This window comes from Elephas maximus, chromosome 8 (genome assembly GCF_024166365.1).
Source record: "Elephas maximus indicus isolate mEleMax1 chromosome 8, mEleMax1 primary haplotype, whole genome shotgun sequence".
NCBI classification, from domain to species: domain Eukaryota; kingdom Metazoa; phylum Chordata; class Mammalia; order Proboscidea; family Elephantidae; genus Elephas; species Elephas maximus.
Genome location: NC_064826.1, coordinates 84,582,441 through 84,691,947, shown reverse-complemented (window position 1 = coordinate 84,691,947; position 109,507 = coordinate 84,582,441). Strand labels below are relative to the sequence as shown.

Here is a 109,507-nt window from a genome sequence, read left to right as displayed (position 1 = left end):
ATAGTTTAATCAATAAAAAAAATCTTGATTACCTTATTTTTCTGCAAAGGAACAATCGTGAGACCGATTCCAGAGCAAGTAACTACGTTTCAAAGACTAGAGATTAATCACAGCCCATACAGAAAATACATTCTCCCTACTTCAATACTAAAACACTGGGGAATATATATTTTCCCTACTTCAATCCTCCCCTTTTTCTGAAAGTTTCTCAAGCTTGGGAAACGGGGCATCGCTCAGTCTGGCTACTTCTTGCTGATGAGGGCCATGGAGTCGGGATACATTTATTTAGGGTGGGTGTTAGAAATAGAGTTAGTATAAAAGGCAATAGCGTCTAAGTGAATTAAATGGTGAGCATCCCCTAGGTTGACCAGAGAATTCTCTCGACCAACCAGGGCAAGTGTATTTCCTGCTTTTAAAGTGGTCTCAGTTCTTTTGACAAAGATTTTTGTAAAACATGGAACACAAACACATGCAATTACAATTATGATTTCCAAGGTTACAAGGGGGACTAATCAAGATCCTATAGATGGGAATAGGTTCGAGATCCAATTCCATGGTCCACTGGGCCGTGCTATGGGATCTGTCCATTCAGCAACTTTATGGATCGCTTTCAATCCAACGTCCACTTCCCCTGAAGTGTTGATCTGGGTACAACAAGTCTTATTAATTATGGCACAAATGCCCCCTGATTAATAAGAAGTCTAGTACAATTCTGTTGTCTAAGACCACTACCACTAGGGAATTCAAGGAGGCTTGCAGGGATTTCAGGGCTCTTTCAGTACTCATGGCTAATAAATGGATTGTATTTGAGAGGTTTTTAATAGGTATTTCTATATAGTACATTCTTAGTCTGGGGATTATTGTCTTGAGAAACTACTATCTAAAACCGGTTTCTTCTAGCACTGGGTTATATCTATCACTCTGGGTTTTTAATGTGACGGGATTTACAGAGAAAACATCTCACTTTCCCCTTGATGGGTGTGGAATGCTAGTGGTACAATAGAGTTGGGTGGGAAAGACCAGGAATCCTAAGGTGTATTGGCCTACAAAGTGTATCCCATTTAAGCACTGGATGGCCCAAGTCCAGGGTGACTCAGACAAATTGGGTGACTCACTATTGGGGTATGGCCTTCTTCCACATAGAAAAGTATACCCTGGTGGGGCACAGAAAGACAAATCTTTATTTGGGAAATCTGGAATGTTTCAATCAAAATGTAACAGATAGGGGTTGACAAAGGAGTCACTGCATGAAGAGAGAAGCTGGAAATCCCTGAAGATTTGTTGGCTTATTAATACTTGGGGTACTTGGGACTTTAATTCCCATCTTCTTTTTTCACTATGGTTATACAGGTTAGAGAGGGAAAAGTAAGGGATGGAGAAAGGGTACTGTACTAATCTTGTGCTTCTAGGTGCTCGGGGAGCATGGTGTGTTAACACACCTTCATACATAATTTTATCTTAGTGGAAAACCAGGGCAGCCATAGGACTTGGGGGGCACCAGAGCGTGGCAAGTAGTTGCACACCCAGCAATTGCTGAGATTTCCTCCCTTAGCCACGGCTTGGGACATGGTGACTAGACCATTAGATGATCAATCTCAGCCACCTGGAAGGTGAGGTGGTTCTTTTTTTCCCAATAATAATTACATGGGTCCCTTTTCCCTAGCTGATTTTGACATCCGAGGGGTATCGTTTTTTATATTTCACACAGAAATATGTCCCTGTATTAGATAGCGTAACATTCTGGATAATAACAGGAAAAATCACAATTTTTAGACTGAGTAGTGTCAGCCATGGGGGAAGCTTGAGGAAAATCACCAGCCGCTTCCCAAATTAGAGACCCTTCTTCTGGGGATTCACGAATCCACCTAATAGGACCTGCAGGGGTTAAAGAAGAAATAATGCAAGGAAGTGTCAGGGTATTTCCTACTCATAAAGTCAGGGTACCTCCAGACTGGAGGATTGTAGGAGCCTGGCTTGACTCTCTTCGGGTTGAGGCTGGCCCAACCTGGAACACAAAAAGGATAAGGATTTAGAGTCACGTTTGAGTCTTTGCTAATCTATACTTTAGGCTTTGAACTGGGGTGTATGTATATGAGGATTCTTTAGTCCTTTTACTAGGTTCTTCCTGAGGAGGTGGGGCTGCCCTCACTCTAGTGTGATGCGCCCATGTAGTTACTCCGGCCAGCTTCAGAGAGGAATGAGTAGTTAGAAGGGCTCCAAAGAGTCCCAGCCAGATGGGGGGTCAGTTGATCTTCACGGTACTGATTTTTCTAAACATTTAACAGGACTCAATTTCCTGGCTTGAACCTGTGGAGAGGCATATCAGAAGGGAAGGACAAACAAGAAGAAGCATGTTTATTAATGGTATTTATAACTGTTCTTAAGGATCGGACCCAATCTCTCTTTTCGACTTCTGTCATGACTGAGGTGGGTAAAGTTGACTGTTTCAGGAATGGTCTCTCATATGTAAGTTTATAAGGACTCAACTTAAGTCTGCTTCAAAGGGCCACCCAAACCTAAGCAGGACAATTGGTAATACCTGTAGCCTAGTGGAGTGGGTTTCTTGGCAAAGTTTGGCAAGTCTTTTTCAAAGTATCGTTCATTTTTTTAGTCTTTCTAGTAGATTGTGATCTCCATGCTGAGTGCAATTTCTAGTGGATGTCTAAAGCTTTGCTAACTTCTTAATTTACCTGGGCCACAAAGGCTTCTCCATTGTCACTCTGAATTGAGAGCAGCAAGCCAAATCGGGGAATAATTTCTTTAAGTAATGCCTTAGTCACTACTTGAGCTTGTTCAGCCTGACAAGGAAAAGCCTCTACTCACCTAGCGTACGTGTCTACCAAAACCAGCAAATACCTGAAGTTTTTAGGTGCTCAGGGCATCACTGTAAAATCCACTTGCCAATCTTCTCCCGTGTTCCTTCCTCGATGTTGGATCCCCAGCTCCCTGGGGTGAGGCACTGTCTTTGCATTGTTTTTAGCACACAGCAGACATCTTTTGGTGATCTCATGTACTGTCCTAAGAATCTTTAGTCCTGCAGCTATTTGTTGAATCCATTCGTGACTTGCGTCCCTCCCATGATGAGTGCTTATATTATGCAAAGTTGATATTATGTTATACACTTGGTCTTCTGGTAATATTTTTCTTCAGAATTAATCAGCCAATTAGAGCCTGGTGAAGACTGAAACCCCCACTCCTTTGCTCTACTTAAGTCTTGGGGGGTATATGATGGCTGGGGAAACTCATTAAGGTTCAAATGGGGAATTAGGGCTAGTTCTTGTCTTGTTTCTCCCCATTCTTGTAAGGCTGGTTTTTTTTGCTTCCATATCAGCTTTCCAATTTCTGACAGTCTCAAGGGACTGCCCCCTCTGATGTCTTGGGCAATACACCACTGTCACCTGGAGAGGATCGTGAGCAGCTTCTAAGAGTTCAAGGATCTCAGGCACATTTTTTTATTTCTTTATTAGTAGCTGTCAGGAGTCTTTTCTCCTTCTATAGGGCCCTGTGGGAATGTAAAATTAAATGAGTGTACATGCTGTCTGTGTAAATGATCACTCGCTTCTCTTTTCTCAAACAGAGAGCTAGACTGAGGGCTACGAGCTCAGCCTTCTGGGCCAAAGTTCTCTTTGGCAAGGGGGCAGCCTCCAAGATGTTTGTTAGGGTTACTACCGCATATCCTGCCACTTGATATCTCCCATGCATAAGGCTACTTCCATTTGTGAACATTTTAACATCAAAATTCTGTAGTGTGACATCAGACAAGTCAGGTCTACTTGAATAGATTTCTTCAATCACCTCTACACAGTCATGCATCGGAGGGTCCTCAAATATTGGCAACAAGGTAGCGGGGTTCAAAGAGGGGACAGCTTTTAAAACAACATTCGGGCTATCTAACAGGATGGCCTGATATCGTCCCATGCGGCCACCGTAAGCCAGAACTCCCCTTTTTCTTCTAAGAGAGGAAGAACTGCATGCGGGGTATTTACAGTTACATTTTGGCCAAGTGTGAATTTTTCGGTCTCTTGAAGCAAGTCACAGGTCGAGGCTACAGCCCACAAGCACGGCAGCCATCCGCTAGCCAAGGCGTCTAATTGCTTTGAGAAGTATGCCACAGGGCGCCGAGTCGAGGCCAAAGTCTGAGTCAAGATTCTCACAGCGATCCCCTGCCTTTCATACACAGTTTAGAAGGCTTTTGCAAATCGGGCAATTTTAATGCTGGGGCCGTCATCAGCTTGTATTTAATTTTTTCAAAGGCTTACTGGCACTCTTTAGTTTCACTGGCCACCAGAAAGTCATCTATGTATTGTAAGACTAGACTTCAATTCATTTTTAATAATCTCAAATCCTTTGTCAATATTTTTCTAAAAATAGTGGGGAAATTTTAAATCACTGGACTAAAACTTGCCACTTAGGATGTCGTTTTGCTCTGGTAACTACATTAGTCTATTTAAAAGCAAATAGAGGCTGAGACTCGGGGTGCAGGGGAATGTAAAAGAAGGCATTTTTAAAATCTAACACTGAAAACTAAGCACATTGGTCCAGTCTTAGCGGTGGTCTCACTCTATGCCCTGGATTTGTCTCTTTTTCTTTTTGGCTCTTGGCCTCTTTTCCGGGCCTGAAGGGGTTAAGGCGGCTCCCAGCAAGGCCACCTTTTGTTTCTCTGTTTCTGCTGCTTGGTCTCTATTACTGAAGACCTTGAAGGCGGCTAGCATTTGTCTTTGTGATCTCCCCTCAGCGTTTACCGTAGCTGGAACTTCTCTCAAGGGATATTGCCCTGCCTGGGCTCCTGGGGCACCCTCACCAAAACAGTACCCTGACAGGTATGAGAGGGGGAGACCATACCTGATGAAGTTGGACCCACACTGTTCTTTCTCTGTCAGCCCCTGGTGGGCTGGCCAGGCTAGAACTGGGCTCAGTCGTCCTAGTAGGAGATCTTGTTGTCTTTTCACAGTCTGACCCCTTGGCTTTTACCGCACTTCTCGTGGCGGGGGGCGGGCGGGGGGGCGGAGCTGAAGTGGTGGCTGGAGCCGAAGTGGTGGCTGGAGCCCATCCTTCTAAAAGGGGGTTCTCAGTTGAAGAATCGGGAAGCACCTTTGGTTTTGGTTTCCCCTGGAAAAGAAAGTGTTTAAAGGGGTTTAAAGTTTGGTAAAGAGACATAAAAGCTTGCATATAGGAGTCTTCATCTCATTTTTCCTCTTTTACAAAATAAATCAAGCTGAAAAACCGTACTAAAAATCAAGGAACCATACAGGGGCCAACGTTCTTGATTTCTTAGCTGATATTGAGGCCAAACATTATTGTATAAAAATTTGTATATTTTTTAAGTCATGGGTTCATATCTGTGCCTTTTCCAGTTTGCTAGGATGCACCCCAGGAGGGATTCAGCAGGGATTGATGAGCCTCCTCCCACCCCATGCTGGGTGCCCTTTTCAAATGTTTAGTAGTTATTAATGGGCGGATTCTTCCCTTTTGAACCTGAGGATGGTTAATTCACGGTCTACCTGGAAGTCTACCTCTTTTTTAATTAACCTTAATTCAGCCAGAATCCCCCCCCAATCCCTATCCTGGGTCCCCAACCTCTCCTGAGATGCTCTTCTAAGACACCTTGAACTTAGTAGACTTTTGATGACCAATGGGACCAACTGACACAATTAAAGAACTGGGACCAAAAATACTCATGAATCTGATGACAGGTTCTATACAACTAGGGGTTAGCACAATGATGAAAACGATGCGACATTTTTTCAGTTTTACACGGACAATTTTACTGGCATGTACACAGATCATACATATACACACTCAGCTACTTGGCCGGCCTCACAGTCTTCGCAATCTCAACCTCTCAGACAATCCCTAGAATGACAGAGGTGATGTTGACATCCTTAAGCTCATTCACACACCCAAAAACCCAAACTAAGACTCCAGAGTCACCCAGAGTCTCTTGTGGGAACCTACTCACAGGGTCAGTCATCCGATACAACATGTGTTTCAGAAACCAAGAGCCTGAGCCCCTGCCCACCTTCCCCCCCCCCCCCCACTTACTCTATCTGCCCTGGCCCTATAGGAGCACAACAGGGAGAGGAATCGCGGACTTGTCCCCAGGGATTTTTACCTTAGCCTGCCCTGCTCCATGCTTACCTTGTTTCTGTGTTGTTAGGGACTGGCGGTGCTGTGGCAAGAATAAGGACCAGGCAGTGTTCTCCTGTTGAGGTGGAAAAATCTCCAGCGGTCACTTCAATTAAGGAGTTAATTGGCTCGTCTGAGTCTCACCCCAGGGCCACCCATCTCAAGTGGCAAAAGGCGCCATGTTGGGCACGAGAATTTGTTACCACAAATTGTGGATTGGAGCCTCCTGCTGCAAAGCCAATACTGAGACAGGAGAAGGTAAGCAGCAAGAGGGCTTTACTGAATATCAGTACCCAAGAGACTGAAAGGATAGGTTCCTCCCAAATCCTGTCTGACTCAAAAGGGCTAACTAAAGGGTTTTATAGGGAGGAGGACAAGGCTTAGAGACTTCCAGGAACGTTGGTTCTTCTTTGAGGTGGACATAATAATGAAGTGACTTATTACTGAAGTCTTGCAGGTCTCTTGACACCATCCTGGTTTCGGTAACAAGATGGATCTGAGTTTTGTTCAGGTACCTCTGTCCTGATGGTATCACTCACTGTTCTGCCCCCAGGAGAGGAACATAGTTTAATCAATAAAAAAATCTTGATCACCTTATTTTTCTGCAAAGGAACAATCATGAGACCGATTCCAGAGCAAGTAACTACGTTTCAAAGACTAGAGATGAATTACAGCCCATACAGATATATATTCTCTCTACTTCAATACTAAAACACTAAAGAATATGTATTTTCCCTACTTCAGAAGCAATGATAGCCTAGTAGTAGCAATAAGAATTCCATATTATGATCTCAGCATACCATTTGAGACTAAAAGAACTCAGGGTTACTTGGACACATGGGCAATTCCAGATCTGCTGTAGGGAATGTACCAGTTGAGCTTGGAACATCTCACTGTGCCAGAGGGCAAGGTAGCTTTCAAAAACTAATATTGCCATATCAAATGAATACAGAAACAAAGGGCTCTCCCTTAGGATCAAAATAGAGTATCAAAAGACTGAAATTGGTAGAAACACGCTAAATGTATAAAGCCATTGTTTCTGACTCGGTGACCTTATAGGACACAGTAGAACTGCCCCATAGGACTTCCAGGGAGTGGCTGGTGGATTGGAACTGCAGACTTTTTGGTTAGCACCCAAGCTTTTAACCACTATACCACCAGGGCTCCCATGAGTTCATAATGATACAAAAAAAAAAAAAGACGACAGAGAGAGAAAGAGAAATTAAATGAACACTATGAAGGTTGCTAGGTGACTGAAACATTACTCTAAAATTGGATAATTAGAAGAAAAGAATTAAAGAGTTTTCCTTACTTTTCGATGTAGTTTTCCCATACAGTAGAATTCCAGCTATTAAATATAGAGGAAATGCTAAAATTATAAAATCACCATCTTACAACCCCTAATTATTTCAAAATCAGTCAGGCACTAGTAATCACTAGATGCTAAAATCATTAGATGACACATGGAAAAATGCTCATCATTAGTTGTTAAGGAAATGCAAATCAAAACCACAATGAGATACCACTTTACATCCACTCAAACGGCTATTATCAAAAGAACAGAAAATAAGAAGTGTTGACATTGCTGGTGGAAATATAAAATGGTGCAGCTGCTGTGGAAAACAGTTTGGCTATTCCTCAAAAAGTTAAACATAAAATTACCACGCGACCCAACAATTCCACTCCCAGGTATATACCCCAGAGACTTGAAAGCAGGGACTCAAACAGATATTTGAACACCAATATTTTATTCATTGTAGCATTATTCACAATAGCCAAAAGGTAGAAACAACCCAAATGTCATCAACAGACAAATGGAGACAAAAGATGGTATATCCAGATAATGAAATATTATTCAGGCATAAAGAGAAATGAAGTTTTGATACATTCTACAACATAGATAAACATTGAAGACATTATGCTGAGTAAAATAAGCCAGAAACAAAAGGACAAATATTATATGATCCCACTTATAAGAAGTACCTCAAATAGGCAAATGTATGGAGACAGAAAGTAAATTGTGGTTACCAGGGATTGAGGAAAAGAGGAGAATGAGGAGTTATTGCTTAAGAAATACTGAGTTTCTGTTGGGGTGATAAAACTTTTGAAAATGGATAGAGGTAATGGTTGCGTAGGAGCCCTGGTGGGACAGTGGTTAAGCACTCAGTTGGTAACTGAAAGGTTGGCTGTTTGAACCCACCACCTACTCAGTTGGAGAAAGATATGATGATCTGCTTCCGTAAAGATCACAGCCTAGGAAACTCTACGGGCAGTTCTTTTCTGTTCTATAAGAATTGACTCAATGGCAACATGTTTAGTTTTTGGTAATGGCTGCACAACATGATGAACGTAATTAATGTCACTGAAGTACACACTTAAAATTAGCTAAATTGGCAAAGTTTTATATATATTTTAACACAATACTTTTTTTTTTTTTTTAAAGTAACATCAACAACAAAATAAGAAACTAGGGTTGGGGTACTGAACAAATACTGAAATCACTGGGATTATGAGGTGACTAGTACTAGAGAAAAATACAAGACAGTAAGCCAGGTGTTAGAATCTTCAAGGAATAAGTGAGGTCTTTTTTTACACACGTTTACAAAGAAAAGGAGTGGGTGGCATAGTTTGGAGATAAGACCTTCAAAGAAACTAGGTGGTTTTAGAGTGGAGGGGACAATTGAAGTATCAATGAGAAGCAAGGAGAGCATCTGTTCCACATCGAGGGTCAGTGATATGAGAGGTATGGGGGATAAAATAGCCAGCACTTTGATAGGACTTCAGGACAGGCAATGTCCTCAGGAGAAAACCAGATTTCAGGTAGAACAAGAAGATGAAAGGAACAGAAGGGAAGCTAGGGATAAAGGGATTCTGCTAACATCAGTGCCAAAGGGCATAGTGGGAGAGTCTGGGGGACTTGGGTCAGGTAGGAAATGGAGTCAGGCTAAGGATGTACCAAGTTATAAGCGTATGAGGGTTGGCCTAGGAGTCTTAGACTGCAGTTCAATGGTGATGTTGAGGCTGGCACAAGGATGGTGACACAGCTAGCACTGGGGGCTCCATGGGTACCCCCTGACAACACTACCGATACGGATGGAGGTAACCAGGGATGTTGAGGCCAGCAGAGCAAAGTGCATTTCATCACACTTTGGGAAGAGGCCTGGTGGTTTCCTAATACACTTACCCTATGGCCCAGTAACTTCACTCCTACATATTTATCCAAGAGAAATGAAAATTTATGCTCACAAAAAGACCTCTATAAGAAGGTTCATAGCAGCTTTACTCATAATAGTCAAAAACTAGATACAGCCCAGGTGTTCATCAATAGGAGCTGTGTTATAGTCATATAATGGGCTACTTAACAATGAGGAAACTACTGATAGACACAACATGGAAGAACATAAAAACATGAGTGCAGGAAGCCAGACACAACAGTACATACTGCATGATTCCATTTACTCAAAATCAATAATAGAAAGCAAATCTATGGTGGGAAAAATGCCTTGGGGAAGGAGGGTGGGAATTGACTTGGAAGGGCATAAGGGGCCTTTCTGGCATGATGGTAATGTTCTATATCTTAATAGCAATTTGGGTAACAGGTTAATGCATTTGTCAAAATTCAGCTAATGTGCACTTAAAACATGTGCATGTAAATTTTCCATCAAAAGAAAAAAACTAAACAAACATTGAACTCTAATGATATGCATGCTGATATATTTAAGGGGAAGTATACTGATATCCACCAGCCCCTCCTTGGAAACTCTCTAGGGCAACTCTACTCTGTCCTATAGGGTTGCTATGAGTAGGAATCGACTCAACAGCAATGGGTTTGGTTTGGTTTTGGTTTATGCTGATATCTATGATTTGTTTTAAAAGCATCAAAAAAATAAGATGGGTTAAAGGATAAATAGATGTGATAAATTTTGGGGGGTATCACATCTATTTATCCTTTAACCCAAAAATAGATGTGATAGAGTATAATAAAAAATTAATGATAGAATTCGGTGGTTGGGCATGGATGTTCACTGAAATTTTTCAATCTTGCTATACGTTTGAATTTTTTCATGTTGAAAAAATTTTAAGAAGCTCTGATGCCTCATGTGAAGCAAGTTCAGTGAGGAGGCTTTCTCCAAGTAGATACATTAAAATTACAAATTTTCATTTCTTTTTAGCAGTATATATAATTAGGATGTACAGTTTTCAGTGTGTGTTATGGATTGAATTATGACCACCCCCCATAATATGTGTTGTAAATCCCAACCTTTATGCCTGGGGTTATAATCTCATTTGTGAATGGCTTGTCTTTGTTATATAAATGAGGCAGGGTTAATATAGAGTGTGTCTTAAGTCAAATCTCTCTAGAGATATAAGAGATTAAACAATCAAGTGAGAGAAGCAGAGATGGGGTAAGATAGATGCCAGGCCACAGAGAGATTTCCAAGGAACCAGAAAACAGAAGCTGAAGAAACAAGGACCTTCTTCCAGAGTGAGAGAGAAAAAGAAGCCTTCCCCTAGAGCTAGCTGTGTTTTAGGCTGGGTTCTCTAACACATATAAATATATATAAAGGGAAATTTATTTCAAGGAAATGGCTCATGTGGTTGTAAAGGCTGGAATGTCCCATGTCCATAGGTTAGGATAGAGGCTTCTCCTTATTCACGTAGCTGCAGGGGCAGGCAAACACAAGATCAGTAGGTTAGACAGCAGGGCTCTTGCTCACAGGCTGCAAAGATTGACGAATCCCAAGATCTGCAAGTAAGGTGGCAGGTAGGCTGCTAGCTCAAGTCCCAAGAATTGGATGTCAAACAAACAGGAGCCAGCTGCAGGATCCAGAGTGAGCAAAAGCCCACAAGTGTTGCCAGAAAGTCCACTTATATATTCAATGGTGGCCACACCCCCAAGGAAACTTCCTTTCAACTGATTGGCTACTCACAGCAGATCTCATCATGGAGGTGATCACATTATATCAAATCTTATCATGGAAGTGATCACATCATCATACAACTTCCAAACTACATCATAACTGCCAAACCACTGAGAATCATGGCCCAGCCAAATTAATACAGAACTGTAATGATCACAAGCCAGCACTTTGGATTCAGACTTCTAGATTCCTAAGCTGAGAGAAAATAAATTTCTGTTTGTTAAAGCCATCCACTTGTGGTATTTCTGTTATAGCAGCACTAGATAACTAAGGCAGAATTTACTACCAAGAAGTAGGGATGCTGCTCTAACAAATACCTAAAATGTGGAAGAGGTTTTGGAATTGGGTAATTTGGGTTAAAGGATAAATAGATGTGATACCCCCCAAAATTTATCACATCTATTTATCCTTTAACCCATCTTATTTTTTTGATGCATTTAAAACAAATCATAGATATCAATATAAACCAAAACCAAACCAAACCCATTGCCGTTGAGTCAATTCCTATTCATAGCAACCCTATAGGACAGAGTAGAGCTGCCCTAGAGAGTTTCCGAGGAGAGGCTGGTGGATATCAGTATTAAAAAAAAAAAAAAAAAAAAATTTTTTTTTTTTTATCAGTATACTTCCCCTTAAATATTTCAGCATGCATATCATTAGAGTTCAATGTTTGTTTAGTTTTTTTCTTTTGATGGAAAATTTACATGCACATGTTTTAAGGCTGGAAGAGTTTTAAGGTTATTTTTTTTAATAGTAAAAGCCTAGGTGTGGTGGTTAAGTGCTATGGCTGCTAACCAAAGGGTCGGCAGTTCAAATCCACCAGGCACTCCTTGGAAACTCTACGGGGCAGCTCTACCCTGTCCTATAGGGTCGCTATGAGTCAGAATCGACTCGACGGCACTGGGTTTTGGGTTGAATAGTAAAAGCCTAGATTGCCTTGAAAAGAAGGTTGGTAGAATTATGGACATCAAAGGCAATTCTGGTGAGGGCTCAGAAGGAAGTGAGGAGAGCTATAGAGAAAATCTCTATCCTCTTAAAGAATACATATGGTACCAGCCACAGAATGTCGCTAGAAATGTGGATGTTAAATGTGCTTCTGGTAAGACTTTAAAAGAAAATGATGAACCTGTGATTGGATAATGGAGGAAGGGTGATGCTTTTTATGCAGTGGCAAAAAACTTGTCTGAATTATGTTCAAATGTTTGGTGGGAGGTAGAACTTGTAAGTGATGAACTTGTATATCTGGCTGAGGAGATTTCTAAGCAAGATCTTAAAGGGGCCATGTGGTTTCTCCTGGCTGCTTACAGTAAAATGTGAGAGGGAAGAGATGGACTTAAAAATGAACTGTGCAAAATGAAAACAGAACTTAAAGATTTGGAAAATTCTGTTGTACAAACTAAGGACACGTATCCTAGAATGTTCACCAAGGACTTGGCTACACAATCTTTTGTTAAAAGAGATTAAGCCTATGACTGATGGATCTAACCAACTACCACAACAGAAAACCTATCAGCTTTAGACTGAAGGGGAGAGAGAGAACAAAAGGAAAGAACTCTGTCTGCCTCTTGAAATTCTACAGGCAGGAAAGAGGCCAAAGGAGCTACATCTGTTGTCCTCCAAGAAAAGAAAAAGATCTTTTGTGGAGCAGCTTGGAGATCAGCAGAACTGCTGGAAGGAGCATGGGAAGTAGGACCTTCTCTGTTTCAAAAGATGGGGCCACAGTTTCCTGGATCTCAAACGGTGGGGCCACAGCTCCTAGGTTTCAAAGAGTTGGATCTTCATCAACTCAGTTCTGGAGTGTAGGGCTATCATTAAGGTGTTCTAGGGAGATATGGCTGCCCCCCAAAGCTGAGGGGGTAGGGCTGCCATGCCCAAGGGGCAGAAGAAGGGGGCCTGCTGGGGTGAGGGGTGGGGTTGCTACTTAGAAGTACTAGGAGAATGGGACCTACCAGGGGAGCAGAGTTGCTGTTCCAGTGGGCCTGGAAGGCCAAGCTGAAACCCAGGGCCGAGGGGCCTCCACCCAGAATCCAGAGGGCATGGCCCACACTGAGAGTCTAGAGGGCAGGGCCGTTGCCTAGATTGTCTCAGAGAAGAAAGAATTATTTTCAAGCCTTGAGAGCTAACGTAAATTGTCATGCTGGGTTTTAGACTTGCTTGGTGCCCGTTACTCGTTCTTTCCCTCCAAATTCTCCCGCTTGTAATAGAAACGTCTACCTTGTGCCTGTTCTACCATTGTACCTTGGAAGCAGATCATTTGTAGTCTAGATTTCACAGGTTCACAGATGAAAAGGAATTTTGTTCCAGAATGGAATATGCCTAAAGCCTCACCCATATTTGATTTAGATGCTTCAGAAGGGGAGATTTTGGACTTGGAGATGATTTAAGACTTTTGCGATCATGTGGCGGGGTGAAATGTTTTACATGTGGCAAGGACATGGATTTTGGGGGTTAAAGGGTAGAATATTATGGATTGAATAAAGTCCCCCCCAAAATATGTGTTGTAATCCTAACCTCTATGCCTATAGGGTCCCTACGAGGTGGAATTGACTCAACGACAGTGGGTTGGGTTTGGTTTTTATGTCCGTGCTTATGATCTCATTTGGGAATGGGCTGTTTCTGTTATATTAATGAGGCAGGGTTAGTGTAGGGTGTATCTTAAGTCAAATCTCTAGAGGTATAAAAGCAAAGGAGAGAAGCAGAGCTGGGGTAAGATAGATGCCAAGCCGCATGGAGATCTTCAAAGACCCAGGAAGCAGAAACTGAAGAGACAAGAACCTTCCTCCAGAGTCAAGAGAGAAAGCCCTCCCCTCAAGCCAGTGCTCTGAATTCAGACTTCCAGCTTCCTAAACTGTGAAAAAAATAAATTTGTTTGCTAAAGCCATCCCCTTGTGGTATTTTTGTAATAGCAGCACTAGAGAACTAAGACAATGTGACTTGACTTAAAATTACTAGCTGATAGTAATAATTTGATAATCTCATTTGTTTCTCATAAGAAATAAGGGGGAAAAAGTTCTATATGCCCTATTTGTCACAGAATTTTGTTTTTCATCCTCGCTGCTAGCAGCATACTGCAATTCTGTATCCATTATTTTTCTTCTTAAATCAAGCAAAATGGTAACAGCTCTGTGTAAATTATACTATATCAGTGGCATCTAAAACTTTTTTTTAACCTCAACATACCTAAGAAATACACTTTATATCACGATCCAGGACACAGAGACACACACGACAGCTGAATCAAGTTTCAGGAAGCACTTAGCCTTACTACTTATGATGCAATCTGATATTTAATTTTATTCCATTATTTCAAATGCTGATCACAGCCCACTAAATTGATTTCATATCTCCCTAATGGATCATAACTGAAAGTTTGAAACATTGTACTACATAGTTCTTAAGGTTTTTTAGGAAAATATAAATCCTGGATATGACTGCATCGTGGTACAGTCTAATTGTAGGACAATAAGTATCTACTACTTTATATATGCTGTTTCACAGACTCCTCTTGCGTTAAATTAGATGAACAAATACATACTGAACACCTACTTTGTGCAAGGCCTTATGCTAGGAACTTGAGGTGAACAATCTGATAATTCTTCTTTTACGTATTTCCTTTTTTTTTTTGATTTTTTTAAATTTTATTTTGTTGTTGAGAATATACACAGCAAAACATACATCAATTCAACCATTTCTCCATGTACAGTTTAGTGACATTGATTACATTCTTTGAGTTGTGCAACCATTCTCACTGTCCTTTTCTGAACTGTTCTTCTCCCATTAACATAAACTCACTGCCCCTTAAATTTCCTAATTTTCTTTTTTTTTTATTAACTTTTATTAAGCTTCAAGTGAACGTTTACAAATCCAATCAGTCTGTTACATATAAGTTTACATACATCTTACTCCGTACTCCCACCTGCTCTTCCCCTATTGAGTCAGCCCTTTCAGTCTCTCCTTTCGTGACAATTTTGCCAGCTTCCCTCTCTATCCTCCCATCCCCCCTCCAGACAAGAGCTGCCAACACACTCTCAAGTGTCCACCTGATATAATTAGCTCACTCTTCATCAGCATCTCTCTCCCACCCTCAGACCAGTCCCTTTCATGTCTGATGAGTTGTCTTCAGGGATGGTTCCTGTCCTGTGCCAACAGAAGGTCTGGGGAGCATGGCCGCTGGGATTCCTCTAGTCTCAGTCAGACCATTAAGTATGGTCTTTTTATGAGAATTTGGGGTCTGCATCCCACTGATCTCCTGTTCCCTCAGGGGTTCTCTGTTGTGCTCCCTGTCAGGGCAGTCATCGGTTGTGGCCGGGCACCAACTAGTTCTTCTGGTCTCAGGATGATGTAGGTCTCTGGTTGATGTGGCCCTTTCTGTCTCTTGGGCTCCTAGTTGTCGTGTGACCTTGGTGTTCTTCCTTTTCCTTTGCTCCAGGTGGGTTGAGACCAATTGATGCATCTTAGATGGCCGCTTGTTAGCATTTAAGGCCCCAGACGCCACATTTCAAAGTGGGATGCAGAATGTTTTCATAATAGAATTATTTTGCCAATTGACTTAGAAGTCCCCTCAAACCATGTTCCCCAGACCCCCGCCCTTGCTCCGCTGACCTTTGAAGCATTCATTTTATCCCGTAACTTCTTTGCTTTTGGTCCAGTCCAATTGAGCTGACCTTCCATGTATTGAGTGTTGTCTTTCCCTTCACCCAAAGCAGTTCTTATCTACTGATTAATCAGTAAAAAACCCTCTCCCTCCCTCCCTCCCTCCCCCCTTCGTAACCACAAAAGTATGTGTTCTTCTCAGTTTTTACTATTTCTCAAGATCTTATAATAGTGGTCTTATACAATATTTGTCCTTTTGCCTCTAATTTCGCTCAGCATAATGCCTTCCAGGTTCCTCCATGTTATGAAATGTTTCACAGATTCGTCACTGTTCTTTATCGATGCGTAGTATTCCATTGTGTGAATATACCACAATTTATTTACCCATTCATCCATTGATGGACACCTTGGTTGTACATATTTCCTTTTTAAGAGCACAAAGGATTCTAGACACACCATGCTAATTCTACTAAAAACCACATAGACTTACATGGGATAGGCATTATTAATGTTTTGGAGTTACAGGCACTGAGTCAGAAATCACATATTTGCCAAAAGTCATATTGCTAACACAATCAAAGTTAAGAACCAAATTTTCTCAACCTCAACTCCAAAAATCTAGGGTATTTTAAAACAATCAACTTCAAAATGATGTTTATTTTCTTTTTTGCAGAGAAAAAACTAGAATAAAAGGCTCATTAAACTTCTATTTAAATTATACCCTTCATCACAATATGTTCAGATGTTCATTAAACATTATATGAAAGATAAAAACATTTACCTCAAAATTGAACGTATCGGTAGGTTGCTGTGAGTCAGATTCAATTCAATGGCAACAGATCCTTTTGGCACTGGTTAAGAGCTCGGCTGCTAACCAAAAGGTCAGCCGTTGGAATCCACCAGCTGCTCCTTGGAAACCCTATGGAGCAGTTCTACTCTGCCCTATAGGGTCACTATATATCAGAATTGACCACAATGGGTTTTTTTGTGTGTGGTTTAATGTTATGTAAAAATTCCCAGACACCACTGGTTCAAAATATTCCCTTTGGCCCAAGCCTTGATCTCACATCTACCACCTTCCTACGTTTTAAAGACTCCACAGAACCAGTTTATTTCTTTGACTGACAAATCAGTTGATATTAAAGAAAGGGTAGATGGGTGGAAAGAAAGTTAAATGAAAATACTGATTTGTTCAAATAAAGGACACTGCTACCAACACTTAGTAGTAGTGTGGAGTTACGCTTGACCTACTAAGGACTCCATGGAAGTCCTAAGCTCGCTCTGAAAGATACCACCATTGGTAAAATATAACAAACATTTTTTTTTAAATCTTTATGCCTTAACTTCTTACTTAAATATCCACTCATATTTATTCATTTGGAGTCCCTGAGTCTTGCAAATGGTTAACATGCTCAGCTGCTAACTGAAAGATTGGAGGTCCTAGTCCACCCAGAGGGACCTCAAAAGAAAGGCCTGAAAATCTAATTATGAAAAATCTGCCACTGAAAAAACTCTGTGGAGCACTGTTGTACTCTGACACACATAGGGTCAGCTGAGTTGAAATTGATTCAGTGGCAACTGGTTTGGTTTATTGGTTCATCTAAGCCAAAAGGTTTAAAATTATAAACTTAATTGATCAAGCATGAATTTGACCAATAATCAACCCTCTCTCAGTTTTCTTACCCAATTAGGGATTAGCCATTGTACATTTTATTCTCAGTCTTGCCTTACTCTGCAAAATGCTTCTAGCCTGCTGGACATGATATAAAAATAAAGTCTGAGGATGATCACCTATTTTGGCTTTTCTATGTCCTTATATTTCTATGCAAGTGGAGACATTTTACCATTTTGTCTCCCCCATATGGGTATTAATCAGACCATATTATGTTACTCTCCAGCATTCAAAAAAACGACAGCACAGGATAATGCAAAGAGGACAAGCTTTAGATTTGCCCCACATCTAGGTCTAAATCTCTTATCTGCAACCTAAATGCCTAATAATTGAGTGAAAGAATATATCAGTTGTGATACAGTCACACAACAAAACAGCCATGAAAGTTATATACTGACTTAAGAGGCTCATGATACATTGTACAAAAAAAATTGTATGCCATGACAGTTTTTACAAATATATGTATAGATGTACAAACTAAAAATATAGAGTGGCTTAGTAATTCATTCTTTTAACAAATATTTATTGGGCATCTACTATGTTCCAGGCACAGTTGCAGAGGCCCAGTTTGTATCAGTGAACAAAACAAAGTCCCTGCCTCCATAGAGCTTAGGTTCTATGAAGCATCGGGGGAAAAAAAGAGAAATTGATAATTTAATGTTAGGTATACGAGAACTGGAAACCCTGGTGGCATAGTGGTTAAGTGCTACAGCTGCTAACCAAGTGGTCAGCGGTTCAAATCTGCCAGGCACTCCTTGGAAACACTGTGGGGCAGTTCTACTCTGTTCTATAGGGTCGCTATGAGTCGGAATCAATTCGACGGCAGTGGGTTTGGTTTTTTGGTTATATGAGAACTGTTAATAAAAAGGATAAGAAAAGTATTAGGCATGCTACGGTTGACAGGTAGTCAGAAACAACTGCCCTTAAGAAGGAACATCTGAGCAAAAACTTAAACAACGTAAGGGAGGGAACCATGAAGTTACGAGGGGGTGAGAGTTGTAGGTAGAAACTACCAAGTTTGCACATGCTGAGGCAAAAGCAAGCTTGGTATGCTCTAGGAAGAGAAAGTCTATAAGTGAAGAGGAATTGGGAAGGAGGAAAGCGGTAAGAGATGAGGTCAGGGAGGCACGAGGAGCAAAGTAGGCCTTGAAGGCCATGGTGAGAATTCTGGATTTTATTCTAGGTGGAATGGAAAGTCAATAGAAAGTGCAGCCAGGGGAAATCAGCTTCACATTTATATACTAAAATGTCACAGCAGTTATCCCTTGGTAGAAATATTTCAGATCACCTCCCTCCCATTTTGCTTCTCTGTATTCATTCCCATATTCCTTCTCTCTCTCTAGTTCTCAAGCTTGCTCTTACCATTCCGCCAAATTAAGGTTTTCAAGAATTACCCAAGGCTACTTCGATTAACTCATTTTTTTGACTGTTTCATTATATCATGCCCCCTTTACAGGTAGACACTTTTCTTAAAAAAGGGAAAATAATGAAGGCATATTGACAGTTCTTCAGCTCAAAAGTGTTTGATTAAAAACAGAACACTGTTTGCAATTAAACCAAATCTGCAAGTCAGAGGTTTCTGTGTAAGCTGCTAACATGTAATTCTCACACTTCAGGCTTCTGAGACATAATTAGATAAGATGAAACAGATTCTGTAAGTTCAAAAGAAGGAATAATAGACTGTCCGTAAAAATGCAGACTTGAGCCTCTGTAGCCTACCTCACTCCAGAGTCATGGTCATAAACACTTCTTGAAGACTGAGACCCAAGTTATCATTAACTACCAGAAACAATGTTTAAATTACTTTTTAATCAGTGTAGTGCTTAAGGTACACCTAAAGATATTCTGATATAAATTTTAAAGTGTTTAGTACCTTTAATAATGCCTCTGTGCTAATGTTCCCATTAACCAAGATTATCTGAAGATATAAATTCTAAGGCTTGACTTTTAAAAATCAACAGTAAACTTTAACTAAAGGATAAAAACCTAGGAACCACCTCCAATCACAATCCTCATACTTGTTCTCATTTATCCCTAGATTCAGACTCACCCATCCTGGCCTTCTTATCAAATGAGGCACTACTAGGTAACCTTCAATTTTTCTCTTTTGAAAAAGTTATCTGAATGCAAGATGTTAATAGGAGAAACAATGTGTAGCTGGAAACTTACATTCTGTACAATTTTTCTGTAAACCTGAAACTGCTCTAAAAAATAAATTTTTAAAAAAATTATCTGGAGTTTACAGAACAAAATCCCAAAGTATCTAAGATTCCTTTTAATCATTTACCATTTGTTACATACACAACCACATTTAAAGAAAAAAGCTTATGATGACACTTTGTAAGTAGAAATGATACATTTTATTTTATCCCTGAAAATAAAAAACGAAGATATCCACAACTAATAACAGAGACTGAACAATTATTCTAAATTTGACTTGGCAACAGTATATACTTCATTTCTTCACATAAAGGTAGAATGTAGAGGAAGGAGTTTGGAAAACTACCTTTCAATAAAACAATATTTTTTCATATTTATTTTAATAAAATATTATAATTATTGCTACTACATGTAGAAACATTTTAATAATGAACAATACATGTCTAAAACTAAATTCAATACAGTCTAAATCTAAAAGCTAGCTGCACTTAAGCAGTTATTACAGAGAATAAATACCATGAAATATAGGGCACCATTATGGTAATAACATTTGCTACAAGGGAAATTTAAATAAAATTATACTTTGCTTTATATTAGAATTACTCAAAATTAGGATCTCTTGTGCTATATACAATCACTGTTTTCCTGAAAAGATAGTCTATCTTCATAATTTAAATTATACTTTAAATGTTCTTAATTATTTTTAAGTGGTCATTATATAAAATGAGCATCTAAGGTGTTATATAAATACAAAATTTCATAAAATGGGATATCATATAATGTTAACATTTTCCAAGCAATTTAATACAGCACAAATACCTTTATTACATACAACTGGCTAAAGTCCTCAAGAGTTCCAGTCTCTCAAATATCTTAGTTCACCTCCCTCCAACATAATAAAAGCAAAAATAACCCAGATATGGAAATAATGTGCTTCCCTTATAGTACAGACACTCAAAGGGTTAAACTTTTAAATTAAAATTCATGTATGTGAAAAATCAGGACTTAATATTTTTAATCTCATCATAAAAATCTGTTATTCCTTAGGATATATGTAAGAAAGTATTAACTGTGAGATAATTTTTTCTTATTAAGTTGCCCTGATTTTAGAATAGGTTACGGACAGTGGCAGCTACCCATTTCAGGATTATACTCCTACAAATGTAGTTTTAAAAAATATACAATAATTAACCTTCAGTTATTCTGAAAGATAGTGCAAATGAAGACATTCTTTGGGTCACAATTTCAAAACATTATCTTCAACATTATACTTCCTTTCTTTGCTCAAATTCTGAGTAACAAAATATAGTAGTGGAAGTAAGCACATTTTTCTGATAGCTTTTTAATCTAATAGTTACATTATCGAGAACAAATGATGGAATGATTCAATGAGAGTATTCTCTACTTGTCTGAAAAACAAGTTTTATTTTAAATAAATACAGAAATGAATCCATGTCTTTCAGTGTTGTTTCAGTTTGACCTGAAACACAAAAGATTTATACAAAGATCACCTACCTGCTTACTACATCAACCATGTTACCAAATTCCGTTTAAAGATATAATACAGCACTGAACAGACCTGCCTGAAAGCAAACTAATAACTTTTAAAATTTTATATACAGAATTAGAGTTCCATGAATCCAGCATACTCTTTGAAAATGCATAGAACTTTTATTGTAAATTATTACTCTGTCCCCTAACCAGCGATTAAAAAGCTTTTCTGCCACAGGATATAATCCATGGTGGATGTACCAGCACAAGGTGATCTTCAGCTGCTATCTAATGCTCCCTGATGCGTTTATCCTCTTATTTGTGGTTACTGGCACCAAATTCCCACTAGTACCACTGGTAGTGTTGGTTGCTGAGCCATTCACAACAATATAGTTGACTCGGTTCTCCAGCTTCACCAAGCGTTGTAAAATGTCATCCAAAAGGACGGCAATTGTTCTTTTCAGATCCGCTAAGGGAAAAAAATCAGAATAAACCACATCAGATGCTGATAAAGCACTGAATTTTTTTTTTTAAATAGCTTAAGGAAGAAAGGTGAACAATTATTGAGTCATTTGAGAGAAAATATACTAGAAAGAATGCACTCATATCACAAATAGGTAAAACTGAATTATTTTAATCAATTACATCACATCCGGAGCTTCCTAAAAGGAATTTTAGAGTTACAAATATGTGGAAAATCTCACTTTTCTACTGCAATGCAAAATGAAAGACGACTTCAAGCTTGGTTCAAAATGTTAGTCCTTCTATAAGGAATCCACTTACCTTGAGTTTCTTAAGCAAAAGAAGACTATGGACTAGGCAGGTAAGATGTGAGCCAGGCTAAAAAAAAACAAAAAAAATTTTTTTTTTTTTTCTTAAGATTCAAAGAAATGCAGAAACAAGAAACCTGGGACTGCCACAGCTGAAGTGTGGGAGAAGCCTAAGGTCCACGACAAGTGCCAGGAAGCACACTAGTAGTACTTCTGACATAAATTTCTTCCAGAGAAAGATGGGGGAAAATCATATCTTCTAGCATCTTTGGAGGGAGCCCTGTTCGCACAGTGATTATTAGATGCTCGGCTGCTAACCAAAAGGCCAGTGGTTTGAACCCACCAGCCGCTCGGCAGAAGAAAGATGTGGCAGTCTGCTTCTGTAAAGATTACAGCCTTGGAAACTCTATGGGACAATTCTACTGTCCTATAAGGTCACACTATGACTCAGAATCAACTTGATGTCAGTGGGTTTGGTTTTTTGGTTTTTAGCATGTTTGGGAGGTTAAGAGGTTTCTGTAGAACTGACCTGACAAGAATGAAATTATGGATCTCTTCCTTTGAATTTTTAATTTTCTTTTTTCAGGTTTCCCAAAGGCACCTAGTACCTACTAGGTACTCAATAAGTAGTAACTAGTATAATTGTTTTTTGTTGATCCTGGAACAAAAATACAGCCTAAGCCCTAATCTGGGATCACCAGGGGAAAGTTCATCTAATATCAACTGATAAAAATTTACTGATGATTCTGGTTTTTTCAATTATTTAAGATCATAAAGGAGTAAAGGTGAAAGTAGAGGTGGTGGTGGAGGGTGGTCAGGAAGAGCCTATCAAAAAATCAAACAAAAAATGTGAGTGTAATACAAAGTTAGGGAAAAACTCCAAGTGGAGGAAGTCTAGTTGTGAAAATATAAGACTTTCCAAGCAGTTTAACTTTTGGTATCTGGATATATGATGTTTACCATATACTTCCCCACCCCCCATAAATGTGAAAGGAAACCCTGGTGGCGTAGTGGTTAAGTGCTATGGCTGCTAACCAAAAGGTCAGCAGTTTGAATCTGCAAGGCGCTCCTTGGAAACTCTAAGGGGCAGTTCTACTCTGTCCTATAGGGTTGCTATGAGTCGGAATTGACTTGACAGCAGTGGGTTTTTTTGTTTGTTTGTTTGTTTATAGGTGTGAAAATTTTCAAAATAAATGACTGGAGAGAGGAGACTTTTTTTATTAAGACCTTTCAATCAAGAGTTGTAACACTAAAAAGAAAAAAGTTTTTTTTCTTCTTTTTAGTGTACTTGGTAAATAGGAGAAAAGTATATGTATTTCAGAATCCTTTAGCAAGTCTAAAAAATAAATACTCGATCTCTGTTTTTGCCCTGGCAGTCATCTCCTTCACAGTATTTGAAGCGGAAGCAACCTAGGCCAAAGAAGGTAGAGAAAATCGACAAAAGGGCTTGCTAGAATGTTAACATGAAATACAGCTATCCCCCCAGAAAGTGTGACACCAAGCTTTTGTGTGAAAAGAATTATAAAGGTATAGTCTAATCATTGATTAGAGTTGGCTATTAAAGGAAAAGTTGGGTTTAATGAAAATCAACTATATGATAAGTTTACTTTAACAATGTTCTAGATTATCATTATATACAGTGCTCCTTTCAAATTTTCTAAAAACTATCAGCTTAATAAAATATTACAAAAGAGATAACTACCTTGCTCTATGTATGACACAAAACCGGTTAGTGGAAAAACCAGAATAAGAACTCCAGTTTCCTGAACTTGAAATTCTTTCAAATACACCAAAATGCCGACTTTAGATTCACAATTTTGTTTATATTTCATGGGACTATATATTTATGGGAATTATATGTCTACATTATATGGAAGTCCATAATAGTTCCCCGTGAAGCGCTGTCACTGATGGTACTAGTAACAGGAACTCCCTTCCCCACATGGGCCCTTTCTAAACCCAGTGGGCCCTCTCTAGAAGTCCTAAAAGCAATGTGAAAGTAGAGATGGTGTCATATCCAACCTTTCAGTGTCAGCTTACCTAGCTTAGTGCTATACCACATAGTAGGCACTCAACAAATTCTTCATATAAACATTTGCTGAATTTCTAATTCATGTGTTTGGTAAGAGGTATCGTTGTTGAGACTGATGGAAATAAAACCATTTAAAACTGCCCTATTTCTGCTCTAACTTTCTCTGTTCTAGAAGAAATAAAATATTTCAGTTTAAGGAAGACAAAATAGGGTGGGGGAGATTATTATAAAGGCACACAAGAACATAATTACTATCAAAACAGGATTTCTATCACCTAGCCAGATTAATTCACAGTACATAAAAATCTAAAGAGGATATAATGCTAATAAGATACTAAGGACATTGGCTATATAAAGACTCTAACCATACTAAGTATAATCAGGGAACTGTGAGGCACAGTAGGAAGCCACTACCCTCCCTATGCCTATGGAACAGAGGGAGAAAGCAGTGATATTACCAGAATCCAAGTTTAGCGTCACCTGGCAGAAAACAGAACCAAGGCAGACTTGTCTGGCAGAAGCTAGTGCTACAAAGGCAACAAGTGCACTGCCAAACACACCACCTGGCATTTCCCTTCCTCCTTCATCCCAAACTCAGCCAGTGATTCCCACTGGGTGGACCCAGGCAGAAGCCAGATGATTTGGGAACTTGGAAAATACAGCCTGCTGGGATCACTTTCCATAAGATGCAAAACAGAACAGGCAAAGGGTAAGGATTAAATCTGAGAGCAAACAAGCACAGGACCAGCACAAACAGCAAGTACATGTGTCCTTGTTGGATCCCATACTTAATACTTCTGTCTTGACTTGTCTTTTATTTACATCTAAATATTATTTTATTATTTGTACTCTCAATGTGAGCTGCCTTAAATTCTTTGTGTAAGAAGACAGATGTAAACATGTATCTTAAAAAAGGAATAAAACAATAGTAAAATGCAAAACAACTAATGAAAATAAAACACAGATGTGTTTAATGTACATTGTAAAAGTCAAAAACTTTTACTTATTATTTTTTCAAATTCAAATTGATTTTATACCACTAAATATTAGCTTTATAGTACAAAGAAGAAAGCTTGGAAGTCATTTCTTGATTATCAAAGTGAATTACCCACTGTAAAATTTTATTACCAAGCTAGCAATAAAACAAGAATGCTTCTTTTTAAAAAAACACACTAAATATCATAGCAGAGGACATTGTTCGTTAGGTGAAACTGCTTTCAAAAACCTCAATTCTATGACTAAGTGTACATTGTTTAATTGTTTTACATTTTTAATAACAGCTACCATCTCTTGTTGAGTGCTGAATAAATGATGCCATTCAACAAATATTTTATTACTTCCCTACTTAAGACTGCCAGGCACATTGTTTAGACCTCATGAGTGATTCAAGATATGTTCTCATCAAACTTTAAATACAAATTAAATGCATAGAAACATAAAACAAACCTAAATGTTCTTAAGTGAAAGCAAAAATACTAGATAATGAATTTTATTAAATGATATTAATCACCATAAACAAGCTACTTTTTAAATAACCACATCAAAATCACTTCTAATTTGAATCCTGAGATCTGGTTCCCTTTAACATATCTAGAATACAGGAAAGACTCATTTTACAGGTTTAGTTTAGAGTTGCGTGTCTTGTAAAGAAACTTTTTCAGACACTTATTGTCATGGATTGAATTCTGTCCCCCCAAAATGTGTTGACTTAGTTAGGCTGGATTCCCAGTATTGTGTGGTTGTCCTCCATTTTGTGATTGTAATTTTATGTTAAAGATGATTAGGGTGGGACTGTAACACCACCCTTACCCAGGTCACGTCCCTCATTCAATGTAAAGAGAATTTCCCTGGGGTGTGGCGTGCACCACCTTTTCTCTCTTGAGAGATAAAAAGGGAAGCTAGCAGTGAGGCATGACTTCATACCACCAAGAAAGCAGCTCCAGGAGCAGAGCACGTCCTTTGTGCCCCGGTCCCTGTGCAGAAAAGCTCCTAGTCTGGGGGAAGGTTGATGAGAATGCTGAGAGAGAGAGAAAGCCTTCCCCTGGAGCTGATGCCCTGAGTTTGGCTTGTAGCCTACTTTATTATGAGGAAATAAACTTCTCTTTGTTAAAAGCTATCTGCTTGTGGTATCTCTAACAGCACTAGATGACTAACGCACCTGTAGATTTACATGCGGTTGTAAGAAACCATACAGAAATGCCTATACCCTTTATTCACTTTCCCCAAATGGTAACAATCTTGCAAAACTATATATATATACACACATATCACAACCAGAATACTGACATTGATACAGTCAAGATACAGACTATTTTCATCACAAGGACCCCTCATGTTGCCCTTTTATAGAAACACCCACTTCCCTCCCATCAGCCTATTAATATGGGGGATTACACTGATTTTCAAATACTGAATCAGCCTCCCATCACTGGAATAAATGCTATGGGATCTTGGTGAATAATTCTTTTGTATGTTGCTGACTTGTATTTGCTAATATTTTCTTAAGGATTTTCATCTATATTCATGAGGGATATGTCCTATAGTTTTTATTTCTTGTACTGTCTTTTTCTGGTTTTAGAATCAGGGTAATACTAACTTCATAAAATGAACTGAGAAATATTCCCTTCTCTTCTGTTTTCTGGAACAGACTGTGGAATTGATGTTAATTCTTTAAAATTCTTAAAGAATTCTCCAGTGAAACCATCTGAGCCCGGAGATTTTGGGCAGAGCTTTTAAACTATGAATTCAACTTCCCTAATAAGCACACAGCTATTCGAATTATCTATTTCATACTGGGTAAATTGTGGTAGTTTGTGTTTTTCAAGGAAGTGGTCCATTTCATCTAAGTTATTAAATTTATACATGTAGAAATGTTCCTTTTGCTGTCTGCAGGGTCTGCACTGATACCCGCTTTTTTATTCCTGATACTGGTTAATTTTCATTGTCAAGTCTTGTTGAGTTTAGGTGATTGTTTTTGATCCTTTAAAGGACAAGCTCTTTGCTTCATTGATTTTCTCTACTGTTTTCAGTTTCACTGATATCTCTTCTTTTCCATTTCCTTCCTTCTGCTTCCTTTGGGTATATTTTGATCTTCATTTTTAGGTTCTTGAGGTGGGAGTTTGGATTATGGGTTTGAGACTACCATCTTTTCTAATATATGCATTTAGTGCTCTAGATTTCCCTCTCAGCACTCCTTTGGCTGTGTCCCACCATTTTTGATATATTGTTTTTGTCATTTTCACTCAGTTCAATATATTTTTTTATTTCCCTAAAGGCTTCCTCTTTGACCCATAAATTATTTAGAAGCATGCTATTTAGTTTTCACGTATTTGGAGATTTTTCTCTTATCTGCTATTGATTTCTGGTTTGTGGTTGAAGAACACACCCTGTATCATTTCAATTCTTTTAAATTTGTTGAGGTTTTTTTATAGCCCAGGATATATATATCTTGGTAACTGTTTAACAGGACCTTGAAAAACATGTGTATTCTCTTGTTGGGTGGAGAGCTGTATATACGTAAATTAGATCCTGTTGTGTTCTTCTGATCTTCTATAGCCTGAAGTCTGGTAGTTCTATTTGTTGCTGAAAGGCAAGTGTTGAAGTCCACAACTGTAATTGTAAGTTTGTCTATTTCTCCTTTCAGTTCTACCAGTTTTTGCTTCACATATTTTTCCAGCTCTGTTGTTTGGTAGATAACACATCTACCAAATAAGTACCAATAAGTATTTCTTCTGGGTAGAATGACGCTTTCATGATTATAGAATGTCCTTCTTTGCTGGTAAGTTTTCTTTGCTCTGAATCTATTCTATCTAATGTTAATGGAACCACTCCTGCTTTTCTTGGCTTAATGTCTGCATGATATATCTTTTCCCATCCTTTAACTTCCAGCCAGCCTATAGCATTATACTTGAAGTCAATTTCTATAGACAGCACATAATTTTAATCCAGTCTGTGAATCTCTTTTAATTGGTATATTTACGTCCTTTACATTTAAAGTAATTCTTATATATTAGGACTTAAGTTGATCATTTTACTTTTTGTTTTCTATTTGTTCTGTTTTTCATTTAACTTACCACATTCTACTGGTACCATCATTTCATCAGTCTGAGGGAAGTACAGAAACCTTACATCCCTTAACCATCCTTTACCCCATGGCATTTATAATTGCTTTAAATATTTCCTCTACATACATTTAAAACCACACCAGACAGTATTATAATTTTTGCAGCAACCATACAGTTTAGAAAACTCTAGAGGAAAATAAAAACCCACTGAATTAACCCTTATTTTTGTTTACCAAGCTTTCCTCCCTTCCTGATGTCCCAGATTCTTCATTTCTGTTTAGAGAATTTCCTTTAGCCATCTTTTAAGGTAGATATGCTGGTGACAAATTCTTTCAGTTTTCCTTCATCTGAGAATGTCTTGATTTATCCTTCATTCCTGAAGGACATTTTTCACTGGGTATAGAATTCTGGGTTGGTAGTTTTCTTTCAGCACTTGAAAAATTGTGTCACTTCCTTCTAGTCTTCATGGTTTTGTGTGTGTGTGTGTGTGCTTTAGATCAAGGTTTACAGGGCAAAATAGTTTCTTATCAAACAATACATGTATTGTTTTGTGACACTGGTTGCCAACACCACCACATGTCAGCATTCTTCCTTTCTCAATCCTGAGTTCCCCATACCAGCTTTCCTATTCCTCCCTTCCTTCTTGTCCCTGTCCCTGGACTGGTGTGCCCATTAACTCTCATTTTGTTTATGGGTCTGTCTAATCTTTGGCTGAAGGGTGAGCCTCAGGAGTGACTTCAGTACTGAGTTAAAAGGGTGTCCAGGGGCCATACTCTCGGGGTTTCTCCAGTCTCTGTCATACCAGTGAGTCTGGTCTTCTTTTTGCAAGTTAGAATTTTTGTTCTACATTTTTTTTCTAGCTCTGTCCAGGGCCCTCTATTGTGATCCCTGTCAGAGCAGTCAGTGGTGGTAGCTGGGCACCATCTAGTTTTGCTGGACTCAGTCTGGTGGAGGCCGTGGTAGTTGTGGTGGTCTCCATGGTTTCTGCTGAGAAATCTGCTGTCACTTGAATTGCTTTTCCTTTTAAGTAAGGTGTCACTCTTCTCTGGTCACCTTCAAGATTTTTTATCTTTAGTTTTCAGAAGTTTAATTGTGATGTATCTTGGCATTAATTTCTTTGGGTTTATCCTGCTTAGGGTTCGCTCAGCTTCCAGAATCTGAGGTCTATGTCTCTTGACAAATTTGAGAAGTTTGCAGCCATTATTTCTTCAAGTACTTTTCCAGCTCTGCCATCATTCTCCTCTCCTTCCAAAACTGATGGCGCAAATGCTGAGTTTTTGTTATAGTCCCACAGGTCCCTGAGCCTTTTTTCCCTTTTTGTCTCTTTCCTCTCAGTTGTCAAGATTAATTACATGATTCTATCTTCCAGTTCATAAGTCTTTCTTCTACTTCCTCCATTCTCTTATTGACTCCATTCACTGAGGTTTTAATTTCAATTATTGTTTTTTTTTTTTTTCAGTTTAAACATTTCCATTTGGTTCTTATTTTATTTCTTCGATGAGACTTTGTATTTGTTTGCTGAAACTATTTTTTCATTTGCTTCACGTGTGTTTGAAATTGTTCACTGAAGCATTATTAGTATGGCTGTTTTAAAATCTTTTGAGATAATTCTAACATCTGTCATTGTCTTTTTTCATTCAGTTTGAGATGTTCCTGGTTCTTACTATAACAAATGATTTGTCTAAAATCTGGACATTTTTATACTACTTTATGGGATTCTGGATCTTATTTAAACCTCCTGTTTTAAGTGCTTTATTCTGATACCATTCTGGCAAGGGAAGGGAGTTACTATCATGGAGATAAAAGTCCAAATTCTTCACTCAGCCTCTGTGGACACCCGTAGAGGGGAATGGGCTCCTCATTACTCTTGGACAGAGGTAGGAGTTCCCAGTCCCCATGTGGTCTCCACTGATACCATGGAGGGGGTAACCTCTGAGCAATGGTGAAAGTCCTTACTCTCTACTAGGCCTCTTCTAACACCACCTAAGAGGGGTGGGGCAGGATTGCCTCATTACTACCATGTGGGCATGTAAGTCCTGGTTTGCCAAACTGTCTTCACTGACATGTAGGGGAGGACCTGTCCTCATTACTGGCAGGTGGGGATGGAAGTACAAGCTCCTACTTGGCTTTCTCTAACACCACTCTGGCAGGGATATTGGGTGCCCTCGGCCTCTGACTGTGTACGTGGTGGTGTGGCCACAATTTTTTTCTGTGCTGTTTGGCTGGAGTAAAGCAGTTACTGTTGCAAAGTTTTCTCTTTTGCAAGGCTGTGCCTTCTTCGCTAGAGAAAGCAGGCTTTTGCCAGAACTTTTTTGTCTGCACCCATTGACATTTCTGAATTGCTGACTTTTTCAACTCCAAATCTGGGATATATACAGCAAAAAGAAAACCCAGAAAATGTACCACTATGCTATTCCTTGGGTCCCAAGGTCCCTAGCTAGTCTGCCTTCTCCCCACCTTCCAGAGTCTTATGTTTGTTTTATATAAAATGTCTAGGACTTTCAGTTGCACTGAGACAGGAGGAATATGGAGAAGATGGGTAGAGTAGGAATAGGGAGAAGATGGATCTCCATCTTCCCAGAAGCAGAAGCCCCTGGTTCAGAGGATTTTTTAAACTGGTATTCTTCCACTATAAAAGATATTCTCTAATAATTTATTTTCTGAAACGTTTTATAACATTTTCCATTCATTATTTACATAAAGTTTACACATTTGAAAAATTGATTAAAATAAGAAATTTTAATCTCAGCTGTTTTCATAAAGGTAATTTTTGGTAGATTTGAGTAGAAGAGCAACTATTTTCTAACTTAATTTTCAGAACAGCATCTAAATAATAACACTCAAATTGTTCTTCAACTCTCCTAAAACATTTCTAGAATCTTTTTTTCTTTTCTTTTTTTTAATGTTTAGCTACACTGGTATATAACCAGTTGCTGTCAAGTCAATTCAGACTCACAGTGACGTCACGTGTGTCAAATAGTAGAACTCTGCTCCACAGGTTTTCAAGGGCAGATTTTTCAGAAGTAGACTGCTAGCCATGAACCACCAACCTTTCGGTTAGCAGCTGAGCATGTTAACCATTTACACCACCCAGGAACTCTCACTGGTAGACAGAAAAAACAAAATTCTTAAGAAGACAGGGTCAGTCTTTGCATGGGAAAGGCTCACATGGTGAAGAAGTGATGTTGCTGGAGATTCAGAACCAGGCATAGGAAACCATGCACGAACTGCAAGGCATCCCACAACAGTCAATGAGAGGCTCAGAGCAATTCACTGTACGGCAAACCCCAGAATCTGACAGAGATGTTACAAGGAAAGAAACAGAATTACATCAGAGAGGCATAAGAATGCAGAGGAAAGAGCTTAAGGCAGTTGGAGATTATGACATACATTTAAAAGAAAGCACAAGTTATGGCTCATATATTACAGTTATCCATAAAGCTGAATTAATCTGTTCATGTCCTTTGAAATAGTAACAATTCATTGTAGACTGGCATTTTTTAAAAATACTGGCTTACGTTTATTTTACCAATTGGGAAAACAGGTGAAATAGGTCAAGGGAGGACCACTGAATAAATATATTTGATTGACTAGGTGTTTTTGTATGGCACTAAGAGGCTGTGAACAAATGGCTTCTACAGATTGTTGAAGGTTTAAGTGCTCCAGAACTTGTAAAAGTGTAATCTTACTGTAACTTGTACTACCAATTCAAACTAATGGAGCAAAGGATGGAATTCAAATCATGCAACTGAAATAACTGGCTAACTAATTTGGGGAAAAAAAGCCCCACATTCCTAACTCACTCCTTGCATCAGAAATTCCAAGTATGTTACAGATATAAATTTTTTTTTAAAACACCTAATACACTAATTAAATGGTAGATAAGAACTACTTTAGGTGAAGGGAAAGACAGCACACAATACAGGAGAGGTCAGCACAACTGGACTAAACCACAAGCAAAGAAGTTTCCTGAATAAACTGAATGCTTCAAAGGCCAATGTAGCAGGGGCAGGGGTTTGGAGACCATGATTTCAGGGGATATCTAAGTCAATTGGCATAATAAAATCTATTAAGAAAACATTCTGCATCCCACTTTGAAGAGTGGCATCTGGGGTCTTAAACGCTAGCAAGCAGCCATCTAAGATGCATCTATTGGTCTCAACACACCTGGATCAAAGGAGAATGAAGAACACCAAGGACACAAGGTAATTACAAGCCCCAGAGATAGAAAGGGCCACATGAACCAGAGACTACATCATCCTGAGACCAGAAGAACTGGAGGATGCCCGGCTACAACCAATGACTGCCCTGACAGGGAACACAACAGAGAACCCCTGAGGGAGCAGGAAAGCAGTGGGATGCAGACCCCAAATTCTTATAAAAAGGCCAGACTTAATGGTCTGACTGAGACTGGAAGGACCCCAGTGGTCATGGCCCCCAGACCTTCTGTTGGCCCAGGACAGGAACCATTCCTGAATCAAACTCTTCAGACATGGATTGGACTGGACAATGGGCTGGAGAGGGATGCTGGTGAGGAGTGAGCTTCTTGAATCAGGTGGACACTTGAGACTGTGTTGGCATCTCCTGCCTGGAGGGAAGATGAGAGGGTAGAGGGGGTTAGAAGCTGGTGAAATGGACACGGAAAGAGAGAGTGGAGGAAGAGAGCAGGCTGTCTCATTAGAGGGAGAGTAATTGGGAGTATGTAGCTAGGTGTATAAAAGTTTTTATGTGAGAGACTGACTTGATTTGTAAACTTTGACTTAAAGCACAATAAAAATTATTTTAAAAAATAGAAAAAAGGAAGTCAAGGACAAACAGGGCTATTTTAAACTAGTTTCAAACTTTATTTTAAACTTGTCTCAATTTTGTTACTCTACACTTTCACATTCCCAGTTATAAGGTGTTGGTTTTATCTTTCAATAGAAGCAAATACACAAATAACCCCTCACAAAAAGCAAACAAAATAAAAGATCGAGTTAAAGCAATAAAGATCACAGAAAAAGAAAAAAAGGAAGAAAAGAAACATTCTGAGTGAATCACTCAAGCAAGAGGTGACTAATTCCTAGAGCAGAAGAACAACAAAAATAGAAACCCATGAATGGTTTTCTCCAACTAGTTTTGGGGAGGATGGGGAAGTGTCTAGCCTGCCCACTAATTAAAACCCAGAAGACAAGGTGGAAACAACCTACAGGTCCATCAGTGGATGAATGGATAAGCAAAAGATGCTCTGTATATACAATGAACTATTACTCAGCCATAAAGAGAAATCAAGTTCTGATACAGGCTACAACATGAATGAACCTTGAAAATGTTATGCTGAGCGAAATAAGCCAGTCACAGAAGGATAAACACTGTACGAAACATCTAGACTAGGCAAATGTATTGAGACCAGAGTGTATTAGTGGTTGCCAGGGGCTGGAGAGAGGGAGAAAGAATCACTGCTTAGGGGACCCTGAGTTTCTGTTAAAGGTGGTGGAACAACTGGGAGATGGAAAGTGATGGCTGCACAGCCTGATAAGCACAGTCAAAGTCACTGAATAGTACATGGAGGCACTGCTGAACTGGCAAATGTTTTGTTATATATATATTTTTACCACAATAAAATAATTAAAACCAGAAAAAAAAAAACTCACCTGGGCAGCAACAGAAGACGACTGAGGATTTAAGCTTTTGTTTATTGTTTCCCCCACCCCCGCATCTGCCATCCCCAAATAAAACAAGAGGTAGACAAAAAAAAAAAAAAAACCTAATAGAATATAATTTTAGGGAAAAAATTTTAAGCATAAAACTAAACCACATGGTTTAGTTTGCACAGATCTTAATACATAAATTTTAAAACAATGTAACAAGTTATCAGACAACTGAAAAGCCTGAAGAACATTTCCAACATACAGTGACAGATTAGCATCTTTATAAATGGTCAAATACTTAAATAAACAGATTCCCCTGCCAAAAAATTGGCAAAGAATACAAACAATTCACGCTCTCATACACACAAGAAATACAAATAGCCAACAAACCTAAGAAAATCTTTTAACTTCCTCTGGGACCCTGGTAGTATAGTGGTTAAGAGCTTGGCTGCTAACCAAAAGGTCAGCAGTTTGAATCTACCAGGCAGTCCTTGGAAACCCTATGGGGCAGTTCTACTGTGTCCTATAGGGTCACTATGAATCAGAAACGACTCGACAGCAACAGGTTTGGCTTTTGGTTTTCTGTAATCAAAGAAATGAAAAAGCAAATATTAAAAAAAAAAAAAAACCTGTTGCCGTCGAGTCGATTCTGACTCATAGCGACCCTACAGGACAGAGTAAAACTGCCCCACAGAGTTTCCAAGGAGCGCCTGGTGGATTCGAATGGCCAGCCTTTTAGTTAGCAGCCATAGCACTTAACTACTACGCAGAGATGCCGTTTAAAATTAAATGGAACTGGTAAAGTGTGGATAATCTGAGAGTTTCACACTGTTGGTAAAGAACTAGTAGGAATATAAATTGGCAGAACCATTCTGGAAGACAGTCTGACAAATGTCTATTAAATGTAATACGTGCATATCCTTGACCCAAAAATTTCACTTCAAGGAAATCTATCTTTCTGAAACATTCACACAAACATGAAATACACACACACTTATATTCACACATATACTTCATACACCCACATACACACATTGCAGCATCAAAACACACACACACAAAAAGGCTGGTACCAAATTATCTGTCATTAGAAAATAAGCTAAATAACGTGAGCAGTCAATCAGTTGGGAAGGGAGTTTCCATGGGGGTGTGGTCTGCTTCAAACACACATAGATGTTCTGGCAAAGCTTGCTCTCTCAATCCTGCATTTGGATCATCATTCTCTGACCTCCAGGTCTTGGGATGTGAGCCAGCAACCTGCCACTGGACCTGCAGATTTTGGTTCATCAGCCCGTGTAACCATGTGAGTCAGGAGAAGCCTCCAGCCTGCTGCTGAACCATGGATTTGGGACATGCATAGTACAGATGGCTGTCTTTTAAAATACCACAGTTATTACACTCAAATAGAAGGAATTTTCTTTGAAGTGTTTCTCCTGTTCCCAAGGAATCCACTTCTCTATTGTTTCTATCAGTGTTCTCTGACTAAGCCAAATGCACCATACAATTTCTGCATGTGTATCTGGCACAGTACCTCTATCTCAGTTTACACTCACTCTTTTATCTCTCATCATCTAACTTTGATCCTGAAGAGAAAATGCAGACTATCCCTCATCACTTCACAAAAATCTTTATAAGGGGTAAGAGAAAAAAATGCAAAGTATCCTGGGCACTCCCTGGTAAAGATGGTGAACTAAACACAGGTATTTAACCTCTACTGTCTCTGTATGCCCCACCAAAACGGTAAAGTTGCTTTTCTCTCTCTCTTTTTTTTAAAGCGTAAGTCCACAAGGCCAAAGATAACATGAGATGAGAAAATAGCAACAAAACTTCTAAAAGCAAACGGATAAGTGGTAACTGACTTAGCAGACCTGAAAAGCACAAAAATTGAGAAAAGCCAAGAAGCTGTCCAATTTTCTCCATACAACCCCATCCCTGTCCCCATAAGGCCCAGAAATTGTTAGACCGGATACCACTAAAAACAGAGGTAAAGAAGGGACAAAAACAGGACTAGGTGAAAATCTGTCTATGAAACATCCTCTATACCACTCCAGAAAACTGGGTGACTGCAGCAGAAGATCTGAGAATTATTTTCTGAAGAAGGTAAAGCAGTTGAGGGCCTGGATACCACACTGAAAACTCAGAGATTAAGTAAAAGTTTACAGAGTGAGTGCTGAGACCACCCTCTCCTCTCCCTTTTTCTCTCATTCAGACCCCAGAACACTTGGAGACATATACATTCCAACAAGACACTGGAAGAGCTTCTTGAGGTAACCTAACCAGCTCGAGGAAAGATCTAAATATACTGATATTAGGAATATCCCCAGAGAGATAAAGATATCAAGGATACCTCCAAGAAATGTCCCAGCCAGATCACTCTAATAGTAAATACCATCCAACAACTCAACATTTCCCATCAACCTTTTACTACCCCATCCTTAGTGTGTGCAAAAGGGCAAGGATCACCAGACATATTTGAAAGAAACATTAAGAACACTTCATGGTTACCCGGGGTGGGGGAGAGGGAATCATTGTCTAGGTAGTAGTAAATTTCTGCTTATGGTTATGGGAAAGGTAGCACTGAATGTGGGTGAAAATTACACAACCTGACTGTGACATTACAAAGCTGCACATAAGAAAAAAGGTGAACTAGCAAATGCTGTGTTATATATAATTGGAACAACAACAACAACAAAAAAATGGGGTACAGCTGCTGATACTACTTAGACATAACAAAACACCTCAAAGGACTAGTTTTTTTTTCTTTCCAATTTGGAGAGTTAGGGTCATGGTCTCGTGGGATAATCCAGTCAACTGGCATAATATTGTTTGTAAAGGTTCTGTTCTACCTTCCAGTTCGGTTGAGTAGTGTCTGGGGTTTTAAAAGCTTGCTAGCGGCCATGCAAGATACAATAATTGGTCTCTTTTGAATGGAACAACACAGGAAGAAGGAAACCCAAGAATCAGAGACACAGCTGGACTAGAGGACTAACAGCCTCCATGAAGCGCTTCTTCCTCTAACATGAGACTAGAAAAACTAGATGGTGCTCAGCTACCATTGCCAAATGTTTCAATCAGAGACACAATAGATGAATCCTGATAGAAAGGGTAAAAATGTTGAACAGAACTTCAAATTCCCAAAGAATCCAGACTTACTGGGCCCTTTGAGGCTAGAAGAATCCCTTAGACTACTGTCATGGGATACTCTTTAAACCTTAAAATGAAACTATCCTCTAAAGTCATCTTTAAACAAAAAAAAGAAAGTTTAGCTCAAAAAGTAAAAAATGTCATCCTTAAGCACTGCACTTTTAAAAAAATGTATCTATATGAGACAAAAGGGACAACAGTAACTCTAAAGCATAGATGAGAAGTTTAGGGAGCAGTAAGTATACATTGAGGAGCCTTGGTGGCACAGTGGTTAAGAGTTATGGCTGCTAAACAAAAGGTTGCAGTTCGAATCCACTAGCTGCTCCTTGGAAACCTATGGGGCAGTTCTACTCCTGTAGGATCAATATAAGTCGGAATTGACTTGACGGCAATTTGTTTGTTTGTTTCTTAAGTCTAAATTAGTAAGGGTGAAACTAGAGCAGAAATGATGAGAATTTGACACAATATGAAGAATGTAACCAATGCCACTGAATAATATGTGCAGAAATTGCTAAATGGGAACATGTTTCGATGTGTATGTTTTCTCCAAAAATAAAATAAAATGTTTAAAAAAGAACACTTTAGAAAAATTACTGTTGATAATCTCAGAGAGACGACAAAAAAGGTCTTAGACCATTGACCTGTCGGTTAGTAGTCTACTGCTTTACGCATTGTACCACCAGGGCTCCTTAAAATCTAACAGCACTGACTGGAGTCAGAAACAACAAAGAAGTTGAAAAGCAGGGATACACTTGACCTCCACCTCCTAGGAACCAGCTTTGTGCTGATTCTTATTCACTTAATTATTTGTTTACATAATGTGTCTAAATACCATTGGAAGGATAGTCAAACAACTGTGGGAAAAATGGAGTAAAGAACTAGGTAAAGAAACAAAAATAGATACTTATTAATTCCATGGGGAAACATAAAATTGTACAGGAAGGGAAAAGTAATCATAATATATTACATGGCTCAGCAATGAATATCATTAACACAGAATACCATCAAACCAAAATTATGATGGGAACATGGCAGGACAAGAAGGACATATGCGTGTGAAGGTGGCCCGGGGGTGGGTGGAATACATTTTGGGGTGAGAAAGAAAGCTGAACTCTCACCTTGCATAACAACAAATAACTCCTATAATTGAAAAAAAATCAAGAGGTAGTTTATATAGGATATTATTTAGAGATATAGAAGTAATCAACAAATAAGTTGCCTGAAAGAACTTAAAATGGGTGTCTCTGAGGAAGTGGAAATTGGAGGAATGTTGGAGATGGGAAGAACTGTCCTTTTTTCTTAAAACCTTTGTAACACTTTGTTTCTTTAAATATATGCATGTATAACTTTGAGTTAAAAAAACAAACACTGAAATAGAAAAAATGTTCACACACTCAGATACATACAAAGTGTTCCAAAGAGAATAACATGTTCTCTCCTTTTTTTTTTTTTGTTTGAAGTCTTAAAGGCAAGAGAGAACATGGCATACATAAGGCATTTAAAACATAGCAGGAACCCAAGGTGTGAAAGGGAGAATGGCAATAAACACTACTTCACATACAGATAAATGCTGCTTCTTAGGAATTAATAAATGTTACACAATTAATCGTTTATATTGGGACAGTACAAACTTTTTTTAGAGATACATATGGAAATATCTAGCAGTGACATGTCACAATATCTACACTTTAAATATTCTTCCAAAAAGCAGACAAAACATTGTAAAATGTTTATCATTGTTAAATCAAGAGATGGGCATTACATATGGGTATTTATCACACTATTTCTATTTTTCAGTACATTTAAATTTTCATAAGAAAAAATTACTTTGTAAAGGCCTATGCATTAAGCAATGAATTCAATTTCCACGGCTACCTTTAAATGGGGATAGGTTGGGAAAGGCTAGAAACATTCTATGGTTATCTTACCATATCCTGCCATGGAAGCACCATTCTCGACATCCACTGTGTTCTTATTTTCCTCTGCTAGAGCTTTAACATATCTTTTGCTTAAATCTAGTATTTGTTCACGTAACTTGACACTGCTTTGATGTCTTGGTTGCTGGAAAGTATAGTGCAGTAACATCAATCCCCAAATGAGTCCAAATATTAGCAACAGTAAACTCAATTTCTGGGACATATTTTTTCTTGAGATTGTAAAAAACATTTCTGATGAAGTGAATAGACTTGATTGAAAAGTGGCAACTAGAAACAAGTCACCAAACAAACAAAACTTCTGAAAAAAGAAAAAAATTCTTCCTCTAATATTTTATATCTTTCATCTTCAGCAAGGTTGTCTTCAACTCTTAACTCTGTAAAATTGAGAAGAAAAAAGGCAGTTAGTCATAATCTATATCAGTAATACAATAGACAGACTTAAGGAGAGATCCTATAGTTTTGATTTGAAACTATATCATCTTCTTTGGCAACTTTCTCCACCACTAAGGAAGCCTTCAAGTCTTTTACCAGTTTCATTTAATAGCGCTTCAAAATTTTAAACTAGAAATATCAATTCCTTGAAAATATCTGAAGGCAGAACCAACATGGTACCCTAGACAGCCAGACCATGCTATCTGAAAGCAAAGACCTGAAAAACTAAGTAAAATAGATTCAAAAGTCAATCCTGGAACCCCAAGCATCAAATAAAGGGATAGAGAACTAGATCAAATGCCAAATGGAAGCAGAAACTGGTGGAAAACAGAGAACAAGAAGAGACACAGAGGGGAGGTCCCCTGCCAACTAACACAGCACAGCATCACCATCTTGGAACACAGCCAGCAAAGACACAAGACAAGGAGTATGGGAAGGCAACTTCACAGAACTCTCAACAAGAGATAGAGAATCCAGTAAGCAGAGAAACACGCTTTCCTACAACTCACCCTTCTGGTGAGTTGAAGCAAAAACTACCCCCATCGTGGTGGACACACTGCCAGGGTCCACAATACAAGCCCTGTCCCCAGGCCTGCTCCACCCCCTCCCACCATGCACCTTTCATTTTTCCTTCTTTCTTCCTTTTCTTTCTCCCTCCCACCTAACCCCATACACCAACTTCCCCTTTCCACAGGCCTCTGCTGCATCATTGCAGCCAAAGAGCCACTGGCCCCCCACCACTCTGGGGCTGCCCTACCCTCACTCACTGGCTCCAGCTGCACTGCCATTTTTTGTTTCTTTTTTTCCACTTCTCCCTTTTCTTTCTCCCTCCCAACTACCCTCCTATGCCACCTCCCTCCTTTCCCACTGGCCCCTGTCAAGCCACCACAGACAGCGTGCCACTAGTGCACCAGCCAGCCACTGCCCCAGGTCTGCCACGCCCTGACCCGCTGCCATTTATTTATTTTTATTCATTTTTCTTTTTCTTTCTTTCCTTTCTGCCGCCTTCCACCTAGCCCCACATGCAACCTCCTTCCCCTTCTCGCCAGCCCCTGGGTCCACCCTGCCCTCACCCACCAGCTACTGCTACACCACACGTTTTTTCTTTCTTTCTCCCCATACACCACCTCCCCCCTTCCCACCAGACTCAGCTGCAGCACCATGGCTAGAGTATCCCAGGCACTCAGGGCTGCTGCCACATCAGACCCATACCACTCCACTCTTCCTGCCATTCAACCAGCTGCTGAATGGTGGGAAGTGAGCCCACACCATTCCCAGCCCAACAGCCCCCATCTGGTAAGGGGCTGTGAACGTTCTCACACTGCTGGAGCAACATCAGAAGGCAGACAGAGACCGCCCAGTCCTCCCTCAACCACCTTGCCAAACCAGTATACATTGAAGCAGCTCACCCTGCCTGCTTCTACCTTGCCCACTTGGACAAGCTGTTGAGAGCAATCATATCCACAGACTAGCAGCCAGCAAAGCATGCACAGCCCACCCACCCTGAAATGTTGAAACAAAGAAGAAAAAGCAGGATGAAACAAATACACAAATCAATAAATAAAGGAAATAATACCTTAATGTCTCGGAGACAGCAGAGAATATCAAAACATAAAAAAAGCAGGACAAGAGGGCTCTAGCAAGTGACCACAATAAAAAATCAGATAATATCCTGGCAGAAGACAAGGCAGTTGAACTGCCTGATATACAATTCATATGACAAATATTTAGGGCTCTGTATTTTTTTTAAGAGATTAGGAAAGAGATCAAGGAAAACAGTGACAAAACCAAAGAAAAAAATTAGACAAAATCATGGCAAACACAGTTGAAAACATGGCCAAAATCGAGACAAACACAGACAAAGCAAAAGAATAATTCAGGAAAATAATACAAAAAAAAAAAAAAACATCAAAATAAATAATTAGATCATATACAAAAACAGCAACTAGAAATCCAAAAATTAAATGACCAAATTTGAGAAATAGACAATTCAACAGAAGGTCTTAGAAGAAAATCTGAAACAAGAGAAGACAGAATCCGTGAAATTGAAGACAAATCCATGAATGCCGCTTTGAGGAAAAATCAGAGAAAAGAATGAAAAAAAGGAAAAAAAGCTAAGAATTATGTGGGACAAAATCAAGAACAAAAATTTGTGCTTGATATGAGTTCCAGAACAGGGGGAGAAAATGGAAAACACAGAGAAGATTGTTGAAAATTAGCTGGCAGAAACCTTCCCAAAAATCAGAAAAGACAAAAAAACTGACAACTCAAGAAGCTCAACGAACCTTAATAGGATGGTTCCCAAGGCATATCATAACCATAACTGCCAAAACCAAAGACAGAAGAAGCCCACAGGCACGAGAAGAAAGCAAATGATAAAGATTAGAGCAGAAATGAGTGAAACAGAGAACAGAAAAACAACAGAAATAATCAACAAGACCAGAAGGTGGTTCTTTGAAAGGATTAATAAAACCAACAAACCACTGGCCAAATAAACAAAAGTAAAGCAGGAGAAGGAGCAAATAACGTAAATAAGAAATGAGATGGGTGACATTACAACAGAACCAACTGAAATAAAAAGGATCTTAACAGAATACTATGAAAAATTGTACTCTAACAAATTTGAAAACCTAGAGGAAATGGACAGATTTCTAGAAACACACTACCTACATACCTAACAAAACTGAGGTAGAATAACTGAACAGACCCAAAACAGAAGAGCTTGAAGGTGTAATAAAAAAAAATCCCAACCAAAAAAAAGCCCTGGCCTGGACAGCTTCACTGGAGAATTCTACCAACTATTCAGAGAACAGCTCACACCAATACTAACTCAAATTATTTCAGAGCATAAAAAAAAAAAGGAATACTCCAGAATTCATTCTATGAATCCAGAATAATCCTGATACCAGAACCAGCAAAAGATACCACAAAAAAATTAATAGACCAATATCTCTTATGAATATAGATGCAAAATTTTTCAACAAAATTCTAGCCAATAGAATTCAGCATCAGATCAAAAAAATAATACAGCACAACCAAGTGGGATTCCTACAAGGTATGCAAGGATGGTTCAACATTCGAAAATCAATCAATGTAATCCAACACATAAATAAAACAAAAGAATCACATGATCATCTCAATCAGTGCAGAAAAGGCATTTGATAAAGTCCAACACCCATTTCTAATGAAAACTCTCAATAAAATAGGTATAGAAAGGAAATTCCTCAACATAATAAAGCGCATCTATACAAAACCAACAGCCAACATTATTCTCAATGGAGAGAGGCTGAAAGTATTCCCTGAAAACAGGAACAAGACAAGGCATTGTGCTGGAAGTCCTAGCTAGAGCAATAAAAAAAATAAATAAATAAGGAAGAAAAAGAGATATAAGGCATTCAAATTGGAAAACAAGAAGTAAAACTAAGTACAGGATGCAATTATCCTGTACATAGAGAACCCCAAAGATTTCACAAGAAAACTATTAGAACTAATAGAAAGATTCAGCAGAGTAGCAGGATACAAGATCAATTTATACAAAAATCCGTTGGATTCCTATACACCAACAAAGAGAACTTCGAAACGGAAATCAGGAAAACATTACCATTTATAACAGCACCTAAAAAGATAAAATACTTAGGAGTAAATATAACCAGGGACGTAAAAGACTTATACAAAGAAAATTACAAAACACTATTTCAAGAAACCAAGAGATCTACATAAATGCAAAAACGTATGATGCTCATGGATAGGAAGACTCAACACTGTGAAAATGTCAATTCTACAAATATAATGCAATCCCGATCCAAATACCAACAGTGTTCTTTAACAAGATGGAAAACTAATCATCAACTTTATATGAAAAAGAGGAAAAAAAAAAAAGAGAAAGAGGCCCCAGATAAACAAAGCATCATTGAAGAAAAAGAACGAAGTAGGAGGCCTGACACTACCTGATCTAAGAACCTACTGTACAGCCACAGTAGTCAAAACAGCCTGGTACTAGTACAATGACAGACAAACAGACGAATGGAAAAGAACTGAAAACCCAGATGTAAACCCATCTTATGATCAGCTGATCTTTGACAAAGGACCAAAGTTCTTTAAACGGGGAAAAGACAGTCTTTTTAACAGATGGTGCTGGCAAAACTGGATGTCCATCTGTAAAAAAAATGAAACAAGACCCATACCTCACACCATGCACAAAAACAAACTCAAAGTGGATCAAAGACCTAAATATAAAACCTAAAACAATGAAGATCGTAGGAGAAAAAACAGGGACAATGCTAGGGACTTTAATATATGGCATAAATACAAAACAAACGATAACTAACAGTACACAAACACCAGAAAATAAACTAGGTAACTGGGAGCTCCTAAAAATTAAACTTATGCTCATCAAAAGACTTCACCAAAACAGTAAAAAGAGAACCTACAGACTGGAAAAAAACTCTTGGCTACATCCGACAAGGGTCTAATCTCTAAAATCTATAAAATACTTCAACACCTCAACAACAAAAAGACAAATGGCCTAATTAAAAAATGGGCAAAGGATATGAACACACATTTCACCAAAGAAGACATTCAGCAGCTAGCAGACAAATGAAGAAACACTCACAATCATTAGCCATTACAGAAACGCAAATTAAAACTACAATGAGATACCATCTCACCCCAATATTACTGGCACTAATCAAAAAAACAGAAAACAATAAATATTAGAGAGGTTGCGAGGAGACTGGAACTCTTATACACTGCTGGTGGGAATGTAAAATGGTACAACCACTATGGAAAATGATACAGCTCCTCCTTAAAAAGCTAGAAGTAGAATTACCATATGATCTAGCATTCCCACTCCTAGGAATATATCCTAGAGAAATAAGACCCGACACGCAAATAGACATATGCACACCCATGTTCACTACAGCATTATTTGCAGTAACAAAAAGATGGAAACAACTGAAGTGCCCATCAACAGATGAATGGATAAACAAATGATAGTACATACATACAATGGAATACTTCAAAACAATAAAGAATAAGGACGAATCCTCAAAACATCTCACAACACAGATGAATCTGGAGGGCACTATGCTGAATGAAATAAGTCAATCACAAAAGGACAAATATTGTATGAGACCACTATTATAAAAACCCAAGAAAAGGTTTACACACAGATAAAAACATGCCAATTTTAATCCATTTACTAGGGGCAGGTTAATCACATGAGTTAACCAATCAAATCTAATTTGAGGACAAGACTAAAAATGAATATTGCATATGACCTGGTTACACAAGGCACGGTTACAGGGAAGGGAAATCACTGACTAAATAATAGGCAAGCATTAATTTTGGTGAAGGATAAGACAACACACAATTACAGGAAGTCAGCATAACTTGACCAAGGCAAAGCCATAGAGGCTTCCTAGACACATCCAAACACCTTGACAAGACTGAGTTACTGGGGCTGAGGGCTGAGGACCAGGCTCTTGCAGGACATCTAGATCAATTGGCATAACATAGTACATGAAGAAAATGTTCTACATCCTACTTCAGTGAGTTGCATGTGGGGTCTTAAAAGCTTGCAAGCGGCCATCTAAGATACATCTATTGGTCCCATCCCATTCAGAGCAAAGGAGAAGAAAACCAAAGACACGAGGAAAATATTAGTCCAAAGGATTAATGGACCACATGAAGCACACCCTCCATCTGGCTACTACCACCAACTGCTCTAACAGGAATCATAATAGATGCTCCTGGACAGAGCAGGGGAAAAAATGTAGAACAAAACTCAAATTCATACACACAAAAAAATACCAGACTTACTGGTCTCACAGAGACTGGAGTAACCCCTGAAACTATGGCTCCCATATACCCTGCTAACTCAGAACTGAAGCCACTCCCAAAGTTCACCTTTCAGCCAAAGATCAGATGAGCCTATGAAACAAACAATAACACAACTGAGAAACATGCTTCTTAATTCAATCAAGTAGACAAGACCAAATTGGCAACACCTGCCCAAAAGACAAGAAAGTAGGAAGGGACAGCAAAACTGGACGAATGGACATAGAGAACCCTGGGTGAAAAAGGAATGGGGGAGAGTGCTGACATGATGCAGGGATTGCAGCCAATGTCACAAAACAATTCGTGTATAAATTTTTGGATGAGAAACTAATTTGTGCTGTAAACTTTCACCTAAAGCACAACTTAAAAAAAAAAATTTTAATATTTGAAAAATTGAATCATGGTCGCAAAACTCTTCAAATGACTTATTCTCATTTGTAACTAAAATTGTGGACATAAGCAAGATTTACAGATCTCGGTCTATCTGAATACAGGCACTCCCCAGATTATGAATGAGTTCCATTCCTAGATCTGTCTTAAAGACGAATTTGTATGTCAGTTCCAATAGTTAGGTAGGGTTCGTATCTAACTTCAGTCAAATATTTGCCTTAGTATATAGTGTACCTTTCTATGAATAAAAAAACATTAAAGAAATGCTTCCGGATACACTAAAACATTTTTAACATAATAATACAGTAATAATAATAATGTTTTGATGCACATGGCAAAGTAGCACCCATTTGTTATTACAAACCACTGTATATACCTCAAATTTTTAATATAATAGACTTCATGAAGGTTGATTCGTAACTACGGCTTGTATGTAAATTGGATGTTCATAACCTGTGGGCTGCCTGTACATTTCACTGATCTAAATGCCATTCTAAAGTTATTCCTCTTCCAAAAAAAAAAAAAAGGTGGATGCCAAAATAAAGTTAGAAATGAGGAGAGCTTAAACAGATTGTGATGGTTAAGACTGACTGTCAACTTGGCTGGGCATGATTCTCAGTGTTTTGGCAGTCATATAATATTGTGATCACTTCCCAGTTGAGATCTGATATGTGGTCACCCCCACAATGGGATCTGTTGTGAGAAGCCAATCAGTTGAAAGGGTGTTTCCTTGGGCATGTGGCCTGCATCAAATATAAGCGGACATTCTGGCAAGGCTCGAAAGCTTTTTGCTTGTCCTGGATCGTACAGCTGGCTTCTGTTCGTCTGGTCTCTGGTTCTTGGGACTTGAGCTAGCAGCCTGCCTGTGGTCTCCCTGGCAGATCTTGGGATTCATGGATCTTCACAGCCTGTGAGCAAGTGCCCTGCTCTCTGACCTGCCGATCTTGGGTTCATCAGCCCCTGTGGCTACATGAATTAGGAGAAGCCTCTATCCCGGCCCATGGACTTGGGATGTTCCAGCCTCTATAAACGCATGAGCCACTTTCTTGATATAAATCGCTCTCTATGTATATTTATACACTTTACTGGTTTTGCTTCTCTAGAGAACCCAGCCTAAGACATAGATCAAAAAATCTAAATGACTAGTAAGAATTTCCATAATATAAAGTGTGCCAATGTTTGAAGATATCACTAGAAGGGACAAGGACGAGAAGGCAGGAGGGGACAGGAAAGATGGGAATGGGAAACCCAGCTCAAGAAGGGGAGAGTGTTGACATGTTGGGGGGTTGGCAACCAATGTCACAAAACATTATGTCCATTAATTGTTTAATAAGAAACTAATTTGCTCTGTCAACTTTCATCTAAAGCACAATAAAAAGCCTTGAAAAGAACTGTCTTCATTATTGTAACAGACAAATATGACAACATCCTTATCCTTTCTCCCTTTTTCAAAAAATACGTTAATGTAAATGAAAAGTTTTAATACACTGCTTTTTTTCCTTTTTGGTACATTATTTTGGTTTTTTATTAGCGTGATTATAAATATGAAGTTCAATAAAAGAAAACTTGAACTGCCTGCAAAAAATCACTAGGAGACAATACTAAAATGGGAATGAAGTAACTTCAGGAAGCATCCAAACTAAGATGAAAAATAAGTTATAATTTCTAAGTTGATACCTTATAAAAGTAAACTGGGCATAACGGTAATCATTTAATGGCAAGTGTTAAAACATTTTTCTATATTTCTAACTTTAAAACTTCAAATTTTAAATGATACAACTATATATTTTTATAATTTAAGAAAACATTGAAAGGTTATATTTCAATTTTTTTAAAAAAAGAGAAAGGTGATGATGATCATGGAATCCACAAAGAACTGGAGAATAATAATGTGTAAGTGAATCACCAAAGTGTCCAGCAGAGAAAACCCTCTGATTTCATCAATGGAGCAAAAATCTATAGATAACAATATATCTGGAGTCAAAAAAGGGCATCTCAGAAGGATATTTCATAGCTTAACGAAAATAATCCTTAAGAACTTTTTAACTTCTAGTATGGGCAAATAAAACATCCCAATTTTAATCCATTTGCTAGGGTATAATCACATGAGAGTCAGAATCGACTTGACGGCACTGGGTTTGGTTGTTTTTTTTTTAATCACATGGGTTAACTAATCAAATCTAATTTGAGGACAAGACTAAAAATGAATATTTCATAGTGTAAAGGTAATATACCTTACAGAGCATTCAATCACTTTTATTCAACAAACATTTGCTGAGCCAGTATATATGCTAAGCACTGGGAATACTAGGTTCCTGCCCCAGAAATTTGCTCTCTGGCACAGGTGTTTTCAAATCTTTTTAAAAAATAATATAAGGTATTTTTTAATCTATGCGAAGTACCAAAAAACAAAACACATACAATCAAAGCTTCTCTATTAGACATATGTGTGTGTTTGCGTAGGCATACATATAAGACTGGGGATCTTCTGCCCTGCCTGTTCATCTATCCTGCTCAGAAAGCTCCCACTCTTCCTTCCCTCCACCCTGCCACCTAGTCACCCCTCAGTCCCTGGTGCACCGCTACTAAATATTCAGGGGCTCCAAGGTTTGAAGAACACCTATCTACTCTTGTTGAAGACCAGACCATCCTGCCAAACCTCACTACAAGTATGACTACACCACTAACTAGGTACACTAATCACTAATAAAGTGTTAACTGCATTGAAACTTAGGAATTAACTCCGTTTCAAATTTTCTACTTCTGTTTATGTCTTCTTGAGTTACCGTACCCAGAATAAATCCCTTCAGATCTTATAAAAATACCAATATCGATACTGGATTACTGAACATTTAGCAAAGTCAGGTAACCATAACCTAATATTTTTTTCTATAGAGATTTTACATTTGCACTCAGAAAGTAGAAATTCTGTATTTCCAAGCATTTTTTAAAAAGTTTTTTGTATGTATTTATATTAAATTTATTCTTCCTTTGTAACCCTTTGCTGTTGTTCTTGTTGTGTGCCGTTGAGTTAATTCCAACTCATAGTGACCCCATGTGATAGAGTAGAACTGTTCCACAGGGTTTTCTAGGCTGTAATCTTTACAAAAGCAGAACACCAGGTCGTTCTCCCTCCAAGCTTGCTGGGTGGGTTCCAACAGCCAACCTTTCAGTTAGCAGCCAAGTGCTTAACCATTGTGCCACCAGGGCTCCTTTTGTAACACTTTACTGTCTTTCAAATATGGACTGTGTGCCACACTACCTGACCTAGCAGCCCGTGGGGAATCAACTGGGACCTGTACTGAAGCAGTCACAACAGAGTTCTAAGGGTGGGTATGACAACAAAGACAGAAAAGTGACATCACCAGAGAACTGAGAACATAGATTCCTAGGTATTTTGGCAGATGAAGTTTAAAATGGCAGGCCATAAAGTCTGGGCCTCTATACATACAACCAAAAAGAAAGAGATTTGAAACCACAGGCAATAGGGCACGCCAATTAAATGACAACAACCATTACTACAATCACTTATTACATACCAGATAGTGCTCTAAGTGTTTTTATCAATTAACTCCTTTAATCCTCACAATAACCCTTAAAAAAAAAAAAAAAACTAAACCCATTGCCATCGATTCCAACTCATAGCGACCCTACAGGACAGAGTAGAGCCACATCATAGGGTTTCCAAGGAGCGGCTGGTAGATTCAAACTGCCGACCTTTTGGTTGGCAGCTGAGCTCTTAGCCACCGTACCACCAGGTTTCCATACTAGCAATAATAATAAAAAAAAAACCCAAACCCACTGCCATCCAGTTGTTTCCAACTCATAGCAACCTTATAGGACAGAGTAGCACTGCCCCCATAGAGTTTCCTAGGAGTGCCCGGTAGAGCCGAATTGATGACCTTTTTGGTCAGCAGCCATAACACTTAACCACTACGCCACCAAGGTTTCCATACTAGTGACAGCCTCACTTAAAAGGTAAGAAAACTGAAGCAGAAAGAAGTTAAATAACTTGCCCAGGTCTTACAACTGGATAGTGGTAGAGAGAGAATTCACAGCTTAGTCTCTTAACCACTGTTCCTTCTTCTACAGCAATGACAATCTACCAGTAGCAGCAGGAACACCAGCAGTGAACGATTATTACGCTTATTATCTGCCTAACTGAGGTAAACACTTCACAAGGACTATTTCAGTTAATATTTGCAATAACCCCATAAAGAAACTATTATTGTTGTTGTTGCTTTTGTTATAATTTTATTCTCATTTTAAAGATAATCAAAATAAGGCTTAGAGAGATTCACCTGCCTAAGATTTTTACCCAAGCCAAGTGACTGGAGCCCTAAACTTTGACAAGAGATAGAATCTCTACCAATTCAGGGTCTCTCCTTTCCTTTAGAAAGGTTTCTTAAACCCAGACTTTTAAAACTCATAGGTTTCACAAAACTCCACAAAAGTAACAAATTCCAAAACTGCAATGGCATTAGAGAACAGATTTGCAGGAAAAAAAAAAAAACTAGTCAAACACGGGGAGCCTAATTTATGAGAAGTAAAGTCCTTCCAAGTTAAGTGCAAGCTTAAGAATGAAAGGTTGGCTCAATACCATCATGAATTTTGCTTAAAAGATGAGTGGTAGTACCAACATGAGACAGAGAGAAAACATACTGGTAGTGAACAAGGTAGAAGGCACAGCAAGTGAGGATGTGCCCCCAAAGTGAAAACTTCCAGGAAACAAGAGGCCTAGTTTAAATCTACCGTCTCTCAAAGTGTGGAGGTACCCATAAATTTAAATTGTAAACTTTAAAGCAACCCTTCTATCTCTGTATTGACTGTATATTAAGGTCTGATGTACCATCAGATTGGGAAAAGAGGCCTTCATGAATAAAAGGGTCATGTCTTGACTTTGTATGCCATGTGTCTCCTCAGCACAGCTCTCATTGAAATAAAATCAGAAGCAAAAGCCCATGTCAGAAGGGAATCAGGTACTTTTACCAGGACTACTACAGTAAGAACTCTACATGCTTTGTAATTTGCACATGTTTGTTATATGTTCTCCTGTAGGAATAAGCATTAAATGTTTAATATGAAAACCATTTGTCTTTGGGAATAGCAAAGACACTTCACGCCACTCTACCCAATTATGAAAGAACACCAAGGAATAAAGTAAGTATGGGAGCTATTGGGAAGAAAGGATACCTGGAGCCTTCTTCAAGTTAAAAAGATGGCCTAGAGCCAGCCAGCTTATATCTGACAAATGGCTGAACAATTCAAAGACCCATGAGGAATTCCTAAAGCAACCCATAGGAAACAGGTAGCCTCTGCTGAAATCCAAGTCATTTCTGCCAGGGTGGGCTAGACATGTATTTACTAGGCAGGGTTGAGGGTGGAATAGAGAGAAAGGAATTTCCACTGGTACCACCTTAGTTCCTAGGATCAATATGAATACACTGTTCTGTTCTGTTCTGTGATTTCATACCAAAAAAAAAAAAAAGAAAGAGAGAGAAGCTTTGAATTCTTTAACAACTAGAATTGTTATTTAATTCTGTCATTAAGGTAATTTAATTCTGGAATTTAGTGATTACCAAAAAAAAAACAAAACCCTTGCCATCAAGTCAATTCCGACTCATAGCAACCCTACAGGACAGAGCAGAAACTGCTCCATAGGGTTTCCAAGGAGCACCTGGTGAATTCGAACTGCCGACCTTTTGGTTAGCAGCAGTAGCTCTTAACCACTATGCCACCAGGGTTTCCATTTAAAGATTAGTAAGGGAAATAATTCTTAGAATCAAACTTTAGGGAAGAAAGAAAAAATGAAGGGGTTTCAATGTCTCTTCTTTCTGGGCAATGTTCAAAGCTGTGAATGGCAGAGAAACCTGCGCCTTGAACCTCCCCAATTTTTCTTTACAAGTACTGGTCCAGGTACTGGAAGGCCACCTAGGTCAGGGCAGAGAACTCTAACTGGAATTCTAGTAGGCCAACACAGCCACTGAGATCTTACAGGCACCACCTAGTACAGTCCTTAGAGTCCTTTCTCCACTGTAATAGTTTACAATCTAAAAACTTTTCGATCCTAACTTCTAGGCCCCTATACTGCCTACTAATCATTTTTAAAACAAAAATTAAAAAACTTCAAAACCACCCCAAGTAACAACTAGAAAAAATAAAATCATCGTCGCCTTCGTTATTATTTTGATCTAAGACTGCTAAACGTTTTTTTAGGATTCCCAAAGGAAAATTCTCACCTTATTGCCCAGATTACAAAAGGAATTATAGTCCACATGAAACAAAGTTGGAAGAATTGAGGAGAGAAGACACACTTAAAACGAAGTATCTGTAAAGTACTAGACCTGAAGAAGGGCAGCAAAGTGTGGTCCAAGTAACTTCAGCGCCCACTGGATTCCTGCAGCTACTTTCTTCTAAAGCAGTCTCCCAGCTTCCTCTCCAAACCCATCTCAATTCACTCTTCTCAGAGCAACCAAAGTGTTTCCAAAAACAAAAGTCACAGCACATCACTCCCATTTAATAGTTCCCCACTGCACTTAGAATAAAATTCAAACTCTGTATGATGGTCCACAAGGCTTAGCATAATTAGACTTCTACTCATCTCCCTGGAAGGAGCCCTGGTAGTGCAGTGGTTAAGCCTCAGCTGCTAAATGAAAGGGCAGTGATTTGAACCCACCAGCAGCTCTGCAGGAGAAAGATGTGCCAGTCTGCTTCTGTAAGGATTTACAGCCTTGAGAAACTCTGTGGGGCAGTTCTACTGTGTACTATATGGTCGCTATGGGTCGGAATTGACTGGACGGCAATGGGTTTGGTCGACTCATCTCTCTGTTCTAATCTCACACCACTCCCTCCTTGCTCACTACACTACAGCTACACTAGCCAAAACACACCAAGCTCCTTCTGACCTCAGGGGCTATACAACTATTTTCCTGTTTGAATGTACTGCCTATGGCTTGTTCCTGTTCATCCTCTAGTACTTAGCTCAAGTGTCGCCTCTTCAAATAGTTACACTCCCATTCTCCACCCTACCTCCAGCCTCAAGTTACTGTTTATCATTTCAATATGAAATTATTACATGTTCTACTATCTTTAAAACCTTGAGCAGTTGTTTTATCACTTTCTGTCTCAATGTCCTCACTTATGAAATGGGGACAAAAGTACCTACCTACTACTGGTAGTGATTAAATAATACCTCATACTATTCTATTCAATAAATATTAATCTTTATCAACATCGGGTAAACAGTACCACTAATTCTTAATAATTTGAATAATTTGAGCTATAAAGGAGATGTTTTACCAAACCCACATAAAACTTTTCTCATTAGTTCTCATGGTCCTCCATAAACCAGTCTACAAAAACCAAATTTATTTCCCATTAGCCCCCAAAATATCTCCCCTAATCAAGCCAGTCTTCTCACTGTCTCATGCTGTTGTCCTTATTGTTAGTTCCATCAAGTCAATTCCAACTCGTGGCGACCCAACTGTCTCACACAGGTGGAACAATAACTTCTTACCATTTATATATTTCCGTTTACCAAGCATGCTTCCTTACAGCCTCTCATTCACATAGGCATGGCAATATGACCTGCCTGCAATTTTTTTCGGGGGGGGGGGAAGGAGAAGGGGCAGAGGATGGAAAGTTGGAGGTAAAATTAAAGTATCTTCAATTATCCATTTCTGGGCTAGAAGAACCTGAAAAGAAATCTAATCCAATCCTCTCACATTTCAAATGAAGATCCTAAAGCCCAGAGATGTTAATGCCTGCCTAAAGTGAGACAACTAGTTAGTGGCAGAAGCTGCGCTGGTCTAGACCACAGGTCCTGACTCATTGTCTAGGTTTTTCTCTATACTACACTACCTCCTTTACCTCCAACTGGGTAAACTGTTTGTAAATACTGAATGAATTATAACATTGAATAAAGCTTTGTTATTCTTTCTGAATTAAAAAAAAAAAAAAAGTAACCAGAAAACAGTAATGGCAGTTTAGAGCAATGATCCTAAAATCCTGATTACATAATTTAGATTATTTATAAAATTATAAAGTTGGCACATTAAGGTTTCAAATAAGCATTATTCAGGCAACTCAAAGTATTGCAAAGTCACTTCAAGAAGGATTTAAGAAATCACAGATCTTAGTTTTTTACGTAGGCCAAAAAACTACGATAAAAAAAAAATATGAAGTAAAAGATAACTACAAGGTCCTCTGGATGTAAGGACCTTCACCATAATCAGCAAATATACTGATAAAAAAGATCCAATTTTCCAAGGGGGAAAAAAAATTAGGGGGAAGAGTACAGAAAAGCCCAGACTCAAACACAACCTTTGCTACATGCAGTTTCATCTCAAGCATGACAGAATGAGGTTTGCTCATTATTTGTTCACTCATTCATTCCCAATATTTATTAAACCCGCTATGACTCCAAATTAACCCAATGGCGGCCATACATCCACCCATCCATCCATCCACCCACCTCTCTGTGTGTGCCAAAAACTAGTCTAAGCACTAGAGATGATGGTGGAACAGGATAGACAGGATTTCAGTTCTTCTGGAGTTTATGCTTCAGTAGGAGAGGCAATAAACTAGCAAAGAAAAAGCGAATTTCAGCTTGGGATAAGTGCTATGAAGAAAATATGGTGGTGTGAGAGCAAATGACTGGGGAAATCTACATGAGATGTGGGGCCAAGGCAGGCCGTCTGAGGAAGAAACATTTGATCTGAGAAGAGCAGGTATAGTCTGGTTCCAACTTCCCTCCAAGAAAAACCGTTAAAATTCTTTTCTGACCAGAATCTTGCGAGCAGGCAGTAAATTCCTATTCCTATTCTCCTCAAGTACAAACAAATGAAAATGAGAGGGAACGGCCTGGTCGGGAGAAAACACCCAAACTGAATAGAAGGAAACTCACCAACAAAGAAAGCTCTACATTCCCCTTTCTTAGGAGAAGGGCAGTTCCACTGTTTGGTAACATTCAGGAAGAGTAATGATCTGATAAGGTGATTTTATCCGGAAAAACATATTCTTATTGGCATTTTCTAATACGAACAGGGCAGTGACAAGATTGGATATGGAATAAAATCTAGGTAGCAAACTGCCAATGTATTAAAACTGTTATTAAGCATTTTAAAAATAACTTTTCAAACTCTAAAATATTCTTGGTTCTGGAACACAAAAGCAGAGAAACAACATGGGAGAAATTTTTTTCCTAATTTTTATATTTATTATAGACCTCACATCTCCACTCGAATTTACAAGCTTTTTGGAAAAAAGGGCTATTCAAAGCTGTATTATGCCACTTGCCTAACAGCACACCATGTAAACAACTGGATGTTTAAGGACTTTCTCTCTAGCAAGGACCTAAAAACAAATGTATTAGTCTAACACTATTACTAGAGAAAAGTAAAGACAAAAAATCACTGAATATTTAAACTAAAACCACCTCATTTTAAAGATAAAGTGAAGCACAAAAAGGATTAATGACTATCCAGTGTTGAACAAATAGGGGGAAATCGGGCAACCAACCTCTCAGTCCAAAGCTTTAGTGTTTTTCAAAAGCAGGGAACAAAAGCCAACTTAACAGGTTGCAAATGGCACTTTAAAAAACAAAATAAAATAGAAACCATCAGAACAGACTACACACACTACAGATTTTGTTTTGTGAAACTTTTGTTTCAGGTGTGTGTGTGTGCACAGAGACATATGCACACACACAGGTATACAACTGTGGAGTCTTGATATATGAAGACCTGTTGCTGTGGGTTGCAGTCAAAAAATTTTTTAAAGCACTGCATTTCACATTGCCAGTCTTGAAGTGCTTCCTTGTATTTTTATACGAACACTGAGGTGCTGGTTGTTATTTGAGTAGCTAAACCAAAACCCAAGCCCACCATAAAATCGCCTTCAAATCCCATTTTTTGCATTTATTCAGGGCTCTAACTAAAGTAACTACTAACAGCAATGAAAACAATTAGCAAACAGCTCTCAGTTGGCCAACGGTGCTACAGGAATCACTGCTTACTAGCCTAAGGCATTTTACAGAGGGAAGGTATTTATTACAAAAGCCACAGTCTGTTCACCAGCACTCAGAGGTTCAGATGATTCTCTCCAAAAAGACTCAGAAATGAGCCCTCCACAGACCTGACCGTGGAATGTAATTTCAAGGAAAAAAGCCTATTCCTAAAATATTTTCTCTACATATCTGAGAAATATCTGATAAGGTGATTTTACCCAGAAAAACATATTCTTATTGGCATTTTCTAATACAAACAGGGCAATGACAAGATTGGATATGGAATAAAATCTAGGTAGCAAACTGCCAATGTATTAAAACTTTTATTAAGCATTTTAAACATAATTTTTCAAACTCTAAAATATTATTGGTTCTGGAACACAAAAGCAGAGAAACAACATGGGAGAAACATTTGGGGAAAAAAAAATAACAAAGGGTATAGACAGCCACTCCATAATTAGATCTAAGATTTAAAATATAAACTGCCTCAAGAGAAGCTACACTAAACTCTAGCTGGGATATAGAAATATATCTCAAGACAACAGACCATTTTTAGATGGCATATTTGGGAGAGGAAAAAGAAGACAATGGCACTGAAGAGCAAAAAGATAGATAAATAAAAAGGGTAAAGCCAGGCAGGGATAAAAATATAAAGCGTTAGAGCCAAAGGGAAGCTACTTAATCACTGTGCTGCAGTAAAACTTAACAATATTTCTATTAAAAGTACCAAACTAAACTTTTAAAATACGATGGTTCTCACACGCAATACTTGACATGATTCACTCTAAAATATATTAAAACAAACAAACAAAAAAAAACTCACAGCTGTAGAGTCAATTTCGACTCATAGTGACCCTATAGCAACCCTGTAAGACAGAGTATAGCTGCCTCATAGCGTTTCCAAGAAGCACCTGGCAGATTCGAACTGCTGATCTTCTGGATAGCAGCTGTAGCACTTAACCACTACACCACCAAGGTTTCCAAAATACACTAGGCAGTAAAAAATACCTCAATCATAGAACTTGCCCTGCCCACAGCCTCAGCCAATCATGTTTTGAGTTATCGAACCCCATTTCCCCTTCCACAGCTGACCACACTACCACTGGACTACTTGCAAAAGACTCCCTACAAAAACACAGCCTAATCAGACATAAGAAAACCAGGGAGTTGGCCGTAGGAACTGAAAAGGAAGGAATTCACAAAAATAAATAATGAAGTTGGGTCAGGGAACTGACAAGCTAAACTTTTAAAGAAACAGACAAAACAGATAAACAGGCTATGAATAAAAAAAAAGTGATATAGAGAGGGGGAACTAAGCATGTCAAAAATGAAGAGAAAGCATGTGCAGCTAGCTCACAAAAGAGAGGGAAGAACTGGTGGTAGAGATTGATTTCTAGCAGCTTCTGTCCTTTCATGTGCATCCCTTTCCTCAAGGTGGGTTGGGAGAACTGTATGACCTGGAGTAAAAAACCAAAAAACAAAACCCTAAGACACAAATAAATGACCAAGAGAGTGTTACATCATTTTTTCCACATTAAAAAAACCTCCAAGGTTTAGGTCATGGTTTAATGGGACATCCCAGTTAATTGGCCTAATAACACGTTCAGTGCCTTTGTTCTACCTCTTGCTTCAATAAGAAGTGCCTGGGGTCTTAAAAGCTTGCAAGTGGATAGCCAAGGCACAAAGATTGGTGTCTGTTTGACTAAAACAACAGAGGAAGAAAGAGAATCAGGAACAGGAGGAGGATATGGAATGTGTGACTAATTGCCTCCACAAACAACTGCCTCCTTTGTCATGAGACAAGAAGAACTGGATGGTGCCCAGCTACCATTACCGAACATTTTGATCAAAGATTCCACAGAAGAATCCTGATCAAAAGGGGAGAAATGCTGAATGGAATTTCAAATTCTCTTGGACTGCAGACTTACTGGAGCCATAAAGGTTGGATAAACGCCTAAAACTTGACCTGAGATAATCTTTAAACTTCAAACCAAAAACATCCTCTCAAGTTTTCTTAAAACCAAACAATAGTGTAACTAGTAAAACATGTCTGCCTTGAGCATTATGCTTTTTTAAGAACTATATTGGATCAGGAAACCCTGGTGGCATAGCAGTTAAGAGCTACGGCTGCTAAGCAAAAGGTCCGCAGTTGGAATCCCCCAGGCGCTCCTTGGAAACCTTATAGGGCAGTTCTACTCTGTCCTGTTGTTGTTGTGGTTAGGTGCTGTTGAGTTACTTCTGACTCATAGCAACCCTATGTACAAGAGAACAAAACACTGCCCAATCCTGCACAATGCCCACAATCATCGTTATGTTTAAGCCCATTGTTGCGGCTACTGTCAGTCCATCTTGTTGACAGTCTTCCTCTTTTTTCATTGACCCTATACTTTACAAGCATGATGTCCTTCTCCAGGGACTGATCTCTACTGACGATATGTCCAAAGTATGTAAGAAGTACTCTTACCATCCTTGCTTCTAAGGAGCATTCTGATTGTACTTCTTCCAAGACAGATTGGTTTGTTCTTTTGGCAGTCCATGGTATATTCAATGTTCTTCACCAACACCACAATTCAAAGGCATCGATTTCTTCTTCTGTCTTGCTTATTCACTGTCCAGCTTTCACAGGCATATGATGCCACTGAAAATACCATGGCTTGGGTCAGGTGCACTGTCTTAGTCATCTAGTGCTGCTATAACACAAGGGGATGGCTTTAACAAAGAGGAATATATTCTCTCGCTGTCTAGTAGGCTACAAGTCCAAATTCAGGGCATCAGCTCCAGGCAGAGGCTTTCTCTCTTTGTCGGCTCTAGAGGAAGGTCCTTATCATCAATCTTCCCTTGGTCTGGGAGCATCTCTGCGCAGGAACCTCAGATCCAAAGATCCCGCTCTGCTCCTGGCACTGCTTTCTTGGTGGTATAAGGTCGCCAACTCTCTGCTTGCTTCCCTTTCATCTCTCGTAAGATAAAAGGTGGTGCAGGCCACACCCCAGGGAAACACCCTTTACATTGGATCAGGGGTGTGACCTGAGTAAGGATGTTATAGCCCACCCTAATCTTCTTTAACCACAGGCAGAGATTTTGATTTATAACACATAGGAAAATCACAAAATGGAGGACAAGCACACAATTCTGGGAATCATGGCCTAACCAAGTTAACACATATTTTGGGTGGACACAATTCAATCCATGACACGTACCTTAGTCTTCAAGGTGACACCTTGCTTTTCAACACTTTTAAGAGGTTCTTTGCAGCAGACTTGCCCAATGCAATGTATCTTTTAATTTCTTGACTACTGCTTTCATGGGTGTTGATTATTGATCCAAGTAAAATGAAATCATTGATGACTTCAATCTTTTCTCCATTTATCATGATATTGCTTACTGGTCCAATTGTGAGGATTTTTGTTTTGTTTTACGCTGAGGTGCAATTCATACTGAAGGCTGTGGTCTTTGATCTTTATCAATAAGTGTTTCAAGTCCTCTTCGCTTTCAGCAAGTAAGGTTGTGTCATCTGCATAACACAAGTTAATGAGTCTTCCACCAATCCTGATGCCCCATTATTCTTCATATAATCCAGCTCGGATTATGTGCTCAGCATACAGATTGAATAGGTATGGTGAAAGGATACAACCCTGACGCACACCTTTCCTGACTTTAAACCACACAGTATCCTCTTGTTCTGTTCAAACAACTGCCTCTTGATCTATGTACAGGTTCCTCATGAGCACAATTCAGCATTCGGGAATTCCCATTCTTCGCAATATTATCCATAATTTGTTATGATCCATACAGGTGAATGCCTCTGCACAGTCAATAAAACACAGGTAAACATCCTTCTGGTATTCTCTGCTTTCAGCCAGGATCCATCTGACATTAGCAATGATATCCCTGGTTCCACGTCCTCTTCTGAATCTGGCCTGAATTTCCGGCAGTTCCCTGTTGATATACTGCTACAGCTACTTTTGAGTGATCTTCAGCAAAATTTTGCTTGGGGTTTTTTTTTTTTTATTAATGATATTGTTCGATAATTTCTGCATTCAGTTGGATCACCTTTCTTGGAAATAGGCATAAATATGGATCGCTTCCAGTCGATTGGCCAGGTAGCTGCCTTCTGTGTTGCTTGGCATAGACAAGTGAGCACTTCCAGCACTGCCTCCATTAGTTTCAACATCTCAACTGACATTCCGTCAATTCCTGCAGCTTTGTTTTCCACCAATGCCTTCAGTGCAGCTTGGATTTCTTTCCTCAGAACCATCAGTTCCTGATCATATGTTACTTCTTGAAATGGTTGAATGTTGACCAATTCTTTTTGGTATAATGACTCTGAGTACTCCTTTCACCTTCTTTTGATGCTTCCTGTGTCGTTTAATATTTTCCCTGTAGAATCCTTCACTATTGCAACTCAAGGCTTGAATTTTTTCTTCAGTTCTTTCAGCTTGAGAAATGACGAGCGTGTTCGTCCCTTTTGGTTCTCCAACTCCAGCTCTTTGCACATGTCATTATAATACTTTACTTTGTCTTCTCGAGACGCCCTTTGAAATCTTCTGTTCATTTGTTTTACTTCATCATTTTTTCCTTTTCCTTTAGCCACTCAACATTCAAGAGCAAGTTTCAGAGTCTCTTTTGACATCCACTTTGGTCTTTTCTTTCTTTCCTGTCTTTCTAATGACCTCTTGCTTTCTTCACGTATGATATCCTTGATGTCATTCCACAACTCATCTGGTCTTCGGTCACTAGTGTTCAACATGTCAAATCTATTCTTGAGATGGTCTCTAAATTTAGGTGGGATATACTCAAGGTCATACTTTGGCTCTTGTGGACCTGTTCTAATTTTTTTCAGTTTCAACTTGAACTTGCATATGAGCAATTGATGGTCTGTTCCACAGTCGGCCCCTGGCCTTGTTCTGACTGATGATATTGAGCTTGACCATCGTCTCTTTCCACAGATATAGTCAATTCGATTCCTGTACATTCCATCTGGTGAGGTTCATGTGTATAGTCACCATTTATGTTGGTGAAAAAAAGTATTTGCAATGAAGAAGTCATTGGTCTTGCAAAATTCTATTATGCGATCTCCAACATAGTTTCTATCACCAAGTCAATATTTTCCAACTACTAATCCTTCTTCGTTTCCAACTATCACTTTCCAATCACCAGTAATTATCACTGCATCCTGATTGCATGTGTGATCAATTTCAGACTGCAGAAGTTGGTAAAAATCTTCAATTTCTTCATCTTCGGCCTTAGTGGTTGGTGTGTAATCTGAATAATAGCCATGTTAACTGATCTTCCTTGTAGGCATATGGATATTATCCTATCACTGACAATGTTGTAATTCAGGATAGTTCTTGAAATGTTCTTTTTGACGATGAATGCGATGTCATTCCTCTTCAAGTTGTTGTTCCCAGCATAGTAGACCATATGGTTGTCCAATTCAAAATAACCAATACCAGTCCATTTCAGCTCACTAATGCCTAGGATATTGATCTTTATGCCTTCCATTTCATTTTTGATGATTTCCAATTTTCCTAGATTCATAATTCGTACATTCCAGGTCCCAGTTATAAATGGATGTTTGCAGCTGTTTCTTCTCATTTTGAGTCATGTCACAACAGCAAATGAAGGTCCTGAAAGCTTGACTCCATCCATGTCATTAAGGTTGACTCTGCTTTGAGGAGGCAGTTCTTCCCCAGTCATATTTTGAGTTCCTTCCAACCTGGGGAGCTCATCTTCCAGCACGGTATCAGACAATGTTCTGACGCTATTCATAAGGTTTTCACTCACTAATTCTTTTTAGAAGTATACTGCTGGGTCCTTCTTCCTAGTCTGTCTTAGTTTGGATGCACAGCTGAAACCTGTCCACCATGGGTGACCCTGCTGGTATCAATACCTGTGGTATAGCTTCCAGCATCACAGCAACAGGCAAGCCCCTATAGTACAACTAACTGACAGACATGTGGGGGACTCGGTCCTACAGGATCGCTATGAGTCAGAATTGACTCGACGGCAGTGGGTTTGGTTTGGTGGGTTTTTATATGGGATCGAACTGACAAACGCAACTCAAAAGATTAGACAGGAACCTTAGAGGGCAGTCAAATTTAGTTAATGAGGGTGGAACAACTCAGAAAAAGAGGGTGAGAACGGTTGCAGAAGTTTGAAGAATGTAATCAATGTCACTAAATGGTGCATGTAGAAACTGTTTATTGATGTTATGTTTTCCTGGGTATATTCTCAACAACAACAAAATAAAAAAATATATTTTTTTAAAAAACCTTTATCATTAAAAGGCTAAGCTAGAAGAGTCCTTGGAATCAGACCAATTCACTATTTTAGAGGTGAGGAAATTGAGGACTACAAAGGCACCTAAGGTTACACATATAATGACAGAGCCAGGACACGAACCAAGGTCTCCTATTTCCCTAGTCATCACTCTTGTCATATGCTGCACTAAATAGCATTAACATAAAAAAATTTTTTTTTCAAAACAAGCATTTTTGCCACGTATTTTTTTTATTAACTTTTATTGAGCTTCAAGTGAACGCTTACAAATCAAGTCAGACTGTCACATATAAGTTTATATACACCTTACTCCGTAGTCCCACTTGCTCTCCCCCTAATGAGTCAACCCTTCCAGTCTCTCCTTTCGTGACAATTTTGCCAGCTTCCTACTCTCTCTATCCTCCCATCCCCCGTCCAGACAGGAGATGCCAACACAGTCTCAAGTGTCCACCTGAAATAATTAGATCACTCCTCATCAGCATCTCTCTCCTACCTACTGTCCAGTCCCTTTCATGTCTGATGAGTTGTCTTTGGGAATGGTTCCTGTCCTGTGCCAACAGAAGGTTTGGGGACCATGACCGCCGGGATTCCTCTAGTCTCAGTCAGACCATTAAGTATGGTCTTTTTATGAGAATTTGCGGTCTGCATCCCACTGATCACCTGCTCCCTCAGGGGTCTCTGTTGTGCTCCCTGTCAGGGCAGTCATCGATTGTGGCCGGGCACCAACTAGTTCTTCTGGTCTCAGGATGATGTAGGTCTCTGGTTCATGTGGCCCTTGCTGTCTCTTGGGCTCTTGGTTATCGTGTGACCTTGGTGTTCTTCATTCTCCTTTGATCCAGGTGGGTTGAGACCAATTGATGCATCTTAGTTGGCCGCTTGTTAGCATTTAAGACCCCAGACGCCATATTTCAAAGTGGGATGCAGAATGTTTTCATAATAGAATTATTTTGCCAATTGACTTAGAAGTCCCCTTAAACCATGGTCTCCAAACCCCCGCCATTGCTCCGCTGACCTTTGAAACATTCAGTTTATCCCGGAAACTTCTTTGCTTTTGGTCCAGTCCAATTGAGCTGACCTTCCATGTAATGAGTATTGTCCTTCCCTTCACCTAAAGCAGTTCTTATCTACTAATTAATCAGTAAAAAACCCTCTCCCACCCTCCCTCCCTCCCCACCTCGTAACCACAAAAGTATGTGTTCTTCTCAGTTTATACTATTTCTTAAGATCTTATAATAGTGGTCTTATACAATATTTGTCCTTTTGCCTCTGACTAATTTCACTCAGCATAATGCCTTCCAGGTTCCTCCATGTTATGAAATGTTTCACAGATTCGTCACTGTTCTTTATCGATGCGTAGTATTCCATTGTGTGAATATACCACAATTTATTTACCCATTCATCCGTTGATGGACACCTTGGTTGCTTCCAGCTTTTTGCTATTGTAAACAGAGCTGCAATAAACATGGGTGTGCATATATCTGTTTGTGTGAAGGCTCTTATTTCTCTAGGGTATATTCCGAGGAGTGGGATTTCTGGGTTGTATGGTAGTTCTATTTCTAACTGTTTAAGATAACGCCAGATAGATTTCCAAAGTGGTTGTACCATTTTACATTCCCACCAGCAGTGTATGAGAGTTCCAATCTCTCCGCAGCCTCTCCAACATTTATTATTTTGTGTTTTTTGGATTAATGCCAGCCTTGTTGGAGTGAGATGGAATCTCATCGTAGTTTTAATTTGCATTTCTCTAATGGCTAATGATCGAGAGCATTTTCTCATGTATCTGTTAGCTGCCTGAATATCTTCTTTAGTAAAGTTTGTGTGTTCATATCCTTTGCCCACTTCTTGATTGGGTGGTTTGTCTTTTTGTGGTTGAGTTTTGACAGAATCATATAGATTTTAGAGATCAGGCGCTGGTCTGAGATGTCATAGCTGAAAATTCTTTCCCAGTCTGTAGGTGGTCTTTTTACTCTTTTGGTGAAGTCTTTAGATGCGCATAGATGTTTGATTTTTAGGAGCTCCCAGTTATCTGGTTTCTCTTTGTCATTTTTGGTAATGTTTTGTATTCTGTTTATGCCTTGCATTAGGGCTCCTAAGGTTGTCCCTATTTTTTCTTCCATGATCTTTATCGTTTTAGTCTTTATGTTTAGGTCTTTGATCCACTTGGAGTTAATTTTTGTGCATGGTGTGAGGTATGGGTCCTGTTTCATTTTTTTGCAAATGGATATCCAGTTATGCCAGCACCATTTGTTAAAAAGGCTATCTTTTCCCCAGTTAACTGACACTGGGCCTCTGTCAAATATCAGCTACTCATATGTGGATGGATTTATATCTGGGTTCTCAACTCTGTTCCACTGGTCTAAGTGTCTATTGTTGTACCAGTACCAGGCTATTTTGACTACTGTGGCTGTATAATAGGTTCTGAAATCAGGCAGAGTGAGGCCTCCCACTTTCTTCTTCTCTTTCAGTAATGCTTTGCCTATCCGAGGCTTCTTTCCCTTTCATATGAAGATGGTGATTTGTTTCCCTATCACCTTAAAAAATGACATTGGAATTTGGATCAGAAGTGCACTGTATGTATAGATGGCTTTTGGTAGAATAGACATTTTTACTATGTTAAGTTTTCCTATCCATGAGCAAGGCATGTTTTTCCACTTAAGTACGTCCTTTTTAATTTCTTGTAGTAGAGCTTTGTAGTTTTCTTTGTATAGATCTTTTACATCCTTGGTAAGATTTATTCCTAAGTATTTTATCTTCTTGTGGGCTACTGTGAATGGTATTGATTTGGTTATTTCCTCTTCGGTGTTCTTTTTGTTGATGTCGAGGAATCCAAGTGATTTTTGTATGTTTATTTTATAACCTGAGACTCTGCCAAACTCTTCTATTAGTTTCAGTAGTTTTCTGGAGGATTCCCTGGGGTTTTCTGTGTATAAGATCATGTCTTCTGCAAATAGAGATAATTTTACTTCCTCTTTGCCAATCCGGATGCCCTTTATTTCTTTATCTAGCCTAATTGCTCTGGCTAGGACCTCTAGCACAATGTTGAATAAGAGGGGTGATAAAGGGCATCCTTGTCTGGTTCCCGTTCTCAAGGGAAATGCTTTCAGGTTCTCTCCATTTAGAGTGATGTTGGCTGTTGGCTTTGCATAGATGCCCTTCATTATGTTGAGGAATTTTCCTTCAATTCCTATTTTGGTGAGAGTTTTTATCATAAATGGGTGTTGAACTTTGTCAAATGCCTTTTCTGCATCAATTGATAAGATCATCTGGTTTTTGTCTTTTGTTTTATTTATATGTTGGATTACATTAATGGTTTTTCTAATACTAAACCAGCCTTGCATACCTGGTATAAATCCCACTTGGTCGTGGTGAATTATTTTTTTGATATGTTGTTGAATTCTATTGGCTAGAATTTTGTTGAGGATTTTTGCATCTATGTTCATGAGGGATATAGGTCTGTAATTTTCTTTTTTTGTGGTGTCTTTACCTGGTTTTGGTATCAGGGAGATGGTGTGCCACATATATTTTAATGAATCAGAAATCTTTACATACTTATGCCTTCTTCCACAATTTAAATAAGTTTTCCACTTACTACTCTCTGGCTTTCTGTTTGTCCTTATGAAATACACTCATTGGATTTCTCCTTTTCTTTCCCATAAACCTTTCTTAAAAATACAACTGTCACAAAAACATTACACAGAAAATTATTTGGCCCATGGTTTCCCCCCATAAATGTACATTCGAAAACAGCATTTACTCAGAAAATGTTATTTCACACACTGCACAATACTGTTTGAACTCAAAGTGGTACAGAATAGACACTTTAAGTGAAAAATAAATTTTAATTACTTCCAAAAAACCAAACCCACCGCTGTCGGGTTGATTCCGGCTCATCGCGGCCCTACAGGACAGACAAAAACTGCCCCCAAAGGATTTCCGAGGGGCAGCTGGTGGATTCGAACTGCCAGCCTTTTGGTTAGCAGCCAAACACTTAACCACTGCACCACCAGGGCTCCTTTAATTACTTAGGATCATAAAGATTTCCTGGAAGAAAAACTCATTACCAATGCCAGTAAAATTCAAGACAATTCACCAATTTTCAGTGAAACAGTGCAAGAGCAATTGAAATTTAAGAACTAATGTGAAATATTTCAAGTCATCCCTTATAAAATTTATTGCATTCATTCAACTTGTCCTGAGAACAAAAATACAACTTGGAAACACCAATCCCGAAGAGAGAAAAATAATTATTAACCAGTAGGAAATGCAGAAAAAGGCAGAAAAGAGTTGACATGGGGTAAAGACTGCAGAGTGCCTAGATGCTTTCTCTGCCAAAACAAACACTTAAGATCCTCTAAGGATCTTCAAAGGACACAGCTAGGGAATGTGAATAAGTCCTTTTATCTCTAAAGCTGATCCACAGAAGAGTCATCAATTTTCTAAGAACATTCTCAGCCATCTTAAAACAGCGGAGAACAACATATTTTAAAGAATTATCTGCTTAGGTTTAACGTGGAAAAAGTATAAAGTGAAAAACACATAGCCTAGGGAATAGGGTGTTAATGATTAAACAAACAAAAGTACAAAACTCACAACTTAAGAATCCACTTCTGTTACGGCTAATGAAAGTATCACATTAAAGGATTTTCTCATCAAATGAAGAACCACGTTATAGATATATTATTTCTTAATTCTAACAACTTGAAGGTGTGTACTGTTATCTCAATTTGATCCATAAGAAAATTCAGGCTTAGAATCATTAATTAAACAAGGTCACAAAGTCAGCCGTGACACAATCAGAATTTGAACCCAGGCTGTCCACTCTTAACACTACCGCAGTCCCCCAGCCTAAGTTTATCCCTACCAGTCAGCCAGGAGATGAGTTTTGAGGAGGGAGTAAAAAGGGGGACATTTGACTCTCTCTCAAAGTAGAACAGAACTGAGCTGTCAAAAACAGAAAAAGAAGGGAGTGCAGCTGGGGGCCGAGGTCTCCATCCCCGCAGCTCGGGTCCGTCGCTCGGCTCAGCTCGCGCAGCCGGAGCCATGCTCGCCTCTCCGCCCCGGGCCCACCGCGCTGCGGCTGTCAGACCCGAAGAGGCAGGGACGCGGCCCGAAGGAAGGGACAAAGAGCTTCCCCGGCCGTGGCCGGGGGCTGCTGGCCCGTCCTCGAGCCGGGTTTCCGCCGCCAACACGCGGCAGCCCGGGGGGCGGGGGCGCCGCGGAAAGGGGCAGCCGCCCGGGCCAGAGGGGCTCCGCGAGAGGCGCGGGTCCAGGCCGGCCAGGATGCCGCCCCCCTCGCATGCCTCTAGCCCCTTCCCCATTACCTGACTTGTGAGCTTCTCCTCACGGTCGCCTTAGCCGCCCGGCTCTCGAGCTGGGGCGTCGCAGCGAAAGCCGATTAGCGGACGTCACCTGCGTCCCGCAATAGCGAAGCAGCCTCCTGGTCGGGATGGAGCAAGGCCGGGTCCCGGAGTCAGGAAAGAGGTTGGGTCCCGGCTTGCGGAGATTTTACTCTTCTGGTCCCTCACACTCTGCTTCCGCTCCGCCTCCTGGTCCGGCCCTTCCCCCACTTCAGGGACCAGCCGTCCTCCGCGCGCAGCATTGTGGGGGATGTAGTCCCCGAATGCGTAAGAGGCGGCACGTGCTACTACCTTCCGTGAGCCTTCTCCGCGGGACGCCGCCGTTGCGTGGCAACCAGAGAAGGGGCGTTCGGGTCCTTTTTCCGGATTGGAAGATGAGCTTGCGAAAGGCGCACCCTCTGCTTTAACTGTGCGTCCGTCCTGAAAGGAGGGCGTGAGTGTCTTACTCCAAATGTTCCCGCAGCGAACCAGCCGTTCCTACACTGTTCACTGAGGCTGTAAGGCTTGGTAGTGATTTAAAAGTGTGCTACAGACAAGAATGCCCGTCACTGCCACTGAGGGTCTTTAGGCAGTAGGTAAGGCAAGAAAAATAAAAGGAGTAAAGATTGAGGAAGAAACAAAATTGTCGTTATGCATAGGTGATTTAATTATGTATGTTGCGATTATAAAATTGTATTTTTAGAAATAAATATGGATTGCTTAAAATGTGATTTTGTCTCTAGGAACCTTGTTAAACCCTCTTATTAACTGTAATAATTTATCTTTAGATTGTTTTAAATTTGCCACATACATAATTATATGATCTGTGCATAATGACAATGTTAGAAAATTATATTTTGAAGAAGATAACCATTTACAATAGCTTCAAAAATAGTATCAAGTACCTAGGAATAAATCAACCAAAGAACTTCAAGACTTGTATGAAAAAAGCATTGAAAGACATTAAAGATCTAAATAAAAAAAAAAAATAACATGTTTGTGAATTAGAAAATTCAATATTGAAAGATGTCAAGTCTCCTCAAATTTATCTATATATTTAAGTTAAATTTCAGACAAAACCTCAGTGGGTGTATGTGTGTGTGTGCGTGTGTGTGTGTGTGAAAATGGACAAGCTAATCTGAAATATAATGGAACAGCAAAGACAAACACTCATGAGGAAGAAGGAAGAAGGAAAAGGTAGTAAGGGGGAGCTAGTGCTATGCTATCAGATACCAAGCTTTAATATAAGACAGTGTAAGGAGACTGGGTGGAGCAAGTACTTTGTGATCGGTGGCTCTGTTGAAGAAAGGCCTGGCAAACTACTTCTATAAAGATTATAGCCAGGAAAACCCTATGGAACAGTTCTACCCTGTAAGCTTGCCATGAGTTGAGCTGTCTTGACTGGTATCTAAGAACTACAACATAATAAGACAGTGTGATATTGGATTGAGGATAGATGTACATCAATGGAACAGAAGAGAGAGCCCAGAAAGTCTCACCCATACATGGGAATTTGATTTATATTGTCATAGTGGCAATGCAGAACAATGCCTAAAAAACAATTTTTAATAATTGGTACTGGGACAAATGACTTTCCATTTGAGAAAAATATATGAAATTGGACTCCTTACATCAAGCACAAAAATCAATTCCAGGTGGATGATGGTGGTGGTGTTTTTAGTTGCCACTGAGTCAATTATGACTCATGGTGATCCCATGTGTGCAGAGTAGAACTGCTCCATAGGGTTTTCCGGACTGTAACCTTTCAGAAGCAGATTGTCAGGACTGTCTTCCAAGGCACTGTCATATCACAACATAAAAATCAATTCCCTGCAGATAATAAACATAAAGCTTTTAGATGATAATATAGGAGCACGTATCCATGACCTCAAGGGTAGAGGACAGATTCCTTAAATGAACCCAAAAAGCACTAACTATAATGGGAAAAAAAAACTGGTAAATTTGATTACATTAATATTAAGAACTTGGGCTCATCAAATGACATCATTAAAAGAGCTAAAAGACAAGCCTTGGAGTAGATATGATATTTGTAACATGTATCCAGAATGCAGAAACCCTAGTGGCATAGTGGCTAAGAGCTCTGTCTGCTAACCAAAAGGTCAAGTTTGAATCTACCAGGTGCTCCTTGGAAACCATATGGGGCAGTTCTACCCTGTCCTATAGGGAAGCTGTGAGTTGGAATTGACTCAACAGCAACAGGTTTGGTTTGGTCTGGTCAGGTCTGGTCTGGTTTGGTTTGGTTTATCCAGGATACATAAAGAACTGGAGTTATAAGAAAAAACTTGAATAAGCAACTCACTAAAGAAGATACCCAAATACACAGTAAACGTATGAAAATGTGTCAACCTCAGATGAAAACGGAAATTCAAACCACAATGAGAAAACACTACACACCCACTAGAATGACTAAAATGAAAAAGCCTGACAATTACAAGCGTTGACTAGGAGTGGAGCAATGGGTATTCTCATACTTTGATATCCCCCCCTCCTACCCCTCCCCATCACCTTCAAGTTAATTCCAACTCAAATCAACCGTATAGGACAGGGTAGAACTGTCCCCAAGGGCGTAATCTTTCCAGAACAGACTGCCACATCTCTCTCCCACAGAATAGCTGGCAGTTTCAAATCACCGACCCCTCTGTTAGTGTTGCTACTGGGGCTCCTTCTACTTTGCTGTAAAATCCATTACCATTGATTCCAACACATAACAACCCTGTAGGACATAGTAGAACTGCCCCATAGGGTTTCCAAGGAGCAGCTGGTGGATTCGAACTGCCAACCTTTTGGTTAGCAGCTGAGCTCTGAACCACTGCGCCACCAGAGCTCCTTCTACTTTGCTATAGAGTGAATTAAAATAGCATTTTGAAAAATTGTTTGGCCTTATCTACAAAAAAGTAGAACACAAGCCCATTTATGACCCACTGCCAGGTGTATACCCTGCAAAAGGGCATGCTTCTATGCACCAGGGTATATGTGTAAGAATGTTAACAGCAGCACTGTTTGTAATAGCTAAAAAAACTAGAAATAACCACTGTCCTCCATCAAAAATAAAATGGATAAATAGTGACGTAGCTGTGTAATAGGATAAAATATAACAAAATATGGATGAATCTTAAAAACATAATGCTAAGAAAAAAGTCACTTACGGAAGAATACTATATACTGTACTATTCTATTTTTTATGAGATTCAAAAACAGGAAAAATAAGGTGTTAAAACCACAAAGAAAATAGCGGAAGTGGTTACCGTAAAAGCAATGTTAACGGCTACCTCTAAGAAGGACGGAGCCCTATAGGGAAAGAGTTGAGTCTGGGAAGGGGCAATGGGGCTGGAATTCTACAAACCTTCAATTTCTTGGGTGGTGGTTACATTGTTATGGGCTTTATAATAATTTGTGATACTGTGTATTTATCGTTTATACATTTTCTATGTATGTGTTATATTTATCAATTCCATGTATGTGCTGTATTTATCAATTTTTTAAAAAATAAAAGCATGTTAAGTCTAGAGTCAGATCGCGTGTGTTTAAGTCTAGGCACTATAACTTATTACCTTGGGCAAGCTCTTTAACCCCTCTAAACTGCACTTTCCTTGTCTATAAAATGGCAGTAATAAGAGTAACTATTTCATAGGGATGCTGGGAATATTAAAATGCTAATATGAGTTGATGTGTACAAAGCAGTTTGTGCACAAGGCTTAGCACATGGCGAGCTCTCAGGAAGTGTTAGCTGTTATCACAGTTACCAAATTTAAAGCATTAAAAACACAAAAGCAGATAAAATTGTGAGTTGGCCCCTTATGGTGGGAAGGAGAAGGCAGATAAATACACAGACAAATAAAAACAGCCACAGCAGAATGTGATATCTAGTATATGCAGAGAAAAAAACACTTCTATCTGAATAGGAAGAGGCTTCATGGTAGGCTGGCACAAAGGCAGAGATAATACAGGCTGTGTGCAGAACATGCGGTAATCTATCTACAGGGTACCTGCAATATCCTATACAGTTGTTGTGTGCCGTCGAGTTGATTCCAACTCATAACGACCCTATAGGACAGAGTGGAACTGCCCCTTAGGGTTTCCAAGGAGTGGCTGGTGGATTTAAACTGCTGACCCTTTGGTTAGCAGCCTGAGGTTTTAACCACTTTGCCACCAGGGTTCCATCCAATACAGTAGCCACTACCATTTGTGGCTTTTGAGAACTTGAAATGTGGCTAGTCTGAACTGAAATGTGCTGTAAGTTTAATACACACATCAAATTTCTATGATTTAGTTGGAAAAAAGAATGTAAAATATCTGATAATTTTTTTATATTGATTAAATGTTAAAATGATAAGATTTTGAATATATCCGGTTAAATAAAATGTTATTAAAAATTAATTTCATGTATTTTTACTTTTTTAGCGTGCTATGAGAAAAAAATAAAATGTACATGTGCCTTACATTATATTTCTATTGGACGGTCCTGCCATGGACATATGGTAAGGAAAACAACTGAAAACATAGGACAGAACAAGAACTTGGAGGGCCTTAAGTGCCAAGCCGAGGAACTTCTACTTAATTTGAGGAGCCGTGCAAACTTTTAAGATGGGCAGATGGTTACGTATTTGTCTATGAGACTATTTTGTTACCTAATATTTAAGTGGAAACGCTGATGGCATAAGGGTTAAGTGCTATGGCTGCTAACCAAAGGGTCGGAAGTTCAAATCCACCAGGCGCTCCTTGGAAACTCTATGGGGCAGTTCTACTCTATCCTACAGGGTCGCTATGAGTCAGAATCGACTCGATGGCACGGGGTTTGGTTTGGTTTATTTTGAATATTTAAGTATGTATGTTACATCAATCTTCTATATTAGATATAATGCCTCACTGTGTATTGTTTCTAGACTCTGGTAGAAACTCAATAAATACATGGTGAGTGAATGACTCTTCCTGCAGAGCCCAAAACACAAATCTCTGGACACAATATTTATTTAATAAGTGCTGGTTGACTCTGAAGAGGTGTCCCTGGCCAAAAGATCATCTTATGCTGTTTTCAAGATTTCCTTTCAGCTCCATTCTATACCACTTCTTGGTAGATAAACAGTAAATCAATTTGGAAGGCCTAAGAGATTATAATAATAATAATAGTTTCTACTATTATTATTGTTGTTGTTTATAGGTCTTTACAATTTAGACGTCATTTTCTTAAATGTAGTGGAATGTATTGCCAAACTCCTCCCACTCATCTGCCAAGGAGAGATCTGGAATCAAAAGAATGTTATCAGCTGCTCAAATGATTTTAATCAAAGTTGAAGTCATTCCTTCCTGGAATCAAAGAGAAAAAAAAAAAAAACCACAGCCAACTAGTATCAGGCTCCACATAGGAAAGCGCCAAGTGTTTCTCAGCAATGTAATGAGGGAGAAGGCAAGGCTAATAATATCATGTTAATGAGAAAAATAGCATTTTCAGGGTTTAATTGTGCTTTCTCTGAGAAAGAGTTAGCAACTGAACTGAGAAGAAGGAACTGGAATTGGAGTGCCTACTTTCACCCTTATTTATGAGACAGAGCGTGACAGTTCTGGTCTGAAGTGAAGTATCGCTAACATTTGCTGAAACCATGGAAAGAACTCAAGGCTAAGCCGTTGAGGCTATGGTGGCACTTTACTTAGAGGAGAAGTCTCTGTCCTGAAAGTCTGAAGTGGGGAGGAAAATAGAAGGGAAAGACAGGTGTCATGGATTGAATTGTGTTGCCCCCAAAATATGCGTCAACTTGGTTAGGGCATGATTCCCAGTATCGTGTGCTTGTTCTCCACTTTGTGATTGTAATCTTACGTTAAAGAGGATTAGGGTGGGATTGTAACACCCTTATTAAGGTCACATCCCCAATGTGAAGGGAGTTTCCCTGGGGTGTAGCCTGCACCACCTTTTATCTTACAAGAGATAAAAGGAAAGGGAAACAAACAGAGAGTTGGGACCTCATACCATGAACAAAGCAGTGCCAGCAGCACAGTATGTCCTTTGGACCCAGGGTTCCTGTGCAGAGAAGCTCCTAGTCCTGGGGAAGATTGATGACAAGGACACCCCTTCAAAGCCAACAGAGAGAGAAAGCCTTCTCCTGGAGATGACGCCCTGAATTTGGGCTTCTAGCCTACTAAAAAAAACTGTGAGAAAATAAGTTTCTCTTTTTTAATGCCATCCACTTATGGTATTTGTTATAGCAGCACTAGATGACTAAGACAACAGGTAACAAGTGAAGAGCACCTCCCTGAAAAAAAAGGACACCATTATTGAGAAGATCTAAATCAGGAAGCATCTCCTATTGAGGTGTGTCTCAGTTTCCTAGTGCTGCTGTAATAGAAATATCACAAGTTGTTGTTATTAGGTACTGTTGAGTCGGTTCCAACTCATAGCGACCCTGTGTACAACAGAACAAAACTGCCCAGTCCTGCACCAGCCTCACAATCGTTGTTATGCTTGAGCCCATTATTGTAGTCACTGTGTGACAATCCATCAGGTTGAGGGTCTTCCTCTTTTTCACTGACACTCTACCAAGCATTATGTCCTTCTCCAAGGACTGGTCCCTCCTGATAATATGTCAAAGTATGTGAGAGGTAGTTTCACCATCCTTGCTTCCAAGAAACATTCTGGTTGTACTTCTTCCAAGGTTGATTTGTTAGTTCTTTTAGTAGTTCATGGTATATTCAATATTATTCTCCAACACCACAATTCAATTCTTCTTCAGTCTTTCGAATTCATCTTCCAGCTTTCCCATGCACATGAGGCGATTGAGAACACATGGCTTGGGGCAGGCACACCTTAGTCTTCAAGGTGGCATCTTTGCTTTTCAACGTTAAAGAGGTCTTTTACAGCAGATTTGCCTAATGCAATGCTCTTTTGATTTCCTGACTGCTGTTTCCATGGGTGTTGATTGTAGATCCAAGTAAAACGAAATCCTTGACAACTTCGATCTTTTCTCTGTTTAAAAAAAGATGTGATGCCCTAGGAGCCCTAATAGGAGGCATAAACAGAATACAAAACATTACCAAAAATGATGAAGAGAAACCCGATAACTGGGAGCTCCTAAAAATCAAACATCTATGCTCATCTAAAGACTTCACCAAAAGAGTAAAAAGACCACCTACAGACTGGGAAAGAATTTTCAGCTATGACATCTCAGACCAGCGCCTGATCTCTAAAATCTATATGATTCTGTTGAAACTCAACCACAAAAAGACAAACAACCCAATCAAGAAGTGGACAAAGGATATGAACACGCACTTCACTAAAGAAGATATTCAGGCAGCTAACAGATACATGAGAAAATGCTCTCGATCATTAGCCATTAGAGAAATGCAAATTAAAACTATGATGAGATTCCATCTCACACCAGCAAGGCTGGCATTAATCCAAAAAACACAAAATAATAAATGTTGGAGAGGCTGCGGAGAGATTGGAACTCTCATACACTGCTGGTGGGAATGTAAAATGGTACAACCACTTTGGAAATCTATCTGGCGTTATCTTAAACAGTTAGAAATAGAACTACCATACAACCCAGAAATCCCACTCCTCGGAATATACCCTAGAGATACAAGAGCCTTCACACAAACAGATATATGCACACCCATGTTTATTGCAGCTCTGTTTACAATAGCAAAAAGCTGGAAGCAACCAAGGTGTCCATCAACGGATGAATGGGTAAATAAATTGTGGTATATTCACACAATGGAATACTACGCATCGATAAAGAACAGTGACGAATCTGTGAAACATTTCATAACATGGAGGAACCTGGAAGGCATTATGCTGAGCGAAATTAGTCAGAGGCAAAAGGACAAATATTGTATAAGACCACTATTATAAGATCTTGAGAAATAGCATAAACTGAGAAGAACACATACTTTTGTGGTTACGAAGGGGGGAGGGAGGGAGGGAGGGAGGGAGAGGGTTTTTTACTGATTAATCAGTAGATAAGAACTGCTTTGGGTGAAGGGAAAGACAACACACAATACATGGAAGGTCAGCTCAATTGGACTGGACCAAAAGCAAAGAAGTTACGGGATAAAATGAATGCTTCAAAGGTCAGCGGAGCAAGGGCGGGGGTCTGGGGAACATGGTTTGAGGGGACTTCTAAGTCAATTGGCAAAATAATTCTATTATGAAAACATTCTGCATCCCACTTTGAAATGTGGCGTCTGGGGTCTTAAATGCTAACAAGCGGCCATCTAAGATGCATCAATTGGTCTCAACCCACCTGGAGCAAAGGAAAAGGAAGAACACCAAGGTCACACGACAACTAGGAGCCCAAGAGACAGAAAGGGCCACATGAACCAGAGACCTACATCATCCTGAGACCAGAAGAACTAGTTGGTGCCCGGCCACAATCGATGACTGCCCTGACAGGGAGCACAACAGAGAACTCCTGAGGGAACAGGAGATCAGTGGGATGCAGACCCCAAATTCTCATAAAAAGACCATACTTAATGGTCTGACTGAGACTAGAGGAATCCCAGCGGCCATGCTCCCCAGACCTTCTGTTGGCACAGGACAGGAACCATCCCCGAAGACAACTCATCAGACATGAAAGGGACTGGTCTGAGGGTGGGAGAGAGATGCTGATGAAGAGTGATTTAATTATATCAGGTGGACACTTGAGAGTGTGTTGGCAGCTCTTGTCTGGAGGGGGGATGGGAGGATAGAGAGAGAGGGAAGCTGGCAAAATTGTCACAAAAGGAGAGACTGAAAGGGCTGACTCAATAGGGGAAGAGCAGGTGGGAGTACGGAGTAAGATGAATGTAAACATATATGTAACAGACTGATTGGATTTGTAAACGTTCACTTGAAGCTTAATTAAAGTTAATAATAATAAAAAAAAAAAAGACGTGATGAAGTGATGAGAGCCACAAGTGGATGACTTTAAAAAACATAAATTTATTTTCTCACAGTTCAGGAGGCTAGAAGTCCAAATTCAGAGTGTGGCTCTAGAGGGAGGTCCTTCTTTGTCTTTTTCAGGCTCTGCTTTAGTTAGTTGCCATTGAGTCAATTCTGACTCATCGCAACCCCATGTGCAGAGCAGAATTGCTCTCTAGAGTTTCCTAGGCTGTGACCTTTTGAAGCGGATCACCAGGCCTGTCTTCCAAGGTGCCTCTGGGTAAGATCAAACCGCCAACCTTTTAATCTAGTAGTCAAGCACTTTACTGTTAGCGCCACCCAGGGACCTATTTCAGCTTCTAATAGCAGGCAGTCCTTGGAGTTCCTGAGCTTGTAGATTCATCTGCCATTGTCAAGTAACATCTGTTTTCCTCCTGTGTGTGTCACTGAGTCTAATCTGCTCTTTTCATAATTCAGAAGTAATCAGATTTAGAGCCCACCCTACACCAGTATGATCTAATTGACATAAAAAAAGAAAACCCTATTTCCAAACAGGATTACATCCACAGGCGTAAGGGTTAGGATTCTAACACATATTTTTGAAAAAAACAATTCAATACGTAACAGGCTATCAGGGGTGGGCTCAAGTTAACTGAATCTTTGTTCTTCCTACATTATGATATGCTTCTGAGATTTGCCTGACCCTTCAGTGGACAGCTGTATTTTTCCACATAATGATCCAAAAGGTTTGATCTGGAAGAGTCTGAGCAGGCTAGGGAAGGAATAGGCCTGGCCTGCCCCTCTTCTTTGAGGTTTAGAGATGTGAAAAAGGCCTGCTAACCACAGGGAAAGCTTGTAATCAAAAGCATAATAAGGAATTTAGGCCAAGATAAGTATTTTAATTCCCTGCTCCTTATGCTGGGAATTCATTTTGCAAAGCTCACCACAATTTAAATTTAGGGCTCCCTTATAGAAAGCAGATTTATTCATTAAGACTCCCAGACATGTTAAATTGTAAAATACAAAGATGAACATTCAAAGTATCAAGATCACAATGACCTTAATATTTTACAGCAGACTAAAGGTCATGCTCATACATACTCAGTGGTTTGGATTTTAACCAAACAAAAGGCACAAATGTGTCTCTTTTCTTGTTAACATGCCTAATTATAAAAATTACCTATATCGCATTCTCTATTGTAAAATTCAGACTAATTACACTATGTAAAGTAAATGAAGTGATGAATGCCATTTCATTCAAAACTCATTCCATTTACGGACCTAGATTTAGAGATCAAAGCCTCTAAATATTCTAATGAGTTAAAGTGGATTCAGTTTTTAATAACTATTTGATAAAATCCAAGGGCTAACTCACTTTACTTAACGATGTCATAGTTTACCCATTTATGAAAAACCTTATAGGCACCTCTCTACTTACTATTTCTTACACATATTATGAGAATTAATCAATCAAGACTTATGACACTGAGAATTCAGAGAAAAGATATTGAAATAGTACAGCTGTATTAATATTTTGGTCTAAGCATTACCCAACTTTGTTGTATTTTATTTTTACAATCCCAAGAGCTTTGTCTGTAATATGTTCCACTTAAACATGTTTTATAAAATTCACATATTCCAATACACTCCCCAACTGTACATTGCTCAGATCAGCCCTGCAGCAGAACAGATAGATGCAGCCTGAAAGATCTAGTCCCTGTCAGATCCATCTATTCCCACCCACTCCCTGTCAGCCATCTCACATTCCACAAAAAGAGAGAGGGAGGGAAAGAAGAGAAAAACTGACAGGCACTAACCACACTGTGTCGCCATTTTCTGCCTCTGTGATCCTCTGGCTGATGATACCCGCACACGGTCTCAGTTACCATAAAAATACCTGCATCCATGCAACCACCAGCAAGTATTTATGGAGCACCCACAGCCCAGCTTTCTGCCTGGTGCCTTGAGCAACACATAGCAAGCACAAAACAAGCCTATGATTAATGATTTTACAATGAGTTGGGGAGAATAAGCCCAACAAAGAAAGCAATTAAAGCACAATACATGATATTACTAAATGATATGGTACCAGCAAAAAGTAGGAATTCAGGGTGATACAATGCTTATAAAGTGCTTTAGTCAGACCAAGTAGTGGATAGCTCAAGTTCAGTTATAAAAGGACATTGTTAATTCCTGAAACCGTATTTTTCTGATCCCTCATGTGTCTGTTAGGTTGTCTTACTGTGTGGGCTTGCGTGTTGCTGTGATGCTGGAAGCTATGCCCCCGGTATTCAGATACTAGCAGGGTCCCCCATGGAGGACAGATTTCAGCTGAGCTTCCAGACTAAGACAGACTAGGAAGAAGGACCTGGCAGTCTACTTCTGAAAAGCATTAGACTGTAAAAACCTTACAAATAGCAGCAGAACATTGTCTGATATAGTGCTGGAAGATGAGCCCCCCAGGTTGGAAGGAACTCAAAAGATGACTGGGGAAGAGCTGCCTCCTCAAAGTGCAGCCAACCTTAATAACATGAATGGAGTAAAGCTTTCGGGACCTTCATTCGCTGATGTGGCATGACTCAAAATGAGAAGAAACAGCTGAAAACAACCATTAATAATCAGAACCTGGAATGTACAAAGCATGAATCTAGGAAAATTGGAAATCATCAAAAATGAAATGGAATGCATAAACACTGATATTCTAGGCATTAGTGAGCTGAAATGGACTGGTATTGGCCATTTTGAATCAGACAATCATATAGTCTACTATGCTGGGAGTGACAACTTGAAGAGGAATGGTGTTGCGTTCGTCGTCAAAAAGAATGTTTCAAGGTCTATCCTGGAGCACAATGCAGTCAGTGATAGGATAATATCCATATGCCTAAAAGGAAGACCAGTTAACACGACTATAATTCAAATTTGTGCACCAACCACTAGGGCCAAAGATGAAGAAATAGAAGATTTTTATCAGCTGCTACAGTCTGAAATTGATCAAACATGCAATCAAGATGCATTGATAATTACTGGCGATTGGAACGCAAAAGTTGGAAACAAAGAAGGATCAGTAGTTGGAAAATATGGCCTTGGTGATAGAAATAATGCTGGAGATCGAATGATAGAATTTTGCAAGACCCATGACTTCTTCATTGCAAATACCTTCTTTCACCAACATAAACAGCTACTATACACATGGAACTCGCCAGATGGAACACACAGAAATCAAATTGACTACATCTGTGCAAAGAGTTGATGGAAAACCTCAATATCATCAGTCAGAACAAGGTCAGGGGCAAACTGTGGAACAGACCATCAATTGCTCATATGCAAGTTCAAGATGAAACTGAAGAAAATCAGAGCAAGTCCACAAGAGCCAAAATATAACCTTGACTACATCCCACCTGAATTTAGAGACCATCTGAAGAATAGACTTGACGCACTGAACACTAGTGACTGAAGACCAGATGAGTTGTGGAATGACATCAAGGACATCAACCATGAAGAAAGCAAGAGGTCATTGAAAAGACAGGAAAAAAAGAAAAGACCAAGACGGATGTCAGAGGAGACTCTGAAACTTGCTCTCGAATGTCGAGCAGCTAAAGCAAAAGGAAGAATTGATGAAGTAAAAGAATTAAACAGAAGATTTCGAAGGGCATCTCGGGAAGACAAAGTATTATAATGACATGTGCAAACAGCTGGAGATGGAAACCAAAAGGGAAGAACACACTCGGTGTTTCTCAAGCTGAAAGAACTGAAGAAAAAATTCAAGCCTCGAGTTACAATAGTGAAGGATTCCATGGGGGAAAATATTAAACGATGCAGGAAGCATCAAAAGAAGGAATACACAGAGTCATTACACCAAAAAGAATTAGTCGTTGTTCAACCATTTCAAGAGGTAGCATATGATCAGGAACCAATGATACAGAAGGAAGAAGTCCAAGCTCCTCTGAAGGCATTGACAAAAAACAAGTTTCCAGGAATTGGTGGAATTTCAATTGAGATATTTCAACAAACGGATGCAGCACTGGAGGTGCTCACTCATCTATGCCAAGAAATATGGAAGACAGCTTCCTGGCCAACTGACTGGAAGAGATCCATATTTATGCCTATTCCCAAGAAAGGTGATCCAACCGAATGTGGAAATTATAGAACAATATCATTAATACCACATGCAAGCAAAATTTTGCTGAAGGTCATTCAGAAACGGCTGCAGCAGTATATTGACAGGGAACTGCCAGCAATTCAGGCCGGTTTCAGAAGAGGCCGTGGAACCAGGGATATCTTTGCTGATGTCAGATGGAGCCTGGCTGAAAGCAGAGAATACCAGAAGGATGTTTACCTGTGTTTTATTGACTATGCAAAGGCATTCCACTGTGTAAGTCATAACAAATTACGGATAACATTGTGAAGAATGGGAATTCCAGAACACTTAATTGTGCTCATGAGGAACCTTTACATAGATCGAGAGGCGGTTCTTTGGACAGAACAAGGGGATACGGACTGGTTTCAAGTCAGGAAAGGTGTGCGTCAGCGTTGTATTCTTTCACCATACCTATTCAATCTGTATGCTGAGCAAATAATCTGAGAAGCTGGACTATACGAAGAAGAACAGGGCATCAGGATTGGAGGAAGACTCGTTAACAACCTGCATTATGCAGATAACACAACCTTGCTTGCTGAAAGTAAAGAGGACTTGAAGCACTTACTGACAAAGATCAAAAACCACAGCCTTCAGTATGGATAATACCTCAACATAAAGAAAACGAAAATCCTCACAACTGGACCAATGAGCAACATCATGATAAACCAAGAAAAGATTGAAGTTGTCAAGGATTTCATTTTACTTGGATCCACAATCAACAGCCATGCAAGCAGCAGTCAAGAAATCAAAAGACACGTTGCATTTGGATAAATCTGCTGCAAAGGGCCTCTTCAAAGTGTTGAAGAGCAAAGATATCACCTTGAAGACTAAGGTGCACCTGACCGAAGCCATGGTATTTTCTATCACATCATGTGCATGTGAAAGCTGGACAATGAATAAGGAAGACTGAAGAAGAATTGACGCCTTTGACTTGTGGTGTTGGTGAAGAATATTAAATACACCATGGACTGCCAAAAGAATGAACAAATCTGTCTTGGAAGAAGTACAACCAGAATGCTCCCTAGAAGCAAGGATGGAGAGACTGCGTCTTACATACTTTGGACATGTTGTCAGGAGGGATCAGTCCCTGGAGAAGGACATCATGCTTGGCAGAGTACAGCGTCAGCAGAAAAAAGGAAGACCCTCAACGAGGTGGATTGACACAGTGGCTGCAACAATGAGCTCAAGCATAACAATGGTTGTAAGGATGGCTCAGGACCAGGCAGTGTTTTGTTCTGTTGTGCATAGGTTCGCTTTGAGTCGGAACTGACTCGACAACACCTAACAACAACACAACATTTTTCTGATAACGTGACTGTTGGGAACTTTGTTGTTTCTATAGATTCTATAACTGTATAGAATCAAAATTTCTATACAGTTATAGAATCTATAGAAACAACAAAGTGGTTGACATTTGTATACCTTTCAAAGGATTTTTGCATTACTACCCCTAGTTGTTATAACACACTGAGGTACATGATGTTGTTGTTGGGTGCTCTCAAGTCAATTCCAAATCATAATAACCCTACAAGATGGAGTATAACTGCCCATAGAGCTTCCAAGGGCAAAATCGTCACAGAGGCAGACTGCCACATCTTTCTCCCGCTGCTGGTGGGTTTGAACTGCCCACCTTTCAGTAAGCAGCTAAGCGCTTAACCACTGTGTCACCGGGCTCCTTGAGGGATATATAAAAACGATACTATTATCTTGTTTTTTTGTTGAAGAAACTAAGAGTCAGAGTAATGACTTTCCAAGAAGACACAGCCTGTAGGTGATAGAGGCAAGACTAGAAGGTAGGTCTCTCTTTCTCTCTCTTTAATACATTTTATTTTTTAGAGCAGTTTTAGGCTTACAGAAAAATTTTACAGGGGGTTCCCATATACCCCCTCTCACCTCTGCACACCGAGTCGATTCCAACTCATAGTGACCTTATAGGACAGAGTAGAACTGCCCCAAGGTGGATTCAAACTGCCAACATTTTGATTAGCAGCCGAACTCTTAACCACTATGCCACCAGGGTTTCCAGTAGTGTGGTACATTTCTTACAACTGATGAACCAATATGGATTCGTTAATATGAACCAAAGTCTGTAGTTTAGAGATCACTCTGTGTTGTACAGTCCTATGGGTTTTGACGAATGCAAAGTGTCATATGCCAATCGTTACAGTATCATGCTGAATGGTTTCACTGTCCTTAAGATGTTCCGTGATTCACCACGCCCCCACCCATGAACCCTTGGCAACCCAAACTAGGTCTTTTTATATCTCCTCTAGGGCTCTACTCTGGCAATAATAGCACCAATCTGTTGTGTGGCTCCTTGTGAAATGGGATGGATAAAAAAGAGGACATTTCTCTCTCCCTTTTCCTATGTATGTGATTTACTACAAGAATGTCAGCTGCCTGAGATCAGGGACTTTAATTTTCTTTCCTAGTTTCCCAGCCCCTAAATCAGGGCCTGGCTCATATTGTTGTAGTTGTTATTTGCTGCTGAGTCAATTTCAACTCATGGTGACCCCGTGTGTATCAGAATAGAACTGTGATCCTTAGGGTTTTCAAAGCTATGACCTTTCAGAAGCAGATCGCCAGGCCTGTCTTCTGAGGCACCTCTGGGTAGGCTTTTTTTTTTTTAAGTTGGGCTTTAAGTGAAAGTTTATGGTTCAAGTTAGTGTCTCATACAAAAATTTACACACACATTATGTGATCCTAATTGCTCTTCCTGTAATGGGACAGTACACTCCCCCTTTCCACCCCGGATTTCACCTCTGGGTAGGTTTTAACCACCAACCTTTCAGCTAGTAGTGAAGCGCTTGACTGTTTGCACCACCCAGGGACTCCCTTGGGTCATATTAGCTGCTCTCAGTGAACATTTTTTAAAGATGTTAACCATGCATAATATTTCGGAGAAAGTTCAGAGCAGTACAATGCTTTTATATAACTGAGAATTTTTCCACACAATTTCTGTGCCATCAAAAGTGCTGATGATGCAGCATTTCAAAAAAAAAAAAATGCTTCCAATCATCTCTGGGATTTTCTACCAAGACTCCGACATCCATTCTGCAAGTCGTTCTGCATAGCAATTGCACTTAACATGTGCGGTACTAGCAATGCATCTAATTCACTCGAAATGATGACAATCTGAACAGCTAAGACCATGTTTGCAGGTAATTACACCTAAGTCATAACTGCCACTTGGCTAACAGTGATTGTAAGGCACATCCTGATTTTAGAGATGTTAACATGTAAAAAAATGTGAGTCTTCAAAGTTAGAAAATTATTAGGAAGTATAAAATTCTAAGGGACTCAGAAGAAGACAGGAGTTTGTTTAGGAGCTCAAACCCTGCAATTTTATAAATCAAAAAGACGAAAAGCAATAGCTTTGACAGATGTTTGCAATGAATTATATTTGTTGCTATAAACTTGTAGAAAACTGTTAAAATCGTTACTACAGTAAGTACTAAAAAGGAAGTGCTTTCAGAACTGCTGAGCCAAACTGATGTGCAGAGATGTTTTCAGAGAATCTGAGAACTGTAAGAAAGGAACATAAAAGGCTTGAATCCATCCATTCCACTTCATCTCTGACATCTACAGGTCATCCAGCCTTTTTTTTTTTTTTTTTACCCCTCCAACGATAGTAAACTCACTATCGTCTCATCTTAGGAAAAGCCTGTCTGAAGTTCTTTCTTATATTGAAAAGAAATCTTACTTCCTGTGCCACCTCTTGGCCTCACCCTTCTCTTTAGGACCATATCATCAAATGTAATCACTCTTCATGCCTCATCTGTCTTGTCTTGTGAAATATTCTTTTCTCTGGTGCTTTTCTTAGTGGAAACCCACCAGTGATCACTGGTCTCTGTATACATATCTATTCTTGTCCTTTTATAAAAGTGATATCATAGAACATTGTGTCTCCACTTTTCAAAGGTCCATCATTATCTATTGGTACGTAACAAACCACTCCAAAACTTGCTAATCTAAAACATCTATTTTATTTGCTTCAATTTTGAGCATCAACAAGATTTTTTTGTTAAAAAAAAAAATCAAACATACAGAAATATAGAGCATACAGACACACACAAAAAAGACTAAACTTGCTGGTCTGACAGAAACTGGAGAAACCCCGAGAGTATGGCCCCTGGAGACTCTTATAGCTCAGTAATGAAGTCACTCCTGATGTTCACCCTTCAGTCAAAGATTAGACAGGCCCGTAAAACAAAATGACACTAAACAGACACACCAGCCCAGGGGCAGGGATAAGAAGGCTGGAGGGGACAGGAAAGCTAGTAATGGGGAACACAAAGTTGAGAAGGGCAGAGAGTTGACATGTCATGGGGTTGGCAACCAATGTCGCAAAACAATATGTGTTACTAATTGTTTAATGAGAAACTAGTTTGCTCTGTAAACCTTCATATAAAGTAGATTTAAAAAAAGAAATATAGAGCATGGTAAGTGAAAATCTCACATAATTTCATTCCATGAGACAAATGCTTTTAACAGTTAAAAGTGTACATGTATTTTTAAGTCACTCAGGGGCATAGAGTTGAGGTGGTCATAGCCTTCAATTCATGGCTTCCTATAATTATTGGTCAGTGCAAGACTTCTCATTTGTTGTGTCATTTGTATTACTTATTCCTTCATCCCAATCCTACTCCCCTCCCCCAAAAGGAACTCTCTCCAGTGTACTTAATCGGACGTTCTTCAAATCCACTTTCCTACATTTATCTAGGTAAATAGAAGAGAGTACATACTGTTTAAGACTCTGGAGCCAAACTTCCTGGGTTTGATCCAGCTGCGTAACCATGGGCAAGTTACTTAGTGCCCATGTACCTCAGCTTCCTCATCTAAAATATGAAAAAATAATAGTACTTATATCAGAGGAGGAAACCCTGATGGCATAGTGGTTAAGTGTTACGGCTGCTAACCAAAAGGTTGGCGGTTCAAATCTACCAGGTGCTCCTTGGAAACTCTATGGGGCAGTTCTACTCTGTCCTATAGGGTCACTATGAGTTGGAATCGACTCTATGGCACTGGGTTTATATCAGAGGATGTTTTGAAGATTAAATGAGTTAATATTTGTTAAGTGCTTAGAACACTGTGTGGCACACAGTAGGTCCTGGATTAGAAAAAAAAAAAAAACGTCGCCATTGAGTCAACTCTGACTCATAGCAACCCTATAGGACAGAGTAAAACTGTCCCACAGAGTTTCCAAGGAGCACCTGCTGGATTTGAACTGCTGATCTTTTGGTTAGCACACAGAGCCCTTAAATACTACACCACCGGGGTTTCCAGGTGCTGGATAGGTGTTAAGCAAATAAATGTCAAAATAAATGCATAGTATTGAAAAACATAAACAGTATACTGTTTCTTCCTTATTTCTCCCAATATTATTTTTTTGAGATCTATGTTGCAATGTATGAATTTAACTACATGCCACATTTTACCTGTCCACCCCTTAATCAGACCTACCCTTAACTTTCATGAAGCCTGAGGCCAGAGACTCCAGGAGGCCTACATACTATATGTCTAAATACCCTAAAAATCATAAGTGAAGATAACGCACTGTTAAATCAAATATCTATCTTTCATCTTGACTAACATTCCTTCATAAACACAAAATTGAAAAAATATCTGAAAAGCTGGTTTTTATATGACTGAGAATCAGCAAAATATCAAGATGACTGAATTGAATTATTTTTGCCCATGTCTGGTTATTCTGTTGATGGATCGGTGACATCTGAATGAGTAATGAGGGCATATGTAATTTAAAAATTGGATATTTATTCAAAACCTTATTTTTCTTAATTCACTTCAGTAAAATCATTAGTTATAATATTCAAAATTCCCCCTATTTTGTTTTCTACTGGCAGTATTGTCAACTTCAACAAACTTTCTTGAGTGGTTGTAGTTCTTATACAGTTTTTAATTAATTTTGAGAAATTTTTCTCAGCTGTGGACATACTAAGATTCAAAAATATAGATTTTTAAACATTTTATTGAATTACAACTTGTGCACAGTGAAGTGCACAAATCTTAAGTGCATAGTTCAATACATTTTTACAGGTTTATGCCTGTGTAACCACCACTCAGATGAAGAAATAGATCAGTTCCCCCGGAAGATTACCTTGTACCCTTTTCCAATCTGTTCCTCCACAAAGTAGCCACTATTTCCACTTCTATCATAATATACCAAAATAATAAAATGATATCATCATGTTCAAACATTGCAATACAGATGATAAATTATCACAGAAAATATTAATTTCACCATGCAAGTTGCTTTCAATTATGTGATTTTCATCATCTCTTAAAACAATATAAATTCACAAAATATCTCGTAAGTTCTTAGTTTAAAATTTTCATGCTGTTGTTCATCCAAAGACTTTATCAAAAAATCGAAAAGTCAAGCTACTGACTAGGAGAATATCTTTGGAAACCATACATCCAACAAGAATCTAATAACAAAAATATAAACAAAACTTTGACAACTTAAAAACAAAAAGACAAATAATCCAATCATAAAATGGCCAAAGGACTTGAATAGGCATTTCACCAAAGAGGACATTCAAAAAGCCACCAAATATATGAAAAGATGCTCAGCATCATTAACCATCACAAAGATGCAAATCAAAACCACAGTGAGATACCATTTCACTCCTACTACAATGGCTAAGGAGCCCTGGTGGTGCAGTGGCTAAGTACTATGGCTGCTAATCCAGAGGGTTGGCAGCTTGAATCCACCAGGCGCCCCTTGGAAACCCCATGGAGCAGTTCTACTCTGTCCTACAGGGTTGCTGTGAGTCAGAACCAACTCGATGGCAGCGGGTTTGGTTTTTTAGTTTTTTTAGGATGGCTAAGATAAAAAGAAAACAGAAAATAACAAATGTTGGAGGATGTGGGGAAATTGGAATCCTTGTCCATTGCTAGTAGCAAAGCAAAATAGTACAGCTGTTGCAGAAAATAGTGTGGCAGTTCCTCAAAAACTCAAAAAACTAAAAATAAAACTACTATGACCCAGTAATTCCACTCCTAGGTATATACCCAAAAGACTTCTAAGCAGAGAGTCAAAAAGAAACTTGTACATCAATGTTCACTACAACATTATTCACAGTAGCCAAAAGGTAGAAACAACATAAATGCCCATCAACAGATAAATGGATGTCTCGGGCTGGTTTCTCTAGAAAAGCAAAACAAGCAAAGCTTATAAATATATACATAGAGAGAGATTTATATCAAAGAAACAGCTCACACTATTGTAGAAGCTGCACATCCCAAGTCTGTGGATTAGGATAGAGGCTTCTCTCAGTTCACTTAGCAGCAGAGGCTGGCAAAGCCAAGATCAGTAGGTTGGAGAGCAGGGCTAGAGGCTTCTCTCAGTTCACTTAGCAGCAGAGGCTGGCAAAGCCAAGATCAGTAGGTTGGAGAGCAGGGCTCCACCCATAGGCTACAAAGATTGATGAATCCCAAAATCGGCAGATAAGCTGATAGGTCAAGTCCTAAGAACAGGAGGTCAGGCCAACAGGGGCAGTCACAGGATCCAGAGGAAGCAAAAAGCCAGAACATCTGCTTATATTCGGATGCAGGCCACAAGCCCAGGGAAACTCCCTTTCAACCGATAGGCTACTCACAGCAGATCCCAACATGGGAGTGAACACATATAAACACTGAGGATCATGGCCCAGCCAAGTTGACACACAATCTTAACCAGCACAATGAATAAACAAAATGTGGTACATACATGCAGTGGAATACTACTCAGCCAGTAAGAGAAATGAAGCCTTGATACATGCTATGCTATGGATAGAGCTTAAAGACGTTATGCTGAGTGAAATAAGCTAGTCACAAAAGGACAGATATTGTATGACATCGCTTATATAAAAAGACAGGAAAAGGCAAATTTATGGAGACTAAAGTTTATTTTGAAAGATGTTTACCTGTGTTTTATTGACTATGCTAAGGCATTTGACCGTGTGGATCATAACAAATTATGAATACACTGTGGAGAATGAGAACTCCAGAAGACATAATTGTGCTCATGAGGAATCTGTACATGGATCAAGAGGCAGTCATTCGAACAGAACAAAGAGATACTCCATTGTTTAAAGTCAGGAAAGGTGTTCCTCAAGGTTGTATCCTTTCACCATACCTATTCTATCTGTATCCTGAGCAAATAATCTGAGAAGCTGGACTATTTGAAGAACGGGGCATCTGGATTGGAGGAAGACCCAATAACAACCTGCGTTATGCAGTTGACACAACCTTGCTTGCTGAAAGTGAGGATGATTTGAAGCACTTATTGATGAAGATCAAGGACCATAGCCTTCAGTATGGATTACACCTCAACATAAAGAAAAAAAACAACCCTCACAACTGGACCAATAACCAACATCATGATAGGTGGAGAAAAGATCAAGGTTGTCAAGGATTTCATTTTACTTAAATCCACAATCAAAACCCATGGAAGCAGCAGTCAGGAAATCAAAAGACACGTTGCACCAGGAAAATCGGCTACAAAAGACCTCTTTAAAGCAGTGAAAAGCAAAGATGTCACCTTGAGGACTAAGATGCGCCTGACCCAAGCCATGGTGTTTTCAATCTCCACATATGCATGCGAAAGCTAGACAATGAATAAAGGAGATCGAAGAAGAATTGATGCCTTTGAATCATGCTGATGAAGAGGAATATTGAGTATACCATGGGCTGCCAAAAGAATAGACAAATCTGCCTTGGAAGAAGTATAACCAGAATGCTCCTTAGAAGCAAAATGGTAAGACTATGTCCCACTTACTTTGGACATGTTATTAGGATGAATCAGTCCCTGGAAAAGGACATCATGCTTGGTAAAGTAGAGGGTCAGCGAAAAAGAGGAAGACCCTCAACAAGATGGATTGACATAGCGGCTGCAACAATGGGCTCAAGCATGACATTTGTGAGGATGGAGCAGGACAGGGCAGTGTTTCGTTCTGTTGTACCTAGGGTCACTAGGAGTTGGAACTGACTTGATAGCACCTAACAACAACAAAGTTTATTAGTAGTTACCATGCATAGGAGGGTGGGGGAAAAGAGGCACTGGCAATGATGGAAAAATAGCATTGATTAAGGGTAGTGTTGCACAGCCAATTATTGTAATTGCTGTCAGTAAGTTGTACACTTGTAAAAAGCTAAATTATAAAAAGTTGTGTGATAGATAAATTTTCAACAAAGACAAGAAAAAAATAGCTACAGAGGTTGCTTATGTACAACAAAATACCTCATGGGATTTGGTTCCTCAGTTTGGAAGTTTAGGGCCATGGTTTCGTGGGACATCCCAGTTAATTGGTCTAATAACATTTTAGTGCTTCTATTCTACCTCCTGGACACCCTGATGGCATAGTGGTTAAGAGCTATGGCCGCTAACCAGAAGGATGGTGGTTCAAATCCACCAGGCACTCCTTGGAAACCTATGGGGCAGTTCTACTCCTTGCTATAGGGTCGCTATGAGTCAGAATTGACTTGAAGACAACGGGTTTTTGTTTTGTTCTACCTCCTAGTTTTTTGAGTAGTGTGTGAGGTCTAAAAGCTTGCAAGCACCAACCCAAGGCACAACAATTGGTCTCTATTCACCTGGACCAACAGGGAAAAAAGCAGAGTCAGGAATAGGAGGAGGATATGGAATGTATGGCTAATTGCCTCCATGAACAACTAGCTTCTTTGCCATGAGACCATAAGAACTGGATGATGCTCAGCTACCATTATGACCATTTTGATCAAAGATTCCATGGAAGAATCTTTGAACAAAAGGGGGAAAATACTGAACAAAATTTCAAATTATCATGGACTCTAGGCTTTCTAGAGCCATGGAGGCTGGATGAACCCCTGAAATTATTGCTCTGAGATAATCTTTCAACCTTGTACCAAAAATATTCCCTGAAGTCTTCTTAAAACCAAACAATAGTTTAGCTTAACTGGTAAAAAAAAGTCTGCCTTGAGATTATGCTCTTTTAAGAACTATCTGTACATGATCAAATTGACAACAGCAACTCAAAAGATTAGATAGGAACCTTGGGAGGCTGTGAGTTTATGTTACTGAGGGAGCAACAACTCAGAAAAGGATGAGAATGGTTGCACAACTGAGAGAATGTAATCAATGTCCCTGAACTGTACATGTAGAAACTGTTGAATTGGTGTATGTTTTGCTGTATATATTCTCAACAACAGCAAAATAAAAAAAATTTAGAAAAAAATTAAAAAGTACTGTATGAAACTCAAATAAAAACCTCCTGAATTGCACCCAAAAAAATTTTTTTCAATGTTGAAATATTATAAAGAAACCCAAAACTGTCGGAATGCTTACCAATTTTTGTTCAAATACATCTTCATTTTTTTAGGGGCGATGTCCTGATCTATTATGCCCGGAAAATAGGCTCTATGGAAACTAGTTTGAGGGTTATTTGTACATGAATCTTCTCATTTATGAAATTTATGTGAAACTTTTTGTTTCTTTGTTCTAAGTTCCTCATATTTATTTCAAATGAATCTCCTTATATTTAATTCAAATTAAATTCAGTTTGTTTTCATTTAGAAAACTACTTTCTCTAAAACTAAAAAATGCAATCTTTATAAAAGAGAAACAGCCAAACTTACACAAGATTTTTCTTGAAACACTTTTGCTAACATTAGAATTGGAATGAAAAGTAAAAATCAAAAACTGTGGCTAGTGCAATTTCAGATTAAATTTTATTTACCCACAAAGGCCACAAATTGATCCTTGCTTGAGGATCTGTTGTTTTAAGTTTTCTTATACATGCTGTATTTTATCTAAATTAAATCTAACTACTTTGAAAAAAATGAGTAAGCATTTTCTTTGTATATTCAAGAATGATTTGGTATAGGCTTCATTTTTCATCAAGATGTTCAAAGTTTGACTCAGAAGAAAATATTCTTTGATGGTTATGAGGGTGGGGAGGGAAGGAGGGAGGGGGTATTCACTAATTAGATAATACACAAGACCTATTTTAGGTGAAGGGAAAGACAACACACAATACAGGAGACATTAGCACAACTGGACTAAACTAAAAGCAAAGAAGTTTCCTGAATAAACTAAACTCTTCGAAAGCCAGAGTAGCAGGGGCGGGGGGTTGGGGACCATGGTTTCAGGGGACATCTAGGTCAATTGGCATAACAAAATCTATTAACAAAACATTCCACACCCCACTTTGGTGAGTGGCACCTGAGGTCTTAAACGCTGCCAAGGGGCCATCAAAGATGCATCAATTGGTCTCAACCCATCTGGAGCAAAGGGGAATGACGAACACCAAAGACACAAGGTAATTATGAGCCCAAAATACAGAGAGGGCTACATAAATCAGAGGCTGTGGCATAGTGGTTAAGTGCTACAGCTGCTAACCAAGAAGTTGGCAGTTCAAATCCGCCAGGCGCTCCTTGGAAACTCTATGGGGCAGTTTTACTCTGTCCTAAAGGGTCGCTATAAGTCGAAATCGACTCGACAGCAGTGGCTTTTCTAGTGACCTCAGCCTGAGACCAGAAGAACTAGATGGTGCCGGCTACAACCAATGACTGCCCTGACCAGGAGGAACACAACAAGAACCCCTGACGGAGCAGGAGAGCAGTAAGATGCAGACCTCACATTCTCGTTAAAAAAACAGACTTAATGCTCTAATTGAGACTAGTAGGACCCTGGAGACCATGGTCCCCAGGCTTCTGTTAGCTCAAGACTGGTACCATTCCCGAAGCCAACTCTTCAGACAGGGATTGGACTGGACTATAAAATAGAAAATGATACTGGTGAGGAGTGAGCTTCTTGGCTCAAGTAAACACATGAGACTGTGTGGGCAGCTTCTGTCTGGAGGAGAGATGAGAAGGCAGAGGAGGACAGAGCTGGCTGAATGGACATGGAGAATACAGGGTGGAGAGAAGGAGTGTGCTCTCTCATTAGCGGCAGACCAGCTAGAAGTACATAGCAAGGTGTGTATGAATTTTTGTATGAGAGACTGACTTGATTTGTAAACTTTCAGTAAAAGCACAAAAAAAAGTGAACATCAAAAATATGTGTACTTTTATATTTAAATAAATTTAAAACTAATTTTAAAAAAAGATGTTCAGTGTTTGAGCAGATCCAGAATGTTATATTGTTATTAGGTGCCATCGAGTCGGTTCTGACTCATAGCGACCCTATGCATAACAGAATGAAACACTGCCCGGTCCTGAGCCATCCTTACAATCATTGTTATGCTTGAGCTCATGGTTGCAGCCACTGTGTCAATCCGCCTCCTTAAGGGTCTTCCTCTTTTCCGAGGACCCTGTACTCTGCCAACCATGATGTCCTTCTCCAGGGACTGATCCCTCCTGACAACACGTCCAAAGTATGTAAGACGCAGTCTCGCCATCCTTGCTTCTAAGGAGCATTCTGGTTGTACTTCTTCTAAGATAGATTTGTTCGTTCTTTTGGCAGTCCATGGTATATTTAATATTCTTCGCCAACAGCACAATTCAAAGGCGTCAATTCTTCTTCGGTCTTCCTTATTCATTGTCCAGCTTTCACATGCACATGATACGATTAAAAATACCATGGCTTGGGTCAGGCGCACCTTAGTCTTCAAGGTGACATCTTTGCTCTTCAACACTTTAAAGAGGTCCTTTGCAGCAGATTTACCCAAATGCAACGTGTCTTTTGATTTCTTGACTGCTGCTTCCATGGCTGTTGATTGTGGATCCAAGTAAAATGAAATCCTTGACAACTTCAATCTTTTCTCTGTTTATCGTGATGTTGCTCATTGGTCCAGTTGTGAGGGTTTTTGTTTTCTTTATGTTGAGGTGCAATCCATACTAAAGGCCGTGGTCTTTGATCTTCATTAGTAAGTGCTTCAAGTCCTCTTCCCTTTCAGCAAGGAAGATTGTGTCATCTGCATAATGCAAGTTGTTCATGAATCTTCCTCCAATCCTGATGCCCTGTTCTTCTTCATATAGTCCAGCTTCTCAGATTATTTGCTTCAGCATACAGATTGAATAGGTATGGTGAAAGAATACAACCCTGATGCACACCTTTCCTGACTTTAAACCAATCCGTATCCCCTTGTTCTGTCCAAACAACTGCCTCTTGATCTATGTAAAGGTTCCTCATGAGCACAATTAAGTGTTCCGGAATTCCTATTCTTTGCAATGTTATCCATAGTTTGTTATGATCCACACAGTTGAATGCCTTTGCATAGTCAATAAAATACAGGTAAACATCCTTCTGGTATTCTCTGCTTTCAGCCAGGATCCATCTGACATCAGCAATGATATCTCTGGTTCCATGGCCTCTTCTGAAACTGGCCTGAATTTCTGGCAGTTCCCTGTCGATATACTGCTACAACAGCTCTGAATGATCTTCAGCAAAATTTTGCTTGCATGTGGTATTAATGATATTGTTCTATAATTTCCACATTCGGTTGGATCACCTTTCTTGGGAATAGGCATAAATATGGATCTCTTCCAGTCAGTTGGCCCGGAAGCTCTCTTCCATATTTTTTGGCATAGACAAGTGAGCACCTCCAATGCTGCATCTGTTTGTTGAAACATCTCAGCTGATATTCCATCAATTCCCGGAGCCTTCTTTTTCGCCAATGCCTTCAGAGCAGCTTGGACTTCTTCCTTCAGTATCATCGGTTCCTGATCATATGCCACCTCTTGAAATGGTTGAACATCGACTAATTCTTTTTGATATAATGACTCTGTGTATTCCTTCTTTTGATGCTTCCTGGGCCATTTCATATTTTCCCCCATGGAATCCTTTGCTATTGTAACACAAGGATTGAATTTTTCCTGCAGTTCTTTCAGCTTGAGAAACGCCGCGTGTGTTCTTCCCTCTTGGTTTCCATCTCCAGCTCTTTGCACATGTCATTATAATTCTTTACTTTGTCTTCTCGAGATGCCCTTTGAAATCTTCAGTTCTTTTACTTCATCAGTTCTTCCTTTTGCTTTAGCTGCTCGCATTCAAAAGCAAGTTTCAGAGTTTCCTCTGACATCCATCTTGGTCTTCTCTTTCTCTCCTCTCTTTTCCATGACCTCTTGCTTTCTTCATGGATGATGTCCTTGGTGTCATTCCACAACTCGTCAGGTCTTCAGTCACTAGTGCTCAATCTGTCAAATCCATTCTTGAAATGGTCTCTAAATTCAAGTGGGATATACTCAAGGTCATATTTTGGCTCTCGTGGACTTGCTCTGATTTTCTTCAGTTTCAGCTTCAACTTGCATATGAGCAATTGATGGTCTGTTCCACAGTCAGCCCCTGGCCTTGTTCTGACTGATGATATTGAGCTTTTCCATCATCTCTTTGCACAGATGTAGTCAATTTGATTTCTGTGTGTTCCATCTGGCGAGGTCCACGTGTATAAAAAGTGAAAGAAGGTATTTGCAATGAAGAAGTTGTTGGTCTTACAAAATTCTATCATTCTATCTCCAGCATTGTTTCTATCGCCAAGGCCATATTTTCCAACTACTGATCCTTCTTCTTTGTTTCCAACTTTTGCATTCCAATCACCCATAATTATCAATGCATCTTGATTGCATGTTTGGTCAATTTCAGACTGTAGCAGCTGATAAAAATCTTCTATTTCTTCATCTTCGGCCCTAGTGGTTGGTGCACAAATTTGAATTATAGTCGTGTTAACTGGTCTTCCTTTTAGGCATATGGATATTATCCTATCACTGACAGCATTGTGCTCCAGGATAGACCTTGAAACATTCTTTTTGACGATGAAGGCAACACCATTCCTCTTCAAGTTGTCACTCCCAGCATAGTAGACTATGTGATTGTCTGATTCAAAATGGCCAATACCAGTCCATTTCAGCTCACTAATGCCTAGGGTATCGATGTTTATGCGTTCCATTTCGTTTTTGATGATTTCCAATTTTCCTGGATTCATGCTTTGTACATTCCAGGTTCTGATTATTAATGGATGTTTTCAGCTGTTTCTTCTCATTTTAAGTCACGCCACATCAGTTAATGAAGGTCCTGAAAGCTTTACTCCATTCATGTTGTTAAGGTTGGCTGCACTTTGAGGAGGCAGCTCTTCCCCAGTCATCTTTTGAGTGCCTCCCAACCTGGGGGGTTCATCTTCCAGCATTATATCAGACAATGTTCTGCTGCTATTCGTAAGGTTTTCACTGTCTAATGCTTTTCAGAAGTAGACTGCCAGGTCCTTCTTCCTAGTCTGTCTTAGTCTGGAAGCTCAGCTGAAATCTGTCCTCCATGGGGGACCCTGCTGGTGTCTGAATACCGGGGACATAGCTTCCAGCATCACAGCAAAACGCAAGCCTACACAGTATGCAAACAGACAGACACATGGGGAGAATGTTAGGTATGACCTTTGAATTGCTCCAAAGAATATCATTGCTATTGGCACAACTGAGACCAATAGATTCAAACAAAATGCCGTTAGTGGTTTCAAGCCTGCTTCTACATGTCTTTAATCCCATACAATTCTTAAATTACTATATTGAACTCCCTATTTCCCAGGATAATCAATCCTTCTAATAATACAAAGGCATTGGGAAACTACAGGGTGAAAGAAAGGGCAGTGTCGATTAGTTTTTTATTATTTGTTTATTTACTAGTTATTCATTAGTGTTTGTTAGCCCTAACACTGGCCAGTCAGAGAACTATGTGCTTGAACACTCCTATAAGTGTGAAGAGATGGATAAAAAAGCTATGAAGCAACCCCGAGAGTATGGCCCCCAGACACCCTTTTAGCTCAGGAATGAAGTCACTCTTGAGGTTCACCCTTCAGCCAAAGACTAGACAGGCCTATAAAACAAAATGAGACTAAAGGGGCACACCAGCCCAGGGACAGGGGCTAGAAGACAGAAGGGGACAGGAAAGCTGGTAATAGGGAATCCAAGGTTGAGAAGGGAGAGTGTTGTCATGTAGTGGGTTTGTTAACCAATGTCATAAAACAATATGTGTACTGTTTATCAAGAAGCTAATTTGTTTTGTAAACCTTCATCTAAAGTACAATTAAAAAAAAAAAGCTGTGATCCCTAAAGAATCTTCTTCTGTCCTTGCCGTTTCTCTTAAGAGTGATGGTTGTGAAAAAGGAAAGCCTGGTTCTTTTGAGAATTGCACGGGAATATATAATAAAAACTTTGAAACTATTATGAAAAAAAAAAAGGATGCTTCTGGATTTCTGGCTACAATTATGGCATGTACATTTTATCTTTAGCAAGGCTTTTATTATAGGCATTGTTTTTCCTGGGAGGACAGGAAAGTCACAGAGCTGTAGATACACACTGTCAGCACCACATGGTGTGTCTATAACACAGAGTTTCTTGTAGATCATACGCAGTACCCTGAATTCTCACTATCTCATAGCATAGGCCTAGCATAGGTGTTCTAAATGCACTTTGACCAAAGTTCCAGGGGCCTGCATGAGTCAATGAGCTATACATGCTAGACTTTGCCCTTTCACTGTGTTACATATTTATCGGTTGGACTAAGAAGAAAAAGTAGGGAAGACCCAGCTTCTCTAAGTAAATAAGAACTGTATCAAGGGATTTCAGGTCTAGGAAGAACACTAAAGAGTGTGCAAACCAAGGGCTGAGGTCTGCATGCAGAGGGCCTTGGAAAGAGCCTTGAAGAATACCTACCTGCAGCTAGCTGTCCTCTGCAGACAGCTCAGTCCAGCTGAGCCAGCTTTCTGCTAAGCAACTGAAGCAGAGAAGAAAATGCGCCTCTGAGGCCATCCAGACCTGTTTCTTAGCCTTGCCTTCGACAATCTTTAAATAGATGCCTGAAGTTGAAAAATGTTTTCTAGCTCTTCACTTAAACCAAAAAACCTGTACTTTTTACAACAGGTGTAAAACCAGTGAAACATTTATTTTCCACCTCTGTTTCCTTCAGGTAGTTTAAATATCAGTGTGTTTGTATTTGTGTGTATAATTATTCAGCATGACTTTGAACAATGTAGTTGAAGTGAATAATGTAAACATTTAATTTTATGTATGATTTCTTCTCCCTTTATTAACCATTAAATTAATAATCTTATTTAAAATTTTTCATCCTAGGCAGTGATCATTGGTTTCATTAATTATCTATCTTAAATGTTTAGCCATTCTAGCTTCAGATTTCAAAATTATTTATTCTAAACCTAGGAATATTTCATTATTTTCTGTATATATTGTGCTGTTAAAATATTATTTTAAGAGGATCACAGTATGTTCTACACCAGCATTTACTTGCATCTGTTGATACTATCATTGTTTGCTGTTTATTCAGCCTTTCCCCCACCCCCCATTTCCAGTAATAACATGTTTTTCTGTGTGTGACAGTAATAAAGTTGATCTTGTTATCAGAGTCATAAATGTTTCTAGTCACAAGTAACTTTATTGGCCAAAGCTGATCTTGAAAACTGGTTGTGAGACATGTCACAGTGTAACAAGATACATTGCCTTTGAACTTAGAATATAAAAGACAATTTCTCTCATTTTTTGCTGCATTTGACAGAATCTTGGTGTAAAATACTAAAATTCTGCTAAATGGAAATGAAAAATTATAATTTATTGATTTGAAACAAATTGCATTTTGCTAAAAAAAAGTTCTCACACCATCATAAGAATGATGGCCATTATTCAGGACCACTGCTCAACAAACATTGAAAAGCCTCAGAGGGTTCCTCTTTCTCACCCAACTTGCTGATTGCATTAATGTGATGTTCTTCACTTTCTAAGAGGCAATACAGAATTAAATCTGTTGCTTCTGAATTGTGAATTTGATGTGCATAGTTCTCTTTTTAACACTACTTGTTTTGATCAGTTATTAAATCTTCATTTAGTAAGAACTGTAAAATTGCAGGGATTTCATCTGACCTGTTCGAGTTATGGATTTGGAGAGAATAGTTTTCTTTTTTCTTTTCATTGTATTAATCTGATATTAAAACTTCATTAAATAATTTGTAGTCTCCTTATGTGTCTTATGTGGGTCATGCTCAACAGAAGTCTCTTTGCTTTCATTGTTTCCAAGTTTAAAAAATTTAAGCAGGCTTCCTCTTTTAAAGACTTTTGATTTCTTGTATTTTCAGTTTTTTTTTCCTCTTTGATCTCTACTTTTGGATTTTCTAAAATACACTCCAAGCAAACCCACCAATCATCTGCCAGCTGTAGATTGTGTGTTGCTATGATGCTGAACAGGTTTTAGCTGAGCTTCCAGACTAAGACAGACTAGGAAGAAAAGTCTGGTGATCTACTTCCAAAAAATTAGCCAATGAAAACTCTATGGATCACAGTAGACCATGGGGGTGGGTAAAAATGACATGGCAGCAGCATCTGACCTCCTCTAATTTCACAAGGGGGAAGGAGAATCAAGATCAACAACCCAAGACTCCTATGAGGTGGAGGTCAGACATGCCTCTGCTCTCCAACCTTTTTACCAATCCTGACACCAATTGTCCCTCCCACGACACTTTGTATTTCCCTGCTGAGCTCAATAATTCATTGCAATGGCCACACAGAGCTCACAGACAATACTCATGATTATGGGGTTTACTAGGATCAGAAACAACTCACAATCCCGAAGCCCACTCTTCAGACAAAGATAAAACAAAAAATAATACACATGAGGAATGTGATTCTTAGTTCAATCAGATATAAGAGACCAAACTGGCAACTCCTGCACAAAAGTAGGATGAGAAGGCAGGAAGGGACAGGAACTGGTTGAATGGACACACAGAACCTGGGATGGGGAGGGGAGAGGGAGTGTGCTGTCACATTATGGGGATTGCAACTAATATCACAAAACAATATGTGTATAAATTTTTGTATGAGAAATTAACTTGAGCTGTAAACTTTCACCTAAAGCACAATGAAAAAAAGAAAGAAATGACTCATGATACAGTTCTTTGATCAGGACAGCTTCTTCTCAGCCATGCCCACAGGCAGGACTCTCTCTGGCCCTTGGCCCCTTGGCCTGGCCTCTACTCTGCTCAGGCAATTGTTACAAAGCTTTTTTATCTCTGCTAATAAGTACTCAGAGGCACCTCACTCCTTCAGTAAGCCTCAGCATGAAGGCGTTCAGCTCTCTCACTTCGTGGGCTGGGAAGCCCAATACGCTGTCTCCTGCCGGTCTTCTAGTTCTGCTGCTGCTGTTTCTCTGCTGCTGCTTCTCACCATCTCCAATGTTACAGCTCTCCCTCTCTGTCCTGGTTCTCCTGCCTCTGCTGCCTCTTTCTGTCTTCCATGTTACAGCACCTCTCTCTCTCTGCCTTCTCCCTTTGAGCCTAGAGGGGTGGGAAAACTGACCAATTCCTTCATTAAGTTTCCTTACACCTATTTGCATGGTCCCACCCCCACAAGTGTGCCATGCATCTTATTTACATTATTAGAAAATTGTCCAATCTCCTTTGTGGACCACAAGCACCTTATTTGCATAGTCCCACCCAATCCTGGTGTGGGAGTCAAAAAGACTATGGCTAAGAAGGGTCATATTAAGTGATTCACTGCACCACAGGTTGCTATAAGGCAGGGGTCACCTGGACAGCAGTCAACAACAACTTCATGACCTTGACTTGTATTTATTCTCAGTGATTCAGAATAAAAGATAAAATGGAATATATTCAGTGTTTACACAACTTAAATATATTTTCATTTAAAAAATAAATGTAAAAGTAAAAAATTAAAATTAAATTTTACATGCATTTCCAGAAGATGTTTCCTTCTAAAATATTCTAATAAATTCAAAATGATTTATTAAAGTAAAAAAGCAATTTATAAATTATAATTAATGATATCAGAATACTAAATAAAAATTATTTAAATAATGGTAAATTTTTATTTCTGTGTTTTATGAATTTAACTAAATACTTTCCAATATTTTTATTAAAATAAAGCTATTCCCAATTCTGGCATTCAGTGTCCATTTAGTTGCCACATTTTATTTTATTTTTTCTATGTTTAAGCCATACATATACACATTCAGCAATGTGAATTGGTCACTATTGTGAAGGCTCCTCAGCTACTATGCTAATTTGTGAGTACCATGAATAGGAACACTAGAAAAGCAAAGAAATGTATACTCAGCACGACTGTGAAAAGATACCTTATTATGCAAAAATCTAAGGCATTCACACTAGAGGAAAGAATAGTCAAGTAATTAATCTGTTTTCTCCCTTACCTGGCACCCAAATGCTCCCCATACTCCAAAGTATCTGTAATGTTGGCAGGAGTACAACTCATAGGCCTTCACAACATTCTAATTTAGCCCCTTTTAAGGACATATGACAAGATATATGGGTGCATTTCCCTGGAGCCTGAACAGTGTTAGCCATAACAGCGGATATTTAGGGTTACTGGTCAGACTGTGCCAGCCTAAGTACCAGGTCAGTAACTCAGGCACCATGTGTACTTTAATAAAAGTACTTTTTGTGTTGTTGTGAGAAGCAGAGGCTTCTAAAGTGCCAGGTCCAGAGCAGAGGTCCCTCTCGCCCAGGTCTAAGGAACTGCCCCAGTGATGGAAATTTTGTTGCTTCTCATTCTTTGTTAAAAACAAAACCCTTATGAACATTCTTATTTCTGTTTCCTTATAGAGCTCTAAAATGTTTCTCTGGGATATACTCAGGAGTCAAATTGCTTGGTTATAGAGTACACATATTCTTAATTTTACTAAATATTGCCTTCCAGAACAGTTATCCTAGTTTATGCTTCCACCAGTAATCCATATTCTATTTTTTATGCCAATATATTATTTTCAAAACCAGGATGGTATTGTCCTAAACCTATGTTTCACAACTTGAATTTTTTATTTATATGGATTGATATTGATTCTTTGGTTATCCAACCATTAACCATTCAATTTATACAAGCAACTGAGTTATATTTCTGCATCCTTCTTTTAATTAATGTATTTGTTTATCCAGAGCACACACTTTTTTTTAAAAAATTGTGCTTTAGGTGAAAGTTTACAGCTCAAGTTAATTTTTCATACAAAAATTTATACATGTATTGTTTTGTGATGTTAGTTGCAATCCCTACAATGTGACAGCACACTCCCTCTTTCCACCCCGGCTTCACCAGGTCCACTAGGCCAGTTCCAATCCCTTCCTGCTTTCTCATCGTGCTCCCAATGTATATCGGGATATCTGATTGAATATCTGATTGAACTAATAAGTAGTCCTGTCTACTTTTGTCTGAAGAGTGAGTTCGGGAATGGTTTCAGTTCTGGGTTAACAGTACATGTGGGGGCCATAGTTTTGGGGGTTCCTCCAGTCTTTGTCAGACCATTAAGTCTGGTCTTTTTACATGAATTTGAGGTCTGTTCTACATTTTTCTCTTGCTCCACCCAAGACTTCTGTTGTGTTCCCTGTTAAGGGGGTCATTGGTGGTTGCCAGAAACCGTCTAGTTCTGGTCTCAGGCTGTTGGATCTCTGGTTCATGCGGTCCTTTAGTCCTTTGGGCTAATATTTTCCTTTTGTCTTTGGTTTTCTTCATTTTCCTTTGCTCCAAGTGGGGTGGGACCAACAGATGTATCTTAGATGGCCGCTCTCAAGCTTTTAAGACCCCAGACACCACTCCCCAAAGTGGAATGTAGAACATATTCTTAATAAGCTTTGTTATGCCAATTGACCTAGATGTCTCCCAAAACTATGGTCCCCAGGCCCCAGCCCCAGCTACTCTGAAGTCCAAAGTGTTTGGACGCAGAGCACACACTTTAACCAAAAAGTATGCATTGTTCCACGCACTGGAGGACACAGAGATAAATGAGGTATAGTCCTATATACTCAAAGACCTTGGAATCTGGAAGGTATTATGAGAAACTGCCACGGATTGAATTATGTCCTTCAAAAACATCTGTCAACTTTGCTAGGTCATGATTCCCTTATATGACTGTATAATTGTCTACCATTTTATCATCTGATATGATTTCCCTGTGTGTTGTAAATCCCATCACTGTGCAGTTATATTGATGAGGTCTACAAGATTAGATAGTATCTCAAGCCAATCTCTTTTGAGATGTAAAAGAGAGAAGCAAGCAAACAGGGGGACCTCACACCACCAAGAAAGCAGCACTGGGAGCAGAGCGCAATCTTTGGACTTGAGGGCCCTGCGCTGAGATGACAAGGACCTTCCTCCAGAGCCTACAGAGAGAGAAAACCTTCCCCTGGAGCTGACTCTCTGAATTTGGACTTGTAGCCTACTAGACAGTGGGAGAATCAACTTCTCTTCATTAAACTATCCATTTGTGGCATTTCTGTCATAGCGGCACTAGATGACTAAGACAGAATTGTATTCCAACTCCTATGGAAGTCAAGATTTATTGTTATTTGCATTTCTTCCAAGGAGCTGTGGTGGTACAGAGGTTAAAGAGCTTGGCTGCTAACCAAAGGATCAGGGGTTCGAACCCACCAGCCGCTCTGCAGGAGAGGTGGCAGTCTGCTTCTGTAACAATTTACAGCCTTGGAAACCCTGTGGGGCAGTTCTACTCTGTCCTATAGGGTCATTAGCAATTTGACGGCAATGGGTTTAGTTTTTTTGGCTTTTGCATTTCTTCATTTATAAATCCATTAATCCTGCCAAAAAGGGAAAATTAGGTTAATCTGAAAATACATGTCCCAGAAAACTCTCATTTCTAATAATATGTTTCCTTTGTACGGGCACATAAACCATACTTTGAATAACCCTTTCTTGAATCTTGCCTAGAATCAAAATTAATTTCACCAATACATAGTTTGGGTAATCTACTTTCTCCTTTTGGAAAATTGCCACTGTATTTGCCAATATCCAATGTTGATTTTCATTCTCTTGGATTTTTTAAATAAAAGAACATCAGTCTAACTACTTATTTAGGGTTCTCTGAGTATGCTGGGATATAATTCATGTAGGTGGTTATAGTTGTTAGGCACCGTCGAGTCTATTTCAACTCATAGCGACCTCACGTAACAGAACAGAACAGCCCCATAAAGTTTTTTAGGCTGTAATCTGTACAGGAGCAGATCACCAGGTCTTTCTTTCATGGAGTGAATGTGTGGATTTGAACCTAGATGACTGAAAATTCCTTAGATCTCTGCACAACTACTTTCTCACATGTCTTCATCCATCTTGGCCTATAGTTCCTTCTAATGCATTTGTTTTACCTTTTTCTGTCTGAAGACCATTCTCTCTGACACAGAAGACAGACTCAGAGTTCTATGTACTCTCTGTCATTTGTCCATATTACACAGTCGACCCCAAGCATCAAGCCTAACTCTTCCTTTATCACCTGGCTCAGAATATGTCTTATAAAGTTCTTCTATTGTCCTTAGTGGTTTTCCAATTCTCAACTCATTTAGGGCTTGTAAGCTTCCTGATGCCGATTTCACAAATTTATGACATACTTTCCTTAGTCACGTGTCCTTATTTCTATTGTACATACACTCTTTTCTATTACAATCTGAATTAGAAAATGCCCCATATGGTCATGCTGGCTTCTTCAGACACCTCCCTCTTTTATTCTTTGTTGGGGTCATTTTCAATTAAAATATTCAGACTTGAATATTTGAGGGCAATCCAATCCTCTTGATCATGGTATATTTAGTAGAGTGTACTTAATGACAGTACCATTTGCCTTCAAGTTGATTCTGACTCATGACGACCCCATGTGTGTCATAGTAGAGCTATGCTCTATAGGGTTTTCAATGACTGATTTTTTTTTTTGGAAGCTGAGCATGTTAACCATTTCACCACCCAGGAACTCCCAACTAGCAGAATACAAGGCAGATAATAGACATTTAGTAAATATTTAATGGAGTCCCTGGGTGATACAAATCGTTAACTAGCTCAGCTGCTAGTTGTTCTGGGTTCTGTAGAGGAGCAAAACCAGTGAAGCATATATAAAAATATACAGAGAGAGATTTACTTAAGGAAATGCCTCACACAATAGTGGGGGCTGGAAGTCCTAAATCCATGGGTCAGGCAGCAGGCTAAAGGCTTCCACTGGTGAGACAAGGTCAGGCAACAGAACGGAGGCCTCTCCTGGCTCACAGGCAGGTAAGGACTGGCGAATCCAAAACCTTCAGGTCAAGAGGCAGGCTGAAGGCTTCTGCAGGCTATGTCCCAAGAACCAGATGTCAGATGATGAGAAGAGTGCAGGCTCAGGAAAGAGTAAGAGCTTTGCCAGAACATCCACTTATATACTGGAGGCAGGCTACACCCCCAAAGAAACTCCTCTTTCAACTGATTGGCTGCTCACATCAGATCACAAGGTGAGCGGTGACACATAGTGTCTGCCAAATCATTGAGTATCATAGCCTAGCGAAGTTGACACATAACATTAACCATCACAGCTGCTACCCAAAAGGTTATAAGTTTGAGTCCACCCAGAAGTGCCTTGGAAGAAAGGCCTGGTGATCTACTTCCAAAAAATCGGTCATTGAAAATCCTGTGGAGCACAGTCCTACTCTGACACACATGAAATCACCATAAGTCAGAATCAACACGGTGGCAACTATAGCAAACATAATAATAATAACAAATGATAATAAACGAGCAAAAATCTTATTCCATGGAATTGTGCCTGTCTTTTCTTTGAACTTTTTAAAATTTGAATTTTGTTGTCATTGTTGCTGTTGTTGTTGTTATCTTCAAGGCAAAGCTGGCTGTTCCTATTGTTATGTAAATTTACTAGTTAGGAATAGTCACTTTCTCCTTAGGTTTCTGTCACGTTTATTTCAGTTAATTCCAGTTTTTAAAGTACATGTATCTTTCTGTGTTTGTAACCAAAGAAGATATTAACTAGGTGTTGGGGAAGCCCCTAAAAAAATATCCTCTCAGGGCTGACATTCCCTCACACCTACCTATAACGATTTTCTTTTTCATGGGCAGCAAAGGGGTTAACAGCCATTGACTTGCTCTGAGGAAAAGCCTTTGTAGCTCCCTGCTGCTATCTGTATTGCAGGAGAATTTGAAACACCTTCAAACCCACTTCTTCCTCTTGGTTTACAAATTCTGTTTGTTTTTGTTCTTGATATAGTTGCCCATATAAACACATTGGAAGAATCTAGTTTCTGGGTATCACAAGATAAAATTGTCGTAGCTAGATATTGTTATGAATTCACAATTCCTATTCTAGGGAAAGTTATAAATAAAAGGGAAAAGACAAACCCCTATTGTTTCTCCCCCAACCTTTGATGGCAATAGCCCGGCTGATCCCATAAGTGCTTTGCTGTGGACTGTGGGCAAAACCTACCACAAACCATTTGCATACCAACTCCAGGGAGAATCCACCTTCAACAGGTAAACATGATGGGTAATGTCCAGATCTTGCTTTGCATTTTATGTGCTAGGAAATTAAGTGGACATCATCCCTCCTAGGAAACCCTGGTAGTGTACTGGTTAAGTGCTATGGTTGCAAACCAAAGGGTTGGCAGTTCAAATCTGCCAGGTGCTCCTTGGAAACTCTATGGGACAGTTCCACCCTGTCCAACAGGGTCGCTATGAGTTGGAATCGACTTGACGGCACTGGGTTTGGTTTTCTGGTTTTTTAATCCCTCCTAATCAGTCTTTGTTACTTTGATCCTTCATCCTTTATCTCACTGTAATCAAAAGAACTAAAATGCATTCCTGCCCCAAAGGGGAGGAATATCCAATTTTGGTACTCTTTAAGACTCTATTATGAAATATTAAAGTAAGTTAGGTTTACTAATTGCTCCAAAACTGTATTTTCCCTATCCTGTACATAATCTTGACATTTTAGATGAAAGTCCTAAAGCATAGCCTTATTCTGACACCAGAAATTATTAGTTCATTAAAAATCCATATTGCCAAAAGTTGTGTAATAGATATATTTACAATGACCAAAAAAAAAAAAAAAGACTAGCTATTGAGGCTGCTTCTGTACATCCAAACACCTCATAGGATTTGGTTCCTTGGGGTGGAGGTTTGAGGTCATGATTTCATATGACATCCCAGTTAATTGGCCTAATAATGTGTTTAGTGCTTCTGTTCTACCTCCTAGTTTGTTGTATAGTGCCTGGGGTCTTCAAAGCTTGCTAGCAGACATCTAAGATACAACAATTGGTCTCTATTTGCCTGGAAAAAATAGAGGAAGAAGGAGAGTAAGGAATAAGAGGAGGAAGTGGAATGTGTGGCTAATTGCCTCCATAAACAACTACCTCCTTTGCCATGAGACCAGAAGAACTGCATGGTGCCCAGCTACCATTACTGAAGAGTTCGATCAAAAAATTCTATAGCAGAATCCTGATCAAAAGGGGGGAAACGTAGAACAGAATTTCAAATTTTCATGAAATCCATACTTTCTGGAGTCATGAAGGCTATATGAACCCCTGAAACTATTGCCCTAAGATAATTCTTAAACATTAAATAAAAATATCCCCTGAATTCTTCTTAAAACTAAACAATAAAAAATTCTCAAATGAATTGCCTGCCAGTTGATTCCGACTCATAGCAACCCCATAAGGCAGAGTAGAACTGCCCCATAGGGTTTCCAAGAGTAGTTGGTGGGTTCAAATTGCTGACCTTCTGGTTAACGGTCAAGTTCTTAACCATTATGCCAGGAGGGTCTCCAAAACCAAACAATAGTTTAGCTTAATTGGTAAAGAATGTCTGTCTTGAGCATTGTGTCCTTTTAAGACCTGTCTGTATGGGATCAAACTGACAACAGCAACTCAAAAGATTACAGAAACAACTTAGGAGACAGTGAGTTTTTGTTAATGGAAGAGGAACAACTTGGAAAGGGAGGGCGAGAACGGTTGCACAACTCGAAGACTGTAGTCAGTGTAACTGAATTGTATACGTAGAAACTGTTGAATTGGTGTATGCTTTGCTGTATATAGTCTTAACAACAACAAAAATAAGATAAGTGATATTACAAAAAATCTGCACTGTCATATTGTATGATTCCATTTATATGAAATATCCAAATAGGCAAATCCATAGAAACAGAAAGTACATTAGAGAGGTGAGGCAAGGGAAGGATGAGGAATGACTAATTAATAGGTATTGTTTTTGTATTGTTGTTGTTAGGTGCCATCAAGTCGCTTCCAACTCATAGCAACCCTATGTACAAAAAAACCAAACACTTCCCGGTCTCACGCCATTCTTAAAATCATTGTTCAATGATGAACACCAAAGACACGAGGTAATTATGAGCCTAAGAGACAGAAAGGACCACATAAACCAGAGACTACATCAGCCTGAAACCAGAAGAGCTAGATGGTGACTGGCCACAACCGATGACTGCCCTGACAGGCAACTCAACAGAGAAACCCTGAGGGAGCAGGAGAGCAGTGGGAAGCAGACCCCAAATTCTCATAAAAAGACCAGACTTAATGGTCAGACTGGGACTGGAGGGACCCTGGAGGCCATGGTCCCCAGACCTTCTGTTAGCCCAAGGCAGGAACCATTCCCAAAGCTAACTCTTCAGACGGGGATTGGATTGGAATAGGGGATGGAAAATGATACTGGTGAAGAACAAGCTTCTTGGATCAAGTGGACACATGAAACTATGTTGGCATCTCCTGTCTGGAGGGGAGATGAGAGGGCAGAGGGGGCCAGAAGCTACCCGAATGGACAAGGGGAGAGAGAGTGGAGGGAAAAACTGTGCTATCTCATTAAAGGGAGAGCAATTAGGAGTGTATGGCAGGGTGTATGTAAATTTTTGTATGAGAGACTGACCTGATTTGTAAACTTTCACTTAAAGCACAATAAAAATTAATTTAAAAAAATCATTGCTGTGTTCGAACCCATTGTGTCAATCTATCTTGTTGAAGGTCTTCCTATATTTCACTGACACTCTACTAAGCACGATGTCCTTTCTGCAGGGTCTAGTCCCTCCCAATAACATATCCAAAGTAGGTGAAACAGTCTCACCATCCTTGCTTCTTAAAGGAGCATTTTGGGTGTACTTCTTCCGAGACAGACTTGTTTGTTCTTCTGCCAGTCCATAATACAGTCAATATTCTTCCCAAAACACCATAACTCAAAGGCATCAGTTCTTCTTTGGCTGTCCGTATTCATCGTCCAGTTTTCACATGCGTATTAGGTGATTGAAAGTACCATGCCTTGGGTCAGTCATACCTTAGTCCGCAAAGTGACATCTTTACTTTTTAACACTTTAAAGAGGTCTTTTGCAGCAGATTTGGAAACCCTGGTGGCGTAGTGGTTAAGTGCTACGGCTGCTAACCAAAAGATTGGCAGTTTGAATCTACCAGGCGCTCCTTGGAAACTCTGTGGGGGCAGTTCTACTCTGCCGTATAGGGTCGAATGGACTCGACACCAGTGGGTTTTGGTTTTTTGCAGTAGATTTGCCCAGTGAAATAAGTTGTTTGATTTTTTGACTGCTGCTTCCATGGATGTTGATTGTGGATCCAAGTCAAATAAAATCCTTGATAACTTCAATCTTTTCTGCTTATCATGATATTGCTTATTGGTCCAGTCATGAGAATTTTTGTTTTCTTTATGTTGAGGTGTAATCCATACTGAAGACCGTGGTCTTTGATCTTCATTAGTAAGTGCTTCAAGTCCTCTTCACTTTCAGCAAGCAAGGTTGTGTCATCTGCATAACGCGGGTTGTTAATGAGTCTTCCTCCAATCCTGATGCCCCATTCTTCTTCATATAGTCCAGTTTCTCAGATTATTTGCTCAGCATGCAGATTGAATAGGTATGGTGAAAGGATACAACCCTGACACACACCTTTTCTAATTTTTAAACCAATACCATTCATAATTTTTTATGCTCCACACAGTTGAATGCCTTCGCATAGTCAATAAAACACAGGTAAACATCTTTCTGGTATTCTCCACTTTCAGCCTTTAATGAGTACGAGGTTTCTTTTTCAGTGATGCAAAAGTTTTGGAATTTAATAGTGGTGTTGGTTACACAACCAACAATATTTTGAATATATTTAAAAAAAAACACTAAATTATACAATTTAAAATGATTAATATGGCAATATGTTACACGTACTTTATCGAAATAAAAAAAATTTTTAACCTATGTTGCTCCAAAAATTTTAATTTAATATTGCCAAATGTAAGAGAAAATATAAAGCGATGACTTACATAAAGCTGCAGGAAACTAATGTTAACAAAAAAAATTAGTTCACCGAAAGAAATAAAGCAGAAAACGTGTTGGGACTCCCTTCCGCTTGAAGAGATTCAAGGTTCTAGCATGCTCGTGCTGCCACCTGGTGGACTTGAGCCCTTAAATCAAGTAAAAAATCAAGTGGGGCCCCTCATTTGAGATTTGCTTCCATTTCTTCGACGGCAGTGGTTAGTGGGTTACATTTCTTACTTCCATCATGAAATAAGGAACTTTAAGACTTCCACTAGAAGCCCTAGTGGCGCAGTAGTTAAGCTGCTAACCGAAGAGTCCGCAGTGTGAACCCACCAGCTGTTCTACGGGAGAAAGATGTGGCAGTTCGCTTCTGTAAAGATTTACAGCCTTGGAAATCCCACAGGACAATTTTACTCTGTCCAATAGAGTCGCTATTAAGAACAATCAAGTGGACGGCAATGCGTTTGGTTTTGGCTTCGTTTCAGTCTCTTACCTACTCATTCTTCCCTTAAGTTTGCCCTCTTCTGGTTGGAAAGGATATGCAAAATGAATCCTTGGATTGGCTTGAAAACTTAAGTGGTTTGTGTGTTAAGGTCTCTAGGCTTCTGAAAAACAACAAGGTTCTTAAACAAGTGGCAGGGATAGAGCTTTCGGTACACCCCAT

At 39.3% G+C, this 109,507-nt stretch overlaps 1 protein-coding gene across 1 annotated transcript; it reads right to left on the bottom strand.

Moving 5' to 3' along the window:
• Positions 1-19,965: 19,965 nt before the first annotated feature.
• On the bottom strand, positions 19,966-67,037 carry CCDC126 (coiled-coil domain containing 126). The gene is made up of 3 exons (XM_049894161.1): positions 66,808-67,037; positions 38,533-38,915; positions 19,966-21,433 (listed from the first exon to the last, which is right to left on the bottom strand). Exons 2-3 carry the CDS (start codon positions 38,768-38,770, stop codon positions 21,249-21,251), a joined length of 423 nt encoding a protein of 140 aa, XP_049750118.1. The 5' UTR covers positions 38,771-38,915; positions 66,808-67,037; the 3' UTR covers positions 19,966-21,248.
• Between the last annotated feature and the right edge of the window lie 42,470 nt (positions 67,038-109,507).

What these genes read in the sequence shown, in the direction of transcription:
- CCDC126 (XM_049894161.1), bottom strand. Translation starts at nt 38,770, where the DNA reads ATGTTTTTTACAATCTCAAGAAAAAATATGTCCCAGAAATTGAGTTTA. An exon ending in TGCTTCCATGGCAGGATATG is followed by an intron (nt 21,434 to 38,532) that starts GTAAGATAACCA and finishes TTTTTCCCTTAG; the next exon opens with CGGATCTGAAAAGAACAATT.